The 138,245-nt window shown below is 35.5% G+C and overlaps 3 protein-coding genes across 3 annotated transcripts; all 3 read left to right on the forward strand.

The window, feature by feature from the left end:
- The first annotated feature begins 29,752 nt into the window (after positions 1–29,752).
- On the forward strand, positions 29,753–64,116 carry LOC142149632 (uncharacterized). The gene is made up of 3 exons (XM_075204952.1): positions 29,753–30,135; positions 51,441–52,486; positions 64,010–64,116. The coding sequence occupies exons 1-3, from the start codon at positions 29,753–29,755 to the stop codon at positions 64,114–64,116; spliced, it is 1,536 nt and encodes a 511-aa protein (XP_075061053.1).
- Positions 64,117–73,130: 9,014 nt separating this feature from the next.
- Positions 73,131–73,994, forward strand: LOC142149633 (uncharacterized). Its single transcript, XM_075204953.1, has one exon. The coding sequence runs from the start codon at positions 73,131–73,133 to the stop codon at positions 73,992–73,994; it is 864 nt and encodes a 287-aa protein (XP_075061054.1).
- Positions 73,995–87,675: 13,681 nt separating this feature from the next.
- Positions 87,676–103,124, forward strand: LOC142149634 (uncharacterized). The gene is made up of 2 exons (XM_075204955.1): positions 87,676–88,090; positions 102,325–103,124. The coding sequence occupies exons 1-2, from the start codon at positions 87,676–87,678 to the stop codon at positions 103,122–103,124; spliced, it is 1,215 nt and encodes a 404-aa protein (XP_075061056.1).
- Positions 103,125–138,245: the final 35,121 nt, after the last annotated feature.

Raw genomic sequence — 138,245 nt, forward strand, 5'->3', positions numbered from 1 at the left:
TATGGACATTTCTAGATTTTCACCTAAATTGTATGCATCATATATGAAAGGACAGGAATAATTTAGTTCTCCCATAATCCTAAAAATCAACTTTTGTTGCACATTTAGTTAAGATTAAGGCCAAATAGTTTTATGAGTCAACCATTGTATACATGATAATAAGTATAGTTTGGCAATAATATATATTCTCTATCAGAACTGTAGTATCATGCCTGTACTATATCTATATATTCTCTATCAGTACTGTAGTATCATGTGTGTATTATATCTATATATTCTCTATCAGTACTGTGGTATCATGTTCATAATATATCTATATATTCTCTATCAGTACTGTAGTATCATGTGTGTAATATATCTATATATTCTCTATCAGTACTGTGGTATCATGTGTGTAATATATCTATATATTCTCTATCAGTACTGTGGTATCATGTATGTAATATATCTATATATTCTCTATCAGTACTGTAGTATCATGTGTGTATAATCTACTATATAAATGCCTAGTGGCGTGTATGGAAAAAAACAACAAGCTGCAGCGCCACCTGCTGGGCAGAGTTATACACTCTATCAGTACTGTGGTATCATGTGTGTAATATATCTATATATTCTCTATCAGTACTGTGGTATCATGTGTGTAATATATCTATATATTCTCTATCAGTACTGTGGTATTGTGTGTGTAATATATATATATATATATATATATATATATATATATATATATATCTACCAGTACTCTTGTGTAATTTGTGTAATATATGTACTGTATATCATAACATTATGATTACTCCAGATAATGTATTTTCTCCAAGAGGTAATTAACATTAACAGGAAAGCCTATTTCTCAGATAATGTTCTGAAAATTTGTTTTATATATTCTTATCTTCCTATAGATTCTCAGAAAATTCCTATTCACAGTCATGTATATTAGTGTGTGTCCAAACTACATCCCTTCAGGTGTCCAAAATATAATTATGTAGTATTAAAAAATGTATCACTACAATCTGAGGGAGTTACCAAGTTATCCCTTCCATATTCTATGTATTTGTATTAGTGATTCCATCCCCATATCAGACATAAGGGGCCAAGAGTGTGACCAGATTAATAGACTGAGCAAGAAGTGTTTTATTTTGCACTATAGAGAAGTGTTTTACACTGTATTGAAAATCGTTATCTTAGTGCTAGTTACATGGAATAAATGGAAATCATTCTACTTACTATAGTAGAAGCTTTCAGATGTGATATAAAGTAAGAAGTTACCTGAACCCTATAATTATATAAGAGATTATTGGTGGGAGACACTGCACCACTAAGGTAAATGTAATACAACATTGTTTAAAAAATGTAGAACACTAATTAGTTAACAATGACCTAAGGAGAGACGTCCTTCCCCCTGTGTTACATTCTCACATATATCTTCCATTACTACTGATCACACTTCATTTTCATTGTAATAGATTATTTGGGAAAACTAGATATAAATAAATATTTGTTCTAAACGATTTGTTCTTGTTACAACATTAGTGAGGACTGAGAGAGTCTTCAATACTGAGATCATTTATCTTTCCTCCCTGTAATAGTATCACTTTATCCTGGGAGAGCTCCTCATAGAGAAACATATAAACTAAGGAAAAAGGATGAGAATAAATGGGATAATAACTGGTATTTATACCGATGTCATCTCTTTATCATGTGTGAATAATACATATTTGCTTTAAATTGAATAATAGTAACAACAGACAGATCTGCCTATACTAGGAAGCATTTTAGAATTATCACAGTAAAGAAATATAAAATCAATGGTTAACTTAACTGGATAAATTATTATAGGGCCATCATTTGATAAATGTCAGCAAATAGCTTAATTATTGCTTCACTATAAACCATGCACCCAATTGTCTTTATACTATGATATGTCTATTAATAGAGATGATTATGTACTCTAAAGTCCAAACATTATATTGCGGAATTACCACATATTATTTATATATATATATATATATATATATATATATATATATATATATACATAGTATATAATATAAGTTATACTATATATAAAATTATATATTGTGTGGCTCCAGAGTGACTTCTTAAGTGTACTTATTGACTATTTTGTTCACGGGAGCACCACCTACAACTAAATATGTAAACTGCTTCATTAATAGTGAGTAGGTGATGAGTCCATTATCTCCTGTGCGGATATATCACAGCTTTGTGTCTTGTAAGGATATACAGAGATAGCCTTCACAGTGTTTATTTAGAATGTATGTAATTTTAATTCTACTTTTAATACCTTGGTATCTTTCCCATATTATTAGCGCCTTACTCAGTGTTCTTTATCTGATTTCGTAAATCTGTTCTTGGCTGGTCGAAGATGTACAAGATCTGAATCTTTATCTTCAGGATAACGTGTATTTATTGCATAATACTTTATATTATGGCTTATTTTTAACAGTGAATCACGTTGAAGTCAAAGTTAGTGCTGTCTAGACAATACATACATAAAAAACAAAAGGTCCATTTGTTGACATAACAGGAAGTCAGATACTATGATAATCTAATTAAAATGCAAGATTTTACCATGAGTCAAGGTCTAATTAGAATTTTCTTTTATAGTAATTGATTTTAGAAATGTGTATACATCATTTACATGCCAAGAAAGTGAGAGACCTGGAAAGAAACAGTCTGAGAATATATTTTGGTCATCCCGGGACCTATTGCAGAGAGATGGGGAGGAATGTCTATAAATAGGCAGTATCAGCCCAGTGTTAGTGATTTGGTGGCTGCAGAGCTGGAAGGATGGAATAGTTAGAAAGATCAGGAAAGAAAGTGATAGAAGCAGAAATCACCAGAGTAAGGTAATTTTATTGATACATAAACACAATTGCGCATATATTATGTTGTAGATATTGTATTGTTATACATGTGTGGTGCGTCTATGTCTTTACAATGTTTGTATTGTTAGCACTGCAACCTAACAGAATTATAATTATTAGGGTAATCATTTGTTCTTTTTATATTCTGTAATTTGTATTATCATTATTCAATATTTAAATACAAGATTTCTTTCCTCATTTTGATCTGTTTTTCTTCTACTGTAATAGTGAGTATGTGGAGAGTACTTTATCTCCTATAGGGTTGTATCACAGCTTATTGTCTTCTGTGAGTATACAGATAAGTCTCCACATTTTTTTTATGTATATATGTGGCAATATACAGAAGAGCAAAAACAATTGCCAATGGTTGGGTCATATTTGCTTGTGTATAAAATATATTTGTCTTCTGTACACAACATTACTTCTGTTATAGTAGATTAATTAATGTAATAGGCTTATAAATATTAACACACTTTTTTCTCTTGGGTGAATTAATGAACAGGATCACACTAAAACCAGAAGACATTTTGGGAAAGGACTTTGTACTCTGAACATAAGTGTTCAAAAAGGATAGTCTCATCTACATGTCATACAGACTACAAACATCAGTTCTTCATAAACTCTTTCGAAATTCTCACAATCTTATTTTATTTTTTTAAAAAAGAAACCTTCTACAAATAAGTTGCTGGTAACTAATACGCTAGAAGTCCTATCTCTGCTCTGAATGTCACAAAGTTTTTGCTTGTAAATCACAACTACATCAGTGGACTCACACAAGAATGAAGCCATATAAATGCTCTGAATGCTACAAGTGTTTTACCAAAAAGTCAAATCTGGTTGCACATCAGAGGATTCACACAGGAGAGAAACCATTTAAATGCTCTGAATGTAGCAAGTGTTTTGCCCAAAATTCACATCTTGTAAATCATTACATGATTCACACAGGAGAGAAACCATTTAAATGCTCTGAATGTAGGAAGTGTTTTAGTGACAATTCAACTCTTGTTGCACATCACAGGATTCACACAGGAGAGAAACCATTTAAATGCTCTGAATGTAGGAAGTGTTTTAGTGACAATTCATTTCTTGTTGCACATCAGAGGATTCACACAGGAGAGAAACCATTTAAATGCTCTGAATGTAGTAAGTGTTTTAATGAGAATTCACATCTTTTTGCACATCAGAGGATTCACACAGGAGAGAAACCATTTAAATGCTCTGAATGTAGCAAGTGTTTTGCGCAAAATTCACATCTTGTAAATCATCACATGATTCACACAGGAGAGAAACCATTTGAATGCTCTGAATGTAGTAAGTGTTTTAGTGACAAATCAACTCTTGTTGCACATCACAGGACTCACACAGGAGAGAAACCATTTAAATGCTCTGAATGTAGCAAGTGTTTTACCAAGAATTCAAATCGTGTAAGACATGAGAGGATTCACACAGGAGAGAAACCATTTAAATGCTCTGAATGTACTAAGTGTTTTAGTGACAATTCAACTCTTGTTGCACATAAGAAGATACACACAGGAGACAAACTATTTAAACACTCTGAATGTAGCAAGAGTTTTACCCACAAGCCAGCTCTTATGCAACATCAGATGATTCCCACAGGAGAGAAAACATTTAAATGGTCTTAATGCAGCAAGTGTTAAATTGAAAAAAAAGCACTTGTCACTCACCAGAAGCATCATACACAAGAGTCACCCTGGGGATCTGAATGTAGCATATGTATCATAAACAAGTTATCTTTTTGTATTATCATAATATCCATACAGAGGATATGCAGTTTTTTTTTTATCTGAAAAGTGTTATATATAACACCAAGTCCATCTTATATGTCAGAGAAGACTAGAGTGGTCCGGCAAGGGGACTTGGGGGCATTTTCCATCTGGGATTGTCTAACTGTTATGATCTAGAGCTGCAGTACACAATCACACAATGACAATGAAGCAGCCCTTGCTGAGCTCGTAATATACAGCTGCTCTCTCATGCAGGTACAGGGACTAGTAGAATAAAGAACGTTCTATACAGAAGAGAGTTCCAGCAGCTCTTCTCAGTACTGGGATTACTTATATGACAGGCAGAGCTATGACTACCGAACATATCTAAACTAACACTGCACACTGCCCTGTTCCACAATACATGTGCTCCTATTGGTCTCTGTTACATCTCCTTATTGTTTCCCTCACACCTTTCTACTGCTGGCTTTGTTGCTGTATCCTATATCAACCAATCAGATCATCACATTTGTTGTTTTGATGACATCAGACTGCTAATAGCTGATATCTGGTTTCTATTTGTTATAGCACAGCCTTGTTCTTAACACCATGTTATTAAATAAGCCTCAAGAAGGAGACATTGCTCCCCAACCTACTTGTAGAGGTCCTTCATATGTATTTCTTAGGAATCCAAATCAAATAGTGCTGACCTGTATATAGACTGAAGGACCATGTTCACACAATATCTGTAATTACCATGTATGTTACTGGCAGCTGTTTCTATAACACTTGATGTTCAATACGAACTGATTATGATACATGTGAAGACTCTGTGTTTGATTGTGGAACTAAGATGTTTTTTCAGTATCAATAAATATTGTTCACTCTGCTACATTTTAGAAGATGGATCCCAGGGGGTTGTGTGATACTGACAATATGAAAACCAATGATGAAAACACTGCAAAGACCAGTTATCATTATTAACATACAGCAAATGAATTAGAGGGATGTAGTAGAAATGTCTACAATGAAACTGTAGAAATTTTGAAATTTAAAATGTCTAAACCATAATGTCAACTGAGATAATGTCTACGTACAAAATTATGTCAACATCGTAAAAATGTCTTTACATTTAAAATGTTGACACCTAAACTGTTGACACATAACATTGTTGACACATTCATAATGTTTACACTCTTTTAATGTTAACATAACTATTATCTACATATACATAATGTTGACCTGTGAAATTTTGACTATGTCAGTCTGTAGATTCTAACGTCAGCACAACCTATCTGACTTGTAATTTAAAGCACACAGGTTAAGTGTTTAAACACTTAACCCGACATTGTTGCTTTAAATTACAAGTCAGACAGGTCGCGCCGACGTTAAAATCTACTGACATGTCAATAGTCGAACTTACTTCAAGTCAACATCCTAATGCAATCGGACATCTGCAGTGTAGCTATGCAGATAAGTCTGAAGTATGAAGTTGCTGTATTGTCTTTTTCTAAAACACCCAGGCCCTAAACTACGAAAAAGCTAAACTAAGATAATGTAATAGTACTGTATGTGTGTATTCCAGTGATCACACAAATCTGTGAATTAGCAGCTCCACCATTTTGTGAATGACAGCAATCTGACTCCATGATAGTGCTGAATCTGCAGCTAACCACAGGATGTGATGACATACCATGTCTGTATTGTGTGAGTGACAGCAATCTGACTCCATGATAGTGCTGAATCTGCAGCTAACCACAGGAAGTGATGACATACCATGTCTGTATTGTGTGAGTGACAGCAATCTGACTCCATGATAGTGCTGAATCTGCAGCTAACCACAGGATGTGATGACATACAATGTCTGTATTGTGTGAGTGACTGCAATCTCACTCCATGATAGTGCTGAATCTGCAGCTAACCACAGGATGTGATGACATACCATGTCTGTATTGTGTGAGTGACAGCAATCTGACTCCATGATAGTGCTGAATCTGCAGCTAACCACAGGATGTGATGACACCATGTCTGTATTGTGTGAGTTACAGCAATCTGACTCCATGATAGTGCTGAATCTGCAGCTAACCACAGGATGTGATGACATACCATGTCTGTATTGTGTGAGTGACAGCAATCTAACTCCATGATAGTGCTGAATCTGCAGCTAACCACAGGATGTGATGACATACCATGTCTGTATTGTGTGAGTTACAGCAATCTGACTCCATGATAGTGCTGAATCTGCAGCTAACCACAGGATGTGAGGACATACCATGTCTGTATTGTGTGAGTGACAGCAATCTGACTCCATGATAGTGCTGAATCTGCAGCTAACCACAGGATGGGATGACATACCATGTCTGTATTGTGTGAGTGACAGCAATCTCACTACATGATAGTGCTGAATCTGCAGCTAACCACAGGATGTGATGACATACAATGTCTGTATTGTGTGAGTGACTGCAATCTCACTCCATGATAGTGCTGATACTTTGATGGTAGAAACAAGTCAGATACATTGATACATACTGTATATAGAAAAAAAAATCTAATACTAATATATGTTCTAAATTTTATATCTTAAATATCATAGAGGCTTATAGTAATCCTTACATATTTGGACATTAATCTTTCTGTTTGTACAGGTGATTAGTGATCAGTTGTGATTGAATACATCACATATAAATACTTAGGGGCATATTCAATTGACGGCAGGATTGCCAAAAAACCTGCGCTCAAAAAATATTACTGTTAATACGGTAATATCTCGCTGGATTTCAGCTCGCAGCTCCCTTAGCTGCTAGCTGAAATCCAGCGAGTAAATTACTGTATTAACGGTTTTCCCTGCGCAGGATTACCGTAATAGCGATAATATTTTTTGAGCGCAGGATTTTCGGCGATCCCGCCGTCAAGTGAATATGCCCATTAGACTGTTATATCTGGATTCATCCCTCTGCTGGAGGTCTAACAGCACAGAAACGTGTCAGGTTCTTACTACAGTCTCCATAAGGAACAATTGATCACATTATTTTCAGAAGTAGATCTCTGCTTTCAGCATTTGAGCTGTGTCAGCTCACGGTACCAGGAGGGACATAAGATCTGAGGAATTTGATATGTATGGTGAGACTATTTTTCCCTGTTATTTTAAGGCAGAACACTGGTAATTGAAGGGTTTGAAACATTACTCACCTTTATACTGACTGTCTCCTTACGATCCCGGATCCCATGAATGACATTGCAAAAGGACTTAGGGGACATTAACTTATCTTATACATTATCATTATTATTGGCTTGATCTGACAATTGTATACATACATTTTTTAATCATGTTCATGAGGGTGCTATCATCTGTTTTATAACAATTGAAAATTAGTTTTTTATTGTATAAAATAGATTTGATAGTTTTAAATGAGGTTCTGCTATATCTATCATTCTGGCTTAATTTAGATGAATATCCTTAATAATCTGCCTTTATAAATGAATTTGTTATATATAATTTACTTATATATATTGCTATAGTTTATTTTTAATTATGAATAACATTGATATCATAGTTACTGATGAAACTTAGAACAGGTCTTTCTGCTCACACTCTCTGCCAAAACAATAGACAAGTCCTAAACAAAAAGTTCATAACAGGATGTCAGAGACTGGGATAATCTAATTAGAATGCAAGATTTTACCACCTGCCAAGATCTAATTAGAATTTTCCTTTGCAGTAAGTGGCCTTAGGAATGTTTATACCTCATTTACATGTCAGTGATATTTACATGAGAGACCTGGAGACAAACAGTCTGAGAACCTTCTGGTCATCCCGGGAACTATTGAAGAGAGATGGGAAGGAATGACTATAAATAGGCAGTATCAGCCCAGTGTTAGTGAGTTGGTGGCTGGAGAGCTGGAAGGATGGAACAGTAAGAATGATCAGGAGGGAAAGAGATAGAAGGAGAAATCTTCAGAGTAAGGTAATTATATTATACATAAGAATATACTGATATATACACACACATTTGTGTATATTATGTTGTAGATATTGTATTGTTATAAATGTGTGCTTCCATAATGTTATAAGCAAAATGTTGTTGTACAATTAAGATTAGGTTCAAGATATTAGGCTATAGATATTGTATTGTAATAAATATGGGATGTGTTTTTGTCTTAACAATGTTTATATAGTTATTATTGCAATCTAACACCATTATAATTATTAGAGTACACTACTGTGCATTATATATATTCTGTACATTGTATTATCTATTAGTGAATATTAGTGAGTATTGTATTGGGTTTACATGTGTTGCATTTTACATATCCTGATAATACACTGTACATTATATTTATCTGAATTCTCCTATGGTTGCAGTGTAGTTAGATATACATGAACCATTACAAATATTATTGTACATTTGTAATATATTCAAAATCATATTTACAGACATTTCTAGATTTACACCTAAAATGTATGCGTCATATATGAAAGGACAGGAATAATTTAGTTCTCCCATAATCATAAAAGTCAACTTTTGTTGCACAATTAGTTAAGATTAAGGCCCAAATAGTTTTATGAGCCAACCATTGTATACATGATAATAAGTATAGTTTGGCAATAATATATATTCTCTATCAGAACTGTAGTATCATGTGTATAATATATCTATATATTCTCTATCAGTACTGTGGTATCATGTGTGTAATATATCTATATATTCTCTATCAGTACTGTGGTATCATGTGTGTAATATATCTATATATTCTCTATCAGTACTGTGGTATAATGTGTGCAATATATCTATATATTCTATATCAGTACTGTGGTATCATGTGTGTAATATATCTATATATTCTCTATCAGTACTGTGGTATCATGTGTGTAATATATCTATATATTCTCTATCAGTAATGTGGTATCATGTGTGTAATATATCTATATATTCTCTATCAGTACTGTGGTATCATGTGTGTAATATATCTATATATTCTCTATCAGTAATGTGGTATCATGTGTGTATTATATCTATATATTCTCTATCAGTACTGTGGTATCATGTGTATAATATATCTATATATTCTCTATCAGTACTGTGGTATCATGTGTGTAATATATCTATATATTCTCTATCAGTACTGTGGTATCATGTGTGTAATATATCTATATATTCTCTATCAGTACTGTAGTATTATGTGTGTAATATATCTATATATTCTCTATCAGTACTGTGGTATCATGTGTGTAATATATCTATATATTCTCTATCAGTACAGTGATATCATGTGTGTAATATATCTATATATTCTCTATCAGTACTGTGATATCATGTGTGTAATATATCTATATATTCTCTATCAGTACTGTGGTATCATGTGTGTAATATATCTATATATTCTCTATCAGCACTCTGGTATCATGTGTATAATATATCTATATATTCTCTATCAGTACTGTGGTATCATGTGTGTAATATATCTATATATTCTCTATCAGTACTGTGGTATAATGTGTGTAATATATCTATATATTCTCTCTCAGTACTGTGATATCATGTGTGTATTATATCAATATATTCTCTATCAGTACAGTGATATCATGTGTGTAATATATCTATATATTCTCTATCAGTACTGTGGTATCATGTGTGTAATATATCTATATATTCTCTATCAGTACAGTGATATCATGTGTGTAATATATCTATATATTCTCTATCAGTACTGTGGTATCATGTATAATATATTTATATATTCTCTATCAGTACTGTGGTATCATGTGTGTAATATATCTATATATTCTCTATCAGTACTGTGATATCATGTGTGTAATATATCTATATATTCTCTATCAGTACTGTGGTATCATGTGTGTATTATATCAATATATTCTCTATCAGTACAGTGATATCATGTGTGTAATATATCTATATATTCTCTATCAGTACTGTGGTATCATGTGTGTAATATATCTATATATTCTCTATCAGTATTCTGGTATCATGTGTGTAATATATCTATATATTCTCTATCAGTACTGTGATATCATGTGTGTAATGTATCTATATATTCTCTATCAGTACTGTGGTATCATGTGTGTATTATATCTATATATTCTCTATCAGTACTGTGGTATCATGTGTGTAATATATCTATATATTCTCTATCAGTACTGTGATATCATGTGTGTAATATATCTATATATTCTCTATCAGTACTGTGATATCATGTGTGTAATATATCTATATATTCTCTATCAGTACTGTGATATCATGTGTGTAATATATCTATATATTCTCTATCAGTACTGTGGTATAATGTGTGTAATATATCTATATATTCTCTATCAGTACTGTGGTTTAATGTGTGTAATATATCTATATATTCTCTATCAGTACTGTGGTATAATGTGTGTAATATATCTATATATTCTCTATCAGTACAGTGGTATCATGTATAATATATCTATATATTCTCTATCAGTACTGTGGTATCATGTGTGTAATATATCTATATATTCTCTATCAGTACTGTGATATCATGTGTGTAATATATCTATATATTCTCTATCAGTACTGTGATATCATGTGTGTAATATATCTATATATTCTCTATCAGTACTGTGGTATCATGTGTGTATTATATCTATATATTCTCTATCAGTACAGTGATATCATGTGTGTAATATAGCTATATATTCTCTATCAGTACTGTGGTATCATCTGTGTAATGTATCTATATATTCTCTATCAGTACTGTGATATCATGTGTGTAATATATCTATATGTGAGGAGAGCAGGATCATAAGGACCCAGTAATTAGAAGTCATTATACATCTGCTATGAACATTACCCAATGTTAGGCTCTTGCACCAATATACCTGTAACCATTAAAGGACACGGCTGGTGCTGTCACAGGGTTGATACGTTATTATTATGCATTGTGTGGCTGTCATATTACATGTTTTGATATTATTTATGATTTATTTTATATAGAGATGTAGGGTCTGACTCATCCAGGAACACAGGTCTATTTGTGGACCGTATCTTGTGTAAAATTGTTCTGTGCATGTGTCTGGATGAGACTTATAACAATGAACACAATTGCAGGCAATTCATTCTTATTTTAATTCATTTTTACTAATAATTATAACATTAAGTGTTATACATTTATTATATCACATTTTTTGCATGTGTTCTGATGGGACTTTATGTTGCACATATACATGTGTGTATCCTGCAGTGTATTCTATCTGTATAACATACAAGTACTGTTTAGACATAGTGTGCTTATACTTAGATTTAAATTGTATCTAATTGTATTTAAACGTATCTTGAGATCCGTTTGTCTTTGAATATCGGCGTGTGTATGTACAGGATACGTTTTAGCTTTTAAATACGTAAATTGCGTTCACATTTCATTCCTAGTTGAATCAGGCCCCATAATGTTTAAGATACGCCATGTGGGTGACATGTAACATGTTGGCAATGTGTATTCAATAACTGTTATGTGTAAGTCAAATGGCAGACTGTGAGTACAGTTATTAGTTGTGTAATGTTATATCTAAGATGGTAAAATGTACATAGTTATTAGTGAGTGTATTCAGACTGTTACATTCTGTTACTATACTAAGGTTGTGTTTGCAGCATCCTTATGTCCTAATACAATTATTCAGCCTTGGTCATCATTCTATTGTGTAGTCAGCAGCCTGATGTTGCTCATCTTTAAACTGATTGTCTGCTTACGGTCCCAGATTCTATGAATGATTGACATTGCACAGTGAACTCGGGTGACATTAAGTTATGTGATCATTATTAATGGCTAGATCTAATAATTGTATACATAAATCTTTGAATCATGTTCCTAAGGTTACTATCACCTGCTTTTTAACAATTGAAAAGGAGTATTTTATTGTGTAGTAAATAGATTTAATAGTTTTAAATGCGGTTCTGCGATATGTATCATTTTGTCTTAATTTAGATAAATATCATTAATAATCTGCCTTAACAAAGTAATTTATTATAAATAGTTTACTTATATATTTTGTTATAGTTTATTTTTGACAATGAATTAAACTGATATCAGAGTTACTGCTGATATGTAGAACAGGTCTTTCTGCTCACACTCTGCCTACACAATAGACAAATCCCAAACAAAAGGTCCATTTGTTGACATAACAGGATGTCAGGAACTGTGATGATCTAATTAGTAGATTTTACCTCTTGCTGAGGTCCAATTCATATTTTCCATTGTAGTAATTGGCCTTAGGAATGTTTATATCTTATTTACATGTCAAGTATATTTACATGAGAGACCTGGAGACAAACAGTCTGAGAACCTTCTGGTCATCCCGGGAACTATTGAAGAGAGATGGGGAGGAATGACTATAAATAGGCAGTATCAGCCCAGTGTTAGTGAGTTGGTGGCTGGAGAGCTGGAAGGATGGAACAGTAAGAATGATCAGGAGGGAAAGAGATAGAAGGAGAAATCTTCAGAGTAAGGTAATTATATTATACATAAGAATATACTGATACACAAATGTTTGTAGATATTATGTTGTAGATATTGGTTTGCTATCAGTGTGTTCTCCCATAATCGTGTAAGCTAAAATTTGTTTTACATTTAAGACTAAGGTCCAGATATTCTCATGAGCCAATAATTGTATATATGTGTACAATTATTCTATCAAAAACAAAATTATATACATATCTATATATCATATATATACATATATATATATATATATATATATATGTAAGAATCACACAATGTAAATTGCCAAAACCAGTACTATGATTATCCCTATCTTTGTTTAAGTAAAACTTTTTGAAAAGATTCTTTATCCAAACAGATATCTCAGATAAGAATTATATCTAATGTCCTTTGGTATACTGGATATTGATTAGAGCACATCACTGTTTATTTAAATTTGTTAAATATTGCTACCCTGTTTGGTGCTTTCTCTGTTGTATTTCTTAGTAGATGTATATCTGGAACAGGTGTCAAGGAAAGTGCAGCCTCCTGTATGGTGTTAATTTATTTGATTTTTATTTGTTTTCACTAATATTGTGTAATCAATTAGCGCCACAAAGTTTATTCTTGTAAAGATATAAAGATAATCACTCAGTGGTCACTTTTTTAGATAAACCTTTCTAATACTGGGTAGGACTCCAATTTAGGTTGCTGCCGCATGAATTACTGACTATATATTACATTATTACAGAGAGTCTAGTTTTTAACAGTTTTTCTTCGTTAGTGTACTTGTTGTGAATATTATTAACAGGAGAAACACCTACATCTAAAGATGTAAACTGTTAATTAATCGTGAGTCTGTGGTGAGTCCGTTATCTCCTTTGTATATATCACAACTTTTTTTGCCTTGTTTGAGTGTACAGATAGGCCTTCACAGTTTTCATTTAAGTAGAATGTTTTCTTATCGCTGTACACAAAAATAAAAACAATGGTCAATGTCTGAGTCTTAGTTGTTATTGTATAAAACATTTTTGTATTCCTCATCCAATATAATAATAATATTGTTCAAGTAGTTTCATTAATGTAATGATTAGGCTGCTAAATCTTAACATTCTTTTTGCTTACAGGTGAATTAATTAGCAGGATTCCCATTAATAACAGAAGACATCTTGGAAAGGTCCTTGTTCTCTGAGCATCTGAGTGTTCCAAAAGACTCACCTACAAGTCATCTCATCTACACTGTTCAATTATTCTTTATAGCAGCTAGGAGAAACTTTCTTAAACTAATTTCTTGTCAAACACATGATGAATCTCAAAGAAGAGAAGCCCTATCTGTGCTCTGAATGTGACAAAATATTTTCATGTAAATCAAAGCTTATTGTCCATCACAGGATTCACACAGGAGAGAAACCGTTTAAATGTTCTGAATGTAGCAAATGTTTTTCCCAAAATTCAGACCTTGTTAGACATCAGATGACTCACACAGGAGAGAAACCATTTAATTGCTCTGAGTGTAGCAAAAGTTTTACCCAGAATTCAAAGCTTGTTGTACATCACAGGATTCACACAGGAGAGAAACCATTTAAATGTTCAGAATGTAACAAATGTTTTAGCCAAAAGTCAGAAATTGTTGAACATCAGAGGATTCACACAGGAGAAAAACCATTTAAATGTTCTGAATGTAGTGAATGTTTAACCCACAAGTCAACTTTTGTAAAACATCAGATGATTCACACAGGAGAGAAACCATTTAAATGTTCTGAATGTAGCAAATGTTTTACCCAGAAATCAAGTCTTGTTGTACATTACAGGATTCACACAGGAGAGAAACCATTTAAATGCTCTGAATGTAGCAAATGTTTCGCCAAAAAATCGAATCTTGCTGCACATCAGAAGATTCACACAATATATAAAATATAAAAGACTACAGCAGCCTGTTAACTGGGCTTGGGGGCATTTTCCCACCTGTCCTGATTTCCCTGATATTAACGGGAGCTATATATAACTAGAGCTAGACAATGATGATGTGGCAGCCCTTGCTGAGCTCTGTAATATACTGCTGTTCTGCTCATGCAGGTGCTGGGACTAGTATATAAAATAACTTTCCAGTAGAGAGTTACAGCAGCTCTTCTCAGTACTGGGATTACTTCTATGTCAGACAGAGCTATCAGTGCTGAATATTCCTATAAGTACATTGCGCACTGCCCTGTTTTACACTACATGTGCTCCTATTGGTCTATGTTATAGCCTCTGTGTTCTTTACCTCATACTTTTTTATTATTGTCTTATCTTCCTCTGATAAATATATGTTCAGAAAGTTTTTTTTGGTAAATGATGAATTCAACAAACTGTTGCTGTATCCCATAACAACCAATCAGATAATCACAGTTGCCTTTAGCTGATATCTGGTTGCTATGTGTTACAGCATATCCCAGTTCTTCACACCATGTTATTAAATAAGTCCCAAGGAGGACACATTGTTTCCCAGGGTACCTGTAAAGGACCTTCAAAATATTTATTTTATACTCTATAGTGATCGTCATCAGACAGCACTGACCTGTATATAGACTGAAGGACCATGTTCACACAATATCTGTAATTACCATTTATGTTACTGACTGTATGTATCACACTTGGGGGTATATTTACTAAACTGCGGGTTTGCAAAAGTGGAGATGTTGCCTATAGCATCCAATCATATTCTAGCTGTCATTTTGTAGAATGCACTAAATAAATGAAAGCTAGAATCTAATTGGTTGCTATAGGCAACATCTCCACTTTTCCAAACCCGCAGTTTTGTAAATCTAGCCCTTGATGTTTAATAAAATCTGATATTGATAAACATGGAGATTCTGCTTTTGATTGTTTCAGTAGTAATGAATATTATACACTCTGCAACATTTTATATGATGGAACCAGGGGTGATAATTAGGTGGTCATCCATGCTGACAGTATGACAACCAATAATGAAAACACAACAAGGACACATTAGTAACATATAGCAAATGTATTATCTATCTGTTTTTTTTTGCCTAAACTGAAATATAAACACAGGGGTCTGACTCATCAAGGAACATAAATGTAACTTTTTTGCGTATAATCTGCAAATTTAATCTCTGCATGCCCAGAACCGGACCAAACTCAACTAAATTTAGCAATGTTCAAATCATCTTCTTAGTCAAATGATACTTACAACAATTTGTGATTTCAGGCATAGAACAGGACGGAGAAGGAGTGTTTGCCTTTATTCTATGTACAATAAGGGACGTGCCAAACATGAGCGTACGGAGCCACGTCTGAAATTAATGCTTTTGGCATCTCTCAGGTGCTTGTTTTTTAGCTGTATCTCTTGCTCCAGCTACAGGGCTAGTTTAAGTCCTGATTACTAGTGATGACAGTTTCATGTGCATGATATAACATGTGTTTTATGTTCATTAAACATTAAGAACATCCTAAAAAATGTATTTTATTTGGAAAAAAAATATATATAGAATAAAACCACATTACTCTCAGTAAGCATGACTTGATGAATCAGACCCATGGTCTTACTGTCAATCAGTAATTGCTGAGTAGAAGGAAAGATACATAGTATTCGCTGATAGCTGCTGTCTGTCCTTGTCTCCTGTCCTCCAGAGGAACAACTACTCACTGTGTAATGTGTAAGGGTGGCTCATCCAAAAAAATAAACTAACATCTCTCCAATATATATATATATATATATATATATATCCGTCAGCTCCAATACCCTCCAATTCCCTCAGAACACCTCCAGGCACCCCACATAAAATTATTTCCTATTAGAATTGCATTTTTTGCATTAAAAAAGTAAAAATGAACAATAACTATTCTGTACCCACCAAGTCTAGTCCCATATAGATATGTCCTTTATGGACTCCCTTTTCATGCAGAAGACAACCTTCCCATAGATCATTCCCATTTTATGGACACATTTTGGGGGTTTTTCTTATCATTTCATTTCATTAACACCCCACAACAATACTGGATGCTGTTGGATTAATCACAGCTTTCAATTTGATCTTTAGCTCTTGATATTGAAGCCTCTGTTATGGTCACCAGTGCAGCATAAACTTGTAGAACAAGGGGAAGAGGTCTTCACCTTTAGCAGCCGCCATTCCCGTAGAGACTGGTTATGCTCACAGGTACTCGGATGCCCCTGGGACTTTCGCTCAGAGTAGTAAAGTTTATGCTTGCACGGTGGTGCACAGATACAGGAGGTAATGCACAGACTAGGACAGGCCAGGGGGTCTGTGGATTGGACAGAGCACTGGTGGAGAAGTCAGATACCAGAAGGGTCAGGGTAACAAGCACTGGTTTAGAGTCCGGGTACAGGCAGGAGGTCAGGGTCACAGGCAATGGTTCAGAGTCCGGGTACAGGCAGAAGATCAGGGTAACAAGCAAGTATCAAAATCCAGGAAACAGGGAGAGGTCATACACAGAAGTCAATCCAAAAGGCTATCACCAAACACAGTACAGGAGCAGGTTAGCTAAAAGGAAACTGGACGCTATAACCGGCAGTGAGGCTAAGCCTTCCCTGCCTTAAAAGATGAGGACAGGGCTGACAAACAGCCTCAGTAGCGGGCTAATTAATTTACTAGCTTAGAACTGGCATAGATAATAACATAAACCAGGAACATGTATAAATATATAAATGAACCAATTTAAATCATAGGAGAGCTCTCCCTGGTGTTGGAGGACGTCCCTACACCCTCCTACTCTATGCCACAAAGATAAGCCCAAGGAAAAATAACAGTACATTGTAGACAATGCACGTGCTCGGCTGCTAGATCACGCCAGGATGCGGCGTACCGCCACAGCTAGTGACAGCCTCCATCAAAGACTTCTTTGATTTTAACACTTCTGACAACATTCCTCATCTTCATCATCATCGTTTAAATATAGTGCAAGACAGATTCCATAGCACCGGACAATCAGCTTAGAAATATGACATACATCTTACAGATATGACAAACATGAATATAATACACATATTAATTGATCCATAAATACAAGTAAGTACAACAACATGTACATGGCTACTCATGTGCTGGCATACAGATAGTATGAATACAAATATGAGTTCCATGTGTGTGAGTGAACAAACAGTAGAAGACTCTGCCATATCAGAGTCATTACTCCCTCTCTTTAAAATGTAACCTATCATGGGCAGAGCCCTCTTTTCCTTAAGACTCATGTCTGACTATCTCTGGAGGAAGCGGGTGAGTTTTGAGTGCCAGGGTTGGGGAATAATGTGGCATTGGCGGATAGAAGAGGCCGGGGCAACAGCGTCCAGGGCAGTGGTGAAGGAGTGATTGTAGAGAGAGGAGGCCTGGTTGGGACAGGCCAGGGAGGGAAGGGGTGAAAGGAGAGTTTCGAGAGAGGAGGAGAAGGAGGTGGGGTCAATAGCATCCAGGTTACGTCTAGTGAGGGTGGCTTTGGGCGAGGCAGGGGAGGAGAACAGAGTGAAGGAGAGGAAGTGGTGGTCAGATAGTGGGAAGGGAGAGTTGGAGAAGTCAGAGAGATCACAGAGATGAGAGAAGACAAGGTCAAGGAAGTCACCTGACAGTGGGTGGGGGAAGAGGTCCACTGAGTAAGGCCTGGGGAGGAGGAAAGGATGAGAAGTTTAATGGTGCCGGGGTCAGAACAGTTGTCAATAGGGATATTAAAGTCGCCAAGCATGATGGAGTGAAGGTCAGAGGAAAGGTAGTGGGGGAGCCAGGCAGCGAAGTTGTCAAGGAAAAGTGAGGAGGGGCCTGGGGGATGGTAGATGACGGAGACACGGAGGTGAATGGGGGAGAAGAGACGGATGGCGTGTACTTCAAAGGAGGAGAAGGAGAGGGAAGGTAAAGTAGGAATGACAAGTGCAGTTAGGGGATAGGAGGAGGCCCACTCCACCTCCTGGACGCTCGTCTGGTCTGGTGGGTGAAGGAGAGGCCCCCGTAGGAGAGAGCGGCGGGTGAAACGGTGTCAGAAGAAGTAAGCCAGGTTTCAGTGATGGCAAGAAGATTAAGAGAGTTGGAGATAAAGAGGTCATGGATGGAGGAAAGTTTGTTGCAGATGGACCTGGAGTTCCAGAGGGCACAAAAGAAAAGGAGAGAGGGAAGAGGGCAGTTCTCTCCTGGAAGATGCAAGAGACGAGGCCTCACAACTAGATAGGACTATAATGTTACAACTTATGACCAAAAAAGATTCTGATACTGTGGGTGTAGAACAAACAGATGTCCCTTTGTTCATATCGAAATTTAACACCAAATCATCGCGTATTAGGCAAATTATTGTTGGGAACTATACTTTACTCAAACAAGACTCTTTAGTGGGACCCCTCTTAGGGAATAAACTGAAAGTTATATTTAGAAAGAATAAAAATTTAAAAAACATATTGGCACCTTGCTTTTACAATCCAAAAAAGACTTAAAATCCAGACTCCACCTGTTGGTTACCACCAAAACCTTTAGGCTGTTTTAGATGCAATAAGAATGTTTGCGTCACGTGCACCTTTATGATGAATAGAACCAATAAGATCGTTTCAACAGTGTCTCAAAAAAGTTTTTCTATTAATCATTTTATCAACTGTGAAACACAATTTGTAGTCTACATGTTGCAGTGTCCTTTTGGACTACAATATATAGGAAGAACTACGAGGAGCCTCATGACTCGCTTCAGAGAACATAAAAGCAGTATCACATTGGGAGTACTAACAAATAGTGTTTCTAGACACTTTTTACAGGTTCACAATAAAAACACCTCTGGTTTAAAACTTTATGGGATTGAACACGTCAACAACAAGACATTGAGAGGTGGAGACAGATTTCGCCAGCTTTGTAAAGTGGAAACCTTCTGGATTTTCCAACTTCACATGTTGGTCCCAGATGGGCTTAATGAATCTTTAGAATTTCTGGAGACATAAACTTGCTCTTTTTCTTTTTGCTTTTTATTTTTCATTATTATTTTTATTTTTATTTTTGTTTTCATAAACATTTATTTTTATTTTCTTTTATTCCACTTTATATTTATTCATATTCATTTTATTAATAGTATCTGCGACTATAGGTGGTTATCTAGATATTTTATTTATTCATAGTTTGTCTTGTTTAAGTTTTTTGATACCAAATGCATTTTTTCCGTTCAAGAACCTACAGTTCTTTTGAGTCTATGAGTATGTTAGTGGGGTGTTTTTCCATCTTATTCCCCCCAACTTTTCAAACATCTACCCTTTTTCCATCAATTGCATTGATGCATGTTGCATTATGTAGAATAGCATTGTGTTTTCTATGTGCTGTGATGATCATTTACTATATTGAAAACATTCAAGTTTGATATGAATATCCTTCAGTGAAATCACAAAACACACTGAACACTAATAATTTATATTACCAATTAATTTTACTGTTTATATTTATTTGTTATCCATTTATACCATTCATTGTTCAATAGGATTGAGATATGTTTTAATGAGTTATGTTATAATAGGGTTTTAAGATGTCTCACACGTACCACTTGTGTATATATTCTCCCCTAAATGGAGAAATTAACTGAGATGCATATCAGCTTGGAGTAATTGATATTCAATTTTATAGTCCCTATATAATCATATAATTTCCCCTCTCACCATATCTTTGAGAAAGTTCAGCTGAGCTGAACGAAATGTGTCAGATGGTGAGGACCCTGTTATAGAGAACCACCTACTATCGAATTGGACACTCAATATATATTTTTTAAACAGAGCTCCGTTTCCTGGCTATCTGCAATAGCCTACTCTTGTCTGGAAGATCACCCATCGATGCATACATTGCATAATCTGGAAAACCTGCCTGTGTGATTGGATCGTGCCTCAGTTAATCGCGCACCTGGTGTGCCCAGCACGTCGAGACACATCAAGGCTACGGATCCCTATCTTCACTTTAAGTACGCTTGTGCAATACCTTACCGGCACGGTAAGACTATCTATTCCCATATATAGGGGTTAGTATCCGGACCTTTTGTTATCCTGTGCCATCCACAAAAGTTTTTGATACAATACAGTGAGCAACAACTCAGACTCATGCTACTATCAAGTAATGAATCCACTTGTGTAAGACTCCAGCTATATCTGTCGAGTCAGTTAATGCATTATACCTGATTGTAACATTAGAACATCGGTTCATTTCTGAGAAACTAACGGGATCTATACCCCATTCATACTCAACCAAAATCCCGGGTTTTTGCCGGGGCGAGCTCAAACGACCCGGGTCTTGGTGCAGTATGAATGGTACAAGTCAAAAATCCCGGGTCTAAAAACCTGGGTTTTCAACCCGGGATTTATTGAGGGGTAATTCCCGGGTTGGACCCGGGTTGCCTGCACTATGAATGGTGCAACCCGGGTTTTTCAACCCGGGTTGCACAGAAAACAAGCTGATTGGCTGTCTGCCTGTCTCTGGAGGATGATGTCATCGGTGGGAGCCCGTGGAAGATTCGAGAAGGAGTTTAGGAGAAATGGTGGATGGTGGAGTGCAGATCAAGCTGAAGCAGAATCGGAGTTTGTTGGAGAAAATTGCTTTTATTTCACTGAAAAAGTGTGTATTAACAGCACCAGTCACCTTTCAATGACATTTTTCAGCCAATGAAAACTGCTCTGGTGATGACTCCCACAAATTGCCAGGGCACAGACTTGTGCAGTATGAATGGGGTCAACCCAGGAAATTCCCGGGTCTGAGGTGCAGTATGAATGGTGTTTCTGAGCTGGGACGCTCCGAGCCCCTGCATAAACCCGGCTTGAAAAACATGGGATATTGCCGGGGCGGCAGTATGAAAGCGGTATTATCCACTTTATTGGTTTGGTGCTCTATGGAACACTTATAAAGTGTAATACTGACATCTTAAACTTTGAGCTATATATATCTTTATCATTAATCTAATGCCTTCTTTTTCTGTCAGACATTTTACTAATCACTTGTGGAGTCTTCCATATTAATTATCTACACATAGGCTCCTCCCACTTTGGGTGTATATCCAGCTGATCCAATGCATCGTAATACCACTATATTATAGTGTGTGTTTTTTTTTATCAATTACAGCTCCATTGCAGCTACTTTGGTGCTTTTTACTGTGATTTAATTTTATTTACTATATTGTCTTAGTATGTTGTAACCTAAGACCGGTCTCATATGTTGTGTATTAATATATGTTTTACAATTATCATTATCCTTTCCCTGGAATAAATCTAATTTTGGGAGACCACCAAGCGCTGTGAGACATTTTTTTGCTTTTCTTTTTCTTCGTACTAAATCACACACACAATTTATTTAAACTATGACATTTTAGTAATACAGATGATTATGTTCTCTAAAGTCCAAAAAGTATATTGAGTTTTAATCCATAGGATTCCATATTATTTGTACTACTGCAGCCATCTCTGCTTTTTCAAACACAATTTGCATTTGAAAACACAGGCGCAATTTTCACTTGTTAATGTTATAGTTTTCTGCTCTGGTTACTGTGACAAACATGTAGATTTAATTGGGTATACAATAAATATTCATATTTTAGATGAACCTTCTTAACTAAACTTATTGTCTATTTTGTTTATCGGAGCTCCACCTACAGCTAAATATGTAAAGTGCTTCATTAATAGTGAGTAGGTGAAAAGTCCATTATCTACTGTGCATATATACAGCTTTGTGTTGGAACAGGTCTTTTGCTCACTCTCTCTGTCTAGATAATAGATGAATAATAAACAAAAGGTCCATTTGTTGACATAACAGGATGTCAGAGACTGTGATGATCTAATTAAAATTCAAGATTTTACCAGGTGTCAAGGTCTAATTAGAATTTTCATCTATAGTATTTGTCCTAAGGTATGTTTATACCTCATTTACATGTCAATGAGATTTACATGAGAGATCTGGAGACAAACAGTCTGAGAACCTTCTGGTCATCCCGGGAACTATTGAAGAGAGATGGGGAGGAATGACTATAAATAGGCAGTATCAGCCCAGTGTTAGTGAGTTGGTGGCTGGAGAGCTGGAAGGATGGAACAGTAAGAATGATCAGGAGGGAAAGAGATAGAAGGAGAAATCTTCAGAGTAAGGTAATTATATTATGTATAAGAACATACTGATATCGACATAAACATTTATAGGTGTTATATTATAGATATTGTATTGTACATATGGGATGTATTTTTGTCTTAGCAATGTTTATATAGTTATTATTACAATCTAACAGCATTATAATTATTAGAGTGCACTACTGTACATTGTATATTCTGCACATTGTATTATCTATTAGTAAATATTATATTGTAAAACAAAGCTGGGTTACATGTGTTAAACTTTAAATATCCTGATAATACACTGTACATTATATGTATCTGCTTTCTCCTATGGTTGCAGTGTAGTTAGATATACATGAACCATTATATATGTAATATATACATAAACATATTTATGGACATTTCTAGATTTTCACCTAAATTGTATGAGTCATATATGTAAGGACGGGAACATTTAGATCTCCCATAATTATAAAAGTCAACTATTGTTGCACAATTACTTAAGATTATGGTTCAAATAGTTTTATGAGCCAACCATTGATTACAAGATAATAAGTATGGTTTGGCAATAATATATATTCTCTATCAGTACTGTGGTATCATGTGTGTAATATATATATATATTCTCTATCAGTACTGTGATATCATGTGTGTAATATATCTATATATTCTCTATCAGTACTGTGGTATCATGTGTGTAATATATATATATATATATATATATATATATATATATATATATATATATATATTCTCTATCAGTACTGGGATATCATGTGTGTAATATATCTATATATTCTCTATCAGTACTATTATATCATGTGTGTAATATATCTATATATTCTCTATCAGTACTGTGATATCATGTGTCTAATATATCTATATATTCTCTAGCAGTACTGTGGTATCATGTGTGTAATATATCTATATATTCTCTATCAGTACTGTGGTATCATGTGTGTAATATATCTATATGTTTTCTATCAGTATGTGATATCACATATATATATAATATATTCTATTAGAACTGCAGTATCATGTGTGTAATATATTTATATATTATCTACCAGTACTCTTGTGTAATTTGTTTAATATATGTACTGTATATCATAACATTATGAATACTCCAGATAGTGAGTAGGTGATGAGCCCATTATCTCCTGTGCGGATATATCACAGCTTTGTGTCTTGTAAGGATGTACAGAGAAAGCCTTCACAGTGTTTATTTAGAATGTATGTAGGTAATTTTAATTCTACTTTTAATACCTTGGTATCTTTCCCATATTATTAGTGACTTACTCAGTGTTCTTCATCTGATTTTGTAAATCTGTTCTTGGCTGGTCGAAGATGTACAAGATCTGAGGCTTTATCTTGAGGATAACGTGTATTTATTGCATAATACTTTATATTATGGCTTATTTTTAACAGTGAATCACATTGAAATCAGAGTTAGGGCTGCCTAGACAATACATACATAATAAACAAAAGGTCCATTTGTTGTCATAACAGGAAGTCAGATACTATGATAATCTAATTAGAATGCAAGATTTTACCATGAGTCAAGGTATAATTAGAAATTTCTTTTATCGTAATTGATTTTAGAAATGTGTGTACATCATTTACATGCCAAGAAAGTGAGAGACCTGGAAAGAAACAGTCTGAGAATATGTTTTGGTCATCCTGGGACCTATTGCAGAGAGATGGGGAGGAATGACTATAAATAGGCAGTATCAGCCCAGTGTTAGTGATTTGGTGGCTGCAGAGCTGGAAGGATGGAATAGTTAGAAAGATCAGGAAAAAAATGATAGAAGCAGAAATCACCAGAGTAAGGTAATTTTATTGATACATAAACACAATTGCATATATATTATGTTGTAGACATTGTATTGTTATACATGTGTGGTGCATCTATGTCTTTACAATGTTTGTATTGTTAGCACTGCAACCTAACAGAACTATAATTAATAGGGTAATCATTTCTTCTTTTTATATTCTGTAATTTGTATTATCATTAGTAAATATTGAAAAACAAGATTTCTTTCCTCATTTTGATCTGTTTTTCTTCTAATGTAATAGTGAGTATGTGGAGAGTACTTAATCTCCTATAGGGATGTATCACAGCTTTTTGTCATCTGTGAGTATACAGATAAGTCTCCACAGTTTTTTTATGTATATATGTTTGTGTGGCAATATATACAAGAATAAAAACAATTGCCAATATATTCTCTATCAGTACTGTGGTATCATGTGTGTAATATAGCTATATACTCTCTATCAGTACTGTGGTATCATGTGTGTAATATATCTATATATTCTCTATCAGTACTGTGATATCATGTGTGTAATATATCTATATATTCTCTATCAGTACTGTGGTATCATGTGTGTAATACATCTATATATTCTCTATCAGTACTGTGGTATCATGTGTGTAATATTTTCTATATTCTCTATCAGTACTGTGGTATCGTGTGTGTGTAATATATATATATATATATATATATCTACCAGTACTCTTGTGTAATTTGTGTAATATATATACTGTATATCATAACATTATGATTACTCCAGATAGTGTATTTTCTCCAAGAGGTAATTAATATGAACAGGAAATACTATTTCTCAGATAATGTTCTGAAGATTTGTTTTATATATTCTTATCTTCCTATAGATTCTCAGAAAATTCCCATTGACAGTCATGTATATTAGTGTGTGTCCAAACTATATCCCTTCAGGTGTCCAAAATATAATTATGTAGTATTAAAAAATGTATCACTACAATCTGAGGTAGTTACCAAGTTATCACTTCCACATTCTATGTATTTGTATCAGTGATTCCATCCCCATATCAGCCATAAGGGGCCACGAGTGCGACCAAATTAATAGACTGAGCAAGAAGTGTTTTATTTTGCACTATATAGAGAAGTGTTTTACACTGTATTGAAAATTGTTATCTTAGTGCTAATTATATGGAATTATGGAATAAATGGAAATCATTCTACTTACTATAGTATAAACTGTCAGATGTGATATAAAGTAAGAAGTGACCTGAACCCTATAATTATATAAGAGATTATTGGTGGGAGACACTGCACCACTAAGGTAAATGTAATACAACATTGTTTAAAAAATATAGAACACTAACTAGTTAACAATGACCTAAGGGGAGACGTCCTTCCCCCTGTGTTACATTCTCACATATATCTTCTATTACTACTGATCACACTTCATTTTCATTGTAAAAGATTGTTTGGGAAAACTAGATATAAATAAATATTTGTTCTAAACGATTTGTTCTTGTCACAACATTAGTGAGGACTGAGAGAGTCTTCAATACTGAGATCATTTATCTTTCCTCCCTGTAATAGTAACACTTTGTACTGGGAGAGCTCCTCATAGAGAAACATATAAAATAAGGAAAAAGGATGAGAATAACTGGGATAATTCATTGGTATTTATACCGATGTAGTTTCTTTATCATGTGGGAATAATACATATTTGCTTTAAATTGAATAATGGTAACAACAGACAGATCTGCCTATACTAGGAAGCATTTTAGAATTATCACAGTAAAGAAATATAAAATCAATGGTTAACTTAACTGGATAAATTATTATAGGGCCATCATATGATAAATGTCAGCAAATAGCTTAATTATTGCTTCACTATAAACCATGCACCCAATTGTCTTTATAATATGATATGTCTATTAATAGAGATGATTATGTACTCTAAAGTCCAAACATTATATTGCGGAATTACCACATATTATTTATATATATATATATATATATATATATATATATATATATATATACATAGTATATAATATAAGTTATACTATATATAAAATAATATATTATGTGACTCCAGAGTGCCCTCTTAAGTGTACTTATTGACTATTTTGTCCATGGAAGCACCACCTACAACTAAATATGTAAACTGCTTTATTAGTAGTGAGTAGGTGATGAGGCAATTTTCTCCTGTGCGGATATATCACAGCTTTGTGTCTTGTAAGGATGTACAGAGAAAGCCTTCACAGTGTTTATTTAGAATGTATGCATGTCATTTTAATTCTACTTATAATACATTGGTATCTTTCCCATATTATTAGCGCCTTACTCAGTGTTCTTTATCTGATTTCGTAAATCTGTTCTTGGCTGGTCGAAGATGTCATAGAAAAAAGCAAATCCATCTCGCTCTAAGGTTAGGACTTCCTCATCATTTGTATCTGAAAGTTATTTATATAATTCAAAATGAGGGGGTGCTCTCACAACCAGAGTTACTATCAGGAAAAAAACAAAATTGGTGAGAAGAGTCACCTAAAGAGATTGTAAATTGAGGCACTCCAGTCCCTTGAAAAGTATTTAAAAACCAAATTTTATTGAAGATTTATTAAATATTAATATGTCAGATAACATCACAGTCGGCGAATATTAAAATATAGAAGTGATGAAAATTAAAGATAAGTGATAGAAGTAATTAAAAATCCCTTCCGGGAAGCCGGTGGTCACAAAATTGTGACACTTATAATTTGTTGGAAATACTGCCCATAATTATGGACATTATATTAATGAGATTCAAAAATATCACAATTTATTGGGATTCAATTATATTCCCTATATTCATCGATACATAGTATATCTCATATAACCAGCAAATGTGTCCACTCTGAATTAGATGATTGTAGTGTAGAAATGCACTAGTAGGGTTTATAATTTATCAAAAACACTCAGGTATAGTAATCTGACATAGACATACAAAGGAACTTTAAATAAATGTATATATAGTTCTAAAACCTTGGTACTCTAACCTAGTATCCTCTCATACTGTGTATAGAGGAGAGGGATTAACTAGGGCATGACCACAGAGGATTCCTTTCTAACACATATCTACTACATAGGAAATTAAGTCAATTCAGCCTATGAAGATGTGGCTGATAGGGGTCTAACTAGCGATATGAGGAACCTCAATCCTCCTCTTGTTGTCAGACAAAATTACCCTGGTGCTATAGCCCTAAACAAAGCGCACTACTTGATTCAAAATGGTAACATTAGAACATTAGATAGAGTGTGACACGATCGCGGCTAACTCCGCTGACCGGCTTCACACTTCCGGGTGTGTGACGTCACGCGTCACACGTGGCCCGACGTACGTTTCGCCGTAATCGGCTTAGTCATGGGAAATTGATGGTCGAAGATGTACAAGATCTGAGTCTTTATCTTCAGGATAACGTGTATTTATTGCATAATACTTTATATTATGGCTTATTTTTAACAGTGAATCAAGTTGAAGTCAGAGTTAGGGCTGCCTAGACAATACATACATACATAAAAAACAAAAGGTCCATTTGTTGACATAACAGGCAGTCAGATACTATGATAATCTAATTAGAATGCAAGATTTTACCATGAGTCAAGGTCTAATTAGAATTTTCTTTTATAGTAATGGATTTTAGAAATGTGTATACATCATTTACATGCCAAGAAAGTGAGAGACCTGGAAAGAAACAGTCTGAGAATATATTTTGGTCATCCCGGGGACCTATTGCAGAGAGATGGGGAGGAATGTCTATAAATAGGCATTATCAGCCCAGTGTTAGTGAGTTGGTGGCTGCACAGCTGGAAGGATGGAATAGTTAGAAAGATCAGGAAAGAAAGTGATAGAAGCAGAAATCACCAGAGTAAGGTAATTGTATTGATACATAAACACAATTGCATATATATTATGTTGTAGATATTGTATTGTTATACATGTGTGGTGTGTCTATGTATTTACAATGTTTGTATTGTTAGCACTGCAACCTAACATTATTATAATTATTAGGGTAATCATTTGTTCTTTTTATATTCTGTAATTTGTATTATCATTATTCAATATTGAAAAACAAGATTTCTTTCCTCATTTTGATCTGTTTTTCTTCTACTGTAATAGTGAGTATGTGGAGAGTACTTAATCTTCTATAGGGTTGTATCACAGCTTATTGTCTTCTGTGAGTATACAGATAAGTCTCCACATTTTTTTTATGTATATATGTGGCAATATACAGAAGAGCAAAAACAATTGCCAATGGTTGGGTCATATTTGCTTGTGTATAAAATATATTTGTCTTCTGTACACAACATTACTTCTGTTATAGTAGATTAATTAATGTAATAGGCTTATAAATATTAACACACTTTTTTCTCTTAGGTGAATTAATGAACACCATCACACTAAAAACAGAAGACGTTTTGGGAAAGGACTTTGTACTCTGAACATGAGTGTTCCAAAAGGATAGTCTCATCTACATGTCATACAGACTACAAACATCAGTTCTTCATAAACTCTTTCGAAATTCTCACAATCTTATTTTATTTTTTTAAAAAAGAAACCTTCTATAAATAAGTTGCTGGTAACTAATACGCTAGAAGTCCTATCTCTGCTCTGAATGTCACAAAGTTTTTGCTTGTAAATCACAACTACATCAGTGGACTCACACAAGAATGAAGCCATATAAATGCTCTGAATGCTACAAGTGTTTTACCAAAAAGTCAAATCTGGTTGCACATCAGAGGATTCACACAGGAGAGAAACCATTTAAATGCTCTGAATGTAGCAAGTGTTTTGCCCAAAATTCACATCTTGTAAATCATTACATGATTCACACAGGAGAGAAACCATTTAAATGCTCTGAATGTAGGAAGTGTTTTAGTGACAATTCAACTCTTGTTGCACATCACAGGATTCACACAGGAGAGAAACCATTTAAATGCTCTGAATGTAGCAAGTGCTTTACAAAGAATTCATTTCTTGTTGCACATCAGAGGATTCACACAGGAGAGAAACCATTTAAATGCTCTGAATGTAGCAAGTGTTTTAATGAGAATTCACATCTTTTTGCACATCAGAGGATTCACACAGGAGAGAAACCATTTAAATGCTCTGAATGTAGCAAGTGTTTTGCGCAAAATTCACATCTTGTAAATCATCACATGATTCACACAGGAGAGAAACCATTTAAATGCTCTGAATGTAGTAAGTGTTTTAGTGACAAATCAACTCTTGTTGCACATCACAGGACTCACACAGGAGAGAAACCATTTAAATGCTCTGAATGTAGCAAGTGTTTTACCCAGAATTCAAATCGTGTAAGACATGAGAGGATTCACACAGGAGAGAAACCATTTAAATGCTCTGAATGTACTAAGTGTTTTAGTGACAATTCAACGCTTGTTGCACATAAGAAGATACACACATAAGACAAACTATTTAAACACTCTGAATGTAGCAAGAGTTTTACCCACAAGCCAGCTCTTATGCAACATCAGATGATTCCCACAGGAGAGAAAACATTTAAATGGTCTTAATGCAGCAAGTGTTAAATTGAAAAAAAAGCACTTGTCACTCACCAGAAGCATCATACACAAGAGTCACCCTGGGGATCTGAATGTAGCATATGTATCATAAACAAGTTATCTTTTTGTATTATCATAATATCCATACAGAGAATATGCAGGTTTTTTTTTATCTGAAAAGTGTTATATATAACACCAAGTCCATCTTATATGTCAAAGAAGACTAGAGTGGTCTGGCAAGGGGACTTGGGGGCATTTTCCATCTGGGATTGTCTAACTGTTATGATCTAGAGCTGCAGTACACAATCACACAATGACAATGAAGCAGCCCTTGCTGAGCTCGTAATATACAGCTGCTCTGCTCATGCAGGTACAGGGACTAGTAGAATAAAGAACGTTCTATACAGAAGAGAGTTCTGGCAGCTCTTCTCAGTAATGGGATTCCTTTTATGACAGGCAGAGCTATGACTACCGAACATATCTAAACTAACACTGCACACTGCCCTGTTCCACAATACATGTGCTCCTATTGGTCTCTGTTATATCTCCTTATTGTTTCCCTCATACCTTTCTACTGCTGGCTTTGTTGCTGTATCCTATATCAACCAATCAGATCATCACATTTGTTGTTTTGATGACATCAGACTGCTAATAGCTGATATATGGTTTCTATTTGTTATAGCACAGCCTTGTTCTTAACACCATGTTATTAAATAAGCCTCAAGAAGGAGACATTGCTCCTCAACCTACTTGTAGAGGTCCTTCATATGTATTTCTTAGGAATCCAAATCAGATAGTGCTGACCTGTATATAGACTGAAGGACCATGTTCACACAATATCTGTATTTACCATGTATGTTACTGGCAGCTGTTTCTATAACACTTGATGTTCAATAAAAACTGATTATGATACATGTGAAGACTCTGTGTTTGATTGTGGAACTAAGATGTTTTTTCAGTATCAATGAATATTGTTCACTCTGCTACATTTTAGAAGATGGATCCCAGGGGGTTGTGTGATACTGACAATATGAAAACCAATGATGAAAACACTGCAAAGACCAGTTATCATTATTAACATACAGCAAATGAATTAGAGGGATGTAGTAGAAATGTCTACAATGAAACTGTAGAAATTTTGAAATGTAAAATGTCTAAACCATAATGTCAACTGAGATAATGTCTACGTACAAAATTATGTCAACATCGTAAAAATGTCTTTACATTTAAAATGTTGACACCTAAACTGTTGACACATAACATTGTTGACACATTCATAATGTTTACACTCTTTTAATGTTAACATAACTATTATCTACATATACATAATATTGACCTGTGAAATTTTGACTATGTCAGTCTGTAGATTCTAACGTCAGCACAACCTATCTGACTTGTAATTTAAAGCACACAGGTTAAGTGTTTAAACACTTAACCCGACATTGTTGCTTTAAATTACAAGTCAGACAGGTCGCGCCGACGTTAAAATCTACTGACATGTCAATAGTCGAACTTACTTCAAGTCAACATCCTAATGCAATCGGACATCTGCAGTGTAGCTATGCAGATAAGTCTGAAGTATGAAGTTGCTGTACTGTCTCTTTCTAAAACACCCAGGCCCTAAACTACGAAAAAGCTAAACTAAGATAATGTAATAGTACTGTATGTGTGTATTCCAGTGATCACACAAATCTGTGAATTAGCAGCTCCACCATTTTGTGAATGACAGCAATCTGACTCCATGATAGTGCTGAATCTGCAGCTAACCACAGGATGTGATGACATACCATGTCTGTATTGTGTGAGTGACAGTAATCTGACTCCATGATAGTGCTGAATCTGCAGCTAACCACAGGATGTGATGACATACCATGTCTGTATTGTGTGAGTGACAGCAATCTAACTCCATGATAGTGCTGAATCTGCAGCTAACCACAGGAAGTGATGACATACCATGTCTGTATTGTGTGAGTGACAGCAATCTCACTCCATGATAGTGCTGAATCTGCAGCTAACCACAGGATGTGATGACATACCATGTCTGTATTGTGTGAGTGACAGCAATCTGACTCCATGATAGTGCTGAATCTGCAGCTAACCACAGGATGTGATGACATACCATGTCTGTATTGTGTGAGTTACAGCAATCTGACTCCATGATAGTGCTGAATTTGCAGCTAACCACAGGATGTGATGACATACCATGTCTGTATTGTGTGAGTTACAGCAATCTGACTCCATGATAGTGCTAAATCTGCAGCTAACCACAGGATGTGATGACATACCATGTCTGTATTGTGTGAGTGACAGCAATCTGACTCCATGATAGTGCTGAATCTGCAGCTAACCACAGGATGTGATGACATACCATGTCTGTATTGTGTGAGTGACAGCAATCTCACTACATGATAGTGCTGAATCTGCAGATAACCGCAGGATGTGATGACAAACCATGTCTGTATTGTGTGAGTGACAGCAATCTCACTCCATGATAGTGCTGAATCTGCAGCTAACCACAGGATGTGATAGCACCATGTCTGTATTGTGTGAGTGACAGCAATCTGACTCCATGATAGTGCTGAATCTGCAGCTACCCACAGAATGTGATGACACCATGTCTGTATTGTGTGAGTGACAGCAATCTCACTCCATGATAGTGCTGAATCTGCAGCTAACCACAGGATGTGATGACATACCATGTCTGTATTGTGTGAGTGACAGCAATCTGACTCCATGATAGTGCTGAATCTGCAGCTAACCACAGGATGTGATGACATACAATGTCTGTATTGTGTGAGTGACTGCAATCTCACTCCATGATAGTGCTGAATCTGCAGATAACCACAGGATGTGATGACATACCATGTCTGTATTGTGTGAGTTACAGCAATCTGACTCCATGATAGTGCTGAATCTGCAGCTAACCACAGGATGTGATGACATACCATGTCTGTATTGTGTGAGTGACAGCAATCTGACTCCATGATAGTGCTGAATCTGCAGCTAACCACAGGATGTGATGACATTCAATGTCTGTATTGTGTGAGTGACTGCAATCTCACTCCATGATAGTGCTGATACTTTGATGGTAGAAACAAGTCAGATACATTGATACATACTGTATATAGAAAAAAAAATCTAATACTAATATATGTTCTAAATTTTATATCTTAAATATCATAGAGGCTTATAGTAATCCTTACATATTTGGACATTAATCTTTCTGTTTGTACAGGTGATTAGTGATCAGTTGTGATTGAATACATCACATATAAATACTTAGGGGCATATTCAATTGACGGCAGGATTGCCAAAAATCCTGCGCTCAAAAAATATTACTGTTAATACGGTAATATCTCGCTGGATTTCAGCTCGCAGCTCCCTTAGCTGCTAGCTGAAATCCAGCGAGTAAATTACTATATTAACGGTTTTCCCTGCGCAGGATTACCGTAATAACGATAATATTTTTTGAGCGCGGGATTTTCGGCGATCCCGCCGTCAAGTGAATATGCCCATTAGACTGTTACATCTGGATTCATCCCTCTGCTGGAGGTCTAACAGCACAGAAACGTGTCAGGTTCTTACTACAGTCTCCATAAGGAACAATTGATCACATTATTTTCAGAAGTAGATCTCTGCTTTCAGCATTTGAGCTGTGTCAGCTCACGGTACCAGGAGGGACATAAGATCTGAGGAATTTGATATGTATGGTGAGTCTATTTTTCCCTGTTATTTTTAAGGCAGAACACTGGTAATTGAAGGGTTTGAAACATTACTCACCTTTATACTGACTGTCTCCTTACGATCCCGGATCCCATGAATGACATTGCAAAAGGACTTAGGGGACATTAACTTATCTTATACATTATCATTATTATTGGCTTGATCTGACAATTGTATACATACATTTTTTAATCATGTTCATGAGGGTGCTATCATCTGTTTTATAACAATTGAAATTTAGTTTTTTATTGTGTAAAATAGATTTGATAGTTTTAAATAAGGTTCTGTGATATCTATCATTCTGGCTTAATTTCGATGAATATCCTTAATAATTTGCCTTTATAAATGAATTTGTTATATATAATTTACTTATATATTTTACTATAGTTTATTTTTAATTATGAATAACATTGATATCATAGTTACTGATGATACTTAGAACAGATCTTTCTGCTCACACTCTCTGCCAAAACAATAGACAAGTCCTAAACAAAAGGTCCATAACAGGATGTCAGAGACTGGGATAATCTAATTAGAATGCAAGATTTTACCACCTGCCAAGATCTAATTAGAATTTTCCTTTGTAGTAAGTGACCTTAGGAATGTTTATATCTCATTTACATGTCAGTGAGATTTACATGAGAGACCTGGAGACAAACAGTCTGAGAACCTTCTGGTCATCCCGGGAACTATTGAAGAGAGATGGGGAGGAATGACTATAAATAGGCAGTATCAGCCCAGTGTTAGTGAGTTGGTGGCTGGAGAGCTGGAAGGATGGAACAGTAAGAATGATCAGGAGGGAAAGAGATAGAAGGAGAAATCTTCAGAGTAAGGTAATTATGTTATGTATAAGAATATACTGATATATACACACACATTTGTGGATATTATGTTGTAGATATTGTATTGTTATAAATGTGTGCTTCCATAATGTTATAAGCAAAATGTTGTTGTACAATTAAGATTAGGTTCAAGATATTATGCTATAGATATTGTATTGTAATAAATATGGGATGTGTTTTTGTCTTAACAATGTTTATATAGTTATTATTGCAATCTAACACCATTATAATTATTAGGGTACACTACCGTGCATTATATATATTCTGTACATTGTATTATCTATTAGTGAATATTGTATTGTAAAACAAAGCTGGTTTTACATGTGTTGCATTTTACATATTCTGATAACACACTGTACATTATATTTATCTGCTTTCTCCTATGGTTGCAGTGTAGATAGATATACATGAACCATTACAAATATTATTGTACATTTGTAATATATTCAAAAGCATATTTACGGACATTTCTAGATTTACACCTAAAATGTATGCGTCATATATGAAAGGACAGGAATAATTTAGTTATCCCATAATCATAAAAGTCAACTTTTGTTGCACAATTAGTTAAGATTAAGGCCCAAATAGTTTTATGAGCCAACCATTGTATACATGATAATAAGTATAGTTTGGCAAAAATATATATTTTCTATCAGAACTGTAGTATCATGGGTGTATTATATCTATATATTCTCTATCAGTACTGTGTTATCACGTATACAATATATCTATATTTTTTCTATTAGAACTGCGGTATCATGTGTGTAATATATCTATATATTATCTACCAGTACTCTTGTGCAATTTGTGTTATATATGTTCTGTGTATAATAATATTATGAGTACTACAGATAGTATATTGACTCAAGGGTGTGATGACATATCATGTCTGTATTGCTCAAGGAACACGTCCATTAAGGCTTCTGCCTTAATCATCGTAATTTCATTGCTTTTTGGAGTTTGAGTGGAAGAGTTTCAATAGTTTTCTTACATTTTAGATCAGTGGTCAGGGAACAGGGGTAAATTACCCCAAATGGGGTAAAAATGAAAATCCTTGGGGTAATGCTGCCGATTCACATGCTGTCAGTTGGATTGTAGACCCTTTTAAATGTGAAATTACTGTTGTACCAGAAGATCCTCAAGGGTTGGCAGAGGCACTTCTTGAGCTGTGATGCAATAATGAAGCACGTATTGCATTTGAAAACAAAGCAGATCTGTCATATTTTTGGATGTCAACAGCTGCAAAGGCATCAAAATTGCACATGAGGAGGCAGTCAAAAAGTTGGTGCCTTTTGCAACAACCTATCTTTACGAACAAGGATTTTCCACTCTAACGAACATAAAAACAAAGCAGAGAAATCATTTGGACGCTGAAGACTGTATCCAAATTGCTCTGACATCAGTGCCCCAATGTTGATGCTCTTGTATTAAAAATGAAGCAACATCATTTCTACAAAACTTGAAGTTTTGAAGTTGAAGCTTTCAAAGAAATTTTGAATAGATTCCATACAATTTTGAATTCCAAGAATAAATAATATATGATTTCCTTCGTATCAATTAAAGGGAGTAACGTCGACGTATCTAAATATATTTGGGGGTAAAAGTTAAAAAAGTTCCCTGACCCCTGTTTTAGATGGTGTGTAAGGAACCTTAATCGGACATGTTAAACCGTAAGGTTTTATGTCTATGGCATTTCATGGCTTTTTGTTAAGTAAAAATATTGATCATTTTCAAAATCTATGTATCTAAATGTGAAATCACCCACCCTCTGCCCACCAACAATTCTCTATCACATGCCACCCTGCCCCCTAAATTATTATATGCCCCTCCCACTGCCAACCAGGTTCTCTAACATGACACCCATTTTTCTCACATGCCATCTCCTGCTCATCAGCCTTTCACACATATGGGCCCTTGCTGATCAGCTACTTTTTTTATATGTCACCACCTATCAACTAGATTTTCTCTCACATGCCACTCCCTGACCATAAGCTTCTAATATCAGCCCTGCACACCAGCTATTATATTACATGCCACCTCATAACCAACAGCTTTTCGCTCACGTTACCCCATGTCTATCAGCTTTTCCCTCACATGCCACCAAACTCACCATCTATTCTCTCACATTCCAACCTCTGCTCCGCCAGTGACAGCTTCACAATACAAAAAGCATTCTCCGATCTCTGTACAAAATGGAGCCTTTAAGTGAGACCTGCACCACACAAAAAATCTTCTAATGACCCCTACTCATGATAGAGAATCCTATCATAAAAATAATTTTCATCTGACCGCTGCACAATAGGTAGCGCCTTCACTTATCCATAAACAACACAAGGAGCCTTCCTCTGGCCATGCAAAACACAGAGAGCCATCCTCTGACCCTGCACAACACAGAGAGCCATCCTTTGACCCTGCACAACACAGAGAGCCATCCTCTGAACCTGCACAACACAGAGAGCCATATTCTGACCCTGCACAACACAGAGAGCCATCCTCTGACTCTGCACAACACAGAGAGCCATCCTCTGGCCCCTGCACAATACATAGAGCCTTCCTCTGACCCCTCCACATTACATAGAGCCATCCTCTGACCCCTCCACATTACATAGAGCCTTTCTATGAGCCCTGGACAACACATAGAGCCATCCTCTGGTCCCTGCACTATACAGAGAGCCATCCTTTGGTCCCTGTACAACACAGAGGTCATCCTCTGACCCCTGCACAATACATAGAGCTATCCTCTGATCCCTCCACATTACATAGAGCCTTCCTCTGACCCCTGCACAATACATAAAGCCTTCTTCTGACCCCTGCACATTACATAGAGCCATCCTCTGACTCCTGCACAACACAGAGAGTCATCCTCTGATTCCTGCACAATACATACAGCTATCCTCTGACCCCTTCGCATTATATAGAGCTTTCCTCTGACACTTGACAATATATAGAGCCATCCTCTGAACCTGCACAATACATAGAGCCATCCTCTGACCCTGCACAATACATAGAGCCATCAACTGACTCCTGGACAATATATAGAGCCATCCTCTGACCTCTGCACAAAACATAGAGTCATTCTCTGACCCCTTCACAGCACAGAGAGACTATAGTAGCAAACAATCGTGGGAATTACAAATATGCCCCCCCCTGGGTGAAGAACTGAACTTCAATCAACAATGGGTCCGCCCTGGACAAAGAAATGAACAGATTACAAGCATGGACTTTTGGAAGTATAAATTACTTTGGGACAGGGGCAAGCCAGGACATTTGAAATTACAAATTTGTTTTGGACAATTACAAGCCAGGACATTTTGAAGTATAAATAACTTTGGGACTGGGGCAAGCCAGGACGTTTGGTTCTACAAATTTTGGTGAGTATTTTGAGAATTTATTATTTTTAATAAAAAACTATGGTGTAAATGAGGGTGTTTGCTGTGTTTATTGTGGGTTTATTATTTTTAATAAATGTTAATGATGTTAACAAGGCAGTGGTGGTTTATTTGACATTTTGTTTTGTGGAACTACAGGTCCCAGCCAGCCCTGGGTATCAGGGCATGTTGGCACTGGCTGCCGTGGGTATGCTGGTGCTTGTAGTTATACAAGTAGCAGCATGCCTACACTCTTTAGGGCAACTTGGCTGGCTGGGACTTGTAGTTCCATAAAACAAAATGGCGTCTGTTTGTTTTTTAACCATATATGCACCGTTATTACCCTACACCCACCGCCCAGGGGTGTAGGAAGAGTCCTAGTGCTATCAACAGTGGGCTGGGTGTCCCTAGCGGGGGGCCCGCTCATTTTTTTCGGCGGACCCCACTCCCTAGGGAATCCAGCCCAGCGCTGAACAGCCTCGGGTTGGTTAGTCATTATGGCAGGGGGACCCATGCTGCGTGTCCCACTGCTCTAGTGCCTCCAACCCCGGCTGGTTTGCCTAGTGCTGGTGAAAATCGGGGGAACTCCACGCAAATTTTTTCCCCGATTTTCACGGTATCAGTAGTGGGCTGGCAGCACTAGGGTTAATAGTGAATAGAGGGGACCTCACGCTTTTTCTTTTATCCTCCCCTTGTCATCTGCTGCCCCTGTCATCCACTCCCCTGTCATCCGCAACCTCTGTCCTCCCCGTGTCATCCGCTGCCCCTGTCATCCATTGCCACTGTCATCCGTTGCCCCTCTCATCCGGTCCCCCTCTCCTCCCCTTGTCATCTGCTGCTGCTGTCATCTGCTGCTCCTGTCATATGCTACACCTCTAATCCGCTGTTGCTGTGATCCATTGACTCTCTCATCCGCTCCCCCTGTCCTAACCTTGTCATCCGCTGCCCCTGTCATATGCTGCCCCTTTAATTTGCTGCCGCTGTCATCCGTTGCCCTTGTCATCTGCTCCCCCTCTCCTCCCCTTGTCATCTGCTGCCGCTGTCATCCGCTCTCCCTGTCATTTACTCCCCCTCTCATTCACTTAACATGTCATCCACTCCTCCCCTTACCATCCACTGCTGCCGGCATCCGCTGCCCCTGTCATCCTTTGTACCTGCCATCCGCTCCCCCTGTTCTACCCCTCTCATACGCTGCCATTGTCATCTGCTGCCACTCTCCTCCGCTCAACCTGTCATGCGCTTCCGATGTCATCTTCTGCCCTTATCATCCACTCTCCCTGTCCTCCGCTCAACCTGTCATCTGCTCCCCCTGTCCTAACCTTGTCGTCCGCTGCCCCGTCATCAGCTGCCCCTGTCATATGCTGCCCCTGTCATCCATTGCCGCTGTCATTTGTTGCCCCTCTCATCCACTCAACCTGTCATCCGCTCCCCATGTCCTCCCCCTCTCATCCACTCAACCTGTCATCCGATCCCCCTGTCCTCCCCTTGTCATCTTCTGCTGCTGTAATCCGCTCCCCCTGTCATCTGCTGCTGCTGTCTTCCGCTCCCCATGTCTTCCCCTTGCCATTCGCTTCCGCTGTCATCCGCTGCCCCTGTCATCCATTGTCCCTGTCATTCGCTCTCCCTGTTCTCCACTTGTCATATGCTGCCGCTGTCATCCGCTGCCACTCTCCTCCGCTCAATCTGTCATGCGCTCCCGATGTCACCCGCTGCCCTTATCATCCACTCTCCCTGTCCTCCACTCAACCTGTCATCCGCTCCTCCTGTCCTAACCTTGTCATCCACTGCCCCTGTCATCTTCTGCCCCTGTCATCCGCTGCCCCTGTCATATGCTGCCCCTGTCATCCTCTGCCGCTGTTATCAGTTGCCCCTCTCATCCGCTCCCCCTGTCCTCCCCTTGTCATCTGCTGCCACTGTCATCCGCTCCCCATGTCCTCCCCTTGCCATTCACTACCACTGTCATCCGCTGCCCCTGTCATCCATTGTTCCTGTCATTCGCTGCCACTGGCATCCGCTCCCCCTGCCGCTGTCCTCCATGAGACTCTCATGGACACCTGTGAAAGCAGCTGCTCCTTCTCCAGCTTATCCGCAGCTTGAAGCCCAGAATGGGTAAGTACAGCATCACCATGACATTAGGCCAGTCAGGTTTGCTACATACCGAGCACTTTCAAATTTCAAGTTTAAACGGTATCACGCAGCTCTGGCCCCGCTCGGAAAGATTAATAAACTGTGAAATGAGAGCAGTGCCAAGGCTAATACTAGTGTAGGGTGCCCCCCTCAGCCCCAAAACACCAACCAGCCCCCCTGTACCCAATAAATATGGCTAAATTCTTCTGCTCACAGAAGAAAATTTCTAAGCGAGAGGGTCAGTCAGCCATGTTTGTGCTCTCAAGTGAAGCCATTTTCAGTACACCCAGTACAAGACTCTATCTGACATGCGCAACATTATGACATTTTCTGAAATCCCATATCTTTCAAATGGGGCATGTTTTAGCAAATTATAAAAAAACTCTAACTTTCTCAAACTTGTGAACCCTCAATGGCACTGCTCAGCTCTAATAGCTTTCTAACAAAACTTACCGCGTGTCTTTAAATGCACTGTACACTGAGTTACGCTCCCCCCAAAAAAACAGAAAAGCAGTGACTTTTGCGAAACAGGAAGTAGAAAAAAAACGGACAGATTTTGAACTTTGGATTGTTCCTAAATTGTCATTTTTTATTCTTTTTTTCTGAAATTTCACATGCGCCACCTGTGGACAGTTCTCCATTCGCATGCCAAATTTCAGTTTAATAGCTTTAATACTTTTTAAAATGTAGACCCTCAAACACCATGCCCCCCTCTCACAAATTCCCTATGGCAAAATGACTTTTTTTAGATGTAACCTTAATATAAGGGCACGACTGTGCTCTCATAATATATGCACACACTCAGTGGCCTCTTTATCATGTATACAATTCTAATATTGGACAGGACCATCCTTCTTTAAGTTGCTGTCACATAATTTCCTGCCTCATTTTGAACACTTTTTCTTCTGTAGCGTGATTATTGTGAACTTTGTTCACAGAAGTACCGCCTACAACAAGATATATAATTTACCTAATGTAATAGTGAATAAGTAGTGTGTACGTCGTCACCTATGGTGATATATCAGATATTTTTGCCTTGTGTGAGTGTGCAGATAAGCCTTCACAGTTTTGTTTTAAGTGTGTATGTTTGTGTGGCAATGTAAACAAAAATAAAAACTTTGCCCAATGAATGGATCATATTTGTTAGTGTAATTCATTTAAATGCTCTGAATGTATTAATTGTTTTGCCCACAAGTCAAGTCTTGTTGTACATCAGAGGATTCACACAGGAGAGAAACCATTTAAATGATTTGAGTGTAGCAAGTGTTTAACTGAGAATTAAATTATAGTTGCACATAAGAGGATTCATACTGGAAAGAAACTATTTAAATGGTCTGAATACAGCAAGTGTTTAATTGCACTTGTCACTCATCAAAGGAATCATACACAAGAGCCACCCTGAGGATCTGAATGTAGCATATGTATCATAAACATATTATCTCTATGTATCAAAAAATATCCATACAGGGGATTTATAACTTTTATTTTTTCATTGTGGGAAATGCTTTATGTAACATCAAGGCCATATTACAAGTCAAAGAAGACTTGAGTGGTCTGACAAAGGGACTTGGGAGTATGTTCCCTCTGGGATGTTCTAAGTGTTTTGAAGTAAAGCTGCAGTACACAATCACACAATAACAATAGGGCAGCCCTTGCAGAGTTCTGTAATATACTGCTGTCCTACTCATAAATTACTTACTTGGTATAGAGAAGAAGACAAAAATGTCTCTGTAAAATTTGACCTTCCAAGTATAGTCAAGATATTGTAAGTAAGACATTTAGAACACCACAGAGATGCTGCAGAGACAAGTAAAAGGATTAGTTATTGTACTTGAAAAGTGCAGGTACAGAAAACTACAAAGGTTGATAGATCATATAAAGAATATTGTATTGGTGAGAATAATCAATGCTATGCAGAGGCTGGAAATATCAGAGGCAATGAGACCCAATAGGAAGGTCACAGATGTGATTTTTGTTGATGGGTAACTAGTTTATTTGTACAGCTGATTTGTGTAATACTAAATATGGATACTTGATGTTTTTTCTGTCTCATGCATTGAAAATGAAAAAATATCCTGAGCCTTTTGGATTGGACACTGTATATGTTACATTGCTACCTGTTTAATCTGTCATTTTGGGTATCAATATTTCACCTGAGAATTTGTACAATTGCTCTAACCTTTTGATATGCCACAGATTATGCCACAAAGTATTTGAGTCCAATTCTGCATTCTGGTGTTTTATTTCTGTTTAATTTTAAGTATATTTTTACTATTCCAGTATGTCAAAGTCTAATAACCATTTTACCAATAAGCATTGTGACTAATTATTGTCAAATTAAATTACATTTATTAACATTCTGGCTTTGTTCTTAGAATCATTCACATCTCAAAAAGTCTTTCTGTTTATAATGCTATATTTTTGCAAGTAATGTTTCAATGATAGTACATTTGGATACATTGAGTTTTGATTGCATTTTTGTATGTTTGGGGGTAGCTGAAGGCTTCCAAAGAGTGTTAGCTCTGGTACCAATCCTTGGTGCTGGTAATAGCCTTTTTTTGTAAAAGTGAATGCGAGACAGATGTTTGTGGTTTACTCATCTATAGAGAGAAAAGGCATCTGCACCAAAGACAAATTCTGTACCGCCTAGTGTATTATGTATATAATCTATTTTTTAATATTTCCAAGCAACCTATTGTATAAGATTTTCTCTTTTCTTCTCTTTAAATAATAAATGAGATGAGCAGGCTTCCAAAATATAATATTTCTATAGTTTAAAGATATTATGCATAGATACAACCAAACTGGACGAAGCAGACATACGCTCAGGGTCTCAAAATGCCAATTGACAATCTATATTTGATTAAGACACACTTTTATAAAGATGTTACCCCTTATTACAAACACACCTTCCCAGCTTACATCACTGCTGGCACTCTAAGTCTCTATAATTAAAGCGACATGTTCTTTTGGACAGGTCATCTTGACCTTATTTGGAGCCAATATTTCTTTGGTCTTATTCGGCGATTGTAAAATGAAGATCACGTAACAGTTATATAACATGTTGTTTTGTTCATGAATTGTGCAATAATGGAAATGTACTAAAACCATGTCTCTTGTTATGTAATATGTGTTTTTTTCGTTCTCTTAAAAGCACAAACACAAAATTCAAGTTAATTGGTTCATTCTATTGAACTAATTGGTAATATAGGGTTTTTGTTAATTATTATTTTGAGACTAGATATAAAATTTAAGGTGTGGACTGATAAATCATCTCACATATATTTATCGTCCACTAACTAAGAAGTTCTCCCCAGAATTTATTTAGCCATGATTCAAGAACAAAGAGTAGAAAAGGATTCTAATTGGAGCACTGCTTTACAGACAAAAAAAAAACAATTTTCCATTATTTATTCTATTAAAAATATTCTATGTTCTGACCATTTAATAACATTTGCAAGTGAAATATTAAAACATAATACGAGTTTGTAAAAAGTTACTGGTGCTTTGTGTACACTAGATAAAATTGACAGGTGATTGGTGCCTTGTCAAGTTATTTTGTTATCCTGCTATTATATTTATTTAAATTAATCTAGCAATGTGATTCCACTTGAAATTCATTGCAATAAGGTCTATAGTCACTGGGTTCACTGAATTATTATTCAAAATCAATTTTTAATTAAATTTTAATTTTGAGACCTTATGCCATTATAATAACGCACAATGTCCCCTTTTATAAATTCATTATTAATTAATCAGATTGTCATTAAACTGTTGTAAATCCTCTATTCCACCACTAGGGGAAGGTTGCTCGGCAGCATCTTTAGCACATATGAGTTTAGAGGTGAAGTGTCCCTCTATATGTTGCTCATTAAATAGAACATTCCCTATAGATTTCCTTTTCTTTATAGTGAATTAAGTATTCAGTTATGTCTTAAATGACACGTAATTCAATTTTTTAGCTCTGTGGTTTAATTAAATGAAAATATGATCAGAAAGATTATAAATTATTAATTTGCGAGACAGATAAATAAACGTCAGATACCAACAGTGTTTCTGGGTGTGTGCTGTAAATTAACAGCTAACGAAGCAGAAAGTGACAGTGCACCATAAGACTATTAACAGATATCAACAATAGCTATTAAGAAACAGGGTAACAAACATTGAAGGATCTAAGAATGAGCCTGATTGTAAGATCTTACATGATATCCTGCAGAGTGTAAATTCAAACTGGGTTACAAATTCATCCTGCCAGGAGCAAAGACATATGACAGTAGCCGGTCAGTGCTCGGATGCTCTTACTGGTCACATCCAGATCATATTTAATCCTGTTGCAGATTTGCAGTCATCGCTCTGTACGTGTAGATATGTATCCACTTTTATGTCCTGCATCTGATAGTGCTTCCAGCATCACAAGGGATCCTGCAGGGAGAGGGGACTGGGGGAAGGAGAATAAAACAAGAATTGGGCCCGGCTTGTACCATGTAACATCCACATGAAGAGACATTGATTTGTTCATCCCCCTCTATCTCCTCTGCATGTGCCAGCTGCTTGTGCATTGTAACAAGCCTGCCTTACTTTCTCTTCTTTCTCTGCTAATATGTCAGTGTGTAGTGCTCTCTAGGGCATTAGTATTATGTCCTATGACATTGTAACCAGCCTGCCTTACTTTCTCTTCTTTCTCTGCCAATATGTCAGTGTGTAGTGCTCTCTAGGGCATTAGTATTATGTCCTATGACATTGTAACCAGCCTGCCTTACTTTCTCTTCTTTCTCCACCAATATGTCAGTGTGTAGTGCTCTCTAGGGCATTAGTATTATGGCCTATGACATTGTAACTAGTGAGCTGATAAGAGTGAGATATTTACGTCATTACTTCTACTATGTTACTGCCGAGTCTCCAGAGGATGATTGTAAACTGTATGTGAGATTTCAGGGAGAATGATCCCTGTATAATATGTCTATGCTATAGTGCTGCTCCTTATGTACTGTGATTATTGTGCTTCAGTTAAATGATGATAAACGTGCTGTGACAGCAGCTTTTATTTAAACATAATTACAAGTTATAGCAAAGCCTGTTTTGGAAGCATAGATTAGATCAGCAGAAAATAAGACCTGTATGTTCATAATATCAATAAAACCAACACTCCATGAGAACAACACATGAAGCCAGTATCTCATGTCAGAGGATTCACATGTGGTTATTACGGAGTTCCCATGTTCCAGGATACCTAGCAGAGTACAATATACAATACTATAATGTGACATGGTACTGCTGGTATATGTGCTGTGACAGTATACAATGTGATAATCCTCTATAGGTGTCCCATAACCACTTACAGCTGGGACCTGGGAATGCAGTTGGCTTTCTATATAAATATTTCTATGATATCATTTTGTATCCCATGAAAGATCTATATCTAATATTTACCTCATCCTTTCTGTCGGACAGATAAATGTAATGTACTTTATGTGTTTCCCTGGTGTACTTTAATTATGTTAGTGTAATAGTTTGTCAAGCGAAGCCAACACTGTAATTACTGAATGATGCTGCAGTTATCCCTGAACGTTATATTGACAGCTGTCACTCACACATGTCTGAGATGTGACATGTGTCTTTTATGGCAATTTCATATGCCCTTAGTACACGTCTGCAAACCCATTAAATATTAAGTTCAGTGTCTTTCAATGAGAACCGAATCATTTTCCCTGAGAGACTGAGAGCTCGGACCGTGTTACTATAAATATTGGTAATTTTTCAACTGATGTATAATAATGAATTAGCAATAAAATATGTATTTCAGCCTAGGTTATCATTAAGGTTAACATTAATAAAATCTATCCAAACAGCTGCATAAACAAATGAATTTCTAAGTTGACCTCTATACATAATAAAAAAAGTGCTTAATAGACATGAAAACTGAGATGATACGTATGGAATAATAACAATAATAATAATTAAATAAGAGGAATTATAATAATAAAAAATGACTTCTGACTCCTAGTATGTCCTATATAACACACCACATATACATTTACACTGACATTCTCTAAATGACTACACTGCTCTTGGACCAGATGAAGAGCACAGATCTGAAGATAAATCGTATATAGTATGTACACATGTATCAGCATGTTGGTTGGGACTTTTTATTGTCCTTGGTAAATCGCTAATCATTAGAATTTCCCTGCAGTGTGTACCTAGCCTTACTGCTGATACTTAGATCAGGTCTTTCTGCTCACACCCTCTACATAGACAATAGGTGAATCCTAAACAAAAGGTCCATTTGTTGACATAACAGGATGCCAGAAACTGCGATGATCTAATTAGAAAATTTTACCTCCTGCTGAGGCCTAATTAGATATTTCCTTTGTAGTAAGTGACCTTAGAAATGTTTCTATTTTGTTCCAAGTCAAAGAAGTTTACACAAAAAAATGCTTTCATTAAAGAAAACTTTGACATTTTATGAAACCCTAATTTAAATATCACCTGGAGACAAACAGTCTGAGAATACTTTTTTATCATCTGGGAACAATTGATGATAGATGGGGACGAATGACTAAATATTAACCTATATTTGTAATATATGTATAAAAATATTGATGGAACTTCTGGGTTTTCAATTAAACTGTATGAGATATATATGTGAGGACGGGTATAATATAGTTCTCCCACAATAAAAAGCAGAATTTGTTGCACAATTACTTAAGATTGACGCCAATTGGTTTCATGAGCCAACCATTGATTACATGATTACATAATATTATGAACACTACAGATATTGACTCCAAGGGGGAATTAATATAAATATTAAAGCCTGTTTATCAGATGATGTTCTGAAAATGTGTTTTATATATTCTAATCTTCCTGTAAATTCTCGGAAAATTCCACTTAATAGTGATGTATATTAGTGTGTGTCCAAACTACTTCCCTTCAGATGTCCAAAATATAATTATGTAGTATTTCATAATGTATCATTTCAATCTCAGGTAGTTACCAAGTTATCTCCTCCACATTCTATGTATTTGTATAAGTGATTCCCCCCATATTAGTCATAAGGGGCCACGAGTGTGACCAAATAAATAAACTGAGCAAGAAAAGTCTTTTGCTTTGCTCTATATAGAGAAGTGTTTTACACTGTAATGAAAATTGTTATCATAGTGCTAATTATATGGAATTAATGGAAAACATTCTCCTTACTATAGTAGAAGATGTCAGATGGAATATAAAGTAAGAAGTGACCTGAATCCTAAAATTATATAGTGATTATTGGTAGGAGACACTGAACTTTAGATCACACTAATTAGGTAATGAGCACCTAAGGGGTGACGTCCTTTCCCCTGTTTTACATTCTCACACATGTCTTCTATTACTACTGATCACATTATCATTTTCATTTTAATATTTTGCTTGTGAAAAGAACAGTCTAACATAAAAAAGAGTTTTCTTCGTACTAAATCACATGCACAATTTTTTAAAACTATGACATGTTTAGTAATATAGATGATTATGTTCTCTAAAGTCCAAAGAGTATATTGAGATTTAATCCATATAATTCCATATTATTTGTACTACTGCAGCCATCTCTGCTTTATCAAAAACAATTTGCATTGGAAATCACAGGAGCACTTCTCACTTGTTAATGTTATAGTTCGCTGCACTGGTTACTGTGACAAAACATGTAGATTTAATTTGGTATACAATAAATATTTATTTATTGCCGATTTTGTTCATGGGAGCTCCACCTACAGCTAAATATGTAAAGTGCTTCATTAGTCCATTATCTACTGTGCATATCTACAGCTTTGTGCTGGAACAGGTCTTTTGCTCACACTCTCTGCCTAGATAATAGATGAATAATAAACAAAAAGTCCATTTGTTGACATAACAGGATGTCAGAGACTGTCATGATCTAATTAAAATTCAAGATTTTAACAGGTGTCAAGGTCTAATTAGAATTTTCCTTTATAGTATTTCTCCTATGAAATGTTTATACCTCATTTACATGTCAATGAGCTTTACATGAGACCTGGAGACAAACAGTCTGAGAACCTTCTGGTCATCCCGGGAACTATTGAAGAGAGATGGGGAGGAATGACTATAAATAGGCAGTATCAGCCCAGTGTTAGTGAGTTGGTGGCTGGAGAGCTGGAAGGACGGAACAGTAAGAATGATCAGGAGGGAAAGAGATAGAAGGAGAAATCTTCAGAGTAAGGTAATTATATTATGCTTAAAATGATACATAATCAAATTTTGTGTATATTATGTTGTAAATATTGCAGTGTTATACATGTGTTATGCGTCCTTGCCTTAACAATGTTTGAATAGTTAGTACTACAACCTAACATAGTTATATTTTTTTCATTACACTAATGTGCATTGTAGTTTGCATTATCATTAGTAAATATTGTATAGCAATATAAATATCTGGATAATACACTGTACATTATATGTATCTACTTTCCCATATGGTTGCAGTGTAGTTAGATATTCATGAACCACTATAAATATCAATTTATATTATCTTCATAAAGAAAAAAATAAGCACAAACAGGCTACCCAAATTATATACCACACATCCAATTAATAATATAAAAAATGATACTTATTAGCATCCAACATACAAAATTAAAACTGCCTTTTAATCTTAAAATAAAATAAATGGGTTAATACTTCTCTTGGTGCACACACCAGTGTAACACATTCATTACTATATCCACGAATTGTGTAAATAGTTATTTGTCACAGATATATCCTATATAAGGGAGGAGTCACTCCAAGTGCTAATTGTAGGTATTCTGTTAGACTACTAGGGAATAAATAACATCCCTCTTATAATTCAGAGGCATAGATGGTGTTATCCAGATCGCTGCTTTCGGGAATAATTAAGATCAATGTTTTCCTTTGTATACAGCAAACAGTATATTCAGCCTCCCAAAGTGCTTCATAATCCAGTCTCTCCCCAGCAGCACATAAAACACAGCTCCCCGTCTGTAACCTTATCACGGCTCAGTGTATTTGCTGTGTATAATTAGCAACTTCGGGACCCAGGTTTATCCTACCAAATTCAATAAGGACATATGTGACCATTCAGGCTACACTTTTCTGGTTAAACAAATCTTTCTTTTTTGTATTTCTCCGCATAATCAAACTCCTTCAGACATGTGGAATTGACAGCTAAACTTATTTGTAACTTAGAGCTGACCAGTCATGACTTTCTCTATCACAGATAACAAGTGATACAATCAATTCATTTCCATTAGTATGATATCAAACATAGCATAGCAGAAATATTAAATTTATCAGAAAAGAATAAAACAATATACAATGCTTTATTGTTTTATGATATTTGTAGTATAACTGATTTTAATTGGCTCTGAAAGCTCAATGATATCATCTATGACTCCGAAATGTAAGAGGTAAGTTATTTACTCCCTAACAGTATAACAGAAGAATACCTGCAATTAGCACTTGGAGTGAGCTTCACTTTGTAAAGGATATATCCTTGATTAAAAACTATTTACACAATTCATGAAATATTAATAAATGAGAATACTTCAGTGTTTGCTCCACCAGAATTATTATTCATTTTATTTTATAATGAAAAGGCACTTGGTTGCTTTTTCTATTTTTTACTTAATTAGATGGATTTTACTTTAATTTAGTATGTTTCGATATTAATAAAAATTTATTTATTAATGATTATTTGGATGAAATGCATATACTTGGGCTAACCTGTTTGCGATTATTTTTATCTTTCTGAAGTTTTTGGTGGTTAAATTTTTGCACAGTAATTTATTATTGGAGCAGCAAATCTCTTCACATATAATTAAAAAATTGAAATAAAGACAAAAAATTATTAGGAATTTATATTTCATTAAGATAGATTTCATCTGAGTATTTTTAACTGATCTAATTTATCGTGTGTAATAAGGGTTTTAGGTCATTGTCCAATTAAAATTTTGTAGATTTTAGATTTTGTTACATTGATAATATATTTGCAAATATATTGATGGACATTTCTAGATTTAATCCTAAATAGTATAAGCCATATATGCGATGACTGAAAAAATATAGCTCTTCCACAATCTTAAATGCCAACTTTGTTGCACAATTGTTTAAGATTAAGGCCCAAATAGTTTCCTGAGCCAAATTATATAAATATGCACTCAGTGGCCACTTTTACAGGTATACCTTTGTAGTACTGGATAGGATCAACCTTTAAGTTGCTGCCTCATGATTTTCTGCCTCATTTTGAAAACCTTTTTTTCAATCGTGTACATATTGTTAATTTTTTTTCACAGAAGCACCACCTACAAAAAAATATGTAAATTACTTAATTTAGTAGGGAGAAGGTGGTGAGTACTTAATCACATGTGCAGATATATCACAGGTTTTAATTTTGTGTAGATGTGCAGATAAGCTTTCACAGTTTTGTTTTAAGAATTTATGTTTGTTTGGCAATGTACACAAAATAAAAACAATGGTCAATAATTGGGTCATATTTGTTAGTGTATAAAATATTCTTGTATTCCTTACACAATATAACACTACTACTATTAAAATATATTAATAGGTGTTATAGGCTTCTTTATATAAACATGTTTTTTTCTTACAGGTGAATTAATGAACAGGATCACTCTAAAAACAAGAGACGTTTCTGAAAGCAACTTGTACTCTGAACATTCCAAAAATATACCGTCATCAACAAGTCATATAGACTACAGACATTAGTTATTCATAAACTCTTTCTCGTTCACACAATCTAATTTTATTTTTCAATAGAAAATTCCTTCTACAAATAAGTTCTTGCTCCATAATTGGACAGAAGCCCTATCTGTGCGCTGAATGTGACAAAAGTTACAAATCACAATTGACCAAACATCAGAGGACTCACACCAAAATGAAGCCATTTAAATGCTCTGAAAGTAACAAATGTTTTACCCAAACATCAAAACTTGCAAGACATCAGAGGATTCACTCAGGAGAGAAAGTATTTAAATGCTCTGAATGTAGCAAGTATTTTAACAAAAAGTCATATCTTCTTAGACATCAGAGGATTCACACAGAAGAGAAACCATTTAAATGCTCTAAATGTAGTAAGTGTTTTACCCAAAAGGCAAATCTTGTAAAACATAAGAGAATTCACACAGGAGAAAAACCATTTAAATGCTCTGAATGTGGAAAGTGTTTTACCCAAAAATCATATCTTCTTAGACATCAGAGGATTCACACAGGAGAGAAACCATTTAAATGCTCTGAATGTAGTAAGTGTTTTACCCAAAAGGCACATTTTGTTTTACATCAGAGGATTCACACAGGAGAAAAACCATTTAAATGCTCTGAATTTGGAAAGTGTTTTACCCAAAAATCATATCTTCTTAGACATCAGAGGATTCACACAGGAGAGAAACCATTTAAATGCTCTGAATGTAGCAAGTGTTTTAGCCAAAAGTCAGATCTTGTAGAACATCAGAGGATTCACACAGGAGAAAAACCATTCAAATGCTCTGAATGTAGTAAGTGTTTTACCAAGAATTACAATCTTGTTGCACATCAGAGGAATCACAGAGGAGAGAAACCATTTAAGTGCTCTGAATGTAGTAAGTGTTTTACCCAAAAGTCAGATCTTGTAAAACATCAGATGATTCACACAGGAGAGAAACCATTTAAATGCTCTGAATGTAGTAAGTGTTTTACTCAGAAATCAAATCTTGTTGTTCATCAGATGTTTCACACAGGAGATAAATCATTTAAATGCTCTGAATGTAGCAAGTGTTTTACCCAAAAGTCAGATCTTGTAAAACATCTGATGATTCACACAGGAGATAAACCATTTAAATGCTCTGAATGTAGTAAGTGTTTTACTCAGAAATCAAATCTTGTTGTACATCAGATGTTTCACACAGGAGAGAAACCATTTAATTGCTCTGAATGTAGCAAGTGTTTTACCCAGAAATCAAAGCTTGTTGTACATCAGAGAATTCACACGATATAAACCAAATAAATGTTCTGAATATAACAAATGTTTTTTCTGAAATAAGGACAGAGCTTTGAGTACTGAATATTTCTACTGGAACACATCACACTTCCCTATTTCACAATACATGTGAGTTTATTAGTCTATGTTATAGCCTCCATGTTCTTTCCCTCATGCTTTTCTATTACTGTCTTATTTCCATCTGTTATGACAACTATGTACTCAGAAAAAGTTATTTAGTAAATGTTACATGAAATATACTGGTTTCTGTATCCCATAGCAACCAATCAGATCATCACTTTTCTGGTATGATGATAGCAGACTGCTAGTAGCTGATATATGGTTGCTATCGGTGACAGCACATCCTTGCTCTTCACACCATGTTATTAAATAACTCCCAAGGAAAACACATTGTTCCCCAGGGTATCTGTAAATAGTCAAAGTAAAAATCTGTAAAAGTATAGTATAGTTTAATATAGTATGGTATAGTATAGCACTCTGTAGTCATTGTCATCAGACAGTACTGACAGTACTGACCTGTATATAGACTGAAGGACCATGTTCATACAATATCTATAATTACCATTTATGCTACTGGAAGTTGTTTCTATCACACTTGATGTTTAATAAAAACTGACATTAAAAAATGTGGAGATTCTGTTTTTAAATGTGGAACTAATATCTATTTCAGTAGTAATGAGTATTGTACATTCTTCTGCATTTTAGAAGATGGACCCAGGGGTGATAATTAGGTGGTCATCCATGCTGACAATATGACAACCAATGATGAAAACACAGCAACAAACACATTAGTAACACACAGCAAATGTATTAGCAATGTGCTTTTTTTGCCTGTACTGAAATATAAACACAGGGGTCTGATTCATCAAAGAACATAAATGCCAATTTTATGCAAATAATCTGCAAATTAAATCTGCGAATGCCCATATCCGGACCATTCACAACTAAACACAGCAATGTTCAATTCATCTGCATATGCAAAGAACACTTACTACAGGTTACGATTTCTGTAAGGGAATGGGCGGGGAAGCAGCGTTCTCCCTTATTCTATGTACAGTAAGGGCGTAAAAGGGGGGATGAATGCGCAAACTCACTTCTTATGAACCATATAATCAAAGTTTGATAATACCATATACTAGACCATCACAATCTCACATATCAATGGAAAAGTATGTATACATAATCATGAATCCCTGAATATATCTCCTTAATAATAAAACATGCATGTACACAGCATCCAATATTTGATTCTTAAAATATATAGAGATCAGACTTTAGTATCTTTGTTCCATATCCTGATGGATTGAATACTTTGCTATTCTCATGAAATGAAATCAAACAGTAGAATGGTGTAATATAGAGTCCTGAATCAGTATAAAAATATAGAGCAACAATGTATTTCCCTAAAGGAAGAAATCCAGATGACTCCACAATAGTTATACACGTTGTTTCAGCGATATAGAGCTTGACACAAATCAATGTATACAGATGAATTTCCTCCGTATAAGTGGTATATAAATTTCCATCAATAGGTAGTTCTTGATATAATAGCCCCCGATATATTTAGGGCAGAAATGTCTTATTCACTTTATGGAGGAAGAAAATCCCGGGGTAATCGCCCACAATGTATTTGGGCATAAATAGCTCCCCCGTTTTGGAGTAAAGAGTGATATTTAACGGTAATAGCCCACGTTATAATATAGGCAAAAAAGAGAGATCACATAAATAACTCCCCCGTTTTCAGAGTAGAGGGTAATATTTAGCGGTAATAGCCCACGTTGTGATATAGGCAAAAAAGATCGCTTACCCGCTTCTGGGGGACGAAGAGTAATTTACTCGCCTCTCTGCCGCTCTGGCGGCTATTATGTTCAGCTGTTTCTATGGTGCGCACCATAAACTGTCCGATCCAAAAGTCACCTCCAGTCTAAAGGTTCCTCCTAAAAATAGCTTCGTGCACTGAAGCTATAGTGATCCTCACGATCTCCTCCTTGGAATGGAAATACATGCACTGAGCAATAAGAAAGTCTCTGCAACGCTTTTCGTCTGCCTCTGCAGACTTTTTCAAGCAGTATGAGCGGCAGAGAGGCAGAGTTTGCGCATTCATCCCCCCTTTTTCCCTTTATATTGTAATTATAGGAGATTGGACACTATCTCCATTGAATCGCTGTAATTTACTTCTTATACTGATTAGCAACATTTAAATAGAGCGCCAGAGATTTTGTGTGTGTTTTTTACAGTAAGGGCGTGTCAAACACGAGCGCACGGAGCAAAATCACATTCAAACTCTGGGAATTTCTCAGGTACTTAATTCTCTGCTGTATCTCTTGCTCCAGCTACAAGACTAGTTTAGGTCCTGATTACTAGTGATGACAGTCTTGTATGCATGCTATAACATATGTTTTCAATCAGGAGGAACTGTAAAAATGTATTTTATGTTCAGTAGATATTACAAACATCCTAATAAATTTATTTCATTTGGGGGGAAAAAATTAAAAAAACATGTTTTAATTAATGCCTATATTATTAGCAGGTGACATTAATTGAATAGGTTTTTGAGATCCCTTAATTGTTGAACTCAAGAGTCTGCAGAGCTGATTACTGGGCACATTCAATTAAAGCGCACATTGCTCTCAGTTTACATGACTTGATGAATCAGTCCCAGGGTCTTACTGATAACCAGTAATTGCTGAGTAGAAGGAAAGATACATAGTATTCCCTGCTAGCTGCTGTCTCTTCTTGTCTCCCGTCCTAGAGAGGGACAACTACTCACTGTTTAATGGTCACTAATTTAGTACACTCAACTAACATCTCCCCATTACATATATACACACACATATCCATCAGCTCCAGTACCCTGCAATACCCTCAGACCACCTCCAGGCCCTTGGATTAAATTACTGCCCTACTTGAACTGCAAAATTTCCATGAAAAAAATAAAAATAAATAATAACTATTCTGTACCCACCAAGTCCACTCCCATATAGATATGTCCTTTATGGGCTCCTTTTTCACGCAGAAGGCAACCTTCCCAGAGATCATTCCCATTTTATGGACACATTATGCAGGGGCTTTATTAACATATAATTTCATTAACACCCCACAATAATACTGAATGTGGTTGAATTAATCACTCTTTTCAATTTGATCTTTAGCTCTCGATATCCATCAAAGACTTCTTTGATTTTATTACTTCTGATGACATTCCTCATCTTCATCATCATCGTTTATATATAGTGCACCACAGATTCCATAGTGCCGGACAATCAGCTTACAAGTATGACATACATCTTACAGATACGACAAACACGAATATAATAAATATATTAGCTGATTCATAAATAAAATTAAGCACAGCAACATGCACATGGATAGTCATGAGCTGACATACGGCTGGTATGGATACAAGTATGAGTTCCATGTGTGAGAGTCAACAAACAGCAGAAGACTTTGCTATATCAGAGTCATATGAGACTGACAGACATGAGGTTTAGGGAAAAGAGGACTCTGCCCATGATAGCTTACATTCTAGACAGAGGGAGTAATAAGAGAAAGTTGATGCAAACAGGTCATGAATAGATGAGGTCGACAGAAGAAATAGTTGGAGTGGACATGATGGTCTAGGAGGGAGTATGGTTGCTTTGTCAGAAGATTTATATTTACTGAGGAAAATATCAATCATGTGTTTCTACTCTATAACCAGATCAAACGCTTTTTCATGTATAAATGTATCCCACTAATAAATGAGCAGAGCTCAGTTCTATCTTGACATTGGCATGTCTGTATCTTGATTACTGATCTCCTGGTTAACCAGCATCTATTCTCACTGATATCTGAAGGGACTTGATAAAGGAGAGGTAAAATTACCCTATCCCCAATTAACCTACTAGTAAGTTTTTTGAGTGTGGGAGGAAACCGGAGCAAACACAGAGAAAACATGCAAACTCCACACAGATAAGGCCTTGGTCGGGAATCGAACTCATGACCCCAGTGCTGTGAGGCAGCAGTGCTAACCACTTAGCCACCGTGCTGCCCTTATTCTTGTGTCTTACTCTGCACTGAGCTTCAGGAGTTAGACATGACCCCGAGCATGTGTAACTGTTACTAATGGATGAAACCGCTGTGCACGCATCGTACTTGTCCCAAAGTATACGCCCATTTTCATTAAGTTACAGCAGTCACCGCCCATCGCACACCTCTTATTACCTCAAAAGACGCAGGGTTACATAAGTGGTGTTTGTGTATGAACCTGCTATTACATTGAGTAACAGTTCTTACTTAACTGGCTGTTTTCTTTACTTATCTCCCTGTTCTGGGCATACACAGTGTGTTTTTACGCACAATGAGCACAAAATCAGCTGATAAGTACGGTAATGAATCAGTCCCAATGTGTCTGGGTGTGTGCCGTAATTTAACAGCTAACGAAGCAGAAAGTGACACTGCACCATTAGACTATTAACAATTATCAGCAAAAGCTATTAAGAAAAAGGGTAACAATCATTAAAGGATCTAAGAATGAACCTGATAATAAGATCTTACATGATACCCTGCAGAGTGTAAATTCAAATTGGGTTACAAATTCATCCTGCCAGGACCAGATACATATGACAATAGCCGGTCAATGCTCGGATGCTCTTATTGGTCACATACAGATCATATATAATCCTGTTGCAGAGTTGCAGTAATCGCTCTGTACGTGTAGAGATGTATCCACTTTTACGTCCTGCATCTGATAGTGCTTCCAGCATCACAAGGGATTCTGCTGAGAGAGGGGACTGGGAGAAGGAGAGTAAAACCAGAATTGGTCCCTGCTTGTACCATGTAACATCCACATGAAGAGACATTGATTTGTTCATCCCCCTCTATCTCCTCTGCATGTACCATCTGCTTGTGCATTGTAACCAGCCTGCCTTACTTTCTCTTCTTTCTACACCAATATGTCAGTGTGTAGTGCTCTCTAGGGCATTAATATTATGTCCTATGACATTGTAACCAGCCTGCCTTACTTTCTCTTCTTTCTCTGCCAATATGTCAGTGTGTAGTGCTCTCTAGGGCATTAGTATTATGGCCTATGACATTGTAACCAGTGAGCTGCAAAGAGTGAGATATTTACGTCCTTAGTTCTACTATGTTACTGCCGAGATAATAAAGATTGATTGTAAACTGTATGTGAGATTTCAGTGAGAATGATCCCTGTATAATATGTCTATGCTATAGTGCTGCTCCTTATGTACTGTGATCTTTGTGCTTCAGTTAAATGATGAACAACGTGCTGTGACAGCACCTTTAACTACAACACAATTACAATTTATAGCAAAACCATGTTTTGGAATCATAGATTAGATCAGTAGAACATAAGACCTGTATGTTCATAATATGAATAAAACCAACACTCCATGAGAACAACACATGAAGCCAGTATCTCATGTCAGAGGAGTCACATGTGGTTATTATGGAGTTCCCGTGTTCCAGGATACCTAGCAGAGTACAATATACAATACTATAATGTGACATGGTACTGCTGGTATATGTGCTGTGACAGTATACAATGTGATAATGCTCTATAGATGTCCCATAACCACTTACAGCTGGGACCTGGGAATGCTGTATGCTTTCTATATAAATATTTCTATGATATCATTTTTGTATCCCATGAAAGATCTATATCTAATATTTACCTCATCCTTTCTGTCGGGCAGATAAATGTAATGTACTTTATGTGTTTCCCTGGTGTACTTTAATTGTGTCAGTGTAATAGTTTGCCAATCAAAGCCAACACTGTACTTACTGACTGATGCTGCAGTAATCCCTGAACGTTATATTGACAGCTGTCACTCACACATGTCTGAGATGTGACATGTGTCTTTTATGGCACTTTTATATTCCCTTAGTACACGTCTGCAAACCCATTAAATATTAAGTTCACTGTCTTTTAAACGAGTACTGAATCATTTTCCTCTCTCAGACTGAGAGTTTGGACCGTTTTACTATAAATACCGTCAATATTTCTATTGATGTATAATAATGAATTAGTAACAAAATATATATTTCAGCCTAGGTTATCAGTTAGGTTAACATTAATAAAATGTATCCCAAAAGCTACACAAACAAATTAATATCTAAATTGGGCTCTATACAAAATATAAAACATGTTCAATAGAAATGAAAACTGAGATGATACGTATGGAATAATAATAATAATATTAATATTATTAATAATAATAATAATAATAATAATAATAATAATAATAATAATAATAATAATTAAATAATGAGAATTATAAAAATAAAAAATGACTTCTGACTCCTAGTATGTTCTTTTTAAAACACCACATATAAATTTACACTGACATTCTCTAAGCGCCTATCTTGCTCTTGAACCAGATGAAGAGCACAGATCTGAAGGTAAATTGTGTATAGTATGTACACATGTATCAGCTTGTAGATTGGGACTTTTTTTCCCCTGTTGTCGGTAAATCGCTAATCATTAGAATTTCCCTGCAGTACGTACCTAGCCTTACTGCTGATACTTAGAACAGGTCTTTCTGCTCACACCCTCTACATAGACAATAGGTGAATCCTAAACAAAAGGTCCATTTGTTGACATAACAGGATGCCAGAAACTGCAATGATCTAATTAGAAGATTTTACCTCCTGCTGAGGTCTAATTTGAATTTTCCCATGTAGTAAGTGACCTTAGGAATGTTTATATCTCATTTACAAGTCAAAGAAGTTTACAGGAGAAACTGCTTTCATTAAAAAAACTTACACATTTTATGAAATCCTAATTTAAAAATCACCTGGAGACAAACAGTCTGAGAATACTATTTTATCATCTGGGAACTGTTGATGAGAGATGGGAGGAATGACTAAATATTAACATACATTTGTAATATATGTATAAATATAATAATGGACAATCCTGGGTTTTCAAATAAACTGTATGAGACATATATGTAAAGACAGGTATAATATAGTTCTCCCACAATCTTAAAAGCCCAATTTGTCACACCCTTAGTTATGATTAAGTCCAATTCATTTCATGAGCCAACCATTGATTACATGATAACATAATATTATGAACACTACAGATATTGACTCCATGGGGTAATTAAAATTAATATTAAAGTCAATTTATCAGACGATGCTCTGAAAATGTGTTTTATATATTCTTATCTTCCTATAAATTCTCAGAAAATTCCTCTTAATAGTGATGTATATTAATCTGTGTCCAAACCATATCCCTTCAGATGTCCAAAATATAATTATGTAGTAATCCGTAATGTATCATTTCAATTCCAGGTAGTTATCAAATTATGTTATCCACTTTCTATATATTGTATCAGTGATTCCCCCCATATCAGCCATAAGGGGCCACGAGTGTGACCAAATTAATCGACTGAGCAACAAAAGTCTTTTGCTTTGCTCTATATAGAAAATTGTTTTCCACTCTTTTGAAAATGCTAATTATATGGAATTATGAACTTAATGGAAATCATTCTACTTACTATAGTAAAAGCTGTCAGATGGAATATAAAGTAAGAAGTGAACTGAACCCTAAAATTATTTAAGTGATTATTGGTGGGCGACACTACATCACTAAGGTAAATTTGATATAACATTTTTGATGAACTTTAGAACACACTAATTAGGTAATGATGACCTAATGGGTGACGTCCTTTCTCCCTTTTTAACTTTTTCACACATTTTTTGTATTACTACTGATCACATTGTCATTTTCTTTCAATATTTTCCATGGCAAAAGAACAGTCTAACATGAAAAAAGAACTTGCTTCATACTCTATCACACATCCAATTTTTTTAATTATACCATGTTTAGTAATACATATGATTATGTTCTCTAAAGTCCAAAGAGTATATTGAGGTTTATTACATATAAATCCATATTATTTGTATTACTGAAGACATCTCTGCTTTTTCAAACATAATTTGTATTGGAAATCACAGGAGCACTTTTCACATGTTAATTCTATAGTTTTCTTAAGTTATAGCTACTGTGACAAAATATGTAGATTTTATTTGGTATACAATAAATATTCAAATTTTAGATGTAAATTCCAATGTGCCTCGTTTTTTTATATCAAATTACATTCTTAAGTGAACTTATTGTCTATTTTATTCATGGGAGCTCCACCTACAGCTAAATATGTAAAGTGCTTCATTAATAGGGAGTAGGTGAAAAGTCCATTATCTACTGTGCATATATACAGCTTTGTGTTGGAAAAGGTATTTCTGCTCACACTCTCTGCCTAGATAATAGATGAATAATAAATAAAAACTTAATTTGTTGACATAACAGGATGTCAGAGACTGTGATAATCTAATTAGAATTCAAGATTGCACCATGTGTCAAGGTCTAATTAGAATTTTTCTTTATAGTAAGTGACCTTAGGAATGTTTATACCTTATTCACATGTCAGTGAGATTTACCTGAGAGACCTGGAGACAAACAGTCTGAGAACCTTCTGGTCATCCCGGGAACTATTGAAGAGAGATGGGGAGGAATGACTATAAATAGGCAGTATCAGCCCAGTGTTAGTGAGTTGGTGGCTGGAGAGCTGGAAGGATGGAACAGTAAGAATGATCAGGAGGGAAAGAGATAGAAGGAGATATCTTCAGATTACGGTAATTGTATTACGCTTTAGAATATAATGATATATACACAAATATTTGGAGATACTATGTTGTAGATATTGTATTGTTATAAATGTGGTATATCTTATTCTTATAAGCAAAATTTTGTTGTACAATTAACATAAAAAATAACACACACACACATATATATATATATATATTTATATATATATATATATATATATATATATATAAAAGCACCAAACTTTCCAGAGGACAACAGATATCTCAAGTAGATACATAAACAAATGTTTGTGTATAGTTAGTACTGCAACCTAACATATTTATAATTATTTCATTACACTAATGTGCATTGTATATTCTGTACTTTGTATTATCTTTAGTAAATGTTGTATAACAAAATAAATCTGGGTTAATATGTCTTAAACTTTAAAAATCCTGATAATACACTGTACATTATATCTATCTACTTTACCACATGGTTGCAGTGTAGTTAGATATTCATGAACCATTATAAATATCAGTGTATTTATATTATCTTTAAAATGAAAAATTGAAGCACAAACAGGCTAGCCAAATTATATACCACACATCCAATTAATAAATAAAAAAAATGATGCTTATTAGCATCCAACATACAAAATTAAAATAAAATCCACCAAATTTAATAAAAAATAGAAAAATAGCCCAATTGCCATTTAATTGTAAAATAAAATAAATGGGTTAATATTTCTGTTGGTGCACATACCAGAGTATAGTCATTCATTAATATCTCTACGAATTGTGTAAATAGTTATTTGTCACAGATATATCATATAAAAAGGAGAAGTCACTCCAAATGATAATTGTAGGTATACTTTTGTTAGACTATTAGGGAGCAAATATCATCCCTCTTATAATTCAGAAGCATAGATGGTGTTATTCAGATCAATGCTTTTGGGGCTTATTAAGATAATGTTTTCAATGTATTTCCCATGTATGATATGCAAATTTGGGACCCAGTTCTCTCGTTTGCCAAATTTAATAAAGACAAACATGACCATTAGGCTTTCCTGGTCAAATCTTTTTACACTTTTCTCCGCATAATCAAACTGTGGTATCTTCAGACATGTGGAATTGACAGCTAAATTTAATTTTAACTTAGAGCTGACCAGTCATAGCTTTCTCTATCACAGATAACAAGTGATGCAATCAATTCATTGCCATTAGTATGATATCAAAAATAACATAGCAAAAATACTACACATATCATAAAAGAATAAAACAACAAAAAATGCTTTATTGTTTTTTGATATATATATATAGTATAACTGAATTTAATTGGCCTTGAAAGCTGAATGACACCATCTATGCCTCCGATATGTAAGAGGGAAATTATTTACTCCCTAACAGTCTAACAGAAGAATACCTGCAATTAGCACTTGGAGTGAATTTTCATTTGCATAAGATATATCCATGATTAAAAACTTTTACACAATATGTGAAAATATTAATGAATGAAAAAACTTCTGTGTGTATAATACCGGCATTATTAACTCTCTCATTTTACTTTATAATTAAAAGGCAATTGGGTGCTTTTTTTCTATTTTTTATTTAATTAGGTGGATTGGATGATAGAAAATGTTTATTTTTTAATGATTATTTGGATGAAATGTTTATATTTTGGTGAGCCTGTTTGCAATTATTTTTATCTTTTTGAAGTTTGTGGTGGTTAAATCTTTACACAGTAATTTATTATTGGAGCAGAAAAACTCTTGACAAATAATTAAATTGAATTAAAGCAAACAAAAAATTAGGAATTAAAATTTCATTAAGATAGATTTCATCTGAGTATTTTTAAGTGGTCTAATTTATCGTGTGTAATAAAGATTTTGGGTCATTGTCCAATTAAAGTTTTGTAGATTTTTGATTTTGTTACATTGATAATATATTGATGGACATTTCTAGATTTTCTCCTAAATTGTATAAGCCATATATGCGAGGACAGGAATAATATAGCTCTTCCATAATGTTAAAAGCCAACTTTGTTGCACAATTGTTTAAGATTAAGGCCCAAATAGTTTCCTGAGATAAATTATATAAATATGCACTCAGTGGCCACTTTTACAGGTATACCTTTCTAGTACTGGATAGGACCAACCTTTAAGTTGCTGTCACATGATTATCTGCCTCATTTTAAAAACATTTTCTTCAATTGTGTATTTATTGTTAATTTTGTTCACAGAAACACCACCTACAAAAAATATGTAAATTACTTAATTTAATAGTGAGAAGGTGATGAGTAATTTATCACATGTGTAGATATATCACAGGTTTTAATTTTGTGTAGATGTGCAGATAAGCCTTCATAGTTTTCTTTTAAGAATTTATGTTTGCTTGTCAATGTACACAAAAAAATCCAATGGTCAATTATTGGGTCATATTTGTTAGTGTATAACATATATTTGTATTCCTTATACAACATAACACTAGTACTGTTAAAATAGATTAATAATTGTTATAGGCTTCTTAATATAAACATGTTTTTTTCTCACAGGTGAATTAATGAACAGGATCACTCTAAAAACAAGAGACATTTCGGAAAGCACCTTGTACTCTGAACATTCCAAAAATATACCGTCATCGACAAGTCATATAGACAACAGACATTCATTCTACATAAACTCTTTCTGTTTCATACAATCAAATTTCATTCAATAAATAAAACCTTCTACAAATAAGTTCTTGCTCAATAATTGGACAGAAGTCCTATCTGTGCTCTGAATGTGACAAAAGTTTTACTTATAAATCACAAGTTAATATATTTTAGAGGACTCACGAAAAAATGAAACCATTAAAATGCTGTGAATGTAAAAATTGTTTTACCCAAAAATCAAAACTTGACATCAGAGGATTCACACAGGAGAGAAACCATTTAAATGCTCTGAATGTAGCAAGTGTTTTACCCAGAAATCAAAGCTTGTTGTACATCATAGGATTCACACAATATAAACCATATAAATGTTCTTAATATAACAAGGGTTTTCCAGAAAAAAGGACAGAGTTTCTAGTACTGAATTTTTCTACTGGAACACATCACACTGCCCTGTTTAATAATACATGTGTGTTTATTAGTCTATGTTATAGCCTCTGCACTGTTTCCCTCATACTATTCTAGTGCTGTCTTATTTCCATCTGTTATGACAGCTGTGTACTCAGAAAACATTATTTAGTAAATGTTGCAAGAAAAATACTGGTTGCTGTATCCCATAGCAGCCAATCAGGTCATCACATTTGCTCTTATGATGATAGCAGACTGCTAGTATATCTGGTTGCTATTGGTTACAGCACATCATTGTTATTTACACTATGTTATTAAATAACTCCTAAGGAAGACACATTTTTTGTTAGGGTACCTGTATTTATTTTATACTGTATAGTCATTGTCATCAGGCATCACTTACCTGCATATAGACTGAAGGACCATGTTCACACAATATCTGTAATTACCATTTATGTTACTGGCAGCTGTTTCTATAACACTTGATGTTTAATAAAACTGACATTAAAAAATGTGGAGATTCTGTATTTAAATGTGGAACTAATATCTATTTCAGTAGTAATGAGTACTGTACAGTCTTCTGCATTTTAGAAGATGGAACCAGGGGTGATAATTAGGTGGTCATCCATACTGACAATGTGATAACCAATGATAAAAACACAGCAACAAACATATTAATAACACACAGCAAATGTATTAGCAATGTACTTTTTTGCCTAAACTGAAATATAAACACAGGGAGGAGTGAAAAGAACATAAATTTCATCTGCAGATGCGCATATCCGGACCAATCACAACTAAACGCAGCAATGTTCACTTCATCTTCATACGCAAAAGACACTAACTACAGATTACGATTTCTGGGAGTGAACGGGCAGGGCAGCAGCGTTCTCCCTTATTCTATGTACAGTAAGGACGTGCCAAACACGAGCGCACGGAGCCACATCAGATTCAAACTCTGGGAATTTCTCAGGTACTTAATTCTCTGCTGTATCACTTGCTCCAGCTACAAGACTAGTTTAGGTCCTAATTACTAGTGATGACAGTCTTGTATGCATGCTATAACATGTGTTTGCAATCAGGAGGAACTGTAAAAAAATTATTTTATGTTCAGTAGACATTACAAACATCCTAATAAATGTATTTCACTTGGGAAAAAACAATTAAAAAAAACTTTTTTAATTTCTTTGCCATTAATGCCTATATTATTAACAGGTGACATTAATTGAATAGGTTTTTCTGATCCGTTAATTGTTGAACTCAGGAGTCTGCAGAGCCGATTACTGGGAACAAATTAAAGCGCACATTGCTCTCAGTTTGCATGGCTTGATGAATTAGGCACAGGGTCTTACTGACAATCAGTAATAGCTGAGTAGAAGAAAACATACATAGTATTACCTGCTAGCTGCTGTATGTCCTTGTCTCCTGTCCTCCAGAGGGACAACTACTCACTGTGTAATGGAGGCTAATTAAGTAAACTAAACCCACATTTTCCATTATATACACATATCCATCAGCTCCAATACCCTCAGACCACTTCCAGGACAGCGCATTAAATAACTGCATTATTTGCATTAGAAAAATAAAAATAAATTATAACTATTCTGTATCCACCAAGTCTACTCCCATATAGATATGTCCTTTATGGGCTCCCTTTTCACGCAGAAGGCAACCTTCCTATAGATCATTCCCATTTTATGGACACATTATGTAGGGGCTTTATTAACATATTATTTAATTAACTCCCCACAACAATACTGATTAATCACTTTGATCTCTTTCTGAATCACTTTCAATTTGATCTTTAGCACTCATGTGTGTAATATATCTATATATTCTCTATCAGTACTGTGGTATCATGTGTATAATATATCTATATATTCTCTATCAGTACTGTGGTATCATGTGTGTAATATATCTATATATTCTCTATCAGTACTGTGGTATCATGTGTGTAATATATCTATATATTCTCTATCACTACTGTGGTATCATGTGTATAATATATCTATATATTCTCTATCAGTACTGTGGTATCATGTGTGTAATATATCTATATATTCTCTATTAGTACTGTGGATTCATGTATGTACTATATCTATATATTATCTATCAGTACTGTGATATCATGTTTCTAAAATATCTATATATTATCTATCAGTACTGTGGTATCATGTATGTAATATATCTATGTATTATCTATCAGTACTGTGGTATCATGTATGTAATATATCTATATGTTCTCCATCAGTACTGTGGTATCATGTGTGTAATATATCTATATATTCTCTATCATTACTGTGGTATCATGTGTGTAATATATCTATGTATTATCTATCAGTACTGTGGTATCATGTATGTAATATATCTATATATTCTCTATCAGTACTGTGGTATCATGTATGTAATATATCTATATATTCTCTATCCGTACTGTGGTATCATGTGTGTAATATATCTATATATTCTCCATCAGTACTGTGGTATCATGTGTGTAATATATCTATATATTCTCCATCAGTACTGTGGTTTCATGTCTGTAATATATCTATATATTCTCCATCAGTACTGTGGTATCATGTGTATAATATATCTATATATTCTCTATCAGTGCTGTGGTATCATGTGTATAATATATCTATGTATTATCTATCAGTACTGTGGTATCATGTATGTAATATATCTATATATTTTCCATCAGTACTGTGGTATCATGTGTGTAATATATCTATATATTCTCTATCATTACTGTGGTATCATGTATGTAATATATCTATATATTCTCTATCAGTACTGTGGTATCATGTGTATAATATATCTATATATTCTCTATCAGTACTGTGGTATCATGTGTGTAATATATCTATATATTCTCTATCAGTACTGTGGTATCATGTGTGTAATATATCTATTTATTCTCTATCAGTGCTGTGGTATCATGTGTATAATATATCTATATATTCTCTATCAGTACTGTGGTATCATGTGTGTAATATATCTATATATTCTCTATCAGTACTGTGGTATCATGTGTGTAATATATCTATATATTCTTTATCATTACTGTGATATCATGCGTGTAATATATCTATATATTCTCTATCAGTACTGTGGTATCATGTGTGTAATATATCTATATATTCTTTATCAGTACTGTGGTATCATGTGAGTAATATATCTATTTATTCTCTATCAGTGCTGTGGTATCATGTGTATAATATATCTATATATTCTCTATCAGTACTGTGGTATCATGTGTGTAATATATCTATATATTCTCTATCAGTACTGTGGTATCATGTGTGTAATATATCTATATATTCTTTATCATTACTGTGATATCATGTGTGTAATATATCTATATATTCTCTATCAGTACTGTGGTATTATGTGTGTAATATATCTATATATTCTCTATCAGTACTGTGGTATAATGAGTGTAATATTAATGTAATGGCCCTGCACAGGAGGTCCGGCTAGTACTGATAGCAATTGAATAGCAAACTCTCTGCCTCAGTGTAATTACTAGCAAACTGCATTGTAAGTCATACAATTAATGTGTCTGAATCTTACTATGAAAAAAAACCATTGATTAGCTATTAATATTTTGTATTTTTTATTCGATCTTCTAGATTACTTATCTGGTAGATATTATTTAATCTCTAACTGTTGCCTTTTACCAATGTAGACTTGTGGCTGAATGAGGATCATCTGATTATCTGCTGCCGCTGACTTACGTGTTTATTTAGTTCATCTGACACATGTGATACATCGACGCTCCCATTGTATTTATGTGATGTAATGTGACACATTGTTGCTTCCACTTAGGTTATTGTGATACATATATGTGATACATTTAGTTGTGCCTCTTGTCACAGTTGTTTCGTCTATTCTTGTTTAAATTACATTGGTTGATTATTCTAATCAGAGTTTCTCTGTTCTCACAAATTTGTACATACTCTGATAATCTGTTCTTTACTCTGAGCTGTTATTATTCCATACGTGATTATCTGTTTTACTGATATTTTGCTGGTAGAAAGAAGTCAGATCCATTAATACATGTAAAAAAAAACTTTTAATACTTATATATGTTCTGAATTTTAATCTTAAATATCAAAGAGGTTTGCAGCAATCCTTACAAAGTTGGACATTCGTCTTTCCGTTGTACAGGTGATTAGTGATCAGATGTGATTGAATACATCACATATAAATACTGAGACTGTGTCACCTGGATTCATCCTTCTGATGAAAGTCCAACAGCACAGAAACGTGTCAGGGTTCTTACTACAGTCTCCATAAGGATTGGTCACATTATTCTCAGAAGTAGATCTCTGCTTTCAGTATTTATGAAATTCGATATCTATGATGAGCCTATTTTTCCCTGTTATTTTAAGGCAGAACTCTGGTAATTGAAGGGTTTTAGATCTCAACATTTATCACCTGTAGACTGACTGTATGTTTTCAATCCCAGATTCCATGAATGACATTGCACAGTGAACCCAGGTGACATTAAGTTACCTGATATATGATCATTGTTAACAGCTAGTTCTAATAATTGTATACATAAATCTTTCAATCATGTTCCTGAGGGTGCTATCATCTGCTTTATAACAATTGAAAGGAGTTTTCTTTATTGTGTATTAAATAGATTTGATAGTTATAAATGAGGTTCTGCTATATGTATCATTCTGGCTTTATTTAGATGAATATCCTCAATAATCTGCATTTACAATTTTATTTATATTAAATAATTTACTTATATCTTTTGTTATAGTGTATTTTTAACAATGAATTAGAGTTACTGCTGATATGTACAATAGGACATTCTGCTCACACTGTCTGCCTACACAATAGACAAATCCTAAACGAAAGGTCCAGACTGTGCTGATCTAATTAGAATGTGAGATTTTAACACCTGCCAAAGTCTAATTAGTATTTTCCTTTGAAGTCAGTGACCTTAGGAATGTTTATACCTCATTTACTTGTCAATGAGATTTACATGAGAGACCCGGAGACAAACAGTCTGAGAACCTTCTGGTCATCCTGGGAACTATTGAAGAGAGATGGGGAGGAATGACTATAAATAGGCAGTATCAGCCCATTGTTAGTGAGTTGGTGGCTGGAGAGCTGGAAGGAGGGAAATCTTCAGACTAAAGTAATTATATTATACATAAGAATATACTGATATATACAGAAACATTTATAAGTGTTATATTATAGATATTGTATTGTACATATGGGATGTGTTTTTGTCTTAGCAATGTTTATATAGTTATTATTACAATCTAACAGCATTATAATTATTAGAGTACACTACTGTGCATTGTATATTCTGCACATTGTATTATCTATTAGTAAATATTACATTGTAAAACAAAGCTGGGTTACATGTGTTGAACTTTAAATATCCTGATAATACACTGTACATTATATGTGTCTGCTTTCTCCTATGGTTTCAGAGTAGTTAGATATACATAAACCATTACGTTTGTAATATATACACAAGCATATTTATGGACATTTCTAGATTTTCACCTAAATTGTATGCATCATATATGAAAGGACAGGAATAATTTAGTTCTCCCATAATCCTAAAAATCAACTTTTGTTGCACAATTAGTTAAGATTAAGGCCAAATAGTTTTATGAGTCAACCATTGTATACATGATAATAAGTATAGTTTGGCAATAATATATATTCTCTATCAGAACTGTAGTGTCATGCCTGTACTATATCTATATATTCTCTATCAGTACTGTAGTATCATGTGTGTATTATATCTATATATTCTCTCTCAGTACTGTGGTATCATGTTCATAATATATCTATATATTCTCTATCAGTACTGTAGTATCATGTGTGTATAATCTACTATATAAATGCCTAGTGGCGTGTATGGAAAAAAAAACCAAGCTGCAGCACCACCTGCTGGGCAGAGTTATACACTATATCAGTACTGTGGTATCATGTGTGTAATATATCTATATATTCTCTATCAGTACTGTGGTATTGTGTGTGTAATATATATATATATATATCTACCAGTACTCTTGTGTAATTTGTGTAATATATATACTGTATATCAAAATATTATGATTACTCCAGATAGTGTATTTTCTCCAAGAGGTAATTAACATTAACAGGAAAGCCTATTTCTCAGATAATGTTCTGAAAATTTGTTTTATATATTCTTATCTTCCTATAGATTCTCAGAAAATTCTTATTCACAGTCATGTATATTAGTGTGTGTCCAAACTACATCCCTTCAGGTGTCCAAAATATAATTATGTAGTATTAAAAAATGTATCACTACAATCTGAGGGAGTTACCAAGTTTTCCCTTCCATATTCTATGTATTTGTATCAGTGATTCCATCCCCATATCAGACATAAGGGGCCAAGAGTGTAGATTAATAGACTGAGCAAGAAGTGTTTTATTTTGCACTATAGAGAAGTGTTTTACACTGTATTGAAAATCGTTATCTTAGTGCTAGTTACATGGAATTAATGGAAATCATTCTACTTACTATAGTAGAAGCTGTCAGATGTGATATAAAGTAAGAAGTTACCTGAACCCTATAATTATATAAGAGATTATTGGTGGGAGACACTGCACCACTAAGGTAAATGTAATACAATATTGTTTAAAAAATGTAGAACACTAATTAGTTAACAATGACCTAAGGAGAGACGTCCTTCCCCCCTGTGTTACATTCTCACATATATCTTCTATTACTACTGATCACACTTCATTTTCATTGTAATAGATTATTTGGGAAAACTAGATATAAATAAATATTTGTTCTAAACGATTTGTTCTTGTCACAACATTAGTGAGGACTGAGAGAGTCTTCAATACTGAGATCATTTATCTTTCCTCCCTGTAATAGTAACACTTTGTACTGGGAGAGCACCTCATAGAGAAACATATAAACTAAGGAAAAAGGATGAGAATAAATGGGATAATTTACTGGTATTTATACCGATGTCATCTCTTTATCATGTGTGAATAATACATATTTGCTTTAAATTGAATAATGGTAACAACAGACAGATCTGCCTATACTAGGAAGCATTTTAGAATTATCACAGTAAAGAAATATAAAATCAATGGTTAACTTAACTGGATAAATTATTATAGGGCCATCATATGATAAATGTCAGCAAATAGCTTAATTATTGCTTTACTATAAAACATGCACCCAATTGTCTTTATACTATGATATGTCTATTAATAGAGATGATTATGTACTCTAAAGTCCAAACATTATATTGCGGAATTACCACATATTATTTATATATATATATATATATATATATATATATATATATATATATAGTATATAATATAAGTTATACTATATATAAAATAATATATTATGTGACTCCAGAGTGCCCTCTTAAGTGTATTTATTGACTATTTTGTCCATGGGAGCACCACCTACAACTAAATATGTAAACTGCTTTATTAATAGTGAGTAGGTGATGGGCAATTATCTCGTGTGCCGATATATCACAGCTTTGTGTCTAGTAAGGATATACAGAGAAAGCCTTCACAGTGTTTATTTAGAATGTATGTAATTTTAATTCTACTTTTAATACATTGGTATCTTTCCCATATTATTAGCGCCTTACTCAGTGTTCTTTATCTGATTTCGTAAATCTGTTCTTGGCTGGTCGAAGATGTACAAGATCTGAATCTTTATCTTCAGGATAACGTGTATTTATTGCATAATACTTTATATTATGGCTTATTTTTAACAGTGAATCATGTTGAAGTCAAAGTTAGTGCTGCCTAGACAATACATACATAAAAAACAAAAGGTCCATTTGTTGACATAACAGGAAGTCAGATACTATGATAATCTAATTAAAATGCAAGATTTTACCATGAGTCAAGGTCTAATTAGAATTTTCTTTTATAGTAATTGATTTTAGAAATGTGTATACATCATTTACATGCCAAGAAAGTGAGAGACCTGGAAAGAAAAAGTCTGAGAATATATTTTGGTCATCCTAGGACCTATTGCAGAGAGATGGGGAGGAATGTCTATAAATAGGCAGTATCAGCCCAGTGTTAGTGAGTTGGTGGCTGCAGAGCTGGAAGGATGGAATAGTTAGAAAGATCAGGAAAGAAAGTGATACAAAGCAGAAATCACCAGAGTAAGGTAATTGTATTGATACATAAACACAATTGCATATATATTATGTTGTAGATATTGTATTGTTATACATGTGTGGTGTGTCTATGTATTTACAATGTTTGTATTGTTAGCACTGCAACCTAACATAATTATAATTATTAGGGTAATCATTTGTTCTTTTTATATTCTGTAATTTGTATTATCATTATTCAATATTTAAATACAAGATTTCTTTCCTCATTTTGATCTGTTTTTCTTCTACTTTAATAGTGAGTATGTGGAGAGTACTTAATCTCCTATAGGGTTGTATCACAGCTTATTGTCTTCTGTGAGTATACAGATAAGTCTCCACATTTTTTTTATGTATATATGTGGCAATATACAGAAGAGCAAAAACAATTGCCAATGGTTGGGTCATATTTGCTTGTGTATAAAATATATTTGTCTTCTGTACACAACATTACTTCTGTTATAGTAGATTAATTAATGTAATAGGCTTATAAATATTAACACACTTTTTTCTCTTGGGTGAATTAATGAACAGGATCACACTAAAACCAGAAGACATTTTGGGAAAGGACTTTGTACTCTGAACATGAGTGTTCCAAAAGGATAGTCTCATCTACATGTCATACAGACTACAAACATCAGTTCTTCATAAACTCTTTCGTAATTCTCACAATCTTATTTTATTTTTTTTAAAAAAGAAACCTTCTACAAATAAGTTGCTGGTAACTAATACGCTAGAAGTCCTATCTCTGCTCTGAATGTCACAAAGTTTTTGCTTGTAAATCACAACTACATCAGTGGACTCACACAAGAATGAAGCCATATAAATGCTCTGAATGCTACAAGTGTTTTACCAAAAAGTCAAATCTGGTTGCACATCAGAGGATTCACACAGGAGAGAAACCATTTAAATGCTCTGAATGTAGCAAGTGTTTAGCCCAAAATTCACATCTTGTAAATCATTACATGATTCACACAGGAGAGAAACCATTTAAATGCTCTGAATGTAGGAAGTGTTTTAGTGACAATTCAACTCTTGTTGCACATCACAGGATTCACACAGGAGAGAAACCATTTAAATGCTCTGAATGTAGCAAGTGCTTTACAAAGAATTCATTTCTTGTTGCACATCAGAGGATTCACACAGGAGAGAAACCATTTAAATGCTCTGAATGTAGCAAGTGTTTTAATGAGAATTCACATCTTTTTGCACATCAGAGGATTCACACAGGAGAGAAACCATTTAAATGCTCTGAATGTAGCAAGTGTTTTGCGCAAAATTCACATCTTGTAAATCATCACATGATTCACACAGGAGAGAAACCATTTGAATGCTCTGAATGTAGTAAGTGTTTTAGTGACAAATCTACTCTTGTTGCACATCACAGGACTCACACAGGAGAGAAACCATTTAAATGCTCTGAATGTAGCAAGTGTTTTACCAAGAATTCAAATCGTGTAAGACATGAGAGGATTCACACAGGAGAGAAACCATTTAAATGCTCTGAATGTACTAAGTGTTTTAGTGACAATTCAACTCTTGTTGAACATAAGAAGATACACACAGGAGATAAACTATTCAAACACTCTGAATGTAGCAAGTGTTTTACCCACAAGCCAGCTCTTATGCAACATCAGATGATTCCCACAGGAGAGAAAACATTTAAATGGTCTTAATGCAGCAAGTGTTAAATTGAAAAAAAAGCACTTGTCACTCACCAGAAGCATCATACACAAGAGTCACCCTGATGATCTGAATGTAGCATATGTATCATAAACAAGTTATCTTTTTGTATTATCATAATATCCATACAGAGGATATGCAGTTTTTTTTTATCTGAAAAGTGTTATATATAACACCAAGTCCATCGTATATGTCAAAGAAGACTAGAGTGGTCTGTCAAGGGGACTTGGGGGCATTTTCCATCTGGGATTGTCTAACTGTTATGATCTAGAGCTGCAGTACACAATCACACAATGACAATGAAGCAGCCCTTGCTGAGCTTGTAATATACAGCTGCTCTGCTCATGCAGGTACAGGGACTAGTAGAATAAAGAACGATCTATACAGAAGAGAGTTCCAGCAGCTCTTCTCAGTACTGGGATTACTTATATGACAGGCAGAGCTATGACTACCGAACATATCTAAACTAACCTGCACACTGCCCTGTTCCACAATACATGTGCTCCTATTGGTCTCTGTTACATCTCCTTATTGTTTCCCTCACACCTTTCTACTGCTGGCTTTGTTGCTGTATCCTATATCAACCAATCAGATCATCACATTTGTTGTTTTGATGACATCAGACTGCTAATAGCTGATATCTGGTTTCTATTTGTTATAGCACAGCCTTGTTCTTAACACCATGTTATTAAATAAGCCTCAAGAAGGAGACATTGCTCCCCAACCTACTTGTAGAGGTCCTTCATATGTATTTCTTAGGAATCCAAATCAGATAGTGCTGACCTGTATATAGACTGAAGGACCATGTTCACACAATATCTGTAATTACCATGTATGTTACTGGCAGCTGTTTCTATAACACTTGATGTTCAATAAAATCTGATTATGATACATGTGAAGACTCTGTGTTTGATTGTGGAACTAAGATGTTTTTTCAGTATCAATAAATATTGTTCACTCTGCTACATTTTAGAAGATGGATCCCAGGGGGTTGTGTGATACTGACAATATGAAAACCAATGATGAAAACACTGCAAAGACCAGTTATCATTATTAACATACAGCAAATGAATTAGAGGGATGTAGTAGAAATTTCTACAATGAAACTGTAGACATTTTGAAATGTAAAATGTCTAAACCATAATGTCAACTGAGATAATGTCCATGTACAAAATTATGTCAGCATCGTAAAAATGTCTTTACATTTAAAATGTTGACACCTAAACTGTTGACACATAATATTGTTGACACATTCATAATGTTTACACTCTTTTAATGTTAACATAACTATTATCTACATATACATAATGTTGACCTGTGAAATTTTGACTATGTCAGTCTGTAGATTCTAACGTCAGCACAACCTATCTGACTTGTAATTTAAAGCACACAGGTTAAGTGTTTAAACACTTAACCCGACATTGTTGCTTTAAATTACAAGTCAGACAGGTCGCTCCGATGTTAAAATCTACTGACATGTCAATAGTCGAACTTACTTCAAGTCAACATCCTTATGCAATCGGACATCTGCAGTGTAGCTATGCAGATAAGTCTGAAGTATGAAGTTGCTGTACTGTCTCTTTCTAAAACACCCAGGCCTAAACTACGAAAAAGCTAAACTAAGATAATGTAATAGTACTGCATGTGTGTATTCCAGTGAACACAGAAATCTGTGAATTAGCAGCTCCACCATTTTGTGAATGACAGCAATCTGACTCCATGATAGTGCTGAATCTGCAGCTAACCACAGGATGTGATGACATACCATGTCTGTATTGTGTGAGTGACAGCAATCTGACTCCATGATAGTGCTGAATCTGCAGCTAACCACAGGAAGTGATGACATACCATGTCTGTATTGTGTGAGTGACTGCAATCTCACTCCATGATAGTGCTGAATCTGCAGCTAACCGCAGGATGTGATGACATACCATGTCTGTATTGTGTGAGTGACTGCAATCTGACTCCATGATAGTACTGAATCTGCAGCTACCCACAGAATGTGATGATATACCATGTCTGTATTGTGTGAGTGACAGCAATCTGACTCCATGATAGTGCTGAATCTGCAGCTAACCACAGGATGTGATGACATACCATGTCTGTATTGTGTGAGTGACAGTAATCTAACTCCATGATAGTGCTGAATCTGCAGCTAACCGCAGGATGTGATGACATACCATGTCTGTATTGTGTGAGTACAGCAATCTGACTCCATGATAGTGCTGAATCTGCAGCTAACCACAGGATGTGATGACATACCATGTCTGTATTGTGTGAGTGTCAGTAATCTGACTCCATGATAGTGCTGAATCTGCAGTTAACCACAGGATGTGATGACATACCATGTCTGTATTGTGTGAGTGACAGCAATCTGACTCCATGATAGTGCTGAATCTGCAGCTAACCACATGATGGGATGGCATACCATGTCTGTATTGTGTGAGTGACAGCAATCTGACTACATGATAGTGCTGAATCCGCAGCTATCCACAGGATGTGATGACATACCATGTCTGTGTTGTGCAAGTAAAAGTCCATTAAGGTGTTTGCCTTAATAGTTGTAATTTCATTGCTTTTTTGATTTTGAGTGCAAGAGTTTCAATCATTTTCTTAATTTTTAAATTGTGTATAAGTGTAAGAAACCTTAATCGGACATGTTAAACCGTGAGGTTTTTTGTCTCTGGAATTTTAATCAGAGTTTCTCTGTGTTCTCACAACTTTGTACATACGCTGATAATCAGCAGTTTGCTCTGAGCTGTTATTATTCAATACGTGATTATTTGTTTTACTGATACTTTGATGGTAGAAACAAGTCAGATACATTGATACATACTGTATATAGAAAAAAAAATCTAATACTAATATATGTTCTAAATTTTATATCTTAAATATCATAGAGGCTTATAGTAATCCTTACATATTTGGACATTAATCTTTCTGTTTGTACAGGTGATTAGTGATCAGTTGTGATTGAATACATCACATATAAATACTTAGGGGCATTTTCCATTGACGGCGGGATTGCCAAAAATCCTGCGCTCAAAAAATATTACTGTTAATACGGTAATATCTCGCTGGATTTCAGCTCGCAGCTCCCTTAGCTGCTAGCTGAAATCCAGCGAGTAAATTACTGTATTAATGGTTTTCCCTGCGCAGGATTACCGTAATAACGGTAATATTTTTTGAGCGCGGGATTTTCGGCGATCCCGCCGTCAAGTGAATATGACCATTAGACTGTTACATCTGGATTCATCCCTCTGCTGGAGGTCTAACAGCACAGAAACGTGTCAGGTTTTTACTACAGTCTCCATAAGGAACGATTGATCACATTATTTTCAGAAGTAGATCTCTGCTTTCAGCATTTGAGCTGTGTCAGCTCACGGTACCAGGAGGGACATAAGATCTGGGGAATTTGATATGTATGGTGAGTCTATTTTTCCCTGTTATTTTAAGGCAGAACACTGGTAATTGAAGGGTTTGAAACATTACTCACCTTTATACTGAATGTCTCCTTACGATCCCGGATCTCATGAATGACATTGCAAAAGGAACTTGGGGGACATTAACTTATCTTATACATTATCATTATTATTGGCTTGATCTGACAAGTGTATACATACATTTTTTAATCATGTTCATGAGGGTGCTATCATCTGTTTTTTAACAATTGAAAATTAGTTTTTTATTGTGTAAAATAGATTTGATAGTTTTAAATGAGGTTCTGCTATATCTATCATTCTGGCTTAATTTAGATGAATATCCTTAATAATCTGCCTTTATAAATGAATTTGTTATATATTATTTACTTATATATTTTGCTATAGTTTGTTTTTAATTATGAATAACATTGATATCATAGTTACTGATGATACTTAGAACAGGTCTTTCTGCTCACACTCTCTGCCAAAACAATAGACAAGTCCTAAACAAAAGGTTCATAACAGGATGTCAGAGACTGGGATAATCGAATTAGAATGCAAGATTTTACCACCTGCCAAGATCTAATTAGAATTTTCCTTTGTAGTAAGTGACCTCAGGAATGTGTATAACTCATTTACAAGTCAGTGAGATTTACACGAGAGACCTGGAGACAAACAGTCTGAGAACCTTCTGGACATCCCGGGAACTATTGAAGAGAGATGGGGAGGAATGACTATAAATAAGCAGTATCAGCCCAGTGTTAGTGAGTTGGTGGCTGGAGAGCTGGAAGGAGGGAACAGTAAGAATGATCAGGAGGGAAAGAGATAGAAGGAGAAATCTTCAAATCATAATGTTATAAGCAAAATGTTGTTGTAAAATTACGATTAGGTTCAAGATATTAGGCTATAGATATTGTATTGTAATAAATATGGGATGTGTTTTTGTCTTAACAATGTGTATATAGTTATTATTGCAATCTAACACCATTATAATTATTAGGGTACACTACTGTGCATTATATATATTCTGTACATTGTATTATCTATTAGTGAATATTGTATTGTAAAACAAAGCTGTGTTACATGTGTTGCATTTTACATATCCGGATAATAAACTGTACATTATATTTATCTGCTTTCTCCTATGGTTGCAGTGTAGTTAGATATACATGAACCATTACAAATATTATTGTACATTTGTAATATATTCAAAAGCATATTTAGGGACATTTCTAGATTTACACCTAAAATGTATGCATCATATATGAAAGGACAGGAATAATTTAGTTCTCCCATAATCCTAAAAGTCAACTTTTGTTGCACAATTAGTTAAGATTAAGGCCAAATAGTTTTATGAGTCAACCATTGTATACATGATAATAAGTATAGTTTGGCAATAATATATATTCTCTTTTAGAACTGTAGTATCATGCCTGTACTATATCTATATATTCTCTATCAGTACTGTAGTATCATGTGTGTATTATATCTATATATTCTCTATCAGTACTGTGGTATCATGTGTATAATATATCTATATATTCTCTATCAGTACTGTAGTATCATGTGTGTATAATCTACTATATAAATGCCTAGTGGCGTGTGTGGAAAAAAAAAACCAAGCTGCAGCGCCACCTGCTGGGCAGAGTTATACACTGACTTATATATTTCTTGAAGGAGAAGTGACAGTTGGGAGTGGTTGGTGGTTGCCGGGGGTGACAGTGGGGAGTTTTTAACACCTTAAGTAGCTTGATGAAGGATGTGGCGATGAAGATTAAGGATGAGGTGATGGAGAAAAATGATGAGGTGGTGACATGTGGACAAAACCACGTTAAAAAAGGGCGCTTGCGTCAGGAAGTAACGCTCTTCCCCTGAGGAGGCCTGGCCAAGGCCCAAATGCATGACAAGAACCTTTTTAACACCTTAAGTAGCTTGATTTGACTAGAATGCATGAGTATCATGCACGGGCTAACTTGTATATATATATATATATATATATATATATATATATATATACATATAGATATATATTATAAACATATATTATATAGTATAAACATAAAAAGGGCAGCATCATTCACTTGTATCTTGTACACAGTCGGGGCAGACGCATGGAGCACATTATAGTATATTACAAGCTAGCGAGCACTCAGAATAAACACAAAAACATATTTATTAAATTGATCCATTTGAGCAACAAGTTAATCCAGATGTTGATAATCATCCCACAGCACATCATATTGTTGATCGAGATTTTAAAACTGACTTGAAAATCTCATTCAACGATCAAACAATGGCGTTCCAATTTTGCAGTGTGTATGCACTCTGCAGAATTGGAATGAAAATGTAGCCATCACTCACCTGACTCATCAGTTTTTGGCCTTATCTGTGTGTAGCTTGTATGTTCTCCCTGTGCTTGCATGGGTTTCCTCCCACACTCCAAAAACATACTGGTAGGTTAATTGGCTGCTTTCAAAATTGACCCTAGTCTTTCTGTGTGTGTGTGTGTGTGTGTGTGTGTCTGTGTCTATGTTGGGCAATGTAGACTGTAAGCTCCAATGGAGCAGGAACTGATGTGAATGAGTTCTCTGTACAGCGCTGCAGAATTAGTGGTGCTATATAAATAACTGATGACTATGATGATGATGATAATTATGATCAGTTACTATCTCCATCACTCATATCCCCCGAAGGAACGGCAGACCCTCTCCTCCTCCTATCACCATCTGGTTATATATTTTTTCAAGCTGTGACTGTGGTGCGAGCTGATTGAAAGTCAGGTTTGAAAGTTGTGATCCCTCCAGGACTTGAAAACAATGGTATGGCTATGTGTTTTATAACCTCAAATTTCTGTTCTTTGTATCGGATTCATTATGTCATTATGACTGAACTTTTGTTTAAGTTCTGAATTGATACCATATTTGGTTCTGACTGTGGGGCTCTGCATATACCACTTACAGGTATATTACATAAGTTCTCACTGAAATGTGACATCTCGCCCTCTGCATACAGTAAGGGAATCAGTAATCTCAGTCTCCCAGCAGTGATGTGTGGGCACCATAATATGAGTGTACAGTAAAAGTCGGCATGTGCAATACAAATGTATACCCTCATTTTAAGATGTTGGAAATGGCATTCGTTGAGTTTATCAATTATTTTACCTTGTTGTACCAGATAAATGTTTGTGTATTGTCAGTAGGGATAAGAGGACTAAACTGACAGCGGTAACAGAGGAGACTTCAGGCTTCAGCCTTTGTTAACTAAACAGCACAATCTGTGAGTGAGAAGGTGCTATGAATCGCTGTACGTTATGGATGAGTTTTTGTGTGTGTTGAGTCGCAGTGGGGAACAATGTTGTGGATTACCCTGATTTAGATGTATTTATTTACATTTAGTTATGATTTTTCAAAATAGATTCAGTGTTGTGTGTGTCATAAGAACCTCTGCTTCTTCTTTGAGGTTCAACAAATGAAAATATGGTCACAAAGAGTACGAATTTCTAATTTGCGAGACCTATATATAAATGTCAGATACCAAGAGTGAGCCTGATTCAATAGTGGACGTAATCTGCTCGCAACTTGCGCGGCGTATTACAAGGAAAAAGACAGAAGAAAGGTCATGAGCGATTCAACAAGCAACGGATCTCCAGATACTACCAGAAGGAATCGGTTCACAAGTAACTTATGTAACGTAAAAAAAACCACAGTAAGTTCAACATAGATTGCGAACTGTGCCTGATTCATTAAGAAAGTTAAGTAAAAAAAAAAATTCTGGACAAAACCATTTTGCAATGCAAGAGGTGCAAATTAGTTTATTATTTTGCAGGTAAAGAAAATAATGACTGTTTTTTTTTTCATGTAGTAGCACACAAATACTTCACAGTTTTTTTGTACACTGAAGTTTAAAGTTGGTCTTGGACATGCCCTACCCAAATATAAACCTGCCACCACATTTTCCATTTTCCTCCCCCCTCCAATGCAACATGGTTTTGTCCAGAAAACTTGAGTAAGAAAACTGACTTAATTTTGCTTAACTTTCCTTAATAAATAACGACAAGTTTGTTTATAAGTATTAAAAAACAATCTGGAGTGTATTCTGCAGAACCGTAGTTACCTATTTATTAGGATTAACATTATATAATTTTTTATTCTCATGATTAGATCATCATAGAACACAATAAATGCAACTAATTTTTTTTTTGACATTTTCTGTTTATTAATGTCCTTTTTTACAATTATCATAAAATGCCTTTAAAAAGAGGTCACATGATTTGCCATCGTCTACCTGTGTTTTCGTTCAATATGGATCACACTTACCATGTTAGGTGACCAATAATTAGTGTGTCATTTTGCCCTTTAAAATTATGTTTACACTTGGGTCTGTCTTGTATTGAAAGATGTTTTGGGGACATTACAGGTCCTATCGTGGCTTTGCATCCATGGACTGTGCTTGTGCATAATATAGTAAAACTATACTTTATTAGTTAATGGCAGCCTGGCAATAATGGGACCTGTAGTGCACCTGAGACAAATTACTTTCATATATTTCATGTACTTTCATTACACCTAACAAATAGGTATTATACCCTACCCTAAGAAAACATAAAACATAAGACCAAAAAAATAAAATAAAATAATAATATAAATAAAAATAATAACAATAATAATTTAAAATAATAATAATAATAATAATAATAATAATAATAATAATAATAATAATAATAATAATAAAAATAATATCATTTTTTAAAAAAAAAAAAAAATTAATCGGTGGGGATTATCACCCCCCACAAAAGAAATTAGTGGAGTTGCAACAGACACAAGCAGTTTAACAAAATGACGATCACCAAATTTTTTTAGAAATATATAAACAGATAAGAGACACACAGACAAGCCACTCCAAAAATTACATGCAATGAAGCATGTAAAAAAGTATTCCACAGGCATATAACAACATTTTCAAATAGAGAAGCATGGCTCCTAAAATAGAGAAGTGTCGCTCATAAACACCAAACTGGCCAAAAATATATATTTTTTTTATCCAAATAATTGAAGATGTGCATCAACCCTGTTTTATTGTTAAAATGTAATATTTTTTTTATTTTAACTGCAATGAACTAACAACATGTTTTCATAATGGTTGTTATGAGAGTAGTAAATACAGTTTTATTCTTGTGTCTTACTCTGCGCTGAGCTTCAGGAGTTAGACATGACCCCAAGCATGTGTAACTGTTACTAATGGATGTAATGACACCGCTGCGCATGTATCGTACTTATCCTGAAGTATACGCCCATTATCATTATATTATAGCAGTCACCGCCCATCACACACCCCTTATTACCTCAAAAGACGCAGGGTTACGTAAGTGGTGTTTGCGTACGAACCTGCTATTACATTGAGTAATAGTTCTGGCTGTTTTCCTTACTTATCTCCCTGTTCTGAGCTTACGCTGTGAGTTTCTGCGCACACTGTGCACATAATCGGCAGATAAGTACGGTAATGAATCAGGCCCAGTGTGTCTGGGTGTGTGCTGTAATTTAACAGCTAACGAAGCAGAAAGTGACAGTGCACCATTAGACTATTAACGGTTATCAGAAAAAGCTATTAAGAAGCAGGGAAACAATCATTGAAGGATCTAAGAATGAGCCTGATTGTAAGATCTTACATGATATCCTGCAGGGTGTAAATTCAAACTGGGTTACAAATTCACCCTGCCAGGAGCAGATACATATGACAGTAGCCGGTCAGTGCTCGGATGCTCTTATTGGTCACATCCAGATCATAAATAATCCTGTTGCAGATTTGCAGTCATCACTCTGTACGTGTGGATATGTATCCACTTTTACGTCCTGCATCTGATAGTGCTTCCAGCATCACAAGGGATCCTGCAGGGAGAGGGGACTGGGGCAAGGAGAATAACACCAGAATTGGTCCCTGCTTGTACCATGTAATATCCACATGAAGAGACATTGATTTGTTCATCCCCCTCTATCTCCTCTGCATGTGCCAGCTGCTTGTGCATTGTAACCAGCCTGCCTTACTTTCTCTTCTTTTTCTGCCAATATGTCAGTGTGTAGTGCTCTCTAGGGCATTAGTATTATGTCCTATGACATTGTAACCAGCCTGCCTTACTTTCTCTTCTTTCTCTGCCAATTTGTCAGTGTGTAGTGCTCTCTAGGGCATTAGTATTATGTCCTATGACATTGTAACCAGCCTGCCTTACTGTCTCTTCTTTCTCTGCCAATATGTCAGTGTGTAGTGCTCTCTAGGGCATTAGTATTATGACCTATGACATTTTAACCAGAGAGCTGATAAGAGTGAGATATTTACGTCCTTACTTCTACTATGTTACTGCCGAGTCAACAGAGATTGATTGTAAACTGTATGTGAGATTTCAGTGAGAATGATCCCTGTATAATATGTCTATGATATAGCGCTGCTCCGTTTTGTACTGTGATTATTCTGCTTCAGTTAAATAATGATAAACGTGCTGTGACAGCACCTTTTACTACAACACAATTACAAGTTATAGTAAAACCTGTTTTGGAAGCATAGATTAGATCAGCAGAAAATAAGACCTGTATGTTCATAATATGAATAAAACCAACACTCCATGAGAACAACACATGAAGCCAGTATCTCATGTCAGAGGATTCACATGTGGTTATTACGGAGTTCCCATGTTCCAGGATACCTAGCAGAGTACAATATACAATACTATAATGTGACATGGTACTGCTGGTATATGTGCTGTGACAGTATACAATGTGATAATGCTCTATAGATGTCCCATAACCACTTACAGCTGGGACCTGGGAATGCTGTATGCTTTCTATATAAATATTTGTAAGATATCTCTTTGTATCCCATGAAAGATCTATATCTAATATTTACCTCATCCTATCTGTCAGGCAGATAAATGTAATGTACTTTATGTGTTTCCCTGGTGTACTTTATTGTGTTAGTGTAATAGTTTGCCAAGTGAAGCCAACACTGTAATTACTGACTGATGCTGCAGTAATCCCTGAACGTTATATTGACAGCTGTCACTCACACATGTCTGAGATGTGACATGTGTCTTTTATGGCAATTTCATATTCCCTTAGTACACGTCTGCAAACCCATTAAATATTAACTTCACTGTCTTTCAATGAGAACCGAATCATTTTCCCTGTGAGACTGAGAGCTCAGACCGTGTTACTATAAATACCTGTAATATTTAAATTCATTGATGTATAATAATGAGTTAGCACCAATAAATGTATTTCAGCCTAGGTTATCATTTAGGGTAACATTTATAAAATCTATCCAAACAGCTGCACAAACAATCAATATCTAAATTGAGCTCTACACGAAATAAAAAAACAAGCTCAATAGAGATGAAAACTGAGATGATACGTATGGAATAATAACTATAAAAATAATAAATATTTGGAATTATCATAATAAAATTGCATAATATTATGAACACTACAGATATTGACTCCATGGGGTAATTAATATGAAGATGATAGCCTATTAATCAGATGATAATCTGAAAATGTGTTTTATATATTCTAATATTCCTATAAATTCTCAGAAAATTCCAATTAATAGTGGTGTATATTAGTGTATGTTCAAACTACATCCCTACAGATGTCCAATATATAATTATGTAGTAGTCCCTAATGTATCATTTCAATCTGTTGTAGTTACCAAGTTATATCATAAAGTTATATAATTCCATATTATTTGTACTACTGCAGCCATCTCTGCTTTTTCAAACATAATTTGCATTGGAAATCACAGGAGCACTTTTCACATGTTAATTTTATAGTTTGCTGCTCTGGTTACTGTGACAAATCATGTGGATTAAATTTGTTATACAATAGAGATTTATACATTAGATGTAGATACCAGAGTGCCTCATTATTTATCAAATTACATTCTTAAGTGAACTTATTGTCTATTTTGTTCCTGGGAGCTCCACATACAGCTAAATATGTAAAGTGCTTCATTAATAGTGAGTAGGTGAGAAGTCCATTATCTACTGTACATATATACAGCTTTGTGCTGGAACAGGTCTTTTTGCTCACACTCTCTGCCTAGATAATAGATGGATAATAAACAAAAAGTCCATTTGTGGACATAACAGGATGTCAGAGTCTGTCATGATCTAATTAAAATGCAAGATTTTACCAGGTGTCAAGGTCTAAGTAGAATTTTCCTTCATAGTATTTGTCCTAAGGAATGTTTATACATCATTTACATGTCAATGAGATTTACATGAGAGACCTGGAGACAAATAGTCTGAGAACCTTCTGGTCATCCCGGGAACTATTGAAGAGAGATGGGGAGGAATGACTATAAATAGGCAGTATCAGCCCAGTGTTAGTGAGTTGGTGGCTGGAGAGCTGGAAGGATGGAGCAGTAAGAATGATCAGGAGGGAAAGAGATAGAAGGAGAAATCTTCAGAGTAAAGTTAGTATGTTTATATAGTTAGTTCTGCAACATAACAGAATTATATTTTTTTCATTACACTAATTTGCATTGTATATCCTGCACTTTCAATTATCATTAGTAAATATTGTATAGCAAAATGAAGCTGGGTTAACTTGTCTTGAACTATAAATATCCTGATAATACACTGTACATTATATCTATCTACTTTCCCACATGGTTGCAGTGTAATTAGATATTCATGAACCATTATAATTATCAATGTACATTTATATTATCTTCAAAAAGATAACAAGAAGCGCAAACAGGTTACACAAATTATATACCACACATCCAGTTAATAATTACAAATTATTTATTACCATCTAACATACAAAATTAAAATAAAATCCACCTAAATAAATAAAAAATAGAAAAATAACCCAATTGTCTCTTAATTGTAAAATAAAATAAATGGTTATTATTATTATTATTATTATTATTATTATTATTATTAGGATAAAGTGGTGTCCTTTTGAGATATGTCCCAGATGTGCGTCCTTACAGTGCAATAAAACAAATCTGTGTATTATGTCTTATTTTTATCAGTGAATCATATTGAAATCAGAGTTACTGCTGATATGTAGAACAGGTCTTTCTGCTCACACCCTCTGCCTACACAATAGACAAATCCTAAACAAAGGGTCCATTTGTTGACATAACAGGATGTCAGAGACTGTGCTGATCTAATTAGAATTCAAGATCTTACCACCTGCCAAGGTGTAATTAGAATTTTCCTTTGTATTCAGTGACCTTAGGAATGTTTATATGTCATTTACAAGTCAATGTGATTGACATGCGAGACCTGGAGACAAACAGTCTGAGAACCTTCTGATCATCCCGGGAACTATTGAAGAGAGATGGGGAGGAATGACTATAAATAGGCAGTATCAATAGAGCACATCATTGTTTATTTAAATTTGTTTGATAAAACTACACTGTTTGGTGCTTTTTCTTGTGTGATACTTTATAGATATATACCTGGAACAGGTGTCCAAGGAAAGAGCAGCCTCCTGTATGGTGTTAATTTATTTGATTGTTATTTGTTTATCACTTAATATTCAGTAATCACTTAGTGCCACAATTTTATTCCTGTGAAGATATATAAATATGTACTTAGTGGACACTTTATTAGATACCTCTAGTACTGGACAGGACCCCCATTTAGGTGCTGCCACATGATTTACTGATTATATATTTACATGACTCCAGAGTTCCTCATTTTTAACACTTTATCTGCCTTAGTGTACTTGTGAATTTTATTCAAAGGAGTAACACCTACATCTAATTATGTAAGATGCTTAATTAATAGTGAGTCTGTGGTGATAACATTATCTCCTGTATGGATATATCACAACTTTTTTGCCTTGTTTGAGTGTATAGATAGGCCTTTACAGTTTTCAATTAAGTATGTATGTTTCTGTATCAATGTACACAAAAATAAAAACAATGGTCAATGTCTGTTTCATAGTTGTTAGTGTATAAAATAGTTTTTGTATTCCTTATCCAATATAACACTGCCGTTGTTAAAGCATTTTCATTAATATAACATTAATTTTATAATTAATTTTGCTTACAGATGAACTAATGGGCAGGATTCCCATTAATAACAGAAGACATCTTGAAAATTTCCTTGTTCTGTGAGCATCTGAGTGTTCCAAAAAAACTCACATACAAGTCATATATACTACAGTGATCAATACTTCTGTATAGCAGCTAACTTCATTTTTGAAATGGAGAAACTTTCGACAACTAGTTTGTTGTCAAACACATGATGAATATAGAAGGAGAGAAGCCCTATTTGTGCTCTGAATGTGACAAAACATTTTCATGTAAATCAAAACTAATTAAACATCAGAGGATTCACACAGAAGAGAAACCATTTAAATGTTCTGAATGTAGCAAATGTTTTACACAGAAATCTGATCTTTTTGTACATCAGAGGATTCACACAGGAGAGAAACCATTTAAATGCTCTGAATGTAGCAAGTGTTTTACCCATTTGGAAAATCTTGTTTTACATCAGAGGATTCACACGGGAGAGAAACCATATACATGCTCTGAATGTAGCAAGTGTTTTACCCAATTGGAAAATCTTGTTTTACATCAGAGGATTCACACAGGAGAGAAACCATATAAATGCTCTGAATGTAGCAAATGTTTTACCCGAACGTCATCTCTTGAAAAACATTGGAAGATTCACACAGGAGAGAAGCCATTTAAATACTCTGACTGTAGCAAGTTGTTAGAGTGAAATTGTATGATTATTGATTTAATATCTATCATGTGCTAAGCTTTAGGAGCTAATATGTTAGTAAAGCGAAGCGTTCTGCACAGAGCAGCACAAGAGTATTAGCAGAAAACCTGGAAAGAGATAATGCATAAAGAAGATAGAATTGTTTGAACTTTGTTGGAAAACTGCAATATATATAATTGTTGATTGACTTTCTTTCATAATTTACTGTCTTATAATTGGTTGTTCAGCATCTATACCCCTAGACTTACATGTATAAAAATAGACACTGAAGCGGTCTCAAATTGTAACAGAATAAAAGCTGCTCAGCATTATATCATACAGGTGTTGAGTATTTTCTGTTCACCAGTCGACTGAAAACAAAGAAAGATCTGACTGACATTGAAGGTGATTGATAGAAGTATCGGTGAACCCCGATAGAAAGCGTCAGTGGTATGATACACTACTAGGGGGCACTGGAACGGGAATGGGGGTATTGAATTCAATTGACATAGAAACCATCAGTAGCAAGATGAGCAATGCAGGTCACCAGTTGGATAAAATAGTACATATGCAGGCTGATTGGATGCCCACTCTTTATACACCCATACAGCAACATTTAAGAGTAACTCAAGAATTGCTTCAGATTTTCAACCAGTCACAAATTACACAGTTTAAATTGGACAGAAACATTACTAAAATCTTTGACTGGACAGTGTGCAATATGCAGGTAATAGCACAGGTAATGCAGAAACAAGTCACCCAAACCCAATTCCTTGGTAAACATGAAGAATTCTATAGGTCACTATTTAACTTGACCAACACGCTCTGGTTTGAGATGAGCACAACAAAGGTAGAATGTTCAGATCAAGCCTGCACAGGGGTACTAGAGGTGTTTAATGTTACGCAAGAAAAGACAGTTTGTAAATTTATGATATTACCAGTACCCCTGTACACACCATCTGGGGGTACCCAGCTATGGACACCCACTATGAAAGGATCCTACATAGAATTAGAATCAAATCAGACTCATGATACCTCATTATGTACAAAAACTAACAGAGGTATAGTGTGCAATAAACACTCGCCTATATATGAGCCCTGTCAACTGCAACACCCCACCAGTGCGTGTAAATGGACCTTACATGACCCCAGTAAGGATATGTACATCGAGATAGCACCACAAGTAGTCTGTATAATAAGTACAATGAAAGAAGGCTTACAGGCCATAGGTAAGCACCCACCATTCTCCGGATGTCTATATAATGTTACAATCTTTAAGTGGAAAAATCAGACACATATATTTTTACCAGATACCGAAACACAGGTAACATTGAAAGGGGAGGAGTACAAACTTAAAGATAGAAATGTATCATTTAACCTACAGCTTCTTATTATTTCAAATTAACAATACTCAACTATTAGATAAACACCTAAAAGAGGTAAATTATTTTACTCATCATGCAAAAATGACTACAATAATAGAGGCAGGTGAACTAGTACATTTAACCTCGGAATTGAAAGATGGATTATCGCATCATTGGTGGGACATATTTGTTAATGGATCTTATTCCATGAAAAAAGCTATGAATATCTTGATTCACCCATTGTTACTAATTCTTTTTGTACTAACTATAATGATTATATGGAACTGCTACTTAACATGTAATACAAGAAAGCTTTTGAATAGATATCAGCAAAGTATTCCCCTCTATGCACCTAGATAAAACATTAAATAGGGAAAGAAAAGTTATGGTGATAAAGTACCAGAGATGTGTGCTGAATGAATTCTTGTTCTACCTATATGGGGTCCTTATGATACCATATGATGTAAATGTAGGTACTAACTGTCTTCTGCTGAGTATCACCATGACTTATAGGTAGAAGTTAATTGTTAATATTTAATCAAAGAGGGGAGTGTTAGAGTGAAATTGTATGATTATTGATTTAATATCTATCATGTACTAAGCTTTAGAAGCTAATATGTTATGCTATAACTTTAAGAGAAATTAGCAGATATTATGTTCAGTTTAAAAGACAAATTATTCAAGGTTATGAAACTACATAGCAGGATGTTCTCATGAACAGAAACAGACCAAGGACACGCAGTAAAGCGAAACGTTCTTCACAGAGCAGCACAAGAGTATTGGCAGAAAACCTGGAAAGAGATAATGCATAAAGAAGATAGAATAGTTTGAACTTTGTTGGAAAACTGCAATATATATAATTGTTGATTGACTTTCTTTCATAATTTACTGTCTTATAATTGGTTGTTCAGCATCTATACCCCTAGACTTACATGTATAAAAATAGACGCTGAAGCGGTCTCAATTTGTAACAGAATAAAAGTTGCTCAGCATTATATCATACAGGTGTTGGGTATTTTCTGTTCACCAGTCGACTAAAAACAAAGAAAGATCTGACTGACATTGAAGGTGATTGATAGAAGTATCGGTGAACCCCGATACCCCAACAAAGTATTTTACCCACAAGCCAGCTCTTGTACAACATCAGAGAATTCACACAGGAGAGAAAACAGGTATTTGGTCTTAATGCAGCAAGTGTTTTAGTGAAATAGAAAGGAAAGCACTTGTCACTCACCAGAAGATTCATACACAAGAGTCACCCTGAGGATCTGAATGTAGCATATATATCATATTTAGGTTATCTTGTTGTATCATCATAATATCCATACAGGGGATATGCAGTTTTAATTATTTTCAATCTATAAGTGTTTTATATAACATCAAGGCCATGTTAAATGTCAGAGAAGACTAGAGAGGTCTGACAAGGGGACTTGGAGGCATTTTCCCTCTGGGATGGTCTAACTGTTATGAACTAGAGCTGCAATACACAATACCACAATAACAATGGGGCAGCCCTTGCTGAGCTCTGTAATATACAGCTGCTCTGCTCATGCAGGTACAGGGACTAGTAGAATAAAGAACGTTCTATCCAGAAGAGAGTTCCTGCAGCTCTTCTCAGGCGATGATTGTGAAATACAATCATATGACAATTATCTAATCTGTTTTGCTCATGAATTGTGCAATGATGGAAAATTACTAAATACATGTCTCTTTTTATGCAATTCTATATTGTGCAACACGTTCTCTTAAAAGTACAGACCCTAAACTTAAATATATGAGCTAATATGTATTTCTGTTAAAAGTTACTTCAACAACACTACATGAGTCATTAATGAAAATGCAACAATAAGTGGCACGTCACAAATAGTACACTCAAAACAAATATGAAAATTTGCCAAAGAAAAAAGTAAAATTGGCAATGATTAAATCTTATCCCATAGTCCACAAGGCATATGTAAATCAATATAATTTTGCTTGGATTGTTTCTAGGTGTCTCACTCAAAAATGTTCCCAAAAGAAAAGAAAATGGAAAAAATAGTGTAATACATTCAATGGATTTTCTCACCACCATGTGCATTAAACATCTCACATGCACAAGCGTGATTCCAGAGAGACTAGAAAGGTGCCACTTCCATATTGAAAAAGGTAAATACCATAGTCACAACTATATAAAATGCAAAATGAGAAGATAATAGATAGAGGTCTCCTTCACCTGTTTTCGGAGCCCCACATGCAATCTCACTTACACAAACCCGTGGATATTCAAAGCCTTCAAAAACATATAGTTTCAACTTCCTAATATTTTCAGCACAGGGTCTTGTCCTCATATGATCAAATTCACCACTAGGGATAATATTCCATATGCAAACAGAAATTCAGGTAACCACAAAAAGAAAATAGTAGTTTTACCCTTTATTTATCGACAATCCCTATTCAACAGATATAATAAAATCACATGAATTTGTATAATGGTAGCACATATACAGGGGAATAGCAATTGCGCCTACCAGAGTCCCCAAAGGTTTCAGCAGCAAAATGACATATCCTGCAGATGAAACAGCTGTTTTTCCTACTCAAGATGGTAATAGATAAGGGAGCGTTTTGGGGTGCACCTTGTTCGACCCCCAGAAAACTGAAGCATTTGACGTGTTTGGGGCCCCTCCCTCAAATAATCCATAGCACTATATCTTAGCCATAGCATATACTCCTATAGTCGAGTACAAGGGGAAGCCATGTACCGCCGTGCAGTGCCATCAAAGAGGCGTGGCCACACCATTGTGGGTGTGGCTTGCATCACTGGGGGCGTCCTTAGCAGATGAAAAGCTCTAGGCCTCCCTCCTACAGAAAAAAACCTGCATTGCTGCATACACCATTGGCAGAAGTGGGCAGCGCCTGCTCACCAGAGCGTGACATATATCCCAGCAGTCCTTACTTCCAGGACAGCGGGACAGTGACCTAAAAGCAGCACTTTTAGTGGAAGATATGTCATTTCAATTATTTTATGTTTTTGCAAATATTTGTTTTGTGCTGTAACTGGATCTTGTAGAAGAGTCTGCTGGATTATTACTAGTATCTGTATTTGTAAGTAAATCATACTTCCAAGTGAAATTACAACACTACTGTATTGAACATTGCATACACAGAGCTCCACCCCCCCTTAAGAAGTTCCTACCCAGAACATAGGTTTCAAATAACATGTACATCACGCTGCTCCCCCTTCATCACTGCAGCCCCCTGCATCACACTGTGGCCCCTTATTACAGCCCCTCTCATCACACTGTGCCCTCCTTTATCATTACACTGCATCACACTGCAGCCCCCTGCATCACACTGCGGCCCCTTATAACAGCCCCTCTCATCACACTGTGCCCTCCTTTATCATTACACTGCATCACACTGCAGCCCCCTGCATCACACTGTGGCCCCTTATTACAGCCCCTCTCATCACACTGTGCCCTCCTTTATCATTACACTGCATCACACTGCAGCCCCCTGCATCACACTGTGGCCCCTTATTACAGCCCCTCTCATCACACTGTGCCCTCCTTTATCATTACACTGCATCACACTGCAGCCCCCTGCATCACACTGTGGCCCCTTATTACAGCCCCTCTCATCACACTGTGCCCTCCTTTATCATTACACTTCATCACACTGCAGCCCCCTTCATCACTGCAAACCCTGCATTACACTGTGGCCCCTTATTGTAGCTCCTCGCATCACACTGTGCCCTCTTTTATCATTATATGTCTTATATAAAAGTATTATACTTCCATTGTGCCACAGTCCTCTAGCTGCACCCTCTAGTGGTCACTCACATTTATGTCATAATGTCATTCTTCACATTATATGAGGGTTGTTAGCTGTTTTTGGTTGATTTCATATGCTTCACTTATGGGGTCTTCGCTCTGTTATATTTGCCATTTATGCCTTTTCATGGTCACTCTGTTTTCTAAAATTATTATTATCCTTTATTTATAAGGCACCACAGGGGTTCTGTAGTGTTGCTCACAGGAGGTCAGAATGTGCAACAAAATGACAAAATACCATAAGTACAAATGTGACAATATTATATAAATACAAACAACAATTCTACATAAATACATCATCATAATTCACAAATTAAAATAATTATATAAGGAGAACACTAGTACAGAGAGTCTCATGTTCTTCTATCTATGCCCCCTAATCCATGTCATCTATCAGTTATTCTGAGCTGTTCTCTGATAGTGACCTGTACAAGTGAATGGGTGGGTGACTGACTTCCAATCCATGTTTTTATACTGATGTATTTCAGACAAAGTGAAAGATAATTTCATACATTAGCTCCATGAAGTGTCCTTTTGCAACTGAAATATATTGGTGTATATATACTGTATGTTATTACATGTTTTATTGTCTTGTTGTATTGTATATCTGTCTGTATATGACAAGCAACGTTTTTTTTTAAGTCAATTTCATTCAAATATCTGCTGCAGTATGTGATCTAGTCTATGAATGAAGGGAAAGTGAGTGGTTTCACAAACATAACTGTTTATTCCGAGTGATACCAGCGGAGAGGTAATAGTACACAGGAGAGGTTATAGTACACAGGGGAGGTAATAGTACACAGGAGAGGTAATAGTACACAGGGAAGAGGTAATAGTACACAGGGGAGGTAATAGTACACAGGGAAGAGGTAATAGTACACAGGGGAGGTAATAGTACACAGGGAAGAGGTAATAGTACACAGGGGAGGTAATAGTACACAGGGGAGAGGTAATAGTACACAGGAGAGGTAATAATACACAGGAGAGGTAATAGTACACATGAAAGGTAATAGTACACAGGAGAGGTAATAGTACACAGGAGAGAGGTAATTATATACAGGGGAGAGGTAATAGTACAAAGGAGAGGTAATTGTACACAGGAGAGATAATAGTGCACAGGAGAGGTAATAGTACACAGGAGAGGTAATAGTACACAGGAGAAGAAATAATACACAGGGGAGAGGTAATAGTACAAAGAAGAGGTAATTGTACACAGGAAAGATAATAGTGCACAGTAGATGTAATAGTACACAGGAGAAGTAATAATACACAGGGGAGGTAATAGTACAAAGAAGAGGTAATAGTATTTTATTATTATTATTAATATTTATTTATAAGGCGCTACAAGGCATCCGCAGCGCCGTACAGAGACAAACAAAATCACAATACAATGGGAGACAGCACAGTACAGTAAACACAGCAACTCAGTACGCTCAATGCACAGCTAGAGAGGGCGGGGAAAGGGGAGGGAGGATCCGAAAACGACGGGGCCCAAGAAGGGGGCGCGGAAGACAGGGAGACCCCCAGGGGGGAGGAGGGAGCGAAAGTGGACGTGGGGTGGAGGATCTTTCAGGAGGAGGGCTAAGTAGCTGGAGAGCAGAGTTAGAAGTGGTGGAAACAGGAGGAGAGATGGCCCTGCTCAGAGGAGCGTACAATCTAAGGGGAGGGGTGGACAGACAGAGAGACGCAGGGGAGAGAGGGAGAGTAGGGGGACAGAGGCAGAAGATAAGGTAGGAAGTTAAGTGGGAGACAGAAAGGCTTTAAGAAAAAGGTGGGTTTTTAGGGCCCGTTTGAAGCTGGACAGATTAGGGGAAGTTCTGATGGAGGGAGGGAGCTTGTTCCAGTGGAGGGGGGCAGCGCTGGCGAAGTCTTGGATACGCGCGTGGGAGGAGGTTATAAGGGGGGAAGAGAGGCGACGGTCAGAGGCAGAACGGAGAGGGCGGGATGGAGCATGAATAGAGAGGAGGGTGGAAATGTAGGGCGCAGTGGAGTTGGCGAGGGCCTTGTAGGTGAGTGTGAGGAGCTTAAAGAGGATTCTGAAGGGGAATGGGAGCCAGTGAAGGGCTAGGTAGAGGGGGGAGACAAAAGAGGAGCGGCGAGAGAGGAAAATAAGCCTAGCTGCAGCGTTAAGGACGGATCGAAGGGGATCGAGATGAGAGTGGGGGAGGCCAGTGAGGAGGAGGTTGCAGTAGTCCAGGCGGGAGATGATCAGAGAGTGGATAAGGCATTTGGTGGCATCTTGGGAGAGGAAGGGCCGGATGCGAGCGATGTTGCGCAGCTGGAAGCGGCAGGATTTAGCAAGAGAGAGGATGTGGGGGCCAAAGGAGAGAGAGGAGTCGAGGATGACACCAAGGCAGCGAAGTTGGGGGACAGGCGAGATAGAGGTATTGTCGACAGTGATGGAGAGGTCAGAAGGGGATGGGGTATGAGAGGGAGGAAAAACTATGAGCTCAGTTTTGGCAAGGTTAAGTTTGAGGAATCGAGAGGACATCCAGGAGGAGATGGCAGAGAGGCAGGCGGACACCCTAGAGAGGAGGGAGGGAGAGAGATCAGGAGAGGAGAGGTATAGTTGAGTGTCGTCAGCGTAAAGGTGGTAGCTGAAGCCGAAGGAGCTGATGAGTTCACCCAGGGAGGAGGTGTATAGAGAGAAGAGTAAGGGTCCCAGAACAGAGCCCTGAGGGACCCCAACTGGAAGGGTGGATGGGGGGGAGAGAGACCCAGAGGTGGTGACAGAGAAGGAACGGTGAGTAAGGTAAGAGGTGAACCAGGACAGGACTGGGCCGGAGAGGCCGAAAGACTGGAGGGTGTGAAGGAGGAGGGGGTGGTCAACGGTGTCAAAGGCTGCAGAGAGGTCAAGGAGGATGAGAAGGGAGAAGTGGCCCCTGGCTTTTGCAGAGAGGAGGTCATTGGTGACTTTAGCCAGGGCAGTTTCAGTGGAGTGGAGGGGGCGGAAACCAGACTGGAGAGGATCAAGGAGGGAGTATTCAGAAAGGTAGGAGGTGAGACGGCTGCAGACGAGCCTCTCAAGAATTTTGGAGGCAAAAGGGAGAAGAGATATGGGGCGATAGTTCGAGAGAGAAGTGGGGTCGAGATTAGGTTTCTTAAGAATGGGGGATACGAGAGCATGTTTGAAGGAGGAGGGGAAGATGCCAGTGGAGAGGGAGAGATTAAAGAGGTGAGCGAGGTGGGAGCAGGTGGTGGGGGAAAGGGAGCGAAGAAGGTGGGAGGGGATGGGATCCAGGGGGCAGGTAGTGGGGGGGGAGGATAAAATGAGAGAGTGGACTTCCTCGCCGGTGGTGGGACGGAAGGAGTGGAGGGGAAGGTGGTTGGGGGGGGAGGACAGAAGAGTGGGAGGGGTGGAAGAGAGAGTGGAGGAGGAGATTTCAAGTCGGATGGCCTCGATTTTAGAGGAGAAGAAGGAGGCGAAATCAGAGGCAGTCAGGGAGGAGGGGGTGGGGGGAGGGGAGGGGGCCAGGAGAGTGCTGAAGGTGGCAAAGAGGCGGTGGGGGTTAGAGGACTGGGAAGAGATGAGGGATTTAAAGAAAGATTGTTTAGCGAGTGAGAGGGCAGAGCTGTAGGATGAAAGGATGAATTTAAAGTGGAGGAAGTCAGCCAGGGAGCGGGATTTTCTCCAGTGACGTTCGGCGGAACGGGAGCATTTTTGGAGGAAGCGGGTAAATTTGGAGTGCCAGGGTTGGGGTTTCGAGCAGCGGGGGTGGACGGAGTGGGCAGGGGCGACCGCGTCCAGAGCGGAGGTGAGGGTGTGATTGTAGAGGGAGACCGCCTGGTTGGGGCAGGCCTGGGAGGAAAGGGGAGAAAGGAGGGTATCGAGAGAGGAGGACAGAGAGGCAGGGTCAAGAGCATCGAGGTTGCGTATGGACAGTGTAGGTTTGGGCAGGGGGGGGGGAGCAGGAGAAGAGGAGAGAGAGAAGGAGAGGAGATGGTGGTCGGATAGAGGAAAGGGAGAGATGGAGAAGTCAGAGAGATTACATAGGTAGGAGAAGACAAGATCAAGGGAGTGACCAAGGCAGTGGGTAGAGGAGGAGGTCCATTGGGTGAGACCAAGGGAGGAAGAGAGGGTGAGCAGTTTGCTGGAAGCAGGGTAGGTGGGGTTGTCGATGGGGATATTAAAGTCACCGAGAATGATCGAGGGGAGATCGGAGGAGAGGTAGTGAGGAAGCCAGCTAGCAAAGTTGTCAAGGAAGAGGGAGGTGGGGCCAGGGGGGCGGTAGATGACAGTGACGCGGAGATGGATGGGGTAGAAGAGGCGGATGGAGTGAGCTTCAAAAGAGGAGAAGGAGAGGGAGGGTTCAGGGGGAATGACACGAAAAGTACAGGTGGAGGAGAGGAGGAGGCCAACTCCACCGCCAGGGCGGGCACCAGGCCTGGCGGAGTGGGTGAAGGAGAGGCCACCATAGGAGAGGGCAGCGGGGGAAGTAGTATCAGAATCGGAGAGCCAGGTTTCAGTAACGGCAAGAAGGTTAAAGGAGTTGGATAGAAAGAGGTCGTGGATAGCAGTCAGCTTGTTGCGGACGGATCTGGCATTCCAGAGGGCACAGAAGAAAGGGGGAGAGGAGAGGGGGGAAATGGGGATGAGGTTAGCAAGATGAGCAGCGCGCGGGGGATGGCGGGGAGGAACGGGAGAGGTAGGGCGGGGGGAGAGTATGGGTATGGAGTGAGAGCGGGGAGGCATAGTAGGGAGAGAGAGTAACAGAACAGTGAGATAGTGGGGACAGTGAAAAACAGGTAAGAACAAAGGCAGGAAGACAATGAAAAGGTGGAAGATGATAACGAATTAGGGCGTGGAGGGCATGGAACAACAGTACAGTGAGATAATAAGGACAATGAAGACAGGTAAGAATGATAGCAGAACAGTAAGATAATAAGGACAGCGGATAACAGGTAAGAATAAGCAGGGAGACAATAGCAAGATGGAGGACAATAACCAAATAGGGCGTGGAAGGCAAAGAATAATAGAAGGAGAGGTAATAAGGACAATGGAAATAGGCAAGAATAATAACAGGTAAAACTAGTTGCTGGTAAATATAAAATCAGGAAAAACAAGATAAAGGCATATAAATAGTAGAATAATAACAGGTAAAAAGTAGAAACTTGTAAATGTACAATCAGGAAAAACAAAATAATGGCATATAAAATAATGTTTTATATGCAGTTGATGCAGTTAAGCCAGGGATTCAGCAGGAGAAGGGTTAACTGACAAGCCGGGTCGGTACACAGTAGATCAGTTGCTGCAGATAAGCCAGGGATTCAGCAGGAGAAGGGTTAATTGCCAAGCCGGGTCGGTACACAGTAGATCAGTTGGTGCAGATAAGCCAGGGATTCAGCAGGAGAAGGAGATAATAGTAATAGATAATAGTACACAGGAGATGTAATAGTACACAGAAGAGGTAATAGTACACAGGAGAGGTAATAGTATACAGGAGAGATAATAGTACACAGGGGAGAGGTAATAGTACACAGGAGAGGTAATAGTACACAGGAGATGTAATAGTACACAGGGAAGGTAATAGTACACAGGGTGGGAGGTAATAGTACACAGGAGAGGTAATAGTACACAGGGGAGGTAATAGTACACAGTAGAGGATGTATTATATAGTATACACACAGGGCAGACTAAAAATCGTCCCTGGCATTGAAAGCACACAGGCCCACCTGCTGTGGGGACCCATGCAATGTATTGTTGCACGATGAAGGACCATTACTGGTGCAGTGTGACATAAAGCATCTCCATAGACATATGTTTCATGCTCAGTGTTCTGTACAAACTAATCATTTGCCTTGTTGTACAAAGCACACAAGTCTCTGTGTGATGGCACCCCGACAAGTGAAGTGATTAACATTGATTATATCAGTAGAAAGGTAACTGTCAAGGGGTGAGATATATTAGGCAGTAAGTGAACAGTGAATTTTTGATACAAGATAGCGGAAGAAACATAGACCTCAATAATTAGGTAATGAGCACCTAAGGGGTGACGTCCTTTCCTCTGTTTTACATTCTCACACATTTCTTCTATTATTACTGATCATACTTTCATTTCAATTTTAATATGTAGCTTGGTAAAAGAACAGTCTGACAAAGAAAATATTATTTTATTATAAATAAATAAAAATAGGGATCTAAATAATTTCTTGCTACAAGATTAGTGTGGATTAATAGTGTTTCCAATACAAAATTATTTCCCCTTTCCTTCCTGTAATAGTAACACTTTGTTCTGGGAGAGCACCTCATAGAGAAACATATAAAATAAGACATAAACATGATATAAACTGGGATAATTCACTATATTTATATTTATGTGATTTCTCTATCCGCTGTGGATAATACATTTTTGCTTTAAACTGAATAATACTAACAACAGACAGATATATCTGCTTATACCAGGAAGCACCTGTGAATTATCTCAATAAACAAATTTAAGGGTCAATTGTTAACTAACCTGGAAAAATATTAAAGGGCCATCATATAGTAAATGGGGATAAAGAACGTAAGCATGGCTTCATACAAAACCAAGAACACACAACTCTTTATACTATGATTTTTTTATTAATACAAATAATTATGTACTTTAAAGTCCAAAGACTATATTGAGGATTTACCCCACATTTTTTTGTATTACAGCGACAATCTTTGCATTGTAAATCACATGAACACTTTCACATGTTAATTTTATATTTCACTGCTGGAGTTACTCTGACAAAACATATATTGTTAAGTTGGTATACAATAAAGATTATTATTTTATATGTAGATGTCAGAGTGTTTCGTTTTTGAGCACTTCTTCTTCTTTAGTGTATTTATTGTCTATTTTGTTCACAGGAGCATCACCCACAACTAAATATGTAAATTGGCCCATTAATAGCGAGTAGATGACGAGTAGATAATCCCCTGTGAGGATATATCACAGCTTTGTGTCTTCACAGTTTTCATTTAAGTATTAATCCAACTTTTTATATCTTGCTGTGTTTACCTCACTATTAGTGCATTTCTTACAAGTTTCACACAGTTTTCCATATATATATATATATATATATATATATATATATATAGACAAAAGGTGCATTTGTTGACATAACAGGATGTCACAGACTGTAATTCTCTTTCCTTTGTTGCTTTTAAATGAGGCTCTTCAACATCTATCATTCTGCCTTAATTTAGATGAATATAATTAATAATCTGCGTTTACAAATTAATTTGTTATATATAATTTACTTTCTTTTGTCATAGTTTATTTTTAACAATGAATAATATTAATATCAGAGTTACTGCTGATATGTAGAACGGGTCTTTCTGCTCACACTCTGCCTACACAATAGATAAATCCTAAATAAAAAAGGTCCATATGTTGAAATAACAGGATGTCAGAGACTGTGCTGATTGAATGTGAGATTTTGCCTCCTGTAAAAGGTCTAATTATAATTTTCTTTTATTATAAGTGGCTTTAGGAATGTTTATACCTCATTTACATTTCAATGAGATTTACATGAGATACCTGGAGACAAACAGTCTGAGAACCTTCTGGTCATCCTGGGAACTATTGAAGAGAGATGGGGAGGAATGACTATAAATAGGCAGTATCAGCCCAGTGTTAGTGAGTTGGTGGCTGGAGAGCTGGAAGGATGGAACAGTAAGAATGATCAGGAGGGAAAGAGAAAGAAGGAGAAATCTTCACAGTAAGGTAATTATATTATATATAAGAAGATACTGATATATACACAAATATTTTGAGATATTATGTTGTAGATATTGTATTGTTATAAATGTGTTCTACCATAATCTTAAAGAAAAATTCATGAGCCAACAATTGAATACATGATAATGAATATAGTGTGGCAATAATTCTCTCATTATAAAATATATAAATATATGCAAACAATCAAACAATAAAAAGAGTAAAACGTAGTGTTTCACTATGATATTTTTTGTCTATTTTTACAAGCAAAACTGAACTTTTTTGAAGAGGTTTTTTAGCCAAATATTTGAACAAGACCACAGATCACTCAAATAAGATTTAAATCTAATTTCCTATGATACAGATATTGATTAGAGCACATCACTGTTTATTTAAATTTGTTTGATAACACTACACTGTTTGGTGTTTTTTTTTGTGTGATACTTTATAGATATATACCTGGAACAGGTGTCTAAGAAAAGAGCAGCCTCCTGTATGGTGTTAATTTATTTGATTTTTATTTGTTTACCACTTAATATTCGGTAATCACTTAGTGCCACAATTTTATTCCTGTGAAGATATATAAATATGTACTTAGTGGTCACTTTATTAGATATCTCTAGTACTGGACAGGACCCCCATTTAGGTGCTGCCACATGATTTACTGATTATATATTTACATGACTCCAGAGTACCTCATTTGTAACACTTTATCTACTTTTGAGTACTTGTGAATTTTATTCAAAGGAGTAACACCTACATCTAATTATGTAAGCTGCTTAATTAATGGTGAGTCTGTGGTGATACCATTCTCCCATGTGTGGATATATCACTTTTTTGCCTTGTGTGAGTGTATAGATAGACCTTCACAGTTTTCAATTAAGTATGTATGTTTCTGTATTGATGTACACAAAAATAAAAAAAGTTCAATGTCTGATTCATAGCTAAAAGTGTATAAAATATTTTTGTATTCCTTATCCAATATAACACTACTATTGTTAAAGCATTTTCATTAATGTAACATTCATTTTAAAATTAATTTTGCTTACAGGTAAATTAATGAGCAGCATTCACATTAATAATAGAAGACATCTTGGAAAGGTCCTTGTTCTCTGAGCATCTGAGTGTTCAAAAAAAAATCATCTACATCTTGTATATTCTACAGTGATCAATTCTTCTGTATAGCAGCTAACTTCGTTTTTGTATTGGACAAACTTTCTACAATTAGTTTGTTGTCACACATGATGAATCTAGAAGGAGAGAAGCCCTATATGTGCTCTGAATGTGACAAAACATTTTCAAATAAATCAAAACTAATTAAACATCACAGGATTCACACAGGAGAGAAACCCTTTAAATGTTCTGAATGTAGCAAGTGTTTTACCCACAAGTCACAACTTCTTAGACATCACAGGATTCACACAGGAGAGAAACCCTTTAAATGCTATGAGTGTAGCAAGTGTTTTACCCAAAAGTCATATCTTGTAAGACATGAGAGGTTTCACACAGGAGAGAAACCATTTAAATGCTCTGAATGTAGCAAATGTTTTAGTGACAATTCAGCTCTTTATGCACATAAGAGGATTCACACAGGAGAAAAACCATTTAAATGCTCTGAATGTAGCAAATGTTTCACCCAAATGTCATCTCTTAAAAAACATCAGAAGATTCACACAGGAGAGAAACCATTTAAATGCTTTGAATGTAGAAAGTGTTTTACAGAGAAAGCAAATCTTATTGCACATCAGAGGATTCACACAGGAGAGAAACCATTTAAATGCTCTGAATGTAGCAAGTATTTTACCCAAAAGTCAGATCTTTTAAGACATGAGAGGATTCACACAGGAGAGAAACCATTTAAATGCTCTGAATGTAGCAAATGTTTTAGTGACAATTCAGCTTTGTATGCACATAAGAGGATACACACAGGAGAGAAACCATTTAAATGCTCTGAATGTAGCAAGTGTTTTACCCAAAAGACATCTCTTAAAAAACATCAGAAGATTCACTCAGAAGAGAAGTCATTTAAATGCTCTGAATGTAGCAAGAGTTTTACCCACAAGCCAGCTCTTGTACAACATCAGAGAATTCACACAGGAGAGAAAACATGTATTTGGTCTTAATGCAGCAAGTGTTTTAGTGAAATTGAAAGGAAAGCATTTGTCACTCACCAGAAGATTCATACACAAGAGTCACCCTGAGCATCTGAATGTAGCATATGTATCAAAAACAGGTTATCTTGTTGTATCATCATACTATCCTTACCTTACCTTATCCTACAATATGCAGTGTTAATTGTTTTCAATCTGCAAGTGTTAAATATAACATCAAGGCCATGTTAAATGTCAGAGAAGACTAGAGAGGTCTGACAAGGGGACTTGGAGGCATTTTCCATCTGGGAATGTCTAACTGTTATGAACTAGAGGCTGCACTACACAATAACACAATAACAATGGGGCAGCCCTAGCTGAGCTCTGTAATATACAGCTGTTCTGCTCATGCAGGTAAAGGGACAAGTGGAATAAAGAACGTTCTATCCAGAAGAGAGTTCCAGCAGCTCTTCTCAGTACTGGGATTCCTTCTATGACAGGCAGAGCTATGACTACCGAACATATCTAAACTAACACTGCACACTGCCCTGTTCTACACTACACGTGCTCCTATTGGTCTCTGTTAGATCTCCTTATTGTTTCCCTCACACCTTTCTATTGCTGTCTTGGTTGCTGTATCCTATAACAGCCAATCAGATCATCACATTTGTTGGTTTGATGACACCAGAGTAGTAATAGCTGATATCTGGTGGTTATGGGTTACAGCAAATCCTTGTTCTTCATACCATGTTATTAAATAAGCCTCAAGGAGGAGACATTGCTTCCTAGTGCACTTCTAGAGGTCCTTCATATGTATTTCTTAGTGATCCAGATCATACAGCGTGGACCTGCATATAGACTGAAGGACCATGTTCATACAATATCTGTAATTACCATTTATGTTACTGACAGCTGTTTCTGTAATTCTTCATGTTGAATAAAAACTGATCATGATAAATTCTAGTTTTGATTGTGGAACTACCATCTTTTTTCAACATTGTACACTCTACATTTTAAAAGATGGAACCAGGGGTGATATTTAAGGGGTTGTGTGATGCTGACAATATGTGAACCAATAATGAAAACACTGCAAAGACCAGTTATCATTATTAACATAAAGCAAATGTATTAGAGAGATGTAGTAGAAATGTCTAAAATGAAATTGAAGAATTTTTGAAATGTAAAATGTCTAAACCATAATGTTGACAAAGGTAATGTCTACAATGTAATAATGTCGACCAAAATAATGTCAACATAATAATAATGTCTTTACATTTAAAATGCCGACATACATTATGTCTACACATCCAAAATGTCGACATCTAAATTGTGGACGCCTAACATTTTTGACACGTTCATAATGTCTACACTCTTGCAATGTCGACATAACTAATATCTGCACATACATAATGTTGACCTGTGAAATTTTGACACATAACATGCCCAACAGATTTACAATGTAGGCATTATATAGATAAATTATCAACATCATATAGAAAAATGTACAAGATATTTGGCATACTACAAAGAAACAGGGTAACAATCATTGAAGGATCTAAAAATGAGCCTGATTGTAAGATCTTACATGATAGCCTGCAGTGTGTACATTCAAACAGGGTTACAAATTCATCCTGTCAGGAGCAAAGACATATGACAGTAGCCGGTCAGTGCTCGGATGCTCTTACTGGTCACTTCCAGATCATATTTAATCCTGTTGCAGATTTGCAGTCATCGCTCTGTACATATAGAGATGTATCCACTTTTATGTCCTGCATCTGATAGTGCTTCCAGCATTACAAGGGATCCTGCAGGGAGAGGGGACTGGGGGAAGGAGAATAAAACCAGAATTTGTCCCTGCTTGTACCACATAACATCCACAAGAAGAGACATTGATTTTTTCATCCCCCTCTCTATCACCTCTGCATGTGCCAGCTGCTTGTGCATTGTAACCAGCCTGCCTTACTTTCTCTTCTTTCTCTGCCAATATGTCAGTGTGTAGTGCTCTCTAGGGCATTTGTATTATGGCCGTTGACATTGTAACCAGCCTGCCTTACTTTCTCTTCTTTCTCCACCAATATGTCAGTGTGTAGTGGTCTCTAGGGCATTAGTATTATGTCCTATGACATTGTAACCAGCCTGCCTTACTTTCTCTTCTTTTTCTGCCAATGTGTCAGTGTGTAGTGCTCTCTAGGGCATTAGTATTATGTCCTATGACATTGTAACCAGTGAGCTGTTAAGAGTGAGATATTTACGTCCTTACTTCTACTATGTTACTGCAGAGTCACCAGAGATTGATTGTAAGATTGATTGTGAGAGTTCAGGGAGAATGATCCCTGTATAATATGTCTATGCTATAGTGCTGCTCCTTATGTACTGTGATTTTTGTGCTTCAGTTAAATGATGATAAACGTGCTGTGACAGCAACTTTTACTTAAACACAGTTACAAGTTATAGCAAAACCTGTTTTGGAAGCATAGATTAGATCAGCAGAAAATAAGACCTGTATGTTCATAATATGAATAAAACCAACACTCCATGAGAACAACACATGAAGCCAGTATCTCATGTCAGAGGAGTCACATGTGGTTATTACGGAGTTCCCGTGTTCCAGGATACCTAGCAGAGTACAATATACAATACTATAATGTGACATGGTACTGCTGGTATATGTGCTGTGACAGTATACAATGTGATAATCCTCTATAGGTGTCCCATAACCACTTACAGCTGGGACCTGGGAATGCTGTATGCTTTCTATATAAATATTTGTGAGATTTCTTTTTGTATCCCATGAAAGATCTATATATAATATTTACCTCATCCTATCTGTTGGGCAGATAAATGTAATGTACTTTATGTGTTTCCCTGGTGTACTTTAATTGTGTCAGTGTAATAGTTTTCCAAGCGAAGCCAACACTGTAATTACTGACTGATGCTGCAGTAATCCCTGAATGTTATATTGACAGCTGTCACTCACACATGTCTGAGATGTGACATGTGTCTTTTATGGTAATTTCATATTCCCTTAGTACACGTCTGCAAACCCATTAAATATTAAATTCACTGTCTTTCAAAGAGAACCAATTCATATTCCTCTCAGAGACTGAGAGTTCAGACCGTGTTACTATAAATCCCGGAAATATTTTAATTCATGTATAATAATGAACTAGCAATAAAATGTGTATTTCAGCCAAGGTTATCAGTTAGGTTAACATTTATAAAATTTATCATAACAGCTGCACAAACATATTAATATCTAAATTGAGCTCTATACGAAATAACAAAAATGTTCTCAAGAGAGATGAAAACTGAGATAATATGCATGGAATAATAACAATAATATTAACAATCATTAAATAAGACTAATATAATAAGAATAATCATAATAAAAATGACTTCTTGCTCCTAGTATGTCCTATATAACATACCACATTCACACTGACATTCTCTAAACGACTACACTGCTCTTGGACCAGAGGAAGAGCACAGATCTGAAGGTAAATTGTGTATAGTATATACACATGAATCGCCATATTGATTGGGACTTTTTCTCCCATCATTGGTAAATCGCTAATCATTAGATTTTTCCTGTAGTGTGTACCTAGCCTTACTGCTGATACTTCTGGGCATATTCACTTGTTGGCGGTTTCCGCTGCGGAAAAAGTACTACCGTTTTTATGGTAATACTAAGCCGGATTTCAGCTCACAGCTCCCTGAGCCGCGAGCTGAAATCAAGCGAGAAAAGTGCCGTAATGACGTTAATAGTGCACGCGCCGCTTTACTTTTGCAGCAACAATTAAATGTGCCCCTTAGAACAGGTCTTTCTGCTCACACCCTCTACATAGACAATATGTGAAACCTAAACAAAAGGTCCAATTTTTGACATAACAGGATGTCAGGAACTGCGATGATCTAATTAGAAGATTTTACCACCTGCTAAGGTATAATTAGATTTTTCCCTTTTAGTAAGTGACCTTAGGAATGTTTATATCTCATTTACAAGTCAAAGAAGTTTACAGGAGAAACCGATTTCATTAAATGAAACCCTAATTTAAAAATCACCTGGAGACAATCAGTCTAAGACTACTTTTTTATCATCTGGGAACTGTTGATGAGAGATGGAGAGGGATAACTAAATATGAACATATATTTGTAATATATGTATAAATATATTGATGAACAATTCTGGGTTTTCCAATTAAATGTAGGAACCGTATATGTAAAGAAAGGTATAACTTACTTCTTCCAGAATCTTAAAAGCCAAATTTGTGTCACAATTTCTTAAGATTAACAATAAATACTTTTATGAACCAACCATTGATTACATGATAACATAATATTACGAAAACTGCAGATATTGACTCCAAGGGGTAATTAATATGAATAGGAAAACCTTTTTATCAGATGATGTTCTGAAAATGTGTTTTATATATTCTAATCTTCCTATAAATTCTCAGAAAATTCCACTTAATAGTGGTGTATATTAGTGTGTGTTCAAACTATATCCCTTCAGATGTCCAATATATAATTATGTAGCATTCCATAATGTATCACTTCAGTCTGACGTAGTTAACAAGTTATCTCATCCAAATTCTATGTATTTGTATAAGTGATTCCTCCCATATTAGACTTAAGGTGCATTGATTGTGACCAAATTAATAGACTGAGCAAGAAAAGTCCTTTGCTTTGCTCTATATAGAAAATTGTTTTGCACTGTATTGAAAATTGTTATCTTAGTGCTAATTATATGGAGTTATGGAATTAATGGAAATCATTCTACTTACTATAGTAGAAGCTGTCAGATGGAATATAAAGTAAGAAGTGATTTGAACCTACAATTATATGTGATTATTGGTGGAAGAAACTACACCACTAAGGTAAACTTAATACAAAATTTTTAAAGAACTTTAGAACACACTAATTAGGTAATGAGCACCTAAGGGGGACGTCCTTTTTCTCTGTTTAACATTCTCACACATTTGTTCTATGACTACTGATCACACTATCTTTTTCAATTTAATATGTTGCTTGGGAAAAGAACATAAAAATAAAATAAGAACTTGCTTCATACTAAATCACACAGTTTATTTTCTTTATACTATGACATGTTTAGTAATACAGATGCTTATGTTCTCTACAATCCAAAGAGTACATTGAGGTTTATTTCATAAAATTCCATATCACTTGCTTTTTCAAACACAATTTACATTGGAAATCACAGGAGAACTTTTTACATGCTAATTTTATAGTTCGCTGCTCTGGTTACTGTGACAAAACATGTAGATTTTATTTGTTATACAATAGAGATTCATATATTAGATGTAGATTCCAGAGTGCCTCATTTTTTGTATCAAATTACATTCTTAAGTGAACTTATTGTCTATTTTTTTCATGGGAGCACCACCTACAGCTAAATATGTAAAGTGCTTCATTAATAGTGAGTAGGTGACAAGTAGATTATCTCCTGTGCTTATATACAGCTTTGTGTTGGAACACACTCTCTGCCTAGATAATAGATGAATAATAAACAATGGGTCCATTTGTTGACATAACAAATGGACCCTCAGAGACTGGGATGATCTAATGAGAATGCAAGATTTTACCAGGTGTGTCAAGGTCTAATTAGAATTTTCCTTTGTAGTAAGTGACCTTAGGAATGTTTATATCTCATTTACATGTCAGTGAGATTTACATGAGAGACCTGGAGACAAACAGTCTGAGAAACCTTCTGGTCATCCCGGGAACTATTGAAGAGAGATGGGGAGGAATGACTATAAATAGGCAGTATCAGCCCAGTGTTAGTGAGTTGGTGGCTGGAAAGCTGGAAGGATGGATCAGTAAGAATGATCAGGAGGGAAAGAGATAGAAGGAGAAATCTTCAGAGTAAGGTAAGTGTATTACGCTTAAGAAGATACATAAACAAATTTTCGTGTATATTATGTTGTAAATAATTTAGTGTTATACATGTGTGATGCGTTTTTACCTTAACAATGTTTTTATAGTTAGTACTGCAACCTAGCAGAATTATAATTTTTTCATTACACTAATTTGCATTGTTTATCCTGCTGTACTTTGAATTATCATTATTAAGTATTGTATAGCAATATGAAGCTGGGTTAACATGTCTTGAACTTTAAATATCCTGATAATACACTGTACATTATATGTATCTACTTTCCCACATGGTTGCAGTGTAGTTGAGATATTAATAAACCATTATAAATATTAATGTACATTTATATTATCTTCAAAAAGAAAAAAAGATGCACAAGCAGGCTACCCAAATTATATACCACATATCCAATTAATAATTTAACAAATTATGTTTATTAGCATCCAACATACAAAATTAAAATAAAAAATAGAAAAAGAACCCAATTGCCTTTTATTCATAAAATAAAATAAATGGGTTAATATTTCTCTTGGTGCACACAGCAGAGTATACACATTCATTAGTATCTCCACGAATTTTGTAAATAGTTATTTGTCACAGATATATCCTATTCAAAGGAAAAGTCACTCCAAGTGCTAATTGCAGGTATTATTCTATTAGACTACTAGGGGAAACATAACATCCCTCTTATAACTCAGAGGCATAGATGGTGTTATCCAGATCGCTGCTTTCGGGGCAAATAAGATCAATGTTTTACTTAGTATACAGCAATTAGTATATTCAGCCTCCCGAAGTGCTTCATAATTCAGTCTCCCCAGCACCACATAAAACACAGCTCCCCATCTGTTACCTTATCACGGCTCAGTGTATTTGCTGTGTATGATTAGCAACGTCGGGACCCAGGTCTCTCTTTTACCAAATTCAATAAGGACATATGTGACCATTCAGGCTACACTTTTCTGGTCAAACAAATCATTCCTTTTGCGTGTTTCCCTGCATAATCACACTGCAGTTTCTTCAGATATGTGGAATTGACAGTTGAACCAAATTTTAACTTAGAGCAGACCAATTATGGCTTTTTTTTTATCGCAGATAACATGTGATACAATCAATTAATTTCCACTAGTATGATATCAAACAGCATGGCAGAAATATTACATATATCATAAAAAAAATAAAACAATAAAAAAATGCTTTATTGTTTTATGATATATATATAGTATAACTGATTTTAATTGGCCTTGAAAGCTGAATGATACCATCTATGCTTCCGATATGTAAGAGGGATATTATTTACTCCCTAACAGTCTAACAGAAGAATACCTGCAATTAGCACTTGAAGTGAAGTTTCCTTTGTATAGGATATATCCGTGATTAGAAACTTTTACACAATTCATGAAAATATTAATGAATGAGAAAAATTCATTGTGTGTACCACTGGAATTATTAACCTTCTTATTTTATTTTATAATTAAAAGGCAGTTGGGTGCTTTTATCTATTTTTTATTTAATTAGGTGGATTTTACTTTAATATTGTATTTTTGGATGTTAATAAAACATTTATTTTTAAATGATTATTTGGATGAAATGTATATTTTTTGGGGAGCCTGTTTTCAATTATTTTTTTTCTTTTTGAAGATTTGGGTGTTTTAATTTTTGCACAGTAATTTATTATTGGAGCAGCAAATCCCTTCCCAAATAATTAAGAAATTGAAATAAAAACAAAAAAATTTAGGAATTAATATTCCATTAAGATCAATTTGATCTGAGTATTTTTAAGTGTTTTAATCATATGAAGTAAGGGTTTTCGGTCTTTGTGCAAATTTGTTGCACAATTGTTTAGGATTAAGGCCCAAAGAGTTTCCTGAGCCAATTTATATAAAATGCACTCAGTGGCCACTTTTTCAGGTATACCTTTCTAGTAATGGAACAGACCAACCTTTAAGTTGCTGCCACATGATTTTCTACCTCATTTTGAACACTTTTTATTCAGTGGTGCACATATTGTGAATTTTGTTCACAGGAGAACCACCTACAACAAATATGTAAGTTACTTAATTTAATAATGAGAAGGTGGTGAGTACTTCATCACATGTGCGGATAATTCACAGGTTTTTGTTTTGCGTAGGTGTGCAGATAGGCCATCACAGTTTTGTTTTAAGTATTTATGTTTGTTTGACAAAGTACACAAAAATAAAAACAATGGTCAATGACTGGGTCATGTTTGTTAGTGTACAAAATATTGTTGTGTTCCTTACACAATATAACACTACTACTGTTAAAATGCATTCATTAATGTCATTGGCTTCTTACTATAAGTATGCTTTTTTTCTTACAGGTGAATTAATGAGCAGGATCACTCTAAAAACAGACGTTTTGGAAAGCACCCTGTACTCTAAACATCTGCGTGTTCCAAAAATATACCCTCATCTACAAGTCATATACACTACAGACATAAGTTCTTTATAAACTCTTCCGGATTCACACAATCTTATTTCATTTTTGAACAGAAGAAACCATCTACAAATAAGTTGCAAAGTAATAATACGCTAAAAGCCCTATCTCTGCTCTGAATGTCACAAAAGTTTTGCTTATAAATCACAACTGATCATACATTAGAGGACTCACACAAGAATGAAGCCATTTAATTGCTCTGAATGCTACAAGTGTTTTACCACAAAGTCAAATCTTATTGCACATTACAGGATTCACACAGGAGTGAAACCATTTAAATGCTCTGAATGTAGCAAGTGTTTTACAACTAATTCAAATCTTGTTGTACATAAGAGGATTCACGCAGTAGAGAAACAATTTAAATGCTCTGAATGTAGCAAGTGCTTTACAAATAATTCAACTCTTGTTGTACATACGAGGATTCACACAGGAGAGAAACCAATTAAATGCTCTGAATGTAGCAAGTGTTTTACAGAGAATGCAGTTCTTGTTGCACATAAGAGGATTCACACAGGGGAGAAACCATTTAAATGCTCTGAATGTAGCAAGTGTTTTATCCAAAACTCACATCTCCTTAGACATCACAGGATTCACACAAGAGAGAAACCATTTAAATGCTCTGAATGTAGCAAGTGTTTTACCCAAAATTCAGATGTTATAGACATGGTAGGAGTCACACAGGAGAGAAACCAATTCAATGATCTGAATGTAGCAAGTATTTTGCAAAGAAATCAAATCTTTTTGCCTATCAGAGGATTCACAAAGGAGAGAAACTATTTAAATGCTCTGAATGTAACAAATGTTTTACCCAAATGTCATCTCTTGAAAAACATTGGAAGATTCACACAGGAGAGAAATTATTTGAATGCACTGAATGTGGAAAGTGTTTTACTCATAATTCATGTTTTGTTGTACATCAGAGGATTCACACAGGAGAGAAAACATTTAAATGGTCTTAATGCAGCAAGTGTTAAATTGAAAGGAAATCACTTGTCACTCAACAAAAGATTCATGCGCAGGAGTCACCCTGAGGTACTGAGTGTAGCATATGTATCATAAACAAATTATCTGGTTGTATCATCATAATATGCATATAAGGGATATGCAGCTTTAATTGTTTTCAATCTGACAAGTGTTTTATATAACATCAAGGCCATTTTAATGTCAGAGAAGACTATAATGGTCTGGCAAGGGGACTTGGGGGCATTTTACCTCTGGGATGGTCCATTTGTTATGAACTAGAGCTGCATAACACAATCACACAATGACAATGGGGCAGCCCTTGCTGAGCTCTGTAACACACTTCTGCTCTGCTCATACAGGTACAGGGACTAATAGAATAAAGATCTTTCTTTACAGAAGAGAGTTCCAGCAGCTCTTCTCAGTACTGGGATTCCTTCTATGACAGGCAGAGCTTTGACTACCGAACATATCTAAACTAACACTGCACACTGCCCTGTTCTACACTACATGTGCTCCTATTGGTCTCTGTTACATCTCCTTAATGTTTCCCTCATACCTTTCTATTGCTGTCTTGGTTGCTGTATCCCATAACAACCAATCAGATCATCTCCTTTGTTGTTTTGATGACAGCAGAGTGCTAATAGCTGATATCTTGTTTCTATGGGTTATAGCAAATCCTTGTTCTTCACACCATGTTATTAAATAAGCCTCAAGGAGGAGACATTGCTTCCTAGTCTACTTCTAGAGGTCCTTTATATGTATTTCTTAGAGATGCAGATCATACAGCGCTGACCTGCATATAGATGGAAGAACAATGCTAACACAATATCTGTAATTACCATTATATTACTGGCGGCTGTTTCTATAACACTTGATGTTGAATAAAAACAGATCATGATAAATGTGGAATTTATGTTTTTGATTATGGAACTAACATCTTTTTTCAGTATTAATGAATATTGTACACTCTGCTACATATTAGAAGATGGAAACAGAGGTGATATTTATGGGGTTGTGTGATGCTGATAATATGAGAGCCAATAATAAATAGACTGCAAAGACCAGTTATCCTTATTAACATAGAGCAAATGTATTAGAGGGATGTAGCAGAAATGTCTTCAATGAAATTGAAGAAGTTTTGGAATGTAAAATGTCTAAATCATAATGTTGACTGAGATAATGTCTACACTGCTATAATGTCGACCAAAATAATGTCAACACGGTAATAATGTCTACACATTATAAATTTCGACATCTAAAATGTGGACATATAATATTGCTGATACGTTTATAATGTCTACACTCTTGTAATGTCGACATAACTAATATCTACACATACATAATGTCGCCCTGTGAAATTTTGACACATAACATGTCCAACAGATTTACAATGTCGACATTATATAGTTAAATTGTCAACATCATATAGGAAAATGTACAAGATATTTGGCAAATTATAATTCATTGTAGGGCAGACGCATGCAGTCATGTATGTTTATTGTCAGTCATATTTTCTGTATTATCTTAATGATGTGTTGTCCTGGCATTTTATTGACAAAATTTAAATCATTCTATTCCTTCTATTGTAGAAATGAATGCACTAAATCTATGTGACTGTTATATGTCGCAAAAAAAATTAACTCAACCATTTATTTGCTTTAAAATGCCACGACCATGTCTATCCTTATAACTGTAAAGTTGATGACAGCCAAAGAACACTTTATTGATTTTAGTTTAGTATATATAATAAAGGTAATAACTAGGACGGCCTGCAAATAATTTAAAGTTTTTTAACTTATGGAAACTGCAATTCATTACAGCTCATGCTCATACAGTCATGTCTGCTCATTGTCAGCCATCTTCTTAATGATCATGTGTTGTCATGGCATCTTATGTGAAAAAATTAAAATCACTCTAAACCTGTTGTTGAATAAATGGATGAAGCAAATGTTTGCAACTGTGATATGTCACAGCAACAAAACCTAATTTAGTGCAACCATTTAAATCCTCTAAAAATCCTATGCCTATATTAATTAATGTAAAGTAATTAACAACCAAATAATACTGTATTGACTTTAGTTTAGTACATCTATTAAAGATTTCTAACTCATATGACCTGTAAAGGATTTAAAGTTTTATTATCTGGACTAACAGCAATTAAACACAGTACACCCCATAGTTCTTTTTTTTGTAATTATGATTATTTTCTAGTCTGTCATTAGCATGTGCAGTACAGTACAGAAGACAGGACATAGATATAACAGGGACATACAAGGTAGACAAAATACATGCAGACATGAAAATAAAGGGTATAGAATTATAGAAATTCCATAAGTGGGGCTCAACACGGGAGAAGTCTTGTAGGTGGGAGTGAGAGGTGGTGTAGATAAAGGGGAGTAATTTGAACTGGATTCTGGAGGACACAAGGATCCAATGTAGAGATGGAAAGTGGTGCAGCAGATGTGGATCGGTGAGAGAGGAAGATCGGTCTTGTAGCAGCAGCCCTCTATTTATTACATTCTACAAATTGATAGCTAGAATCTGAGTGGTTGCTATGGGCAACATCTCCACTTTTTAAATCTGACGGAAACTCACAGCTTGATAAATTTTCGCCTTACACTTTGCAGTTAGTAGATCAATAATCACTTTTGTGAGAGCTGTTACAGTGGAATCTTGGGAGTAGAAACCTGACTGCAGAGAGTCAAGAATGGAGTGAGAGGAGAGAAGGTGAGATAGGGGTTTGTACACTAATAGCTCAAGTAGTTTGGAGACAAATGGGAGGAGAGAAATAGGGCAGTAGTTGGAGATGTAGACTGGATCATCAGAGACTGTACGTGGTAGCTGGAGCTTTATTATCTAGGGCTGAAGTAAATATTTTGCTGTAGAAATAGGCATCATGATTAGGGCAGGACAATGCAACCATAGGAGAAAATAGTTGTTTTAATAACAATAAGAAGTTGATTGGGTTAACAGTACTTAGGTGTCAGTGTATATGTGTGGATTTGGGTGCAGGGGGCGGCATGAGGTGAACTGTAAATGATGACTCTGATTAGAATTTATTTCACCTTTTTCCATTTTTTTATTCCTAGATAGATCAGGTAGTTTTGTTTTAATTAACCCTTTCACGCCCACATATCACACATGTTTAGATTGGTCTTGGTCTGACGTTTAATATTACGCTTCAATATAAATCTATATTTTTAATAATATGTCAGGAGGAAATGCTGGTCTGGGTCATACAGGGTTATGAATGTTTTGCTGTCATAGGAATGTATGGCTGCAGTGCTGAACTGTGACCACAATCATTAGACAGTAGCGGATCCTATGTATCCATGTGCCGGGGATCCCAATAAATAGTGTTTGGCCGTTCCCCATAGAGGGAATATTGATCTGCATCCTGTTATCTCTAAATCTATCACCGGGAGGTGAAGTGTATTGGCCGGAGGTGGTAAAGTCTATAATAAATGCCACAACCAAGATGGCTATGCTCTCTGTGGAGGAAGCAGTGACCCCACTGGAGAACCACAAAAGACAATTCTAAATATCCCCTTTCTTTTGTGTATAACTGCAAAATATTCATACACTGTGCAGCAGCGTAATTACTTGGTGTATGTGCACAAGATTATTTACATTTGTTCAAAGGAAACATAATACATGAAATATTGTGTTGTAAAAGTTAGTTATCTGTGTATTTCAATGTTTATATTTGCGTATATTCTACCTAGGGGTTCTTGAATATACAGCCAGGTGTGAGCCATAGATAATGTGGGCTTATTGTTTAATCGCTGGGACATAACAAGCTTTTCAGATTGTGTGGGTTGGGAGGTAGTTTGATTATATTCTCAGTGAGCCCTATTGTGTGGGGACAGATAGGACAAACATGTCCCCAAGTCAGCCCAGACATCATGGCACCATATAGTTCACTATGGGGAGGATAACTACAGCAGGGTATAAAGGTAGGGTGTATACTGAGAGTGGGCTACTTCATTGGAAGGCTGAGCAGGAATTCAGGTTCCATCAGTTTGTTCTTTCCATCATCAGTTTAGCCCACGGTGTGAGTCAGTATGCCAGGCTGTGAGACACGGAGTTATATCCTATTATAACAAAGAACAATAGACTTGGTCGTTACCTCATATTGCTGTCACAGACTTTTTAGCTGCTACATCCCACTAAGTCAAACAGATGAGTGATACAGACATTTAGCGGGTATTTCCCAGAGCCTTCTGTAAGCTTTGGGGTTATTGACTTCCTGGAATCTGGAACTATTCACTGTATTGTGTGAATTTTAAAATAAAAATCAACTTCTTTCAACCATTTGGAGTTGTGCCCCAGTGATTAGAGAACCCACTGGTGGATACCATCCCTGGTATCTTTACACTCTGCTGAGAGATGTTTTCAGATGAAGCCCAAGTTAAATGTCTGTTCTCCCTTATGTTTGTGGTTCTCCCGAGGGAAAGAGTTGTGAGGGGGAAGGAGAGTGTGATGTGAATATAATATACAAGTGGTGCTAATATGTAAATGTACTGTTTGTTATTAAGGATATTAGTAGTCATCTAGGATTTATATGTCTTGTATAAAAGTATCCTGCTTTCAGAATTGTGCCCTTATATTGTTGTAGATCACCTTGGTGACTTCTAATATCCTTATAACTCACAAGGTGCATAATCCTATATAGGTGCAGCACGTTATAAGGCTGCAGACATCATCTGCTCAGTTCTATGCATGAAGGGTTAAATAAAAACATGAGATTTATGGAATGCTTGAAGGCTTTGACACTGATTTATGTCTGATTGGGAGCCGGGATGTGTTACAGAGGTTGGGAACAGCATAGGAGAAATCCTGATGGTGGGAGTGGGAAGAGGTAATCAGTACGGAGGTTGGACTGCTGTCATTGGTTGAGTGGAGCAGGTGGGAGGAAGTATGTGAGGAAATGAGGTTGGATATTTAGTGCGGAGAGAAGTGGTTGAGGGCTTTGTAGGTAAGGAGTATGAATTATATTCTGAAGCGGAACTGTCTATTGTGAGTTTTACCAGGGGAGAGGTAATAGGACATAGGAGAGATGGGGGAAACAGCACAGATACCCTTATATCACTTTATATATATATTATACCATATATTATAGAGTACACACATAAAAAGAGCAGCAGCACTCACTTGTATCTTATAAAGATCCGGGGCAGAGGCACAGAGCATAATACAGTATATTACAATCAGGCCAACACTCAGAATGAACACAAAATCATAGTTATTAGGTTAAGCCATTTGAAAAACAAGTTAATTCAGAGGTCGTCCTTTTCTCACTTGTTGTGGTCTTTTAGATCAGCTTGTTAATCAATTGGATCAATCTAATATCTATGATTTTTTGTTTATTCTGAGTGTTGTCCTGCTTGTAATATGCAGGATCTTTTTACATAAACATAGGATCCTCTGCACTCATCAACAACATTATTAATGATATTTTAGATGTAATCTGAACTGTAATCTGAAATTTCCCCTTTCTGGACAGTTCCTACACTAAATACAAACATGCATCACTGTTCTAAACATATTAACATAATCATTGGAGATTTATATGTGTGTGTTATGTCTAATTTTTTATTGTATCTCATGTTGAAATCAGAGTTACTGATGATACTTAGAACAGGTCTTTCTGCTCACACCCTCTGCATAGACAATAGGTGAATCCTAAACAAAAGATCCATTTGTTGACATAACAGGATTCCAGAAACTGCAGTTATCTAATTAGAAGATTTCACCACCTTCTGAGGTCTAATTATAATTTTCCTTTGTAGTAAGTGACCTTAGGAATATTTAAATCTTATTTACAAGTCAGGGAGGTTTACATGAGAAGCAGCTTTGATGAAAGAAAACACATTTTATAAGACTCTAATTTAAATATCACCTGGAGACAAACAGTCTGAGAATACTTTTTTGTCATCTGGGAACTATTGAACAGAGATGGGGAGAAATGACAAAACAATAATGTTCATTTGTAATATATGATGAACATTTACAAAATTTAAATTACACTGTATAAGTTATATGTGTAGGGATAGGAATAGTTTAGCTCTACCATAATATTAAAATCCAACTTTTGTTGTACAATTACTTAAAATTTCGACCCAAATAGTTTCACAAACCAGCCATTGATATATATATCATGATAATTATATAAACAAACATGAATAAATAAATAAAACTGATAATAAATATAGATTAGCAATAATATATATTCTTTAACAGTACTATGGTGTATATATGTGTGTATTATAACTAAATATTCTCTGAAAGTACTGCGATATCATGTATGTAATATATCTATATATTCTCTATCAGTACTATGGTATCATGTGTGTAATATATCTATATATTCTCTATCAGTACTGTGGTATCATGTGTGTAATATATCTATATATTCTCTATCAGTACTGTGATATCATGTGTGTAATATATATATATATATATATATATATATTCTCTATCAGTACTGTGGTATCATGTGTGTAATATATCTATATATTCTCTATCAGTACTGTGGTATCATGTGTGCAATATATCTATATATTCTCTATCAGTACTGTGGTATCATGTGTGTATTATATCTATATATTCTCTATCAGTACTGTGGTATCATGTGTGTAATATATCTATATATTCTCTATCAGTACTGTGGTATCATGTGTGTAATATATCTATATATTCTCTATCAGTACTGTGGTATAATGAGTGTAATATTAATGTAATGGCCCTGCACAGGAGGTCCGGCTAGTACTGATAGCAATTGAATAGCAAACTCTCTGCCTCAGTGTAATTACTAGCAAACTGCATTGTAAGTCATACAATTAATGTGTCTGAATCTTACTATGAAAAAACCCATTGATTAGCTATTAATATTTTGTATTTTTTATTAGATCTTCTATATTACTTAACCGGTAGATGTTATTTAATCTCTAGCTGTTGCCTTTTACCAATGTAGACTTGTGGCTGACTGAGGATCATCTGTTTATCTGCTGCCGCTGACTTACGTGTTTATTTAGTTCATCTGACACATGTGATACATCGACGCTCCCATTGTATTTATGTGATGTAATGTGACACATTGTTGCCTCCACTTAGTTTATTGTGATACATATATGTGATACATTTAGTTGTGCCTCTTGTCACAGTTGTTTCGTCTATTCTTGTTCAAATTACATTGGTTGATTATTCTAATCAGAGTTTCTCTGTTCTCACAAATTTTTACATACGCTGATAATCTGTTATTTACTCTGAGCTGTTATTATTCCATATGTGATTATCTGTTTTACTGATATTTTGCTGGTAGAAAGAAGTCAGATCCATTAATACATGTAAAAAAAAACTTTTAATACTTATATATGTTCTGAATTTTAATCTTAAATATCAAAGAGGTTTGCAGCAATCCTTACAAAGTTGGACATTCGTCTTTCCGTTGTACAGGTGATTAGTGATCAGATGTGATTGAATACATCACATATAAATACTGAGACTGTGTCACCTGGATTCATCCTTCTGATGAAAGTCCAACAGCACAGAAACGTGTCAATATAAAATTCTTCTACTAACATACAAGGCCATCAACAAAATTGCACCGACATACATTTCCTCACTTGTCTCGAAATATCTCCCTACTCGACACCTCCGTTCTGCACAAGATTTACGTCTCTCCTCCACTCTCATCACATCCTCCCATTCTCGGTTACAGGATTTTTTCCGGGCTGCACCCTCTTTGTGGAATTCCCTCCCACGCACAGTAAGACTTTCCTCTAGTCTTCAAACCTTCAAGCGTTCACTGAAAACCCACCTCTTCAGACAAGGTTATGATATTCCTCAACCATCATCTTAATTTCCCTAGATTACCCTATTGCCATCCTCTACACAGCTAACGCAAGACAACAACCCACTGACCAACATTGTAACACACACAGCCCACTCAGTACTTTTACCTTTGCAGTCTGGCTGGTCCATTGTGCAATATGATGTAGCACATGCCCTTGTGTTTCTAACTCCCATTGTCCTATAGATTGTAAGCTTTCGAGCAGGGTTCTCTTACCTCTCTGTCTGTATGTATTACCCAGTATTGTCTTATTAATGTTTGTTCCCAATTGTAAAGCGCTACGGAATTTGCTGGCGCTATATAAATAAATGTTGATGATGATGATGATGAAGGTTCTTACTACAGTCTCCATAAGGATTGGTCACATTATTTTCAGAAGTAGATCTCTGCTTTCAGTATTTATGAAATTCGATATCTATGATGAGACTATTTTTCCCTATTATTCTAAGCAGAACACTGGTAATTGAAGGGTTTTAGATCTCAACATTTATCACCTGTATACTGACTGTCTGTTTTCAATCCCAGATTCCAGGAATGACATTGCACAGTGAACCCAGGTGACATTAAGTTACCTGATATATGATCATTGTTAACAGCTAGTTCTAATAATTGTATACATGAATCTTTCAATCATGTTCCTGAGGGTGCTATCATCTGCTTTATAACAATTGAAAGGAGTTTTTTTTATTGTGTATTAAATAGATTTGATAGTTATAAATGAGGTTCTGCTATATGTATCATTCTGGCTTTATTTAGATGAATATCCTCAATAATCTGCCTTTTCAATTTCATTTATATTAAATAATTTACTTATATCTTTTGTTATAGTGTATTTTTAACAATGAATAAAACTAATATCAGAGTTACTGCTGATATGTACAATAGGACATTCTGCTCACACTGTCTGACTACACAAAAGACAAATCCTAAACGAAAGGTCCAGACTGTGCTGATCTAATTAGAATGTGAGATTTTACCACCTGCCAAGGTCTAATTAGTATTTTCCTTTGAAGTCAGTGACCTTAGGAATGTTTATACCTCATTTACAAGTCAGTGAGATTTACATGAGAGACCTGGAGACAAACAGTCTGAGAACCTTCTGGTCGTCCCGGGAACTATTGAAGAGAGATGGGGAGGAATGACTATAAATAGGCAGTATCAGCCCAGTGTTAGTGAGTTGGTGGCTGGAGAGCTGGAAGGATGGAGCAGTAAGAATGATCAGGAGGGAAAGAGATAGAAGGAGAAATCTTCAGAGTAAGAATATACTGATATATACACAAACATTTATAAGTGTTATATTATAGATATTGTATTGTAAATATGGGATGTGTTTTTGTCTTAGGAATGTTTATATAGTTATTATTACAATCTAACAGCATTATAATTAATATAGTATATTACTGTGCATTGTATATTCTGTACATTGTATTATCTATTAGTAAATATTACATTGTAAAACAAAGCTGTGTTACATGTGTTGAACTTTAAATCTCCTGATAATACACTGTACATTATATGTATCTGCTTTCTCCTATGGTTGCAGTGTAGTTAGATATACATAAACCAGTATGTTTGCAATGTATACATAAACATATTTATGGACATTTCTAGATTTTCACCTAAATTGTATGAGTCATATATGTAAGGACGGGAAAAATTTAGATCTCCCATAATTATAAAAGTCAACAATTGTTGCACAATTGCTTAAGATAATGGTTCAAATAGTTTTATGAGCCAACCATTGTATACATGATAATAAGTATAGTTTGGCAATAATATATATTCCCTATCAGTACTGTGGTATCATCTGTGTATTATATTTATATATTCTCTAGCAGTACTGTGGTATCATGTGTGTAATATATCTATATATTCTCTATCAGTACTGTGATATCATGTGTGTAATATTTTCTATATTCTCTAGCAGTACTGTGGTATCATGTGTGTAATATATCTATATATTCTCTATCAGTACTGTGATATCATGTGTGTAATATTTTCTATATTCTCTATCAGTACTGTGGTATCATGTGTGTAATATATCTATATATTCTCTATCAGTACTGTGGTATCCTGTGTGTAATATTTTCTATATTCTCTATCAGTACTGTGGTATCATGTGTGTAATATATATATATATATATATATATATATATATATATATCTACCAGTACTCTTGTGTAATTTGTGTAATATATATACTGTATATCATAACATTATGATTACTCCAGATAGTGTATTTTCTCCAAGAGGTAATTAACATTAACAGGAAAGCCTATTTCTCAGATAATGTTCTGAAAATTTGTTTTATACATTCTTATCTTCCTATAGATTCTCAGAAAATTCCCATTCACAGTAATGTATATTAGTGTGTGTCCAAAATACATCCCTTCAGATGTCCAAAATATAATTATGTAGTATTAAAAAATGTATCACTACAATCTGAGGGAGTTACCAAGTTATCACTTCCATATTCTATGTATTTGTATCAGTGATTCCCCCATATCAGACATAAGGGGCCATGATTGTGACCAGATTAATAGACTGAGCAAGAAGTGTTTTATTTTGCACTATATAGAGAAGTGTTTTACACTGTTGAAAATTGTTATCTTAGTGCTTTTTATATGGAATTATGGAATAAATGGAAATCATTCTACTTACTATAGTAGAAGCTGTCAGATGTGATATAAAGTAAGAAGTGACCTGAACCCTATAATTATATAAGAGATTATTGGTGGGAGACACTGCACCACTAAGGTAAATGTAATACAACATTGTTATAAAAAATATAGAACACTAACTAGTTAACAATGACAGAAGGAGAGACGTCCTTCCCCCTGTGTTACATTCTCATATATATCTTCTATTACTACTGATCACATTATCATTTTCATTGTAATAGATTGTTTGGGAAAACTAGATATAAATAAATATTTGTTCTAAACGATTTTTTCTTGTCACAACATTAGTGAGGACTGAGAGAGTCTTCAATACTGAGATCATTTATCTTTCCTCCCTGTAATAGTAACACTTTGTCCTGGGAGAGCTCCTCATAGAGAAACACATAAAATAAGGAAAAAGGATGAGAATAACTGGGATAATTCATTGGTATTTATACCGATGTCATCTCTTTATCATGCGGGAATAATATATATTTGCTTTAAATTGAATAATGGTAACAACAGACAGATCTGCCTATACTAGGAAGCATTTTAGAATTATCACAGTAAAGAAATATAAAAACAATGGTTAACTTAACTGGATAAATTATTATAGGGCCATCATATGATAAATGCCAGCAAATAGCTTAATTATTGCTTCACTATAAACCATGCACCCAATTTTCTTCATTATATGATATGTCTATTAATAGAGATGATTATGTACTCTAAAGTCCAAACACTATATTGCGGAATTACCCCATATTATTTATATATATATATATATATATATATATATATATATATATATATAGAGAGAGAGAGAGAGTATATAATATAAGTTATACTATATATAAAATAATATATTGTGTGACTCCAGAGTGCCCTCTTAAGTGAACTTATTGACTATTTTGTTCACGGGAGCACCACCTACAACTAAATATGTAAACTGCTTTATTAATAGTGAGTAGGTGATGAGTCCATTATCTCGTGTGCCGATATATCACAGCTTTGTGTCTTGTAAGGATGTACAGAGAAAGCCTTCACAGTCTTTATTAAGAATGTATGTAGGTAATTTTAATTCTACTTTTAATACCTTGGTATCTTTCCCTTATTATTAGCGCCTTACTCAGTGTTCTTCATCTGATTTTGTAAATCTGTTCTTGGCTGGTCGAAGATGTACAAGATCTGAGCCTTTATCTTGAATCACATTGAAATCAGAGTTAGTGCTGCCTAGACAATACATACATAAAAAACAAAAGGTCTATTTGTTGACATAACAGGAAGTCAGATACTATGATAATCTAATTAGAATGCAAGATTTTACCATGAGTCAAGGTTTCTTTTATAGTAATTGATTTTAGAAATGTGTATACATCATTTACATGCCAAGAAATTGAGAGACCTGGAAAGAAACAGTCTGAGAATATATTTTGGTCATCCCGGGAACTATTGAAGAGAGATGGGGAGGAATGACTATAAATAGGCAGTATCAGCCCAGTGTTAGTGATTTGGTGGCTGCAGAGCTGGAAGGATGGAATAGTTAGAAAGATCAGGAAAGAAAGTGATAGAAGCAGAAATCACCAGAGTAAGGTAATTTTATTGATACATAAACACAATTTGCGCATATATTATGTTGTAGATATTGTATTGTTATATATGTGTGGTGCGTCTATGTCTTTACAATGTTTGTATTGTTAGCACTGCAACCTAACAGAATTATAATTATTAGGGTTATCATTTATTCATTTTATATTCTGTAATTTGTATTATCATCAGTTAATATTGAAAAACAAGATTTCTTTCCTCATTTTGATCTGTTTTTCTTCTAATGTAATAGTGAGTATGTGGAAATTACTTAATCTCCTATAGGGATGTATCACAGCTTATTGTCTTCTGTGAGTGTACAGATAAGTCTCCACAGTTTTATTTATGTATATATGTGGCAATACACACAAGAATAAAAACAATTGCAAATGGTTGGGTCATAATTGCTTGTGTATAAAATATATTTGTCTTCTGTAGAAACATTACTTTTGTTAAAGTAGATTAATTATTGTATAAGGCTTCTAAATATTAACAAACTTTTTTCTCTTAGGTGAATTAATGAACAGGATCACACTAAAAACAGAAGACATTTTGGGAAAGGACTTTGTACTCTAAACATGAGTGTTACAAAAGAATAGTCTCATCTACATGTCATACAGACTACAAACATCAGTTCTTCATAAACTCTTTTGAATTCTCACAATCTTATTTTATTTTTTAATAGAAGAAACCTTCTACAAATAAGTTGCTGGTAACTAATACGCTAGAAGTCCTATCTATGCTCTGAATGTCACAAAGTTTTTGCTTGTAAATCACAACTACATCAGAGGACTCACACAAGAATGAAGCCATATAAATGCTCTGAATGCTACAAGTGTTTTACCAAAAAGTCAAATCTTGATGCACATCAGAGGATTCACACAGAAGAGAAACCATTTAAATGCTCTGAATGTATCAAGTGTTTTTCCCAGAATTCACATCTTGTTGCACATCACAGGATTCACACAGGAGAGAAACCATTTGAATGCTCTGAATGTAGCAAGTGTTTTACCCAGAATTCCCATCTTGTTGCACATCAGAGGATTCACACAGGAGAGAAACCATTTAAATGCTCTGAATGTAGCAAGTGTTTTACAAAGAATTCAAGTCTTGTAAGACATGAGATGATTCACACAGGAGAGAAACCATTCAAATGCTCTGAATGTAGCAAGTGTTTTACCCAAAAATCAGATCTCGTAAAACATCACAGGATTCACACAGGAGAGAACCCATTTAAATTAACCATTAACACACTTTTTTCTCTTAGGTGAATTAATGAACAGGATCATACTAAAAACAGAAGACATTTTGGGAAAGGACTTTGTACTCTGAACATGAGTGTTCCAAAAGTATAGTCTCATCTACATGTCATACAGACTACAAACATCAGTTCCTAATAAACTCTTTTGGATTTACACAGTTTTATTTATTTTTTTTATAAAAGAAACCTTCTACAAATAAGCTGCTGGTGAATAATGTGCTAGAAGACCTGTCTATATTCTGAATGTCTCAAAAGTTTTGCTTATAAATCACCACTGACCATACATCAGAGGACTCACACAACAATGAAGCCATTTAAATGCTCTGAATGCTACAAGTGTTTTACCAAAAAGTCAAATCTTGATGCACATCACAGAATTCACAGAGGAGAGAAATCATATAAATGCTCTGAATGTAGCAAGTGCTTTACCAAAAATTCAAGTCTTGTAAGACATGAGAGGATTCACACAGGAGAGAAACCATTCAAATGCTCTGAATGTAGCAAATGTTTTATTCAAACGTCATCTCTTGAAAAACATTGGACGATCCAGACAGAAGAGAATTTTTTTTAATGCTCTGAATGTACCAAGTGTTTTACTCATAATTCATGTTTTCTTGCACATCAGATGATTCACACAAGAGACAAACCATTTAAATACTCTGACTGTAGCAAGAGTTTTACCCACAAGCCAGCTCTTATACAGCATCAGAGGATTCACACAGGAGCAGCAAGTGTTAAATTAAAAGAAAAGCACATGTCACTCACCAGAAGATTCATACACAAGAGTCACCCTGAGGATCTGAATGTAGCATATGTATCATAAGGAAGTTATGTTGTTCTATCACCATAATATCCATATAGGGGATATGCAGTTTTATTTTTTTTTCAATCTGGCAAGTGTTATATATAACATCAAGGCCATGTTATATGTCAGAGAAGACAAGAGTGGTCTGGCAAGGGGACTTGGGGGCATTTTCTGGAATGGTCTAACTGTAATGATCTAGAGATGCAGTACACAATAACACAATAACAATGGGGCAGCCCTTCCTGAGCTCTGTAATATACAGCTGCTCTGCTCATGCAGGTAAAGGGACTAGTAGAATAAAGAATGTTCTATCCAGAAGAGAGTTCCAGCAGCTCTTCTCAGTACTGGGATTCCTTCTATGACAGGCAGAGCTATGACTACCGAACATATCTAAACTAACACTGCACACTGCCATGTTCTACACTACATGTGCTCCTATTGGTCTCTGTTACATCTCCTTAATGTTTCCCTCATACCGTTCAATTGCTATCTTGGGTGCTGTATCTCTTAATAATCAATCAGATCATCATATTTGTTGTTTTGATGACACCAGAGTGCTAATAGCTGATATCTAGTTTCTACGGGTTACAGCAAATCCTTGTTCTTCACACCATGTTATTAAATAAGCCTCAAGGAGGAGACATTGCTCCCCAGTCTACTTGTATTTTATTAGTTATCCAAATCATACAGCGCTGACCTGTATATAGACTGAAGAACAATGCTCACACAATATCTGTAATTACCATTTATTTTACTGGCGGCTGTTTCTATAACACTTGATGTTGAATAAAAACTGATCATGATACATGTGGAAAATCTGTTTTTGATTGTGGAACTAACATCTTTTTTCAGTATTAATGAATATTGTACACTCTGCTATATTTTAGAAGATGGAACCAGGGGTGATATTTATGGGGTTGTGTGATGCTGATAATATGAGAGCCAATAATAAAAACACTACAAAGACCAGTTATCATTATTATCATACAGCAAATGTATTAGAGGGATGTAGTAGAAATGTCTACAATGAATTTGAAGAAGCTTTGAAATGTAAAATGTCTAAATCATAATGTTGACTTAGATAATGTCTACAGTGTTATAATGTTGACCAAAATAATGTCAGCACGGTAATAATGTCTTCACATTTAAAATGTCGACATACATTATGTCTACACATCCAAAATGTCAACATCTAAAATGTGGACACATAACGTTGCTGACACGTTCATAATGTCTACACTCTTGTAATGTCGACATAACTAATATCTACACATACATAATGTCGCCCTGTGAAATTTTGACACATGACATGTCGAACAGGTTTACAATGTTGACATTATATAGTTAAATTGTCAACATCATAAAGGAAAATGTAGAAGATATTTGGCAAATTACAATCATTGTATAGCAGACACATGCAGTCATGTATGTTTATTGTCAGTCATATTTTCTGTATTTTCTTAATGATGTGTTGTCCTGGTATTTTATTGACAAAATTAAAATCATTCTATTCCTTCTATTGTAGAAATGAATGCACTAAATCTATGCGTGTGTTATATGTCACAAAAAAATTAACACAACCATTTATTTCCTCTAAAATGCCACTACCAGGCTTATCCTTATAACTGTAAAGTAGATTACAGCCAAAGAACACTATTGACTTTAGTTTAGTACATATAATAAAGGTAATAACTAGGACGGCCTGCAAATAATTTAAAGTTTTTTAACTTATAGGAAAATGTGCAGGATGTTTTGCAAACTACAATTCATTACAGCTGATGCTCATACAGTCATGTCTGCTCATTGTCAGCCATCTTCTTAATGATCATGTGTTGTCATGGCATCTTATATGACAAAATTAAAATCACTCTAACCCTGTTATTGTATAAATGGATGAAGCAAATGTTTGCAACTGTTATATGTCAAAACAAAAAAAAAGAATCTAGCGCAACCATTTAATTCCTCTAAAAATCCTATGCCTACTCTAATTACTGTAAAGTAATTGACAACCAAAGAATACTGTATTGACTTTAGTTTAATACATATATTAAATATTTCTAACTCATATGACCTGTAAAGAATGTAAAGTTTTATTATTTGGACTAACAGCAATGAAACACTGTACACCCCATAATTCATTTTTTTGTAATTATGATTATTTTCCAGTCTGCCATTAGCATGTGCAGTACAGTACGGAAGACAGGACATAGATATAACAGGGACATACAAGGCAGACAAAATACATGCAGACATGAAAATAAAGGGTTTAGAGGACCCTGCTCAAAATAGAGCTTACATTGCAAATGTGGAGTGGAGATTGGGACAGTTGTTAAGGTTCATTAGTGTGAATAGTATTATTGGGAATAAGGTGAGCTCTAAAAAGAGATGGGCGTTCAGAGCCGTCAATGATTTGACGGCTGTGGGAAAGTCTGATAGGGCATGGTAGGGAATTCCATAAGTGGGGAGCAGCACGGGAGAAGTCTTGTAGGTGGGAGTGAGAGGAGGGTACCAGAGACAAGACAAAGAACAGGTAGAGGTAGCTCTAAGAAGGCAGGAGGGAGAGTATTTTGATATGGAATTTGAGTTGTTTGATGGGGTGGTATTGTTGAGGGCTTTGTAGATAAGGGGGAGTAATTTGAACTGGATTCTAGAGGACACAGGGATACAGTATAGGGATTTGGAAAGTGGTGCAGCAGATGTGGATCGGTGAGAGAGGAAGATCAGTCTTGCAGCAGCATTAAGAAGGAATTGAACTGTGGATACATGGATGTTGGAAATGTCAGATAGCATTAGGTTTGCTCTAGTTAAGACCAGAGATTATCAGAGAATGGATACGAGTTTTAGTAGTCAACACTGGGAGAGAGTCTGGGTATGAAGAATAAAACAGAGAACCGGTTCAAGTGTGACACCAAGGCTGAGGAAAGTTTGTTGTTATTGACAGTGAGGGAGCTTTGAGGGGAGATGGTGACTCTGGCAGGAGGAAAGATGATAAGCTCTATTTTTGTAGATGGCAGAAAGACAGTGTGTTTCCTAAGAAAGTACAAAAGGACAGAGGTCAGTGGAAGAGATATAGATTCGGGTGTCATCGGTGTAGAGGTTGTACTAGAGGCCGAATGAGCAAACTAGTGCTCCAAGTAAAAAGGTGTACAATGAAAAAGTAAAGGGCCAAGAAAAGAGCCTTATGGGAGCCCATCAGATAGTGGGAGTAGAGGGGATGATGTGCCAGAGGTAGTAACACTTAAGGGGAAGTATGATAGGTAGGAAGTGACCCAGAAAAGAACTGTATCATAGCAAAAAAAATATATATATATATATATATAATCATCCAAAATGGCGCTCCCTGCAATTTAGCTGCCTAATTACCTCAAAGAATGCCACTTCATTTAACCTTATACATAATACAATAAAGGTACGTAAGGCGCATAAAGCAAGTTCAACACAGAAAAAACTGAATACTGTAAAAAATCATCCATAATGTCCACCACAAAAAGTCACTTCTTTTAAATCCAATAATGGAATTTTCTTAATAGTTGTTGTCAAAACAGATATCTCATGAAGGGACTTTGCTTGTCTTATGATGTCTCCAAACGGTAATAGTCACATGCAATTTGAAAAAATAAATAAAAACTGGGTTAGCAATTGGGTTAGCAATCACAAACTCTACACCCAGAAATACCAAACACCGTGTGTTCGCTAAGCACCAGTCAGAAACACCGCCACACGTGTTTAGTAAACAAAAATAAAATGAACTGGATCACTTACATGGCCTAAAAGCAATCCACTCATTGGTATTAATTCCACAACAGATTCTCTTGTTGGTTCATTACCCAGTCATGATATATAGAAAGAGAAAAAATATATAAAGAGAATCTGGCTTGTGCTCCCACCTATGCCAATTTGCTTTTGGGTTGGTGGGAGAGTATGTGTTTAACGCTCAGAGCGAAAAATACACAAATCACATAAGCCTGTGGCTACGCTACATTGATGATGTTTTATTATTATGGGATAGTCAGGACTCTCTCTTTCAAGAACTTGTAATGACTCTTAATACTAATGATATAAATCTCAAGTTAACCTCAGAAATCAATGAGATGGCAATCAACTTTTTGGATCTTACAATCACGAAGACTAATGATGGAAGACTAGATACGGCTATATACCATAAAAAGACAGCCACTAATAGTCTCCTACATTTCACAAGTTCTCATTTCCCCCCGGTGGTTAGGGGGGAGTCCCAAATAGGAAGCTGTTAGGAGTCAAAAGAAATTGCTCTGAAAAAACAGTGTATACACAAAGAGCTGATGAATTGAAGAAAAGATTTCTTTATCAGGGATATAGCAAAAAGGTGATTAGACAGGCAGAGAAGGCTGTCATAACAAGAGATAGAGAATCTCTTATTTACCCTCCCCCCAACATTAAGATGAGGATACAACATAATAATATCAGAATGATAGGCACCTATTGCACTAAATGGAAGAACATATTAGCCATCTTCCAAAAACATTGGCATGTCCTCATGTCAGGTGAGGACCTCCGCAAAATTCTTAATTATACGGTACTAATTACATGGAGAGGTTCAAAAACCTTAAGGACCAACTTGTTCACAGTTCACTCCAGTCACAGCAGCAACAATTATCAACAAGACCTAAAGGTTTTTTTCATTGCAGAGTCTGTAAAGCATGCCAATATGTGATTCCAACTAAATAATATACAGACAAATTCCTGCAGAGGTGGAGTATAGAACAATTCATTAATTGTAACACACCCAACATAATATATTGTTTAACTTGTCCCTGCCAACTCAAGTACAAAGGAATGACCAGCAGACCGTTCAAGAGGAGAATTCTTGAACACGTGGGGAATAAACGTAATGCCATTAAAGACAGGGCCAACTTGAGGCCACTGTCTCAGTAGCGAAACATTTTCTACAACATCATAAGAACGATCCTAAATATCTTAGGGCATATGCCATGGAACAAATAACTTTAGGTCTCAGCGGAGGAGACATACAAACTGAGCTCCTCAAACATGAAACTAAAAAAATCTTCTTGATGGGGAGTCTTATCCCTAATGGCTTGAATGACAATAGTAACTATATGGTGTTTGCCTAATAAGGAGTGATAGCACGCTTTTATAGTTAGACTCAAATATAGAATCACTATACATGTATAAAAACTGCACTGAGAATTTTTGTCAGGAATAATAAATCATTGCTATACATTATGTAATGCAATTCATTTTTCTTTTTGCACTTCCTATGCCGTATTTCTGAATCAGCCTGAGTTTCAGAATCAGTCCTAATTTTCATTCATGTTTTTATCACTTTTGCACTTTATAGGGTGCATTCTTAGCATAATTTAGTACAAAGTACTAATTTCTTAATTGTTTATATTTTTCTTTTATGTTTCACTTAGTTTGTTTTTCACTTTGGCCATGTACCACACCAATAAGATGGATTTAATACTTAATTTACAACACTTTAATAATATTAGTAAATATTAAATAATAAAATAACAAACAATAATAATAGCTTTTATTAAATATCACTTCCAACACCATATATCACATCATCACTATATATTATAAAATGCAATCTACAGGATTTTAAACATAATTTGCAATGCAACGTGATTGCTTATACATCATTATAAAAACAAAATTAGACACTCTATGTATACTGTTACTCAGCTATTTATACAAGATCCATTATGAAGGTTAAATAAACCTGATAGATTGGCAAGAATCCAGGATTTACAAGCAACAGAGCTCTTCCATATATAACCCACAAAGTAAAATCATCTTACTAAGAAATCCAGTATAGTCTCAAGTCATCAAATTACTTTTACAATGGAAGATAGGTAGGACCAATCGAACAACTCTAATATAAACGAGCCCCCGTGTACACAACGATACTAACAAACTATGTCACGGTACCACGTGACATATCACGTGACACGGAGGACCAATTACAAAGTTTTAATAGAAATGAGCACCCGAATCTCTAATCCTGCTGATACAATTACGTCACATTAGCGGTGGATCTTTCCCCTTTATAGAGCCAATCTCAACCGACCATCGGGTTGCCTTGTTAAAGCTCAGAAGTGAAACGCGCGTCGGCGTTACGCTGAACCTGCTGTTCTATGGCCATTATGTTATTTATTAGGCTGATAGTTATTGTATATTAGCTTAGGAGAGCAGGATCCAGTCAATAATATTTCTTAACACTGAGGAAGTCTATTAAGGGGTAATACGATACTACCAGCCACTCGGATATATCATTATTAGATACCTGCTCACAGATACTATTACAGGGACGAGCAGTTGTTCTAGCGTGCTATATTGTATCCTATAACCAGACTAATACTTACCTGTTTAGATACTACGTACAATAAGCACATTACAATCCTTAGCAAATAGAATGGCTATGCACCAATTACACCCCTTATTATATAGACCACATGTAACTTAATATTCACCTCTGCTTACTTTAATTTATCAATATACCACATGGATCCCTTCCTGTCCCCCTTGATACGATTATCTATTCAGGGAGTAAGTACAGAATCTCCTACATGCTGAATAGTATTTTCTGCAAGTATAATATATGTAATTTATCTTATCAGAAGAATTGGAACAATATTATGAACAACAAGCCAGCATGGTAGAGTTTTACCTTTTAACTGATTAATTATTAGGTTCGCAAACATTTCAATCATTTTTTAATATTTCGCTTTGGCATTTTTAATAATTTATTAATAAAGTTTTTGATTTTATTATTCATTATAAGACTACAACAAACAAGTATTTGTACAAAAGAGTGCCCTCTGTATACTAATTTCTCTTTCTCTTTCCTTAACAATAGATATCTTAATGTTACAAGGTTTTACATAATAACAGACCTTAAGCAATTGTTTTTGAAGCTGAAATACAATAGATTGTCACATCAATCAAATCAGACCAAACATATCTGTCCTTGAATTTCATAGGTCAACAGAGGAGAATCTCCTTGAAGACTTGCAGCGGTTCCAACGAGACACAGATAGGGACATAGATTATTTGAACAGAGAACTCTAAGAGCTAAACAACTCAGATCTTAAAAAAGGGAAATAATCTTAGGATCAGGCACATACCTGAAACTACATCCAAGTGTGACTGTTTCTCATAAGTATGAATGAGAGATCAGCATGTAGTGCAATATTGTCAGAAAAAAGAATACAAACATATAAATCATATTGGTTCCCACCTTACAGAACACACTACTATGCTCAGTATTGGCCCTACTACCCTGGAGAGTCACCTCATAGCTGTTATATCCTTAAGATACCGGATGGCTTATAAAAAAACTAAACTACATTCCGTATATAATCGTTCTCATTGTGTGATAAATACTTCACACTATAAAACTGTGTGTGTCTACAGTAAACTTTTTACTCTATTTTCTATCCCCTCATGGGGGGTCCCTACATACACAATTTAGTTTGCAGGACCCTCTCCCCTGACAGGAGACATATTACAGAAATATATAAATCCCCCTTGTTGGTTGAACAAGGGAATATGATAACCCTGACCTCACACTGTGCTCTCCTTTATCATAGTGTGTCACTGCCTCTGTTAGTTTACTTACCTTTGTATTGTGTTCTTCTCTTCTGTTTATCTCTTTTCTATTTTCTTTCTTGTCTGTCACACGCTCCTCTCCTCTGTGAGTCTTGTTGTCAGGTATGATGACTTCACTGTCACACGCTCCTCTCCTCTGTGAGTCTTGTTGTCAGGTATGATGACATCACTGTCACACGTGCCTCTCCTCTGTGAGTCTTGTTGTCAGGCATGATGACATCACTGTCACACGCTCTTCTCCTCTGTGAGTCTTGTTGTCGGGCATGATGACGTCACTGTCACACGCTCTTCTCCTCTGTGAGTCTTGTTGTCAGGTATGATGACATCACTGTCACACGCTCTTCTCCTCTGTGAGTCTTGTTGTCGGGCATGATGACGTCACTGTCACACGCTCCTCTCCTCTGTGAGTCTTGTTGTCAGGCATGAGGACGTCACAACTCACACCCGACAATCAGTGGAATGCAATGGAGCGGAGAGAAGGGGAGGAGGCTGCCGGCCGACACCGCAATCAGGTAATTTTTTTTTCAATCACCTGCAGCAATTTTGTTGTTTTTGGCTGGTGCCCCCCACCCCCTGCGACTTGCGCTGAACCCCCAGGAGACTGCTGGGCCCTAGGCAGGTGCCTAAGTTGCATAGTGGTAAATCCGGCCCTGCACAGGAGGTCCGCTAGTCCTGATAGCAATTGTATAGCAAACTATCTGCCTCAGTGTAATTAATAGCAAACTGTATTGAAAGTCAAACAATTAATGTGTTCTGAATATTACAATGAAAAACCATTACTTAGCAATAAATATTTTGTACTTTTTATTAGATCTTTTAGATTATTTAACTGGTAGTTAGTTTTTTTATCTCTAACTGTTGCCTTTTACCAATGTAGACTTGTGGCTGAATGAGGATCATCTGTTTATCTGCTGCCGCTGACTTACGTGTTTATTTAGTTCATCTGACACATGTGATACATCGACGCTCCCATTGTATTTATGTGATGTAATGTGACAAATTGTTGTTTCCATTTAGTTTATTGTGATACATATATGTGATACATTTAGTTGTGCCTCTTGTCACATTTGTTTAATCTATTATTGTTTAAATCACATTGGTTGATTATTCTAATCAGAGTTTCTCTGTTCTCACAAATTTGTACATACTCTGATAATCTGTTCTTTACTCTGAGCTGTTATTATTCCATAAGTGGTTAAGTATTTTGCAGATATTTTGATAGTAGATACAAGTCAGATCCATTGATATATATATGTCAATGGATCTGACTATATATATATATATATATATATATATTTACCTTTTAAAACTAATAAATGAGTTTTACATCATAAATATCATAGAGCCTTATAGTAATCCTTACAAAAGTGGACATTCATCTTTCCGTTTGTACAGGTGATTAGTGATCAGTTTTGACTGAATACATCACATATAAATACTGAGACTGTATCACCTGGATTCATCCTTCTGATGAACGTCCAACAGCACAGAAACATGTCAAGGTTCTTACTACAGTCTCCATAAGAATTGATCACATTATTTTCAGAAGTAGATCTCTGCTTTCAGCATTTGAGCTGTGTCAGCTCACGGTACTTGGAGGGACATAAGATCTGAGAAATTCGATATGTATGGTTAGCATATTTTTCCCTGCTGTTTAAAGGCAGAACACTGGTAATTGAAGGGTTTTAGATCTCAACATTTATCACCTGTATACTGACTGTCTGCTTACGTACTGCTTCTCAGATTCCATGAATGACATTGCAAAGTGAACTCGGGCGACATTAACTTATCTGATATATTATCACTAATAATGGCTAGTTCTAATAATTGTATTCATAAATCTTTGAATCATGTTCCTGAGGGTGCTATGACCTGCTTTATAACAATTGAAAAGTAGTTTTAATATTGTGTAGCAAATAGATTTGATAGTTTTAATTGAGATTCTGCGATATCTATCATTCTGCCTGAATTTAGATGAATATCCTTAATAATCTGCATTTACAAATTAATTTGTTATATATAATTTACTTATATATTTTGTTATAGTTCATTTTTAACAATGAATAATATTGATATCAGAGTTACTGCTGATATGTAGAACAGGTCTTTCTGCTCACACTCTGCCTACACAATAGACAAATCCTAAACAATAGGTCCATTTGTTGACATAACAGGATGTCAGAGACTGAGCTGATCTAATTAGAATGTGAGATTTTACCTCCTACCAAGATCTAATTAGAATTTACCTATATAGTAAGTGGCCTTAGGAATGTTTATACCTCATTTACATGTCAATGAGATTTACATGAGAGACTGAGGACAAACAGCCTGAGAACCTTGTGGTCATCCCGGGAACTATTGAAGAGAGATGGGGAGGAATGACTATAAATAGGCAGTATCAGCCCAGTGTTAGTGAGTTGGTGGCTGGAGAGCTGGAAGGATGGAACAGTAAGAATGATCAGGAGGGAAAGAGATAGAAAGATAAATCTTAAGAAAAAGGTAATTATATTATGTATAAGAATATACTGATATATACACAAATATTTGGAGATACTATGTTGTAGATACTGTATTGTTATAAATGTGTTCTACCATAATCGCATAAGCAAAATTTTGTTGTACAGAAAAGATTACGGTCCAAATAGTGACCTGAGCCAAGAATTGTATATATGATACTGAATTTTGTGTGGTAATGATTCTATCAATAAAAAAATACATCTATATCTATATCTATGCATCTATATATATATAGGAGGGAAAGAGATAGAAGGAGAATTCTTCACAGTAAAGTAATTATATTATGCATAACAATATTACATGCATACATAAATATTTGGAGATACTATGTTGTAGATGTTGTATTGTTATAAATGTGTTCTACCATAATCCTATAAGCAAAATTATGTTGCACAATTAACATTAATGTTCAAATAGTTACATGAGCCAACAATTGTATACATGGTAATGAATTCAGTGTGATAATACTTTTATCAATAAAAAAAACTATATTTACAGTGTATATGATAATAGTCATAGAATGAAAAGTGCAAAACTATGATATGCCCTATATTATCTATAAGCAAAACAGAACTTTTTTGAATAGATTCTTTAGCAAATACTTGAAGGCGACAGATATCTCAGATAAGATTGATATCTAATTTCCTATTGTATACAGATGTGTATTATAGCACATCTCTGTTTATTTAAATATGTTTTATAATACTACTTTGTTTGGTGCCTTTTTTGGTGAGATACATTGTAGATACATACCTGAAACAGGTGTCTAAGGAAAGAGCAGCATTCTGTATGGTGTTAATATATTTGATTTTTATTTGTTTATTAATAATATTGTGTAATCAGTTAACGCCAGACATTTTATTCCTGTGAAGATATATAGATATGCACTCAGTGGTCACTTTATTATATACACCTTTCTACTATTGGGCAGGACCTTCCTATAGGATGCTGCCACATGATTTACAGATTATATATTTACATGACTCCAGAGTGCTTCATTTTTATCACATTTCTTTCTTTAGTGTACTTGTTGTGAATTTTATTCAAAGGAGTAACACCTACATCTAATTATATAAGCTGCTTAATTAATAGTGAGTTGGTGGCGAGTCTATTATCTCCTAAGTGGGTATATCACAACCTTTTTGTCTTGTTTGAGTGTACAGAAAGGCCTTCACAGTTTTCATTTAAGTATGTATGTTTCTGTGACAATGTACACAAAAAAAATAACAGGGGTCAATATCTCAGTCATAGTTGTTAGTGTATAAAAAACTTTTGTATTCCTTATCCAATATAACACTACTATTGTTAAAGTAGTTCTATTAATGTAACATTCATGTTAACATTAATTTTGCTTACAGGTGAATTAATGAGCAGGATTCCCATAAATAATAGAATACATCTTGGAAAGGTCCTTGTTCTCTGAGCATCTGAGTGTTCCAAAAAAACACACTACAAGTCATATATACTACAGGGATCAATTCTTCTTTACAGTAGCTAACTTCAAAAAAATTTTCAAACACATGATGGATCTAATAGGAGAGAAGC

This window comes from Mixophyes fleayi, chromosome 4 (assembly GCF_038048845.1).
Source record: "Mixophyes fleayi isolate aMixFle1 chromosome 4, aMixFle1.hap1, whole genome shotgun sequence".
Lineage (NCBI taxonomy): Eukaryota > Metazoa > Chordata > Amphibia > Anura > Limnodynastidae > Mixophyes > Mixophyes fleayi.

Coding starts and splice junctions, on each gene's coding strand:
- LOC142149632 (XM_075204952.1), top strand. CDS start 29,753: ATGATTCACACAGGAGAGAAACCATTTAAATGCTCTGAATGTAGGAAG. Junction 30,136..51,440: donor AAATGCTCTGAATGTAGTAA/GTGTTTTAGTGA, acceptor ATGCTCTGAAAG/TAACAAATGTTTTACCCAAA. Junction 52,487..64,009: donor GAAATCAAAGCTTGTTGTAC/ATCAGAGAATTC, acceptor TCAAAACTTGAC/ATCAGAGGATTCACACAGGA.
- LOC142149633 (XM_075204953.1), top strand. CDS start 73,131: ATGAAGCCATATAAATGCTCTGAATGCTACAAGTGTTTTACCAAAAAG.
- LOC142149634 (XM_075204955.1), top strand. CDS start 87,676: ATGAATATAGAAGGAGAGAAGCCCTATTTGTGCTCTGAATGTGACAAA. Junction 88,091..102,324: donor AACGTCATCTCTTGAAAAAC/ATTGGAAGATTC, acceptor AACTAATTAAAC/ATCACAGGATTCACACAGGA.